General features: G+C 42.5%; 2 protein-coding genes across 6 annotated transcripts; both read left to right on the top strand.

The window, feature by feature from the left end:
• The first annotated feature begins 35355 nt into the window (after nucleotides 1–35355).
• slc35f3b (solute carrier family 35 member F3b) lies at nucleotides 35356–106036 on the top strand. Of its 3 annotated transcripts, XM_042333405.1 has the most exons (9): nucleotides 35709–36068; nucleotides 51088–51123; nucleotides 57086–57117; nucleotides 91071–91316; nucleotides 97961–98180; nucleotides 99097–99222; nucleotides 100800–100992; nucleotides 101509–101598; nucleotides 105236–106036. In XM_042333405.1, exons 1-9 carry the CDS (start codon nucleotides 35790–35792, stop codon nucleotides 105490–105492), a joined length of 1479 nt encoding a protein of 492 aa, XP_042189339.1. In that variant the 5' UTR covers nucleotides 35709–35789; the 3' UTR covers nucleotides 105493–106036. The 3 variants fall into 3 exon arrangements, with proteins under 3 accessions (XP_042189338.1, XP_042189339.1, XP_042189340.1); XM_042333404.1 differs by lacking the exons at nucleotides 51088–51123; nucleotides 57086–57117 and adding an exon at nucleotides 35356–35402 and having other exon boundaries at nucleotides 35786–36015; nucleotides 90983–91316; XM_042333406.1 differs by lacking the exons at nucleotides 35709–36068; nucleotides 51088–51123; nucleotides 57086–57117 and adding an exon at nucleotides 77246–77548 and having other exon boundaries at nucleotides 90983–91316.
• A 12209-nt stretch (nucleotides 106037–118245) lies between these two features.
• LOC103181724 (cytochrome c oxidase assembly factor 6 homolog) lies at nucleotides 118246–124109 on the top strand. Of its 3 annotated transcripts, none has more exons than XM_042333409.1 (4): nucleotides 118248–118300; nucleotides 119759–119896; nucleotides 121213–121397; nucleotides 123876–124109. In XM_042333409.1, the coding sequence occupies exons 3-4, from the start codon at nucleotides 121254–121256 to the stop codon at nucleotides 123969–123971; spliced, it is 240 nt and encodes a 79-aa protein (XP_042189343.1). In that variant the 5' UTR covers nucleotides 118248–118300; nucleotides 119759–119896; nucleotides 121213–121253; the 3' UTR covers nucleotides 123972–124109. The 3 variants fall into 3 exon arrangements, with proteins under 3 accessions (XP_042189342.1, XP_042189343.1, XP_042189341.1); XM_042333407.1 differs by having other exon boundaries at nucleotides 121270–121397; XM_042333408.1 differs by lacking the exon at nucleotides 119759–119896 and having other exon boundaries at nucleotides 118246–118300.
• Nucleotides 124110–144179: the final 20070 nt, after the last annotated feature.

Below are 144179 nucleotides of genomic sequence, written 5' to 3' on the forward strand. Positions count from 1 at the left end.
ATTTGATAGATTTTTCCTTTGATGTACTGTATTTCATTTATTTTATATTTCGTGTTCATATTTCAGTGCAGCATACTGAGCTTTACTCTTCTGGTTCAAAACTAACTCCCTCTCCCTGCAGACCAGTTAGAGTGACATGGCTTAGTCAACCTTCAGCGCCTGCCACTGTGCCATTGTTAGTCTGTGAAGTAGGACCCAGTGACATCTGTCTCTCCACTCGTGCTGAAGTAGGCTGGGCAATAGAAAAAAGATCTTGTGTGCATTTTCAATTTCTCATTATAGCGGTGGTTGAATCATTTAATATTAGCAATTCTGCTCCCAACACTGAATAATGCACATCGCTCTTTCAATTCTCTTTCAGTTTCCCCAAACGCTTGCATCAAATCAACATCACACCACAGGCTGTTTAAAATATATCCAAAACGGCATGAATGAGAAAGGCCAAGTGATTGATCACGTGTTCTCCTTCCGGAGCTCCATCAAAGTAATCATCCGAACCTTTCTAGGGAAAGTTCTACATCGAGAATCTCTGATCTCCAAAGGTGATCAAGCCAAAACTCCAGAATATTTATCCGTTCCCACAGCTCTGCTTCTCACTACCGGCCTCCTTTCCAAAGATTACATGCCTTTCTCCCTGGCCCCCGCAGTGCAATACTCATCATATCCTATGAAGTTCTTATTATCTCAGTTTGCACCCATCCTGTAACTAGCATTCTTGTCCCCAAACAGATGTTTTTACAAATCCTTTGAAACAGTCAGAATCTGCTGGGTTTTGCTGAGAGCTATGTTTTGCTTGTTAAACCATGCATGTGTTTTCAGGGTTGATGTTTAAGTGATTGAGCTTTCCTTTATTTGATCAGATGTTAACCCACTTCGTAGGCATCTGGGTCTAGGCTTATTCTCTTTATGTAGCATTGCAGAACATGCAGAATATGACAAATTCAGTCTTGACTTTGAAGTCTGTTTTTTTTTTGAGGTCTTAAAAAGAAAATGAGCAAAAGTCAGCTTCAAAATTAAAATTATTTAGGAATTTGCTAATTTCTGGATGCTTCAAAATGCTATATAATTAATAACAATCCTTGCACTTTACAGAAGTGCTTTCACATCAAGAGGACATCCCAGGAGCACTTCACAAAAAATACTGTAGTGAAATAGCTGTGTGTGTATTTTGTGGGCCAAATCGTACGCAGCAATTTCCCCACAAACAACCACAAAATGAATGACCAATTTTACTGGTGTGTTGTTGGCCAGGACACTGACTCTTCTCCTTTCACATAGTGTCATGGAATCTTTCACATCCACCTGAACAGACCAAGTTTGTTCTGACAGACAGACCTCAGTTTAACTTCTCATCCGAAGGATGGCACCTCCACTAATGTAACACATCCCCAGTACTACATTGGAGTGTCAGCCAACAGAGTGGTACCAAATGAGCGAGGCTGACACCCCAAGAGTAAATCTAGACCTAAGGTGGAAAATATTCCCTTTGTATTCTGCCAGGCAATTGCTACTATTTAAATGTTAGTTTTGTAGTTTTCTTTATTATTAGAATAATGATGATTGCTAATTATCTGTGAACTTGCAGTGATAACGTCATAGATCATATCTATGTAAAATGGAATCAGTAATGCATTTTATTTAGAACTCAAAGAAAGGTTTCTTTTTTTTAAAATTACTTGAGATTTTGTGCGAATTGGCTGCCCTGTTTCGTCCACAAAATATAGCCAATTCACTTCACAGTATATTCTGTGAAGTGCTTTGAGATGTCTCAATAATGTGATAAGGTGCTGTATCAAATGCAAGTTTTATTATTATTGAGATGACAATGGAAATGCTATAATATCACAACTTTCCCAATGTCCCAGTTGATGTGAAGAGCCATCTAGAACATATTTGTGCCATGATTGTGGATGGCACCATTCATTTCCTGCAGGCTCACTGTCCACTTCACACAGCAACACTGACTTACTTGCTCCTGTGTGCTCTGACTATATCTGATGACAGGATTCTTCTAATCACTTCCAGCAATCTTTTTTTATATATGTCATTGTTACTCGGATGACCATCTAGCAATGTCAAGCATTTGAGACGCCTCCCTCCCAAAGTGAAAGGCACTATGTAAGTATAAAATGTATTGTTTGTGTCTGGGAGTGGGTGAGAGCTGCAAATCAATGTAAACGTTTTACACATTTTTTTATTTCACAAGTCCAACTTTTTGTTATCTATTGTAACCGCAGCTGAAATTTAAGACGAAGAAAAGTCTACTTGAGTATGGTAAATTTATTTCAACGTGTATGGGTTCACAATGCTCATGGGCTATGCAATGCTGGGGGAGCACTGTAATTTTGGAGGTGCTGTCCTTCGATGGTAAAATTAGTCATGAACTTCATGGCTTCTGTGACATTGTAGGCTTCACCTACAAATACACAATCACTACAATTTATAGTAACATCATGTGAAGCGGTTTGAGGCATTTCAACAATATGATATGACTCTATGTCAAATGCAAGGATTATTTATTAATTGCTCTCTGCAATTTGTTGATGTGGGCTAAGTGCTTTGTGTTGTGCTTTGCTCTGTTTATTAAGTTTAGTGAGATATGCACTGGGTGCTTAATAACTATGTGATAAACTATAATATGCATTTGGAATGAAAATTGATACCATATGTAGCAGTGCACTAAACTTAACGATAGCAGTCAGCTCACATCGATGAATATTCTACATTAAGGGAACAGAATGGATTAATGCCCAGGGCAGATTAACACTCATGTGTGAGATAACAGGCATAAGGAAGATCCTACAAAGATTAACACAAATGTCGCCTAAGTTTTGACACAGAACATTTGGACTGCAAAAACGTTGGAAGCGGGATTTATTTTTACTAAATATGAGCTCTGTAAATCCAGCAAGTAATGATTACACAAGGAAATTACTATCAGCAAACTAGATTTGGTAGATGCCACTAATGTAGAATTCATTCCCATTTACAATTATTTTACACAACTGTGTTACAGATATTTCCTCTATCTATTGTACAATATTCTGGGTTAGTTCTGGATCAGTTGGGGATAAATCACAGAAATTTCACGAGAAGGGAAATTCTTATTGGGTTTGCATGCTGATAAGAAAAGACTGTGATTTAAAGTTTGATACCCTTGACAAGGCTCGATGGAATCTTTAATATCCACCCCACCTGAACAGGCAGACAAGACCTCAGTTAATATCCCACCCAAAGGGCAAGTGTAATTCACATTGTTGTTTTCGTATTGCACAGTAATGACCTGGAATAAGAGATTTGCCAGAAAATAATTAAACTTGTAGGTAACTTCAAGCTAGGGGAAATTAGATGGATAGACAGCTAAATTGTTATAAAAAGAACTCGACCTGGCAACTAAAGTTCAATGCAGATAATACAAATCATTCTATATAGGAAATAAAATTAGGATAAGATAGAACTTTCCAGGGAATTTTAGTTGACTCATCGCTCACCATGTCCAAAGAGCGAGAAGCAATGATAAACAGCAAACACCACCTAGGATATAGGCTCATCAGTTGCATTCAATTTTCTCACGTTGAAGTTGTGCAGGGATCATTTGGAATACTGCATACAATTCTAGCCACTGCAGCACAAGGGGCTCCTCAGGCTTTCGAGGCATTGGAGAAGAGAGCAAAGAGGAAGATCCTATAGTAAAAGGATTGAAGGACATTGCAAGACGAATGAGCTACAAGGAACAACTATATAGAATATATGATAGGGTTCTTCAGCCTCAAAAAGAAACATCTAGGAGGTGTATATATATATATACGTTGCTGAACGGAATATAGAACATAAACCCAAAACAATATCAAACAGGAGCAGCACAAAAGGGTACAGGTTCAGGTTTGTGAAGGACAGTTGTACGACACATGCAAGGAAGCATTTGTACAGAGGTAATTAATGAAAGAGGTTACCAGCGAGGATGGCTGAAGCCAGGCCACTGGACTTATTTAACAAAAGTTTGATGTTCTAATGGAAGGACATGGGATTGAGATTCTGAAAAGATGAGCTCAAACAAGCTGAAAAGCCTTCTTCATTATGTACTATTTGTGATCCTGTGACCATGTCTGTGATCCAACTGTGTCAATCATTATATTCTGAGCTCAGCGGGGAATGACTAACAAGTTGGAATTGAAACGCACTCTCAAAATGGGTGAGAACAAGAAAATTGGAGGGTTTAAAGGTTTAGAGGTTGGTTTATTAAAATAAGGCACAGAAAACATGAGAATATTTTTTAAAATGCTGCTACAGGTTAGAAAGGGACAATCAGAATTGGTTGAAATGTTTATATTTTGAATTTTACTTCTATTTAGGTGGATTTGTTAGCTGTTTAAGGCTAATTTTAGATTTATATGGTGTCTTTTACATCAGGAAGACATCTCAAAGCACTTGACACTAATTGCTTGGAGCCTAAGATTGGAGGGTGGGGGTTGGGAGCTGAGGAAGGGAGTAGGGGAGGGTGACTAAAAGGTGGTCAAAAAGAAAGGTCTTAAGATGGGCTTTATAGGTGGGGACAGATTGGGTGAGATGGAGGGACTCCAGGATGGAGAATAGCTAAAAGCTCCCCCACTGATTGTAAGGCGGATCGAGCGGGGGATGTGAAGCAGGTCAGTGATTGCTGAGCAGAGGAAATGGTCAGGCCAGCAATATAGGGCTACAATAGGTTAGTTAAAATGTTCCAATAGATCAGTTTTTATTTAGCTTATTTAGCAAATTAATTAAAAGGAGGAGTTAAAATAAAAGTGAGTTTTACAATACATTTTGTCAAGTGCACAAACGGCTAAGAAAAGGTTATTCTTTATTTCAATACTTCACAGTGTCAGGGTTCATCTAGAATACTGATAATCTAAACACATAATATAATTCCCATCAGTAGGAATATTACAAAGGCAGCTTTTTATTAAATCTGTGTAAATGAGTTTCCTTGTTAAAAATATATTCAGGAAAATTAAGTAGCACAGTGAGGTCAGCACACTGCTATTTAGCCACTGGGATTTGGGTTTGAATCTACTTGGGACTAAGCTGAAAGTCTCCTCATTCTGTAAAAGTAATGAGTTTGGGGAATCTCAACCCAGCTGTTAATGAGTGCGAGCATAGACTGCCCATACCTTAACACAAATTGGGACTAAATCATCGTTTTCTCACATTTCAAAAATTCACCCATAACACATATTTTTGAAAAAATTCATGTCATTTATAACTTGTCAAAAGGAAGGTTAAAAACCTGAGCTCATATGTCTTGTGCTTGCTGACACATCTGTCATATCCATACATTAGAATGGATAAGTATGCACAAGCTCTCTGTGGGTAAATTATATTCCATGTACCAGTATTTGCTATGTTGCTGGCTAAACCTGACTAGATTTCAGAGATCATTGAAGGCAGGGGATAGTTATGCGAAGAAGCAGCTGGGTTTGATTGGGTAAAGATACAGGAACATTAAGGAAGTAGATGCTGATATTTGTGTAGGTAGATTAGGTTATTCAGTCTCCCATTGAAGGAAAATGGACTGAATACTGTTCTGAATGCAACAGGTAAATCAGTCAACAGTCAAGGCTAGAGTTTCAAAAGCAAGCAAACTGTATTGTCAATACTGCCAATAAGTTACTCAATTCCTCTGAAGATGTAGATAATAATTTTCTGCTCAAAATAATCAACACGGAGTCCTGTAGCATATTGGTTAGAGTACTAGTCTCGCAAGCAAGAAGGAACCCAATTGTTAGTTGATTGGCGGATCGCTTTCCTGAGGTAATAATCCCCCCAAAATAATAATAATAATTTAGTCGCTCAATTCATGACAGTTTGTGAGTCACTACTGTGTGTAATTGGCTGCTGTGCTTTGCCCACAAAATATACAGTCAATTCACTTTCTGTGAATTCTGTATATTCTGTGAAGCGCTTTGAGACATCTCAATGACATGATAAGATACTATATCACTATAACAAATGCAAGGATTATTTATTTTTATTTATCTGATAATGAGTCATCATCTCACCATCACGCTTGTTTCTGACCAGCAAGGAAACAATTATAGGGGATTGGCTGGCATCCCATTTAAAGGCTATTTTCAGGATGTTTTTGTGAATGAGTCAGAGTTCAAAAGCAGCTGCTGTAGTTGTTGTCTACATTAAGAGTTCCTTAAGAACATGTTGTCCCAGGACCAAATAGAATGAAATATATAATTCTTACATTTGATGTAATACTTTATTATGTCAAAACAATTCAAAGTGCTTCATAGAGTTTTCTGTAAAGTGTAACACATCTTCTAATCTGCATACATCAATGCCCCACAAATTGTCAGGAGGTGAATGACCAATATATCTATAGGATTGTTAGCCAGAATACTATGAGAAACTCCCTTCACTTATTCAATAGTATCATGGGATCTTTACCGTTATCTGATGGGACCTTGGTTTAACATCTGATCCAAAGAATAGTACCTCCAACAATGCAACGATTCTCCTGTGCTGCATTGGAGTGTCAATCTAGACGAGATGCACAAAGTCCCAGGCATGGAATTTGAACCCACAGCTTTCTAATTTAGAGGCAATATATTGTTTCCCAACATTTTGGGAATTTTAGTGATTAATTTGTAACAGTAAATAATAATCCTTGCATTAGGTTATAACACCTTATTAAGTCATTGAGATGCCCTAAAAGCTTCACAGGATATAATGTAAAGTGGTGTGACTGTGTGTGTTTTGAGGGCAAAATTATTCCATTGCATGCAGAACTGAAGCCTGGTGCTTTGTTTTTGCCCCTCCAATTTTCTCCTCTCCAGTTTTTGAAGGCACTGATAAAGATTAGATGAAATTACTCATGAAATTGTCATTTAATTGCTCCAGTGAAGGTGGAATTCTTCCCACAATATAAATTGAGCCAAATTCCACAATGCCTATAGTTCTAAAGTATTGCAGATTCATTTACGGCTGCAGTATAAACTGTACCTCTTGGAGTTACATTGTTAACATATATATGTTGTATCGGCTATCCACTTGGCCCATGAGGAAACATTCACAAATGAGATTTTGAAAGTGAATTGTTAAAAAAAATTCAAAAGATCAAACAGAGCATATTTACAGGTCTAATATCAAAAACTGTATAACCAAACAATTTATATTCAGAGTTATTCTGGTTGAAAGAACTACAGAATATAAAAATAAGAAGGAAACATTCATCTCAGGCCAAAACTTCCCTGCCTCCTTACAGTTCCTGTTGTTTGGCAAGTTTACTGAGGCTTTCTAGTAGGACTTTCTTGAAAAGCTTCAACTTTAACTGCACAGACTTCAGATTCAAGAGAAACGTTGCATCAGTCTGAAATATCAATCCAAAACTTTGCCCACAAGCTGAATGCACCGAGCAACACCATAGCAACTCTTAATTGCCTTACAGAAATTTACTACAATAACAACAATTTGTATTTATATAGTGCCCTTCACACGGGGTAGCATCCCGGAGGTTTAATAGTAGTTGCTCACTCCGTGGGTTAAATCAATTTTTTGCAACAATTACACAAATAAGCATTGCAAAGAAAGCTTTAGCAGAATTAAAATAGTTGTGCATGTCAGAACATACCCCATGAGAGAGTACAGAAAATGAGCTTCCAGTGGTGCAATTCAGTGATCGGAGTGTTATTGTCTACCCTGTAGCAGTGTATCTAGCTCATTAGATGACTTTGAAATAGAATAGATGGAAAGAGGTGCTTTGATGTGAGCAGAGAATATTGAAAGAAAAATAGCAGCAATCGATTATCATTTAGCATTCAAAGTTTCGTATTGACTTTTCCTCTAGGAACATGGGGTCATTGTAATCCATCAGCACATTTTCTATGGTTGCTTATTATGAAATTTACTGTAATAAACACATTTTGATAGAAATGATAATGGTACCAATTTTTGCCTCACAGACTGAGGACAATTCTGCATCTCTTAAGAGTCATTGCAAAGCTCCACTGGCTGGTCTGTTCCAGATAGCCCCAATCGTCTCGCCTCTATTATCTTGTCAGTTTGATTATTCACAACTCTGAGCAAATTTTCTTTCCTGAAATTTGTTTGGAATTTAATTTTGACTAATCTCATTTTATCTTTCCTTGTCCAACTGTCTTGTCTAACTTTGAAATATTGGGGTGAAACATGTAACATTTTAAGTGCTCAATTATAAAATGTAGCCCCTCAAGTGACTTCTGTTTAGTTTAATATTTATTTATTTTGTAGAGTTTATCTGCCAAGTTTAAACATAGTATTTTGCCGCTTCAACCCTGAGATTTTGAACCTAAACCAGGAAGCTGAGTTTACAAAACACGTACCAGACCTCAAATCCAAAGAAAAATAAATTCTGGATCTGATAAAGGGAGATACCACTTACTCTGGGAGATATGTACCGCCATCTAGAGGTTATAATAATAAATGTTAATAAATAATAAATAATAAATGTTCGATTTTAAGATCCTCACCCTCGTATTCAAGTCCCTGCACTCCTCTGCACCCACTACCTCTCTGACCTCCTCTCTCCTCAGCACAGTACCCGTTGCCTTCGTTCCTCCGGGTCTGGCCTCCTCCTTGTCCCCCGAGTCATTCGCTCCACCCTCAGCGGCTGTGCCTTCAGCCACTATGCCCCGAGGCTCTGGAACTGCCTTCCTCACTCCCTTCGTCTCACTCCCTCCCTTCCCATTTTCAGGTCTCTGCTGAAGAACTTACTTTTCGACCGCGCCTTTGGTCACCTTCCTCCTCCGCCCCCTGGCTCGGGCCCGGGATTCGTTACTGTGAAGTGCTCTGAGACGCCGTCCAGCTTGGAGGGCGCTATATAAATCCAAGTTGTTGTTGTAATAAATGTTGATGAGATGTCTCAAACTGCTTCACTGAATAATAATAATAATAATAATCCTTGCATTTGATATAGCGTCTTATCACGTCTTCAAGACGTCTCAAAGCCCTTCACAAATATACTGTAATGTGAATTGACTTTATATTTTGTGCGTGAAACGTGGCAGCTTATTGCAAAAAGGCAGTGTCCTGCAAACAGTCGTGGATTGAAGTGACCAATTTATTATTATTATTTTTGAAGGAATTATTACCCCTGGAAAAGCGTATATGCTATAAAGTGTGGTAACTGTGTATTTTGTGAGCGAACCTTGTGATGAGGTGGTGAGAATGCCTTGATACTTGGTGCCAAATTCAGTCTTCATTTTGACGGTTTCTTTTCGGGAATACAGAAAACCAAGTTAAGACTGAATTGAACAATTTGTCAAATTTCTGCACACATAAATTTTGCACGCAGAAAGTTTCTCCGCATTCATTGCTTAAAATGACACCTTCAAAGACAGGCAAGTAAGGACAGAGAGGAAAGCACATTCAGCTCAATGTTCATGTTGGTTGGTAAGAAATTAAGGGGCATGTTTGAATCCTCCAGCTTGGTTGCCTCTTAAATCAAAACCCACAATTTTGTCTTTTGAACCTAAGCATTTCCCCATTGACAGCTAATTTAAAAATCTTGCCCACGTTTGAATTCATATTTGCATTTAACAAAGCTGGGGGTCACTTTGAAGTTATCGTCTTGTCTTTAAGCAGGAACAAGTGGTGTAATTGGAATGCATTCGACCCTTTTACCCAAGAATTTCAAACTTGATATTATTTTCAGTGGCCATTCTCCAGTTTGTGCAGAAAATATTAAAAGGCGACAAAAAAATTAATAACTGGTGAGGGGGGCGGGGGTGGGGGGAGAAGATCCTGTTACTGTAATGTTCACCCTTCTTCATAACCAAGATCAAGGTGGTCCAACTGGCAGATGATTGCATCCACCCCCCTTCCCCCCTTCCTCCATTTCATCTGGCCCACCTGCTCCCTGTTAATAACCGTGTGCTGGTGCATTAGAGCATGATCTTCTGAGGCTGTGGCTGAGGCTTCACTCGGCCTCTAACATGGTTTGCTTGATTTGACACCAGGTGACAAGGTTCTGCAATAAATAATATTTCTACTCTTCACACCCTTTTAATAACTGGCTCTACAAGATAAGGCAGAACACTCACTACGCAGTGTACCAGGTAAATGGAGCAGAATAAGTGTGTACAACTGAGGTGATGAAGATACATGTGAATCTTTATAGCTCCCATCGCAACCTCAGCTATCAGCGGACCTGCTAAATGTCACTTAATAGAAGTTGCTTTGCAAAATACGTGACGTGACCTATTTGGATATATGTCACTCATAAAAATAAACAGAACTCCATATATTTCAATGGATTTACAATATCTGTTATTGCTGATCATAAATCTCACTCCTGACATTTCTCTGACATGGATGTAGGTCTGTGTTGGCTGCAGGGTCACCGACACCACTGAGGAAGATTAGTGTGCAGAGAGTGAGAGAGAGACAGAGAAAAATACAGCCACAGCCTTTGAGTTTAGCTCCAGGGCTCCTTGCAAGATTACAGTTCCCAAACAATGTAGTTTAATTAACTTTCTAATGTGGATGAAATTAAATATAAATCGGATTTAAATGTAAATCAGGCATGGCATGCTATCAGCTAGGAAAAATTCTATTTGCGCTCTGGGTTTAATATCTTACTGATTTTTGTACATAAAGAGAGAGAAAAACGAATCAGTGAAATGAATGAGAAGCTGTATTCTTTTATTAGGTATGTTTATCCAGTGCAGCTCTTGGGACTTTATTAAAAGCTCCCTTGTTTTAACACAATGTACACCAACTGTGATTGAAGTACTGATCGGCTATTAAGATAAGCTCACTCACAAGCTACCACATGAAAAGGAGGAACATAAACTAATTTTGAATTCAGTTTCTATCATTAGGGCTCCTGTGGAGGTTATGGGCTTTGTGCTGACGTAAGTAAACTTTTCATTCTACAATCATAATGGGAATCTACTCAGAACAAGAGATGTCCTAGAGATATTAAACAAATATCTCTATTTGTTAGACCCCACTAAATATCCTGGTTTCTATCACCCTTCCTGGTAACCCACTAAGCTGTTTATTGCCCTCTGTGCAAGGAACAACACATATGTCTGTCTTAAAATTATTCTTCACAAAACCTATGCCCTCTTGTCCTGCTGCTTTGATATATATTATTATTATTTGGAGTTTGATTTCTCTATCCCATTATTAAATAGAATTTCACATGTCCTCCCAAAGGTGGTGACCCATGCTAAAGTATCTGAGAGGGTATTTTTCTTCTCCTGAGTGCAACTAGAAGAACTCAGGAAGACCTTCTTATGAGAGTCTTTCTTGATAAACTGCTCTGCTAGCTGAAAAGGAGAGAAAATGGGCAGAAAAACTGGGAAAGCAAGGAAAAAATTCCTTCAAACATGATCTTTGCTCACTTTTTATGAAACATCTTTTCACTCTGGTCTGTTCCTCGATGCTGGAGACTGACTGTCATCTTCCTCTCTGATAGTTTAATGTTACCAGTCTTCTAATCTCTTGCTTTGTAAAGATCTACAAAGCTAATTCCACTCTCACTCCGTGTTTTCGACTGCTCCACTGCAGCTCACCACCCTACTTTCTGTGGATCTACAAACATCCTAAATAAAATATCTGAAAAAAAGAGAAAGTGTGGATTAATTATCTTTGGGGTTATCCTCTCCAGGTCACACTGATTAAAAGACAAATTCAACAAACAGTGTTTACCTAGCGTTAAACACTGTGAAATCTGTTACCAGCAGTACTATGAATTAAAGTGAAATCCATAATTACATTGCCATGTGTTTTAATTTACATAACTTTACCTATATCTGACTAGTGAAGTCAAAACAATGGTTGATACTTAACATGTACAGACTTCCTTGTTATTCCAGTTACGTAGCCAATTTTTTGGAAATCTGGAATTAAGCTTAAAAATTAAGCTTCTCACGTTGCTGAATAAACAGGACCTCTGTGTACTTCGAAGAATGGATGTTGTGACTGGGGCTGTAGGGATTAAATGGGTAAACATTGACAGCACAGTGGAACAGTGCATCAGAAAGAAGAGCCAACAACCTTCTGACCCAATGATACCCACTGAGCCAAGCTGACATTAAGTACCAATATGCTGGCAGGAAGTGGTAGTAAAAGTGTTTTATAACCATGACTCATGCAAATTAATTGCTAATGTAAGGCATATAATGGGAGGAAAGTAGAGTTCAAGTGCTTCCCTAGAGACCAAGTGATAGAAACCTAAATCATCCAGAGCAGAACCAGAGGATTTGTGTTTTGTCCCACTAACTCTTCCTCCTTTCTGCAGTCTCACTATGCTGGTATCGAAATGCATCACACCAGATGTCAGTCTGGCTCAGTTGATCACACTCTTGCCTTTGGTTCAGAAGATTGTGGTTTCAAGCCATGTCAGGACATTGAAATCACAGTCTTGGCTGACATTCCAATACAGTGCTGGGGGAGCACTGCATTGTCAGAGGTGATTTCCTTCAGATGAGACGTTAAACTGAATCCTGTCTGCACCTTTAGGTGGATGTTAAAGATCCCATGGCACTATTGAAAAGAGAAAAGACTTTCTCTTGGTGTTCTAGACAACAATTCTCCTGATAAAATTGGTTATTCACTTCAGGGCTACTTGTGAAACATTGTTATGTACAAATTAGCTGTCGCTTTCACTGACAAAATACACAGTCAGTATACATTATGAGAAACTCTATCAAGCATTTTATGATGCTATTACCACACCATCACTTGAAAACAGTATTGGAAGACATAGGGATAGATACAGATTGAAATGAACAAATATTGAAACGAGTTACCATTTTCTCTGTGGACCTAGGATTTGGGGAGGGAAGGAGTGCAGGATTGAAAAATAGTGATGTGGAAAGGCTCAATAATTTGAAGCTTTTATTATGCCTACAAAAATAGGAACTCCACTTGCCAGTAATTGCCTTAGGGATGTCCCAGTGTGATAAACATGCCCCATGCCTAACAGACATAAGGAATTAACTTTTTCTCTGCACATTTTTCATTGTGTGGGTGTGTGGCAAGAAAGGTCAATTGTTCCTTTATTTTCTATTTGGTTTAGTTTCTAAAAAGTTTCAAAGCTTCTATGGGTGAAATGCACCAAATTCACACAGTGATGAATGTATCACCAAACTAATTTAGACAATCTAAATTGTGAAATATAGGTTTAACTGTGATTGGTCAAGTGCAACAGGTTGAAATCAATTGCAAAAGTGGTGAAATAATGCTGATAAATGCAAAGTTCCTGCAAAAGTGGTTGGCTCAGTTGGTTGCATTCTCACCTGAGTCAGAAGACTGGGAACTCAGTCTAGGTTGAAGACAAAGGCTTTGTTATTCGTCTCTGGTAGAGAAGAGAAACTCGCCATGAATTCTCCTCCAATCTGTCTGCCCCTTCTTCTCAGTATCCCCCAACCCCCACACACACACTAGACTGTTCATGTGTGTGAGCATCATGCAATGAATGATGCCTCATTCTGCTTAATAGTCTTTAATAGTCTTTAAACAAATGCTTGGGCTCAAACACCAAGAGTGTTTATATTTAATGTGCTCACCACATTAAAGCCTTCGGTGTTCGGCAGGGTAAGGGTTAATCTTCTATTTTTCTTTCAATAGAGGTCTTTCTGAAAATGCACAAGCATAGGTAACTTAGTGAAGGATTTAATAGTGGGCATTTGTGGCAGGAAGATCAAGCCATTGCCATACCTAAGATGAAATGTGCTGCTCTCAGCCAATCTCACCTCCCAGACCCGCTAGCAACTAATTAAACACATTACTCACTAATACTGACGCTGCCAGACTCAGCTCTAGGATTGTAAACTGCGGTCTTTAACTGTGTGATTTAGTTAGTTGGGAAATTAAATCATTTTTCATCTTTACAGAAATTAAGAAAAGGAATTTTCTTGAAAGGCTCCTGTATTTTGTCATCAATTCTAAAGGATCGTAGAAGAAACAAAATACAGTTAAGCAGATATGTAAGACATTTTCTATGAACTGTTAGCAAATGAACTGTTGTCTGTGCGCAATTGGCTGCTGAATTTCTCCCACAAAACACATAGTTACCACACTTTACAGTATATTCTGTGAAGTGCTTTGGGACATCTCAACAATGTAATAAGGCGCTATATCATGTGTGACTATGTGTGGAGACCTGTAGCTTAGTGGTTAGAGCACTCGCTTTGCAAGAGAGAGACCTGGGTTCGATTCCCAGCAGGTTGAAACCTTGGGCAAGTTTCCTTACTCCACACGCCTGATAATCCCTCAAGAAAAAAAACAATAATAAATTGGTCGCTTCAATCCACCACTGTTTGTGGGACACTAGTGTGTGCAATTGGCTGCCACATTTCGCCCAAAAATATACAGTCAATTCACCTTGCAGTCTATTCTGTGAAGCGCTTTGAGACGTCTAGAAGATGTGAAAAGCGCTATATCAAATGCAAAGATTATTATTATTATCAAATGCAAGGATTATTATTATTATGAATCCCATTATTTCCACATTGTTCTGATTTAAAAGTGATGCTGCTTTGTTTCACAGTTTGTAGATAAACACATAGTTTCCTTTTCTCCTTTCAATTTTAAGTGTATTAGTCTGTCTCAGTTGGTAGCACTCTCACTTCTGAGTCAGAAGGTTGTGGGTTCAAGCTCCATGTTGGGATTGGAATCCATAGTCTAAGATGACACTCCAGTGCAGTGCGGGTGTGTTGCATTGTCGGAGATGCAGTCCTTTGGGTGAGATATTAAATTGAGATCCTATCTACCCATTCGGGTGGGCGTTAAAGTACTATTATTCGAGAAGCTCCTGGTGTCCTGACCAACAATCCACAAAATAAAATTGGTCATTCACTTCATGGCTTTTGCGGCACATTGCTGGGTGCAACTTGGCTTCTGCATTCACCCACAAATCACACAGTGATTTGTTATTGGTCTCTGGTAGAGATGAGAAACTTGCCATGGATTATCTTTGAATCTCCATAGATCAATGCCCACCTATTGCTCAGTTGACATCAGATAAACACATACAACCTCCAAGGGCAATTTTGTTCCAACTACATGTGCCAAAATTTCACCTAGTCTTTGTGAGAAACTATTTGATCTTAACATTTACGATTGTGCAGTGCTGTGGAAAATCTTTTAAATCAATCTGAATGTACGAATTTTCAACAATCTTAAATTTTATAGCAAAATGGTCTTACAAAGTAAGACTAGGTAGAATTTCAGATCTATTTTAATGGAGTCAATGGATCAAAATTTGGTTTTGATATCTGATTTCACCGCAATATTTATGTGCGTAATCCTGGTAAATAAATATTCTCCATTCTTCACTTACTTGCTAATACGGTATATCAAATGTATTCCATCCATTGCTAAGTATCACCTTGACATATAATTTCTATTTAGATATTTGTTTATGCTAAATACAATTTTTTTCCCAAATTACTTTTGTTTCAAGTGTCAAATTTATGATTGAATGGCTGAAGTATAATTATTTCCAGGCAGCTACATTGGATTTTAATAAAATAACATTTATTTCTGATGCAAGCACAATGCAAATTAAATCCCCAAATCTAGCTTTATGCTTCACATTATTTGACTAAAATTCTAAATATGACAGTGATTGGCTAATCCAATTTATTGCATAGTTTGTAAAGGTGCAGAAGTACATGTCAGTGAATGCCTGGATATTGGAAGATAGCTTATTTTTAACTCTGCACACTCAAACCAATTCAGGTAATAGTGCTAGAGCTGTATCACCTCAGTCTGAATAATATCTGAGTTAAACTAAGTCTTTCCTTTGTGATTGTGTATGCGTTTATTGCAGTGAAAGATGCTAACACTAGGGAATGGGAACCATCTCTACTTTAATGGATCACTAGCAAACACTTCTAGGTCAGGCATGAGCATTGTTGGACACTGATTTTCCCCAACAATATGCCTTAGTCCCTATTTCTCAACCCTGTTACACTATTATTAGGGTTAATATCAACCCTACTATAGAGAGTGAGCCTTTCTATATAAGCTGTTCTGACTTCTTTCAGTTAGATTTCTACTGAGGTCTAATATTCCGTGATTTCTACCAAGATTCCTTGTTAAGGAAACCCAATGTAATTCATCAGACTTGTGGGCGCTGCATTCTGGCACTTCCTACTTTCAGGGCAATGTTCACATGAGTTGATGGATCTATTTAATATTAATAATAATAATCCTTGCATTTGATATAGCACTTTTCACGTCTTCTATGTCCATCAGAATGAGTCCTTATCAAGAAATCCTGTGAGAGTTCACCACATATTGGGGATATCAAATGCAAGGAATATTAGATACTATTGTCAAAGCTGAGTTTGTCTAAAAGGGAATTAGATAGTGCTTGAAAAAATGAATATTAAAGGGTGTGGGGAGCATCCAGGAGGGTAAACTTAAACTTAGACAAGGGAAGGTACAACCAGAACTTTACGGTGGACTCAGTCTATTCGATCTGTACTAGCGCCTACTACAAATTCTAGATCTCTATCTATAATAATAATAATCCTTGCATTTGATATAGCACCTTAGCACTTCTTGAAGATCTCTCAAAGCACTTCACAGAATATACTGTAAAGTGAATTGACTGTATATTTTTGTGGGTGAAACTCGGCAGCTAATAGCATGCAGCAGTGTCCCACAAACAGTCATGGATTGATTGACCAAATTATCATTATTTTATTTATTATTTATTTGTTTTTTTAAGGGATTATAACCCCCAGAATAGCAATCTAGATCTCTCTTGAAAGTTAATATGGAACCTGCTCAACTATTGCACCCAGCAGAGAATTCCATATCCTAATAGCTCTCTATTTAAACAAATTCCTATTAACCTCTGCCTCTCTTTCTTTGCTAATTATCTCAAATTGATACCCTCTGTTGACTTACTCACTAACCAGTGGAAATTATTTCTCTTTATCAAATCCCCCATTATTTTAAAGACCTCAATAGATCTCTCCTCTGCCTTCTCTGTTTCAATAAAAAATAGATCCAGTTAAATAGAATTTAAGGCAACCAATCAATGAGTTAATTATCGACTAGTCTGAGTGTTCACTGGAAATAGTCAACTACCCCTCTCCCAGACAATTTTTGCTTTGTTAAGAAGGTATCTTTCAGCCATCAGGCTCCAAAACTCAGGAACTCTCAACCTCAATCCCTCTGCCTTGCCTGACTTCAGATTGCACTTGAAGAGCTTCCACTTCGACTGGGCCTATAGTCACCTCCCCCCCTCCATGACTCAGTGTCAAGCTCCACCACCATTAAATGCTCCAAGAAGCTACCCAGCATGAAGGGCGCTATATCAATGTAAATTGTGTTGTTGCATCCTGCTAAACGGTAGCCCAACCCTGCATTCTGTGAGCTGTAAATCCAAATCACATCACACCACAGCTACCTAATGAAAGTAACCATTATGAATGGTGTTGAGGAGGGAGAGAGGAGTGTGTCCATCTCCAACACACCTGCAGACTAGTCGATAATTAATTCCCCCACTGGTCATTTTTTTCAATGATTAGATTAAATTAGATGCTAAATAGTAAATTAGATGCTGAGTTGTTAACACGTCACATAATTTCCACCAATATATAAAGGAAAAGAAAAATATGGAAAAGTGGATTACTGGATTTATTCCTGTATGCTCATAGAAAGGGTTAATGCAAAACTGGTGAGGTCTGAGCTTGGAATCTTTGAAAAGATGGAATTGATTTCTGTCACAGTAGTACTGTGAGCGAGGTTTCTTTTGAAGTCTGAAGGAGACATGACTTTCCACAAATGTACCTTGTTTCTGCAGGAGTGACCACTGATACATCTTCCTGAGACAGAAGCTCATTTAACACCTGACCTTTTCAGTTGGTCAGATTACTGTACACTTGAGTAGATTTATGCATTCAAATGCCCAGGAAACACCCATCTTACCTGCCAAAGATTTTTCCTGTTGTGTTGCTGTATATAGGAGGAGAAAGAAGAGAGACTTTCATGGGAGAGGAAGGAAAACATTTAGGTAAAGAAATGTCGAGGAAGATGGAAATGTGGTATTCGGCATCAGAGCTCTACTGTAACTTCTAAATTGCTACTTCGGGTAAAGCTACAATGAAGACCTGCATAGCTGGAAGCTATAGAATGACTCTGTAGTTCACAATAGTGCTTCAAACCATATTAATTTGAACGTATTGCAAAGCAGTGCCTTCAAGTAACTGAAAACATACTGAAGCATTTAGTTACCAATTTAGATAATTGTTCATCCTCTACAATGTTTAAAGCCAGCTGGGATATGTTGATCCTAAATAGAGAATGACAAACATGCTGAAGTGATTACAGTACAGTTAATTAATTTAAAATAAAATAAGCAGGAAATAGCAGAAATCCACAGCAGGTCAACATACTTCTGAAGGAACTTGATATTTTGGGAGTGTCTTTCACCAGAACTCTGTATTTTCTTTTCAATGAGATTAACCTAGGTTCACTCCGAGCCTAATAGCATTAACCCCATCAATAGCATCCTCATTCATTTCTTTATGGTATTTATATGAAGTTATAATTCATGTCAATAGAGCTTGTATGGTTTATAACATGTCTCATTTCAGAGTTGCTGTTTCAGATTTGAAAAATTTCTAATTCATTTTTAATTAACCAGGTGTCTGGTACATGCAGAAACCCATTGCCATGCAGCTTAAGAGTATCAAACAGACAGGATTGAGTTCTACATATCTGTGTCACCTAAATGTCTATGTCTAGAATGGAATTCACACACTCTCAAAACAGCATTCCACAGCACTGCATTGGTAAGTCAGTCTAGAGTACAGTGGTTTCGATGTGGGGCTTGAACCCACAACCTTCTAAGTTAGAGGTGAAAGTGCTACCAACTGATACAGGTTGATACACACTGTGCCACGCTGACACCCAAAAATATCATTATAGTTATCATTGTACATTGGAATTTGATTGTGAGGGATCCTGTTTATCTGAGAAACATCTTTGCTTGGATAAGTGGCTGATTTGGATATCTAATAAGGTATTAAATTCAATGCTGTACTGCAGTAAATGATAATTCAGGCCAGAAACTCTAAAACAAATGATTATACAAAAAGAATGACTGGCAGATCCTGCTGGGTTTAGTTAACCAGCCAATTTGGGTAAGTGGTGTTAGATGAATGTCGTGCATCTGTATGTACTGCCCGTGTGGTTTCCTAGTAACCAATTCATCAGGCAAACCTCCAATTATTGTATCACCATTATTATTGCTTCTGGATCCAATCACTTACTCATCAGCACCATGGAGAGTGCTAACTACCAGCATCCATTCTCAGTGCTACTGTTGCCAAAAAAAAGGGAAATGTTATTTGCACAGCTCTATAAAGTTCATAATGAGGTTAAATATGAAACCATCCCAAACTAGGTCTCAGTGCATTAATAGTAGCTTCTGGTTTGTGAATAAAATTGTTGGATTACCTATAAAAAAAATGGTGTCAGCCTTGCTCTTGTCTCTGGACCATAAAGATGTGGCTTCAAGTCCCATATTTTGACTCTGAGCTTATAGACTAGACTGACATTCAAATGAAGGTTTTTTTAATTAAATAAATTGGGAACAAAATCCACTGATTTTTCATTTTGCTTTATTATGTTTCTTCCTTCTCCACTGCTTTCTAGTTCACTGTAATTGCACTCTTTAACCATTAATGGTGTATAAATAACTTGAATAGTATTTTAAAAGTATCATTTAATGTTAAGTATTTAATGACATATGCAATGAATGATTTAAAATTAAAACATATTTATCTACAAGCACAACGTTGTGAAGCTCCACTTCCTATGTAGAGCTGAGCACCCAATGTGCTACATGGAGCATACAAAGCAGAGCAGCCCATTATGGTTTGAAATGAAAGCAATCTTGTGAGATATAAACATTAAGATAATAAAGTGATTTAACTGACCGAGTTTCTGTGGGTTCCACTCATGAGTTCTCAGAGTTATTCCAGTTAATAATAATTTGATATAATACCTTTCACATCAAGTGGATGTCTCAAAGCGCTTCACCGGATTTATTGTAAAGTGCAGTGACTGTGTATTTTGTAGGCAAAAGCAGTAGCTAATTCCCACATAGAAATGACCCACAAACAACTATGAACCGAATAATCAATGTTATCTTGGGAATTGTTGGCCAGGACACTAGGAGAAACTCGTTTCCAGTAGTGCAGTGGGATCTTGAACTGACAAAATGCCACCTTGTGGTTACAGTAATAATGATTAGTTTCTTTCCAATTGTGCAATTTCCTTCCCGACTCTCTCCCTTCATACACACACCCTACCCCATAAATCTCACCACTGTACTATTTTGGTCTGATGACAACCCAGTGTTGTCTCCCAGTCTGCAGCCAATGTCACTTTATCAGACATTATAGAAGGTTATTGATAATGGTGAGGAAAGGGATGTGATTTATGTGAAGGTTTAGATGACATTCATAAACCATTGGGGCTTTGCTGTTGTGGTTTACAACATCATCTGGACAGTTCGATTAAATTATAGCTTTATTATTCATCCCCAGTTATCCATAACTCTGTATATACTTCAGAACAGGTATAAAAATTAATAGCTTCTCACTGGATGTGATGCAGAATTAACATTGGCTGGGATGTTGCCAAAGATGAGATCATTTCTCTTAATCTGGACCAAATAGTTTTATATTGTGGAACCAGCAGATGAGATTATAAGGACCAAATAATGGATATGAATAGCTGCCCACAGCTCAAGCGAATAAATCTTGGCACATGGGAGTACATCTGTTTGAAGTTGAGTCCTGATCATTATTACTCTCACATGAAGTTCCTTTTGCAAATGTGGAAAATCCTTTTCCCAGATGTGGCAAGATTCAAGAAACATTCTACAGCAACAATAACAACAACAATGAGCATTCATATTGCACTCTTTACTTAAGTTAATGTCTCTGAGCTCTTCACAAAGATGGGTTCAGACACCAGGCAAGAGAGAAGGGAAAGGGGGAAGAAGAGGGGGGGGTATGGGAGGTTATCGTAAGTTTGATTGAAGAGGTAGGATATAAGTGGGATTTAATGAGAGGTAGAGAGGGGGCAAGGTAGAGAAATAGAGGGAGGGGGTAAATCATTCACTATTTTTTTTAAAAGGCATTCTAAATAATTTAACAGATCTTTTTATCGGCTGAGCAATAAGGGGAAAGTAACTGGAAGGCAACAGAAAATAACATAGCTGCGAGTTTAGTGGCTGATAATTGGATTTATGAATGCAATTGTCATGGTAACCCTCAGACAGCTAAACAAAAATCATAGGTTTTCAGCACTGAGTAACCAGGGAATGATGTGAAAATAGCCAATTCAGAGATAGATCCTGTGGTTGACATTATTATGATCAGTGGCTAGAGAGCTCTCTCCTTCACTGCACTGTTACTGCAAATAATTGCCCACTAAATATCTGCTCCCAGACCATCTCTAACCAACACCTAAAAGACCATAACGATTGTGATAATGTGAGAAAATCCAGTGAGATATGCACAAAGAACACTTTGTTGTATTTATGGGTGAAACTCACACAGCTGTGTCTCACAAACAATCATGAACAGAGTGATGAAAGATTGTTGAATTTTTTTGGATGGATTATTACTCCCAGAAAGCGGTCTGCCAATTGACTGAAAATCAGGGTCCTACTTACAACTGGGTAAATAGAGGCATGTGGAGTAAGGAAACTTACCTAAGGGTTTGCCCTGCCGGGAATTGTGCTATCCACTACAGTATCTCACAGTGAGACTAAGTTTGTAACTTTAACAACCTGAGATCATCCTCTATGTTTATTAACCTCAGGGATTCATATTTATTACAACCTCATTCTATGGTAGAACTACTGCAGGGATATTCTTGCTCGAGCTTGTTACTGATAATGAGACTGAGCTGCAGGTCACTACCAGCTAAGACATGGAGGTTGCTGTGATGGAAGAGCAGCAGAAGCAGCAGAATATTTGCATTTAAAGGACGATTCACCTTGAAAATTGTCTCATTGAATAAATTTAGCTCTGGATTTTTCTGAAGACCAGTCTTTTCTGCTCTCTGTCAAATATATTCAAATGAGGCGGTAGCACAGAGGAAGGGAGATTATTCAGAAAGAGTTGATCAGTATCAAATAATGAAGAGCGTATGAAAGGAATGGGATAAGAAAAGGCATCAACCTCTCTCCTTCCATATTCAAGCAAGAACTACCATGCCATGCACTCTACCACATCTCACCCCATCACTCTATGGGGTAAAAAATGTGATGTATCATAACAGATTTGATATAATAAATATCCAAACTATAATAATAATAATAATCCTTGCATTTGATATAGCACTTTTCACGTCGGGAGGACGTCCCAAAGCGCTTCACAGAACACACTGTAGAGTGAATTGACTGTATATTTGTGGGCGAACGCGGCAGCCAATTGCGCACAGCAATGTCCCACAAACAGTCGTAGATTGAAAATGACCAATTTATTATTGTTTTTGGTTTTGGAGGGATTATTATTTGGTGTGTGGAGTAAGGAAACTTGCCCAAGGTTTCGCCCTCTGCCTGGAATTGAACTCAGGTCTCTCGCTTGCAAAGCGAGTGCTCTAACCACTGAGCTACAGGACTCCACAACTGTTGTGGAATGTCACATTTTCTGCCCCATCCTGACAGAAAGCACTGTATACATACTCCCTGAACCCCAACGGTAAAACATCTAAAAGTCAAGAATATTCATCTCCATTATTTTAACTCTGGTTTGCTTCCCTCCACAGATAAGATTCAACTCTTCTTTCCTCCCAATCTCCAAGGCCCCCACACCACAGAAACTATGTGTCCCAGGCAGCAGTTTTTTGGAATAGTTGAGTGTGAGTCATGGACATAGCCGGGGTGGGCACCCAGGCATGAGGCATGTGGTATGAGGCAGTGTGGAGTGCGACAGAAGGAGAGCTGGAGCAAGAGTTATGACACCTCCTGCTCCGTCTCTCTACCAATGTAGTGGCTAGGAATGGAAACCCTTGGTCATTGCCCATCCACCATAAGTTGGTGCCCACCCAAATTTCCATTCTTAGCCATGCCACTGGCATGAGCTAAGTACTATTTTCATTTACACATATACAATCACTGAATCCTTAACAGAAAAATTCTGAAGCACTTTGAGTAATTTCAATGTGATAGGCTCTCTATCGTTTAACTCAACAGGCACCAGCCTGTTTCATGTCTCCCACCCTATCTGCCCCACCATCTCTGGTCGGGTTTTCAGCCTTTCTGCCCCGATTCCCTGAAACTCCATCCAGGATTTCCGCTGACATACCCCCTCCCTCACGTATCATTGTATCAAGTCAGTGTTTATAATCACCATTTCTTCTCCTTATTCTTTTAATGTTATTTAGTTATCTTGTGATCAATGTTTTTGTACCTTTAGCACAATGGTACATCTTGCGTCACTGGGCTACTCTGCTTCTGTCACTTGTGTTTTATAGCAGGCAGCACTGCACAATTGTACAAAGTTAATGTACCAATATCAAAGCTGTAATCCTTTTAGTGCTCGAAGGGATACGCTGTACAAACTCGTTTCTACTGCTTCAGAAACTGCAGCAATGCCGTGTTCAGGAAATGAAGAGAATGATAGTGTGCTGAGAGAGGCTCTGTCTGGCTTTCTTCATTCATCTGAGCTGTTGTGAACAAAGGCAGCAACAGCGGGATTGACAGACTCAGTAAACTAGCAATTCTGCACAAAATCTTACCTCTCTGTACACAAGTTTCATTGAACTGATTATTCACACTAGATCCCTGAGCCCTAACCTAGTACTCAAACAATTTTACCATATATGGCAAGTGGGATTTAAGCAACATCACTTATATTTAAAACCATATATTCAATCTGTAATGGCCATTAGATGCAATAGTTTAGCCTGAACCTTTACACAGAGGGGCATGAGAGCACCATTACCATTTCCCCGCAGTCCACAACATGAAACTGATTTATAGTTCAGTTCAAATCAGTCCTAAATTGGCAGAGTCGCTACGAGGCATCATAATAGAGGCTGTGAAAAACAGAAATTCCCAATGGGCAGTGAGAAATGCCATTTTGAAGTTCTAATAATCATAATAATAATCATCCTTGCATTTAATGCAGCCATGATTTCAAGAGGATGTCTCATAGTACTTCACAAGATTTATTGTGAATTGTAGTGCCTGTGAAGCGACTGCAGACAAACACAGCAGCTAATTTGCACACAGCAATGTTGAGATTGAGTTGAAATTAAGGTACATTGAACCGAACATGAAAGATTTAATCCTTACATTTGATACAGTGCTTTGCATGTCAGAACAATGTCTCAAAGCGCTTCACAGGATTTTGTGTATTATGTAAGTGAATGCAAAGCATGGGGTGGGGAGGTGGTGGTGGAGAAATTCTATGTTTGTCTAGATTTATGCTAGTTTCTTCAGTGTGCAGAATCTGGCAAATAAGCTCTTAAAATCAATCTTAAATTTTGCAGTTATTTTCTGTTGATTATTTAAAAACTTCAAAAATGCTTCGAAATTAAGGTTGAATTTAAAAATTTGCCAACTTCTTTGTACAAGGAGATCGCACTTACCCCTCAAGGAGGTTTACTGAGGAGGTTCACAAACCCACATTAGCTTCTATTGCCTTCCAATTGTTAGATTGGTGTCAGCCTGACTCAGGGGTAGGACTCTCGCCAGAAGGTTGTGGGTTCAAGGTTCATGGTGGGACTTGGAATCACATAGTCTAACTTGATACTCCAATGCCGTGCTGGGGATGTGGTGCATTGTTGGAGGTGCCATCCTTCAGATGAGACGTTAAACCAAGGTCATGTCTGCCTGTTCAGGAAGATATTAAAGATCTCATGGTACGATTCGAGAAGAGAAGCAAGTCTCTCTCTCCTGATGTCTTGGCCAACCATCCCCCCAAATAAAATTGGTGATTCACTTTATGGCTGTTTGCTGTGTGCAAATTAGCTGCCGCATTCGCCCACAAAAAGATGTTTGTCCACTTTACAATAAATCCTATGAAGCACTTTGGGATATCCTCCTGACATGAAAGGCAACAAATACATATCAAAAATGCAAGGATTATTGTTGTTATTATCAAAGGAGGAAGTCTCTCAACATATTAAAAATAACTTTTTTCGTGTCTCTTCTCAATCTTCGTTTCCATTAAAAATAAGTTCAATTCTGGGTGAGTCTTTCCTTAATATGAAGAACATAAAGCCCAAATCATCACTGCTGCTCTCTCCAATGTTTCTTTTGTCAAGAAAAGCAATTTCACTTAAAATAAATCAGAAAGTAATGACCCTAGCACACTCTAATCGGAAATTCATGAATAAGTCTACACTTAGTACTTAATAGAATTTCATCTCCACTTAGTCTCCCCTTCTCAAATAGAAGAGTGCAATGAATGAAACAACTGCTGACATTCAAAAGTAATTGGTCAGTTTAACTGGGTGAGGTGTTGTCCCATCCTCTGGGAGCTGTTGCTGCTGCTGTTTACAGCATTTGTGACTAGTCTCATTTTGTATGTTGGTGCACACTACAGAAATGGACTAAGTCACTCAAACAATTCTTCAAACACTGACTATGTGAACATTATTGATCTTATGTCAAGCTGAAGCAAATCTAGCTTGAGATGTTTTTGGTAATGCATTTATTGGAAATTAATCAAACTTTGTCAGGAACAGAATTGGAAAAATAGCAGTTACTATCAATAAAGGAAAAAGAAATTAGGATAAGATGCAAACATATTTTATACATTTTGATGGTAGAATTATCTTAAATAATTGGGAAGCGCAATTGAATTATTTTTGTACAAATTATGATTTTTCAATATATATCAATGTTTACTACGGCAATTATTTTTCTAATTGTCTCCCATTGGCATCGTCCTCTGTCCCAGCCTCCTCATGTTGGAGTGCTGTTGCTCACCATTTTTCCATCCAAGCCATTGTGCAAATCCTTGCTTGTCTCCCGTAAACCACATCATCAGAGAAATTGGAGGGTCAGATGGAGAAACAAAAGAGTCAAAGGGGAAAATGCCTCACTAAATTGAATCCACCTCCTTCCAATTGGGAGTTACATTTTTAAATATATTAATATTATATTTCTATGCACTATTTATGTTTCTAAATATTTACTGAGTTTTGCTTCTTCTTTAACATATTACAGTGCTTGCAGTTTTCTTCCTTCCTCTCCCAAAGCACTGACTCTGGGGACCAGACTGCTCCAGCATCTCAGGATGTCCAATCCAATGCCTTGAAATATCCTTCTCATGTGAAAGGTGCCATATAAATGTAAATTTTGTACTGTATTCTTTTTTTGTGACTGTGAACAACAGCAGGCTATTTCAACTGTGGGAGGCATCAAACTGTTCTCACCCACATCAATGTTCAGAGGGCACTGCACAGCTGTCAGGAGCAAGCTGGTTGCCTTTCCCCAAAAAATTTAACATTAAAAAATAACAAAAACAATGATCCTTGCATTTAATATTGTGCCTGTTAAGTCAAAATGCTTTACAGTACTTAATGACTGTATTTATAGGTGAACATAGCAGGCAATGTTCACCTATAAACACAGCCCATCCCCAAACATTGCACTAGAGTGTTAATTGTTAGATTATAGACAGTTCATGAAAAAGTATATGACCAGGTATTTATATCAGCGGGTCTGAGCTTTGACGGTCACATTAGAGACTCAGGATTGCAGCAGTGGCTATGCTAGCTTTAATCCGCTGGCATTAAAGCAATGCTGGTAGAGTCTATCCCCATTGCATAAAAAGTTCAATTTCAACTAGAATTAATGAACTCATACTGGGCTTAAACAATCAATGTACCCTCCAAGCATTACCTGCACACCAGCGATTCAATTATATTAAAATCAATTATTTTTGTTCTGGGAATCACAGGTTTCTACCTCAAGATGGAGAACGAAACTTGCAAAATCGATCAGGAAAGGGAAAATACATTGTATAACCATTGTGGTGGGAAAGAAGGCAACACTTGCCAATACTTGGTAGGTAACAAAACCTTAAGTACCTTATTCATTGATCGAGAAGTAGCTCTGTAAAGATTTGTTACACGCAGGCAATTTAATGGGAAATTTCCCATGGGACCAGCAACATTTTATACTCTTTTTCATAGTTAGTTCTGGTCTGAATGGGGTAAGTTAAACACTCCTGCCTCAATCTTGCTGTTTGTGATAAGATAGACCCTAGCTCTTTACATCAAAATTTAAATTACGGCTGTGAATGTGAAAATCTACACACAGAGACACTCTTGCAAGCTCCTGATCACACACAGTTCCAAACAGATCAGTAGAAACTAGTAGAAAAACAGTAGGGTGAATAGAAATATGAATCAGATAGATTATATCTGGATAATACAATAGTCAGAGTTGGTTAGTATGGGATGTCCTCTTGAAGTGAGAGGTGCCATATAAATGGAATTTGTTGTTGTTGTTACAGATAATTCCAGGTGTTTAATTAATAATGAGTTAATAAGAGAGCAGAATATCTCTGATGCCTTTTTAGATTGAAGTAAGGGAGAGTGGCATAAAACCTACTTATATGGGGATGCAGCAGAGAAGCTTCCTCCGGCCTATTTGCAAAATCCAGGATCAAACAATGAAGTGGATTTGTGACAAACACGGGAAGCATCTGCTGGGAGGGAGGAAGGGCTGGCTCTAGCCTATGTTGACCTGTCGCTAAGCACCCTGGAGACGGAGTCGGCTTCAAAGCGGCCACGTCTATTTGCTAAGGCCCTTCACATGATGACCTCGATTAAGCATCTGGTGCTGAGTAGGCCGAGCACAACACAAGGCTTTGGACTTGAAACGCGAGAACATCAAGGTGGTTGACACATCATAAGCTGTCCTGTAAAGGTCATCCCATCACACTGAAGGCAGATGTCCATCAGAAAGCTGATGAGGAAACTCGGAAGCTTGGACGACAGCTACTGGAAGGCATTATCTGGAGTTCGAGTTCGTGAACATACATACATCCAGTGCCGGGAAACCACCTTGATTCACCTGCTGCTTAAGCTCCACACCTCCAACTGGTGGAACCATCACTCAATGGGAAGGGATGTGTGTCCGAGCTGTGGGCAGGAAGATGGTGGAAATATTCTCTGTGCTTTAGTTCTGTGTTGTCCATTCTGAACATCTGTGATCAGAGCTCCCTCTGCCTCCTTGTCCTCCTCGACCTCTCTGCCACCTTCGACACTGTCGACCACTCCATTCTTATATATTGCCTCTCCGTTTTACTCAATTTTCATGGGTCTGCCCTTGCCTGATTTGATTCCTATCTCTTTCACCATCTCCACTTCGTTGCCTCTAACGGTTTCTCCTCCAGCCCCCGCACTGTCACGACTGGCGTCCCCCAGGGCTCCCTCCTCTTTAATATCTACATGTTCCCCCTTGGTGACATCATCCCCAGACATGGGGTCAACTTCCATATGTATGCGGATGACACCCAACTCTATCTTTCTGCCTCCACCCTCAACTCCAGGACCACTGCTGTCCTGACAGACTGCCTGTCGGACATCAACTCTTGGATGAGGGCAAATTTCGTACAGTTAAATGTGAACAAGAATGAGGCCCCCCTGATTGGCTCGTGCCAGCGCCTCTGCACCTCAGGTTCTGGCTACATCAACCTCCATGGTTCCACACTACAACTCACCAAGCCAGTCAGGAACCCACATTCTCCCCCACATTCAAGCCATGACCCGCTCTGCCTTCCCTCACCTCCATAAATCGCCGACTCTGCCACTACCTCACCCCTCAGGCGGCTGAAACTGTTGTTCATGCCTTCATCGCCTCCAGGCTCGACTATGCAAATGCCCTGCTTGTCGGCCTTCCCAACTCCTCCCTCCACAAGCTGCAGATAATCCAGAACTCTGAAGCCCATGTCCTCTCCCGCACCAAACTCCATGACCCCATCTCCCCCACTCTCGCCCGACTCCATTGTTTCCCTATCCTTCAGAGGATCCAGTTCAAGATCCTGGTCCTCACCTACAAAGCCCTCCATGGCCTCACCCCACCCTACTTCTGCGACCTCCTAATCTCCTACCAACCCGCCCGTTTCCTCCGCTCAGCCGGCTCCGGCCTAATCCACGTTCTCCGACCCACCCGCCCCACCACTGGTGGGAGAGCCTTCAGCCACTCTGCCCCCAACCTCTGGAATTCCATCCCCCAATTATTCCACCTCTACCCCTCCTTAGCCTCCTTCAAGTCCCGCCTCAAGACCTTCCTCTTCAACCATGCCATCGGCCATCCCCTTCTCCTCCCCTCCCTTCCCCCCCAATCCCAGCTCGGGTTTGAAATGCTGTACTCTGTCCAGCGCCTTGGGACGTCCTTGTCTTATTGTTGTTGTAGGAAGGACAGATATATATTTTTTTCGTTAACTATTTATTTCATATGTTCCTTGTGTCATATCTAGAGGATCTAGGATTAGGGATACTTGTGTTAATATAGATTCTCATCACTTGGAAATGCGACAGAAGGCTCCACACAACAGATTACTTTATGGTTTATTCACATTTATTGTTTGCTGGACCCTTCTCTACTCCTCAACTACCGCCCCATCTCCAACCTCACTTTCCTCTCCTTGGTCCTGGAACGAGTTATTGCTTCTCAGCTTCGCTCCTTCCTCTCCTACCACTCCCTTCTCGAACCCCTCCAATTGGGCTTCCATGCCACCCACAGCACAGAAACAGCCCTGGTCAAAGTGACAAATGACATTCTGTCCATCTGCGATCAGGGATCCCTCTGCCTCCTCGTCCTCATTGACCTCTCTGCAACTTTCAACACCGTCAACCACTCTATCCTCATCCAACATCTCTCCTCTGATCTTAACCTTCACAGTTCTGTCCTTGACTGGTTCAGATCGTGCCTCTCACACCGCCGCCACTTCATCTTCACAAACGGCTTCTCCTCTAGCTCCTGCACAGTCTCGTGTGGGGTTCCTCGGGGCTCTGTCCTTGGTCTCCTCCTCTTCAATATCTATATGGTCCCTCTTGGTGACATCAACCGCAGACATGGGGTTAACTTCCACATTTTTGCGGATGACAGCCAACTTTCTTCAGTTGAACATCAACAAGACCGAGGCTCTCTTGATTGGCTTCTGTCAGCGCCTCTACACCTCAGGCGCTGACAGCATCACCATCCATGGTTGCACACTCCACCTTGCTAAACCAGTCCAGAACCTTGGGGTCTTGTTTGACCCTCAACTATCCTTTGTACCCCATATCTGCACCATGACCCCCACCTCCGCAACGTCACCCAGCTCCACCACTGTCTCACACCGCAGGCCACCAAAATCCTCATACATGCTTTCATTACATCACGACTTGACTATGCAAACTCTTTGTTTGTCGGCCTCCCCAACTCTTCTCTCCACATGCTGCAGATCATTCAGAACTCTGCAGTCCGTGTCCTCTCATGCACTTGGCTCTGCCACCCTATCACTCCCATCCTTGCCCAGCTGCACTGGCTTCCCATCACACAGAAGATACCATGCTTCTTGCTCCCTCCACTCAGCAGGCTCTAGCATGCTTCACATCCCCCGCCTCGCTCGCCCCACTATTGTCGGGCGGGCGCTCTGGCACTTTGTCCCCACCCTCTGGAACTCCATTCTACAGCCCCTCCACCTCGCCCCCTCCCTCGCCACCTTCAAGTCCCATCTGAAGACCCTCCTCTTTGACCGTGCTTTCGATCTCCTTGCTTCCCCTCCTGCCCTCCACCCTCCCTGACCCCAACCCCCAACTCGGGTCTGTAATTCTGTCTGTCCAGCACCTTGGGATGTCCTCCTGATGTGAAAGAAGCTTTACAAATGTAATTTCCTTGTTGTTGTTGATTTTCAATCAATAACATAAATGCCCATAGAAATAGGTCAGCAATTGGTTTAAATCTTCCCTATTCCCCCTTCTCATTTCCTTCTCTTACTCTTTCTCTCATGAAGCTGCTGACTTGTGCTGGGCTGCAAAACCACAAGTGTTAACAGCCCTACATTATCCACTCCCAACCATCTATTATTCAACTGGGAGGGTGTGTCAGCAGTATTCGATCAAAGCGGAGCATTGAAGCTGAGACAGGTGCTATCCTTGACCAAAACTCACATTATGTATAGTCACTCTCTCGTGGGTGTTTGTGTATTTGTAGTGGTGAAGGGAGGGAGGAAATCCAAGAAAGCTTGGATAAACAAAGACTTTTGAGGCAGAAGAAAGAAAGAAGGAGGCCAGTCACCCACCTGTGCCGGCTCTGTACAGAGCTACCCAATCAGTCCCACTTCCCCGCTCTTTCCCCATATCCTTGCAAGTTTTTCCTTTTCAAGTACCTATCCAATTCCCTTTTAAAGATTGTTATTGAATCTGTTTCCACCACCCTTTCAGGCAATGCATTCCAGACTGTAACAACTCGCTGTGTAAAAAAATTCTCCTCATCTCCCCTCTGGTTCTTTTGCCAATTATCTTGAATCAATATCCCCTGGTTACTGACCCACCTCCCAGTGGAAACAGTTTCTTCCTATCTACTCTGTCAAAACCCCTCATAATTTTGAATACCTCTATTAAATCTCCCCTTCACCTTCTCTGCTCTAAGGAGAACTATTCCAGATTCTCTGTCTCTCCACATAACTAAAGTCTCTCATCCCTGGTACCATTGTGGTAGATCTCCTGTGCACCCTCTCCAAGGCCTTGATATCCTTCCTAAAGTGTGGTGCCCAGAATTGGACCCAATACTTCAGCTAAAGCCTAACCAGTGAGTTGTAAAGGTTTACCAGACCTTCCTTGCTTTTGTACTCTATTTATAAAGCCAAGGATCCAATATGCTTTTTAACAGTTCTATCAACCTGTCCTGCCACCTCCAAATACCTGTATATGTGAACCCCCAGGTCTCTCTGCTCCTGAACCCTTTTAAAACTGTACAATTTAGTGTATATTGCCTCTCTTCATTCTTCCTCCCAAAATGCATCCCCACACACTTCTCAGTGTTAAACTTTATCTGCCATGTGGCTGCCTATTTCACCAGTCTTTCTATGTCCCCAGTCTGCTACCATCCTCCTCACTGTTTACTACGTTCCCAAGGTTTGTGTCACCTGCAAACTTTAACATTTTGCTCTCTATATCCAAGTCATTTATGTATATATGGACCTAATACCTATCTCTGGGGGAACACCACTGCATACTTCCTCCAGTCTGAAAAACAACCATTCACCACTACCCTCTGCTTTCTGTATGCTTCCTGGTCAACACCCCCCCCACAATCATAGTACCAAACTGTTTCTTACATGAGACCAGTGTCCTAGATTTGGCCTTAATTATCCTTTGTGGTCATCTATTCCAGATGTCAATCACTCCTGTGAAAAAAATATTTCCTCATGTCTATTCTAAAATGCTTCTTCATAATTCTGCACTCTCTTGGTCTGCTGCCTTGGCAAATCTGAAGATTGTTCTGAGTTTACTCTCTATCCCATTTAGCATCTTATATAGATCTATAAGATGCCCTCTTAGCATTTCTTTTCAAGGCTGAGGTCCTAGATTATATAATTGTTCCTCATAGTTCATTCTTTCAACACTGGGGATGAACACTGTTGCTCTCCTCTGCACTGTTTCTGGGGCCCTCATTTCCTAGTGAGTGACCACAATCTGTACTACTATTCAAGGTATGGTCTGACCAGAGAATTGTATCATTGAGTATGAAATCCAGGGATCCGATCTCAACTGATTTGGCATCACACAGTCCAGCATCCTGCTACCTTTATTTATCGCTGCCTTACACTGTTTGGAGATGATCAACAAATGAATTACCTAATACTCTCGATTACTTTCAACTTTCAAATTCTACTTCAAACATATTTTTGGGGCCTTCCTGTATGCATGCATGATTTTATATTTATGGATAACAAACTTAATTTACCAAAGATCGGCACAAGCATATCAAGCTGTCGAGCTTCCTCCACAAACCTTTGCCGCTTCCCTGACTCCACATTAACTCTGTGTCATCTCCACTCTGAGATGCTGCCCCACATGAAGTGTGCTGTATAAATGCAAGTTGCTGTTGTTCCAAATTTATCTGCTGTTGCTTGCACTGAGTCTGAATCCAGATCATTAATGTACCAGAAATATGAATCATAAACAATGTCAAAATGTCAGTACAGTATTTCACTTACAAAGACATTTGGTTCACGGTCAGAGAATGACAACCAGGTAAATTAACCCCATCAGGAGTTGGAGTCGATCTCAGAAAACCACTACACTAGAAACATAACAATCTTATTAAAACGCAATTCATCAACATACCAAGAAACATACAAAATAAAATGAGCACCCTGATGTCTTTATTCATTTAAAATTTAATGTTTGAGATATTCTGTGCAGTGAGGCGTTTTCCTTTGCTCTCAGTTTTTCGTTGCGTCAAATCTGTCATGTCTTGAACACAGTGACCTGGAAGACTGAGACTGAGACTGAGAATCGCTGTTTTTGTTTCTTTGCACAATGTACCTCTACTGCTGGACCTCACCTGAAACCAGTCCATGCTGACATGTTTCTTAACTTGTTTCTCAAATGTTTTTTCCTCCCATCCCCACCCTGTCACCCCAAGGCTACATCCTTGGCCCCCTTCATTTCCTTATCTACATGCTCCCTCCCAGCGATGTGATCAATAAACATGGGGTCAACTTCCACATTTATGCAGATGACACCCAATCTACTTCTCCTCCTCCAGCTGCACTCCCAGTCATGCTGATGTCCAGTCAGCTTGTTTGATGGATATCAAGCCCTGGAGGAGGGCAAATTTCCTGCAGCTGAATGTCGGCAAGATGGAAGCCCTACTCTTTGGCTTCCATCATTATCTTCTCTCCTGAGGATCTGAACTCCTCAACTTCCCTGGGCTCTCCCTCAGACTCACCAAATGCGTGCGCAATTTAGGTATCAGGTTCAATCCCCAGCTTTCCTTTCTAACCCCACATACGTTCTCTGACCAGGACCGCTTTTTTCCACCTCCGTCACATTGACGGCCTCCGTCCGTACTTCACAACCAACGTGGCCGAAACCCTCGTCCACGTCACTTCCTGGCTAGACTATTCCAAGGCCCTCCTCGATGGTCTCCCCAGCTTCACCATACGCAAAATTCAATTAATCTAAAACTCCACTGCCCGGATACTTACCACACAAAACTCTATACACCCATCACACCAGTCCTTGCCAGGCTGCACTGGCTCCCAATTACCAAACAGATTGACTTCAAGATCTTCACACTAATTTTCAAATCCCTTCATGCCCTCACACCTCCCTATCCAACCCACTTACCGCCCATTTCCCCACCTGTTGCCTCCGCTTGGCTGGCTCTGGCCTCCTGTTTGCCCCTCGTCCCCTCCACTCCACCACCAGCAGCCGTGCCTTCAGCCACTACACTCCGAAACTCTGGAATTCTCCCTCAATCCCTCGTTCTTGCACCCTCCTTCCCCATTTTCAAGTCCTGTCTGAACACTTTCTTTTTTGATCGTGCTTACGGTGACCTTCCCCCTCCCTCTCTCCCTGGCTCGGTGTCAGACTCCATCAATGTCAAGAGGGATGCTACTCAGTGCGATGGGTGCTATGTAAATGCAAGTTGTTGTCATTAACTTAAATGCCACATTTCACCCACAAAATACACAGTTAACCCACTTTACAATATATTCTGTGAAGCGCTTTGAGACATCTCAATGACGTGATAAGACGCTATATCAAATGCAAGGACTATTATTATTATTATTAAGAAGAATAGCAGCTAGAGAGCAGGGCAGGATGGATACCGATTGTCCCTCTGTCTAACCTACTTTGCCCCTGGCAGTCTGTGGGTGGGATTATTCCCTCTTGAAATTGTTGTGAAAATTGTTCCACTGAGTGCTTGGGAATGCATTTCACAATATTCCGACCAAGCAAGTGACGATTGGGGGAAGAAGTGGGTCAGGAAGCATTGCAGGATGGAGAGCTCTGTGTGCACGTGTAAGATTCCTGTTAAAACCTGTGTTTGTGCTGTGAGTGTGGAGTGGAGGCGAGCACTGCCCCTCAGTGACTTTGGTCTGAGACCTCCCCAGCCCTGATTCAAGCTCATTGCCTTCTTCTACAGGAGGAGAGTGGGGGGGGGGGGGGGGGGGGGGGCATCAGCTGACAGGTGGAGAGGAGGAGGGAGGGAGAGAGTGAGAAAAACACGAGGAGCTAATGCTTGCCTTGGCATTGCTCTGAAGGCAGCGTTGACATCAGGTTGGCTCAGCGCTGCTGCCTGTGCCACTTTGCAAGAGCGACTCATCCCTGTTCGAGCACTCGCTCCAACGCTCCCCTCCTGCCTTTCATATGGGGATCAGAGAGTTTCCAGACAGCAGGAAAAACACCTCTCTCACGTAAGTAAAAGCTTTACAGCGAACGAGGAGACTGACCCTCCCCGGGAAGCTCACTGAGGGCATTGACACAGACAGACGTGCAAGACTTGAGCAATGATACATCCAGTTGTTCGATTGACGAAGTTGTAAACGCACATATAAATCTAAATCCTATGTAAAGTGCACACATATACGTGGTCAACTCACACGGATCAGTGGCTTAAAATGATGCATAGATCCCCCTCCCCACCACCACCACCACACACACACACACACACACACACACACACAAAGAGAAAGGTATTTACAATGTACTCACACGGTCACGGTGCACTGGAATCGACAGCTCTTTCAATGCAGACCAGTGGGGTTTATTGACGCTGCATTCGTTTTATTTCGTGCAGAATAATGCGAAGGTCTCCAGATGTGAGTCCCAGAAGATTGTCGGATATCAGCCCTCAGCTCCGGCAGCTCAAATACCTGGGGGTGGACGAGTCCATTAAAGAAGATCTCAAATCGTCCAGATCGTTTGAGGACCTGAACAGCGCTTCCATCGGTCTCACCTCCATAGAGGAGAGGATTTTACGAATCACTGGGTATTACGGCTATCAGCCCTGGACTGTCAGCTACACCAGTGAGTCCGACCTTACCATCTGCTCTGTCCTCTCTCCAAAGGAGGGAGTCGATGTGGGTTACATTAGATTTGATTGTGGTTTGTTTATTTCACAACCCGGTGGGTTTCTCTCCCCCCCTCTCTCTCTCTCTCTATATATATATATATATATGTATATATATATCTTGGAAAAAGGAGCAAATTTTGCAATTGATAAGTAAATGGTATTTCCTTCCAATGTAAGTGGCTTTGAAGTCGACCTCTGTCCTTCACCTGTGTGAAGTGCAGCACAGCTGTAGGTCGAGACTCTTGTCTTCTGTGTGTCACAGTCTGGGGAAACTTAAAAGTTTGTGTGCAAAGAGAGAAAGGATAGAAAGTGCTTGGACCCCAGACTCCTCTCCCACTTCTGGGGGTGGGGGGTGGGGGGGGGTCTAAAACGCCGCCTTGTGGCCATTGCTGGAATAGCCGCTTGGTTGGAGGATGATTGGATTGCTATTTTTTTTGCTGGAGTGCTAAATCCTGTCATTTTAAGGATGTTTCACCACGTAAATTTTTCATGACATGAATGTTATGCATTCTAAATGAAGTTGATAGGATGTGTGAAACACTCCATTAGTGGAAATATCTGATGTTTGCCAACAGTAATCCTTGATAAGGATTTCAACAATTTACTGTTACATTCGCCTACAAAATACACAGTCACTGAACTTTACAGTAAATCATGTGAAGGGCTTTGAGGTCATCCTAACATGAAAGGCATTATATCAAATGCAAGTTACTTTATTAAACCTGGACCTCCAACTCTATCTCTCTGCCTCCACCCTTCTCTCCAGCACCACTGCTGTCCTGACAGAATGTCTGTCAGACATTAAGTCCTGAATGAGAGCTAACTTTCTTCAGTCAAACGTCAAGAAGTCCGAGGCTCTCCTGATTGGCTCCCGTCAGTGCCTCCACACTTCAGGTGCTGACAGTATCACCATCAATAATAATAATAATAATAATAATAATCCTTGCATTTGATATAGCGCTTTTCACGTCGGGAGGACGTCCCAAAGCTCTTCACAGAACACACTGTAAAGTGAATTGACTGTATATTTGTGGGCGAACGCGGCAGCCAATTGCGCACAGCAATGTCCCACAAACAGTCGTAGATTGAAAATGACCAATTTATTATTGGTTTTGGTTTTGGAGGGATTATTATTAGGCTCTGTGTGGAGTAAGGAAACTTGCCCAAGGTTTCGCCCTCTGCCTGGAATTGAACTCAGGTCTCTCGCTTGCAAAGTGAGTGCTCTAACCACTGAGCTACAGGACTCCATGGTTGCACACTCCACCTTGCTAAGCCAGTCCGGAACCTTGGAGTCTTGTTTGTCCCTCAACTATCCTTTCTACCCCACATCCGCGCCATGATCCACTCTGCTTTCCTCCACCTCAGCAACATCGCCCAGCTCCGCCATTGTCTTACACTGCAGCACACCGAGACCCTCATACATACATTCATAACATCCAGGCTTGACTATGCAAACTTCCTGCTTGTCGACCTCACCAACTCTTCCCTCCATAGGCTGCAGATTATCCAGAACTCTACAGCCCATGTCATTTCCTCCACCAGGATCTGTGATCCTATCACCCCCATCCTCACCTGACTCCATTGGCTTCCCATCATACAGAGGATACAGTTCAAGATCCTGTTCCTCACCTTCAAAAGTTTCCATGGCCTTGTTCCTTCCTACCTCTGCGACCTTCTAAACCCCTACCATCCTGCTCACTCCCTCTGCTCAGCGGGCTCTGGTCTGCTTCACATCCCCCGCCTCACCCACCCAACCATTGGCAGGCAGGCCTTCTGCCATTCTGCCCCAACCCTCTGGAACTCCATCCCACAGTCCCTCTGCTGCACCCCCTCCATTGCCTTCTTCAAGACCAATATCCAGACCGTCCTCTTTGACCGTGCTTTCGATTACCCTGCTTCCCACCCACCTCCCAACCCCCTGGCCTCCACCCTCCCCAATCCCAACTCCTAGCTCGGGTCTGAAACGCTGACTGTCCAGCTCCTTGGGATGTCCTCCCGACGTGAAAGGCGCAATACAAATGTAATTTTGTTGTTGTCGTTGGAATGTCAGCTGCACCAGTGAGTTCCACATCCCTTCTCTCATGATTAATGGAGAGCTACTATGGTTTGAATTGTATCGTGTTTATTTCATGCTACATTTCATTTTGCTTCATGGCTGTTCGTGAGACATTGCTATGTGCAAATTGGCCGGCAAGTTCACCCACACAAATGCATAACTCCACTTCACATTAAATCCTGTCAAATTCTTCAGTTGCACCACAGCCTACCCTCCAGACCAGCAATCATTATCCTGAAGTTACACCACAGATGTGGTAACACAAAGTTTTTAGCAAAACAATGCATCATTCCCTAACAAGCGAATAATATGTTTTGAACAATTCATACAGGAATGAGTTATAATCTTGCAACAGATTTTCATGGTCAATTTAAAACCAGCTTAACAGGCTTTATTGCCCAACTAGAATTAGTAACACATTCTGTACTGAGGTGTCCACATTAAGCACAGGAGTATCATGGGTTAGACTCAGATTAAAATTTCATCCACTTTGCTCCAACAGCATACTTATTCACAGCCACAAGAGAGAACTCCTCACTGAAACAATACAATACACATTTATATAATAATAATCCTTGCATTTGATATAGCGCCTTATCATGTCTTTGAGACGTCTCAAAGCGTTTCACAGAATATACCGTAAAGCGAATTGACTATATATTTTGTGGACGTATGCAGCAGCGCACAGCAGTATCCCACAAACAGTCATGGATTGAAGGGACCAATTTTTTTTTGAAGGAATTATTATCCCCAGAAAAGCAATTCACCAATCAACTAACAACTGGGTTCCTATTTACTGTTCCACCATTCTATTACATCATGGCTGATGTACCTCAACCCAATTTTCAGGTCTTCTAGACATCTCAAAGCGTTTCACAGAATATACTGTAAAGTGAATTGACTGTACATTTTGTGGGTGAAATGCGGCAGACAATTGCATACAGCAGTGTCCCACAAACAGTCGTGGAATGAGTGACCAAATTTTTTTTTTTTTGAGGGATTATTATCCCGGAAAAGTGACCTGTCAATCGACTAACAACCGGGTCCCTACTTACTGCTAGGTAAACAGAGGCGTGTGGAGTAAGGAAACTTGCCCAACATTTCACCCTGACGGGAATCAAACCCAGGTCTCTCACTTGTGAGGTGAGTGCTCTAAACCACTGAGTTACAGGATTCCACAAAGTCCTGGATGGAGAGCCAATGAAGCCGAGCATGATCACGGAGCCTTGTGCAGGAGGGGACACAGAGTTCTGAGTAGTCTGCAGGTTGGGGAGGGCTCAGCTGTGCAGTCTGGTGAGCAGGATGTTGGAATAGTTAAGCCTGAAAGTGATAAAAGTGTGAACCAGTGTGATATTTCTATTTCCCACATCAGTTTTATGTTCTTATAACTTCTAAGTGAAATTGTCAATTGCATTTGATATAAAAGTCTTTCATCCCACAGTCTGGGGTGATTTGTCACACATACGACCATGCACTCTCCCAGGTTATTTTTCAGCCAAACTGTCTTAACATGTAAGACAAGAGTTGTATTAACTTCCACTTTTCATCACACAATACAAAACTGGACAGCAAATTCTTCTCTTTGTAATGTTTGGCACAGTGGGAAGTGGGAACCTTTTGGTGACAATATTACAATGTGTGAAAAAATAAATGAAGAAAACTGAGCTGATGGTAGAGCTGTGTCGAGGAGTCACGGGTTGTGATTCATCCTGTTTAAAGCTAACTCCTGATTTGTGCTTTGTGTCCTATCATGTTAAAACATCTCAAAGCACTTCACAGGATTTACTCTAAAGTGCAATGAATATTTTTTTAGGCAAACACGGCAACCAATTTGCGCACAGCAGTGTCCCATAAACAGCCATGAGACCAATTTTATTTGTGGACATTAAGGATCCTATAGCAGTTCGAAAAAGGGAAGAGCGTTTCTCTCAGTGTCCTCGCCAACAATACTCCAAATAGATTATTCACCTCCTGACTGTTTGTGGTATGTTCTGTGTGCAAACTGGCTGTCTCGTTTGCCTGGCTCAGTTGGTAGCTCTCTTGCCTCTGAGTCACAAGGTTATGGACTCAGGGAAAAAAAAGGACATTGAGTGCTAGGGGTGTGCTGCATTCTTTATATGAGACTTAAACCAAGGTCCCATCTGTTTGTTAAAGATCCCATGGCACTGCTCGCAAAGAGAAGGGAGTTTCTCATGCTGCCTGGAGCAACAATCCCCCAATAAAATAGTTCATTCATTTCATGGCTGTTGTGGGACATTGCAGTATGCAACTAGATTATGTGATGACACGCTATATTCCCAGGCCAGACAAAATCTTAGGCAACCTTACTCCACACACCCCTCTTACCTAGCAGTAAGTAGGAACCTGGTTGTTAGTTGATTGGCAGATCACTTTCTGGAGAGTAATAAACCGTTCAAAAAGAAAATAATAATTTGGTCACTCAATCCATGAGTGTTTGTGGGACACTGCTGTGCGCAATTGGCTGCTGCGTTTCGTCCACAAAATATACAGTCAATTCACTTTATAGTATATTCTGTGAAGCGCTTTGAAATGTTTCAATGACATGATAATAATAATAATCCTTGCATTTGATATAGCACCTTATCACATCTTCAAGACTATATCAAAGGTGCTAAATCAAATGCGAGGATTATTATTACATATCAAAATGCAAGGATTATTTACAAAATACACAACTACTCTTAACAGTAATTAGTGTGAAGCATTCAAGACATTTTGACATTATAGGCGCTACCTCAAAATCAAATGCAATTATAGCATTATATTGATTATATTGAAAGTCGGAAATGGGTGACTTTCCACCTTTTCTTTATGATGAGTGGATATAAATTGGGAAAATGTGCTGAACAACTTTTGTTTTTTTTTCCACTCTGTTTTAAAAACAATTCTTACAATTTGAGGCCTCATTCAGGTGCATTATTCACTGATGAAGAGGGCAGCTATCTACCATCACTGCTCCATCACCAGCATTGAGATGGTTCATGAGAAGGAACAGGTTGACTCACATTCTGATTTCCTTCCTCCTTCTCCCTTAAGGTGAGGAAGCACTTACCTTCCGCTCTACCTCTGGCCATTCTACATTTGAGAAGACAGTGTCTAGGGAATGAATGAATGTATTGTATTTTCTGAATAGACAGATACTAGTGGAGTCCTGTAGCTCAGTGGTTAGAGCACTTGCCTTGCAAGCGAGACACCTGAGTTCAATTCCAGGTAAGGCGAAACCTTGGGCAAGTTTCCTTACTCCACAAGTCTAATAATAATCCCTCCAAAACAATAATAAATTGGTCATTTTCAATCCATAGCTGTTTGTGGAACACTGCTGTGTGCAATTGGCTGCCGCGTTTCGCCCACAAATATACAGTCAATTTACTTTACAGCATATTCTGTGAAGTGCTTTGAGACGTCTAGAGAACGTGAAAAGCGCTATATCAAATGCAAGGGTTATTATTACTAGATTGTTGTAGATTGTTGTGTGGATGAGTGAGTGAGGATTGATCCATGGACATGGTTTAAACTTTAAGATCATCCAAAATTTTGCGAAGCTCAATCTTAATTTTGACACCAGTTTCCTCCAGTTCTTAGAAAAGAGTGCAGGAAAACAGCTTTATAATTAGCATTGCATTAGTACATTTACAAAATCCAAACTATAAGACACTGATCTTAAGAGTAGGAATAGGAGAAATATCTGTACTAACGTCTTACACGACAACCCGGGAGTGATGTACATATGTGTGGAGGATTCTCCCTGGAGATGACTAGATGGGGGAATTAATTTTTAAAATTCCTTCCTACCTAACACTGTGTAACAATTTGCAACACTTAAAATTTTGCTTTTCCTGACAACACTTAGCAGTGAATTAGCATGTCTTCGACATGACAGGCTTAGTCTGTCAGGCTTTCACAATAGGAGGTAGCTTCATCTGAGGAGCCCATTTATTATTTGTTTAAAATTGGTTGCTGTGTTTGCCCACAAAATACACAGAGTTACACCATGTTACCATATATCTTGTGAAGTGCTTTGAGGAGTCTTGATGACATGATAAGGTGCTATATGCAAGGCTTGTTATTATTGTTATATAAATGTTCACATGAATGATTGCAGAAATGATCATTAAGAAATCCTTTGAATGGCTGATTGATGGAGATTGTGTATATCTAAATGGATTGCTAACCTGGTGATGCTTGTAATGCTTCTTATTGTCTTTGCTTTGCAGTTTGTTCCCTTGTGGGATTATGAGCGACACACTAAAACTATAGGGAGGAGAAATGTGTGCCTGGCGTATTTGGGAGCCATATGAGAGAAAAGTTCAGATAACGCAGTGACCACAGTAACATTAATAAAATAGAGATACAAGAAACATAGTTCCTGAGTGAGAGAGGATGAAGGCAGAAGGAATATTCACCTATCAGTCGAGCTTTTTCTTGTGTTAATTTCAGGAATATGAGAAAGGTGCCAGAGGAGTCTGCCTAGATACAAGAGCAGCTTTCTTTTAGACTTTGGATTGATATAAGCTTCTATTTTGGTATTCAAGAAGTGCTGCAACTATTTGAATAAATGCTTACGTAAGATTTTTTTAAAACAATTGCCAAAAGTGCAAGCTGTTACCTTTAGAATATTCCTAAAGAAGAAGCCTGGTTATCTTTTTTTAAATAAGACTTGTGGAGTAATTTCTAGAGACAAAGAAAAAGATGACAGGAAATATAGCTAAATATGGCAGTAATATTGCTCAAATGTCATATGTTTTCTGTACCACATTAGCAGTGGGAGCTGAAGAATGTGAGAAACCATATGTATGTTTGTTGGTTAAGCTCCAGTTCAGCCACTGTGGACACATAATTCTAAATGCATTTATTTATAAGAAGTAAGTAATAAATCACTGTGAATTCCAGATCTGCTGAGAACACTATAAAGTCTGAAAATTTATAATTTGGATCAATTCTATCTGACATACCTATTGAAATAGCTTTTCTATAAATGTAATTTTGTTGTTGTTCATTAAAAAATGGAAAGCAGTAAATCTACTTGTCCCTATTTAAAAAGCTGGGACACTAATTTGTACACTAAACTAAACAGTGTAGTAGACCAACAAGACTTTCTACTCAGACCTAAAGCTAATCCATGAGTATTCATGGCGAAAAATTCCTGGTGAACATTCATCTTGTTGACCATAATCGTGATTCATGGACAGAATGTTTTTCCATAGACGTCCCTATCCAACAAGAAAATAGCTGGCCATTCAGGAGAATTCAAGCATGCAACAATTTTCAGTGGATGGAATGATTTGATTTAAACAGAGAATACCCCTCAGCTAAGCAAACACTGTGCCAGACGCAGATACAGAGCTAAAGTGAACAGTGCTAAAGTGAACATGCTTCTCATCACATGTAGGGTTAAAGCAAAGAGCACTGTACTGAAATGTTTATCATTTTTTTTCATAGCTCTTGATTAATAGAATTTTTTGCTTTGAAAATTATTTCTATTTTCTACCCTTCACCTAATTTGCATCTTTCAGCTGAGTTCGCTGAGTAGCAATCAAAATCGGCCACATTGGCTGATTTTTATTTTTCTCTTCCTAGCCTGGGGAATTAGGGACAATTATACCACTCTACTGCTGTCCCAGATCAGCAGTCTCAGCATTGACTGGGAATCAAACCTGCAACCTTCTGGTTTGTATAGCATAGTGCTGCATTGGCAGTGGTTTCACCCACTGGGCCACAGAGATTGTAGTGCACTGTTCTTTGCATGAAATAGTTCACATTGTGAAGATAATCCAATGTATGCTGTGTTACTGTAAGATTTTATTTAAGGGTATTCATAGAATCATAGAATTATACAGCACAGAAGGAGGCCATTCGGGCCATTGTGTCTGTGCCAGGTCTTTGAAAAGAACTGTCCAATTCAATCCTACTCCCCCGCAATCTCCCCATAGCCCTGCAAACTTGTCCTCCCCAAATAATTATCTATTCTTCAAGAGAATCCTGGGTTTAATAAGCCGATGATGATTACAATAATAGTGATAATAATAATTATAATAATCCTCACATTTGGTACAGTGCCTTTTATGTCAGGAGAATGTCCCAAAGCGCTTCACAGGATTTACTGTGAAGTGGAATAAATGTTTATTTTGTAGGCGAATGTTATAGCTAATTTGTACACAGCAATATCCCATAAATAGCCATGAATTGGATTCACCCATTTTATAGGGAATTTGGTGGCCAGGACACCAGGAGACAGAAACTCCCTTCTATTTACGAATAGTGCCATGAGATCTTTAACGTCCACCTGAACAAGCAGACGAGACCTCAGTTTAACGTCTCATTCAAAGACTGGCTCAACAATAACAACAACTTGGATTTATATAGCGCCCTCACAGTAATGGATCCCGGGGCCGAGCCAGGGGGAGGGGGAAGAAGGTGACCAAAGGCACAGTCGAAAAGAAAGGTCTTTAGCTGAGACCTGAAAATAGGAAGAGAGGGGGCGAGACGAAGGGAGTGAGGAAGGGAGTTCCAGAGCCTCGGGGCTCCTCCGACAATACAATACCCCCCAGAACTGCATTGGAATATCATCTTAGACTAGGTAATTCCAAGTCCCGCTGTGGGGCTTGAACCCACAATTTTCTGACTCAGAGCTGAGAGTGCTACTAATGTGCCAGGTTAACACACCTGATGAAAGGAGATGACAGATTAGGTTCTTCAATTAGAGTATTTTTATTGGGAAACTTTTTATGGGTGAGGGGTTCACTCCATAAAGCAGAGCACCAAGATAGCAGGAGAGAAGATGCTGTGGATCTGGAAGAAGGAGTTAGGTGTCATGAAGGTTGCATTATGAAAGACTCCCAGAGGAAGAGAAGATTGGGAGAATATGCAAATTAGCTGCCATATTTGCCTACACAATACACCGTCACTATGCTTTGAGATATCCTCCTGATATGAAACCCAAGCCATCAAATACAAAGATTTATTTATTAGAATTCTTATTGACTTGTGAAGGAACTCCCAAACCATAACTTAGATTCCATTTGCATCTTTTGTAAAAAGTGTTTTCTATTATGAACTGAGCATAAGTACTGGAAATCGCATGATGCTTGTGGTGTAAATGAAAGAGCATTGAAAGTAGTTAGAAACTTTGATTTGAAGAGGTCTGGCATCTAATGGCAGATACTGCACCGTTCTTCATACTGAATTAGCAATAAGTATATGCTTCAAGAAATTCTGACTTTCAAGACTGTTTGTATAATAATAATAATAATCCTTGCATTTGATATACCGCTTTTCACGTCTTCTAGACGTCTCAGAGCACTTCACAGAATAGACTGTAAAGTGAATTGACTGTATATTTGTGGGCGAAATTTACCAACTCTTAATCCCTTTCAGTGTACAAATCAAATAGATGAATTGCTCTTATACAGAAAGCTGAGTAATGTCATATTACGTGCACTGTTGAGGTGTTTGTGAATAATTGAATGGGTGAAATTGAACATGACTCCATTTTAGCTTTAACTCCAGTAAGTGTAGAGTAGCCACCTATCTCTGATTGAATGAATGCAGCACCTCCACCACAGCCATCATTGGTTAGTGTTGCACAAAGCAATACAAATTTCAATGACTATTAACGCATAAGAAATCTCAAAGTCAAGTGGCTTGAACATTTTAACTGCAAAGACATTTGTTTAGATTGAATCTGAATCAGACCTGTGAGGACCGGATTCTCTTTGTGACTTTCAGATTTTACTGTAATTGCTTTCAAGGCTCCAATAGTTGCTGTTGTGCTGATCCCACTCGGTATTATTATAGGTCCTGGGAGAGATGATTTCTTCAGGCTTCTTTTCTATGCTATATTGTGATCTGTTGATGTTGCATGAGCCAAGGGCTGCTATTATGATCAACTGGGATTCAAATACTCTGAAAAATAACACTACAGGCATCAGCAGAGTTGTAACAGGAATGGAATAGAACTGTAAAATTAGACCAATATACCAAGACAGCAGGACATCAGGTCACAAACTGAAGTTTGCGAATGGTAATTTAGAAGAAACACTAAGAAGTATATTTTTACAATATTAATCAACAGCTGGAACAGGTTATCAGGAAGGGTGGTTGAAGCCAGGATGCTGGACCAATTTAAGAACTTAATGCTGTGATGGGAAGACAGTAGGTTTTCTGAAAGGATACAATCACACTCAATTCACGTACCACATTTAAAATCACAGTCTAGGTTGACACCAGACAGCAGTGCTGGGGGAGGGCTGCATTGTCGGAGGTGTAGTACTTCAGATGACACATTAAACCCAGGTTCTCTCTTGCCTGTTCAGGTGGACATTAGAGATGCCTGACACGGTTTGAAAAGAGAAAGATGTTTCTCCAGTTTCCTGGCCAACAGATAATAATTGATCATTCACATAAGAACATAAGAATTTGCTTGGCGAAAGAAGACCAAGGTCTATCTACTTCGCCACCCACTACCCACTCCCTCCGGTTGACTGGCTCCAGCCTTCTGCATGACCCTCGTGCCCTCCATATCACCATCAGTAGCCACACTTTCAGCCAATACGCCCCGAAAATCTGGAACACTCTTCCTCTATCCCTCCATCTTGCCTCTTCCTTTCCCATCTTCAGGTTGTGCCTGAAGACCTTCCTCTTCGACCGTGCTTACAGTCACCTCCACCTCCCTCCTGGCTCAACATCGTGCTCCGCCACTGTCAAGTACTCTGGGGCGCTACCCTGCATGAGGGGCGCTATATAAGTGCATGTAAACTAAAACTTTTAACAAAACAACACTGGGGGATTCTTGGCCATCAATCCAATACTGCGTGCTGATAACAGGAAATCCAATGTGTGGCATAGTCAGTTATTTGGTATGGTCACTAAGAAGAGCATTGAGGAGTGAGTCCTCTTCAGATCTAGGCGATATGTTAATTATTTTAAGGTCACGAAATTCACTGCACGTATTAATTATCACATAAGCATTAATTACTGCATCACAATTCACACCAGTTTATCTCTGACACTTTCAGAATTAGTGTTTTGGAGCCAAGGCAAGAGAGACACCTACATTCAGATTTATCGGATTCTCAATTCACAGCATCAAAGTTACCACAGCTCTGCATCAAGGCAGTGACATGAAAACACTAGCATGAATATTTTAAAATCTTTGTGGGAGTTCTGTCCAACTGAGAGTGGCATTTACCAGCACAAGGTTATAAATCTCTATAGCAAACCAACAATAGGAGGAGAATACAGTGTCTATGGCAATGCTTGTGTGTTGGTTGCATCATTTAAAAGCAATGATGAGCTCGGGTGTAGCTGCTCTATTTTTCTGTTTTTTCAGATCTTGTAAAGACTTTGGATGAGATTTCTATTCGGCTCTGTGAGAAAATTTAATCAATTGGGATATTTCCACGTAGAATAATTTATAAAATTCCACTATTATTTTCAGTGCATTCTCTCGGGTAGTTTAGTCCCTAGCCATCTTGTTAAAGGATTAGAATTGCTCAATTAATTCTCAGTTTCGTATGCGTGAAGGAATCTTGAAACTACTCTTCCAAATTTTAGGAAAGTCACAAGCCGTGGATAAACGTTTATAGGTTCTAACTCGCAGGCAACCTGTTATAAGGCGATTGTCTGGACCACTGTCTCGGGCAAAACGCGAAAAATGGCCAACTTCTAGGTCATCAGGTCATGACTGATGTAACTTGCTGGGTGCTACGCTTGTGTGAGAAGCACAGTTGATGTCACTTCCTTCAGTAGGTGACATCAGCAGTGCTTCCTGCATGTAGTGCACGTGTGCAGCAAAGCAGGAAGTGACATTAGCACATCACCACAACAACAACAACAAATTACATTTGTAAAGCACCTTTCACATCGGAAGCATATCCAAGGTGCTGGACAATAAGGGATTTGGACTTGTGCATCCATGAATGGTGGAGTGTGCATCCATGGATGGTGATGCTGTCAGTACCTGAGGTGTGGAGGCGTTGACGGGAGCCAATCAGGAGGGCCTCGGTCTTGTTGATGTTCAGCTGGATGTATGGAACTCGCTACCCCAAAGGGCTGTTGACTCTCAGTCCTTGAACATATTCAAGACTGAGATAGATAGATTTCTTATTGCGAAAGGGATTAAGGGATATGGGGATAAGGCAGGGTCAGGTTATTAGCTGGAGTTAGATTAGAAGATCATCCATGATTGAATGGTGGGGCAGGCTCGAAGGGCCGAATGGCTTACTCCTGCTCCTACATGTTATGTTATGGAAAAAGTTCGCTCTCATCCAGGACTTGATGTCTGACAGACATTCTGCCAGGACAGCAGTGGTCCTGGAGTCAAGGGTGGAGGCAGAGAGGTACAGTTGGGGGTCATCCATGTACATGTGACCCCATGTCTGTGGATGATGTCACCAAGAGGGAGCATATAGATATTGAAGAGGAGAGGATCAATGACCGAGCTCTAAAGAATGCCGCGCAAGATTGTGCGAGGGCTCGAGCAGAAGCAATTTGTGGAGACGGTGTGAAAGGTAGGATCTGAACCGGTCAAGGATAAACCATGAAGGGTGTGGTGAAAGGAGAGGTGGTGGAGGAGGACAGAGTGGTCAACAGTGTGACATCAACAAGACCACTGTTTTTCTGAATGCATTTTGGTTGATGTAATAATTATCACCAGTGATTGCTGCATTCCTCCCCCTCACCATATTGGATTTACTTTCACCCAGTGATGCAAGGGGATTGAAGATAACTGGATGTATGCTATCTCTGCTCTATTCAATGTATTAAGAATTTTTTCTTACACACTTGGGAAAGATCCTCTGAAATCTACTTGCAATGTTTTAGAAAATACTACTCAAAATCATCTCCATGCATTCACAGAGATCTTGAACATTTCCAATAGACTTGGATTTCAAAGAAATACAATTTATAGTCTCTGCATCCCTTGGTTTGGATTATTTGATTGTCAGAACAAAGGTATGCAGAAGCCAGAGGCAAGAAGGAGCACACAGAGGTTATGATAGCTCAATGACTGGTCTCAATAAAGTGAATGAAAGCTTGGTTTTGATCAGCCAATGTACAATTGCTCCAGGCTTTAACCTTGTTTGGTTACAGATCAGTTGCTAATGCAAAATTTTCCAGCCGACTGCATTTTAACTTTAGGCCGGGGATGGGGAGTGAAGCCATCCGATGAAATGTTAGTTGAGATCATTCTCATGATAGTGTCCTGATTGATGGAAATGAGCACTTGACCTGTGCAAATGAAGCCTGCTTTATCAGGCTCTCAGGCTAACGGGTGGATATGTTGATTCCATGTGAGTTACAACACGGACCTTAGAGAGATAAAAAAACAACGCGGGATGTGATAATTACAATATATAGTAATAATCATTACATTTGATGACATCCATGGGCTTACCCAACCCTATTTATTGAAACCTTACAAACTCACCCATTACCTCTGCTCTGCAGCCACCAGCCTGTTTCATCCCCTCTTTCCCCTCCCCACCCCGCCACCTTACTCACCCCACCATTGATGGTCAGGCTTTCAGCTTATCTGTCCCAACTCTCAGGAACTCCATTCAAGAGTCTCTTCCCTCAATTTCTTCAAGGTCAACCTCAAGTTCTTCTTCTTTGACCACGTCTTCAGTCATCTTTTTCCACCCCCAACCCCCTCAACCCCTAACCTCCCCAGTTACCACCCCCCAGCTTGGGTGCAAAGCCTGAACTGCCTGGAGCCTTGGGATGCCTTCCTGATATGAAAAGTGCTCGGTAAATGCAAACATTTATTGTTGTTGCTGTTTTTTCATATAGTGCATTTCACATCAGGAGAATTTACCTCTAAAGTGGTGCGACTCGACAATTGTGCTGAAGTCAGGAATGGCGAATTCCTACAAGCCAATAATTATTAGTGATAAATAAATAATTATTCTTACAATTGATATAGATCCTTTCACTCCGGGAAGACATCTTAAAGCTCTTTATAGGATATACTGCAAAATGCACTTACAGTACTTTGTAAGTGAAAGCAGCCCCCAATTTGCATGCAGCAATGTCCCGCAAACAGCCACACAACTAATTTTATTAGGGAGATTGTTGGCCAGGACACCGGGAGAAACTCCCTTCTCTTTTAGAATAATGCCATGGGATCTTTAATATCTACTGGAACTACATTAGAGTGTCGGTTTGTGTGAGTTCAAAGTCCCAACTTGGGGTTTAAACCCACAACCTTGTGACTTGGAGCCGAGAGCCCTAACTGGTTTAACTGCATGATCTGCTATGTGATAATTACCACCGGTATAGTGTAGGTGCCAAGTCAACACTGCTGACAACAGAGGGACAGGAAACAACTTCAATGAAACATTAAAATCTTCATGTGTTTTTTTCTAAACTTACGAATAAATGACTGTAACAATTTTCACAATTTCTTCTATAATGTTTTCATTGTAATACAGTATATTATGTAAACAAATATCGAAGTCGCTGGGAACACTCAGCAAGTCAGGCAGCATCTATGGTGAGTTAATGTTTCAGGTCCACAACCCTTCCTCTGAACTGGGGCATACATGTTGGGAAGGAGAGGCTTTTAAGGGCTAACAGAGTGAGGGGAGGCAGGGCAAGGAAGACAAAGGAGAAAATGGGGTAGAGGACAGGGGATGATGAGTTAAAGAGGTGTTAATGATGCCAAACAAAGTGGGGATTGCAACAAAGCAGGAGAACAGAGGTGTTAATACTGCAGAACAAAGGGGGGAGGTGAAGAATTTGCAGCAAAACAGGCAGATCAGGGAGAGAAAAGTGTGTCTGGGACCCAGATGATGTAGTAATGGTCACAGAAGAGGAGGAGGGAGAAGGTGAGCTGTTATGGTCTGAAATTATTGAAATCAACATTCAGACCAGAGGGCTGTAAGGTCCCTAGCAGATAAATGAGGGGTTGTTCCTCGAGCTTGCGTTGTGGCTCATTGGAACAGTGAAGGACACCATGGATGGAGAGGTCAGAGTGGGAGGCAGAGTTGAAATGGCAAGAAACTGGAAGCTCAGGGTTGTGCCTGCGGACAGAATGGAAGCGTTCGGCAAATCGGTCACCCAATCTGGGTTTGGTCTCCCCAATGTAGAGGAGACCACATCGTGAGCAGTGAATGCAGTAAACTACATTGGTGATAGTACATGTAAATCACTGTCTCATTTGAAATCTGTGTTTGGGGCCATGGACAGTGGTATAATGATAATATGGGAGGGAGGTGGTAAAAGGGTAGAGATTGCATCTCCTGCGCTGGCATGGGAAGGTGCCGGGGGGGGAGCAGAGGAACTGTTGGTGGTGATGGAGGATTGAACCAGGGAATCACGGAGGGAAAGGTCCCTTCGTAATGCTGAGAGGGGAGGGAAAGATATGTTTAGTAGTTGGGTCACACTGGAGAATAATTTGTTGGATGTTGAGGCTGGTGGGGTGGAGAATGAGGACCAGGGGTACCCTATCACGGTGCTGAGAAGAGGGGAAGGGGTGAGGGCAGAGTTGCGGGAAATAGGGTAAACACGGTCAAGGGCCCTGCCTACTACAGTGGATGGGAATCCTTGGTTGAGGAAAAATTAAGACTTTTCAGTTGCTCTGGCGTGAAAGGTGACATCATTTGCAGGATTTTGTGTTTTGTTTACAGTATATTATGTGTTTGGTGAGTTATTGTACACATCAAGGAGAGAGTTGGCACAGCTGGCAAATGGATTACTTGATCTGCTGTTGCCATCCACTGTCCTACCAAGATCCATCTAGCATTTGATAATGATCTCCTCTTTTACTTATATAATCTTGATTGAGGGTATAGAGATGCACAATGGGATAAAGAAAGGACAACTGGGAATATATTTTTAGTTATGCCACAAGGGGTCAGGACAAGAAGGCACATGTTTAGAGTTGTGATGGGCAAATTTAAGGCAGACACAAGGAAGTTCTCAGAGGTAATTGGCAGTTGCACCAGGCTACCAGAACATTGAATTAATTGAAGAAACAGTTTGATGTCGTAAATCGTTTAAGCCAGCGATACTGGGGCTCAATGCTGTCAGAAAGTGTTCAATTGCCTTCCACCAGCACAACAGCACCACCAATAGGCACTTGACAACTCTGCAAGTGCTTGTAAAGATGCTTAGAATGGTAGAGCATGGAAACAGGCCATTCGACCCAACTAGTCTGTGTCAGTAATAATAATCTTTTCATTTAATGCTGCTCTTTTCCCGTTAGGAAATTGTCTCAAAGCACCTCATAGGATTTACTATAAAGTGTAGTCGCTGTGTATTTTTGTAGGCAAACGTGACAGCCAATTTCTACACAGTAATGTACCCCAAACAATCATGAAATAAAATACCAATTTTTATCTGGTGATTACTAGCTAGGACACCACACTTTTGAATAGTGGGATTTAACGTCCACCTGAACAGGCAAACGAGACTTTTTTTTAAAAAAACATCTAATCTGAAGGATGGCACTTCTAACAAATGCAGCACTCCTTAGACTGTGACCACAATGTCCTGACATGGGGCTTGAACCCACAACCTTCTGACTCAGAGATGAGTGTCACCAACTGAGCCAGTCTGACATTACAAATACAGTACTGAAAATAATGGCTGAAAGGGCCTTGAGTGCCTGCTTTTCCTCAGAGAGCAGAATTCTGAATCTTATACATAAAGGTTGTTAGCAGAGAGTACATTTGCCCCTTAGAGAGTCAGGAATGGAATCAGGCTTTGAGACCTGTAATGCATTATTTGAAGTCTAGGACTCCATGAACATGTGTATGTATAGGTTACTGTTTAAAGTGAAAAATCTAAATGTTTTCTTTAAAAGAAGAAAAAATACCCGCCATGAGCAAAATGCCTAATGCGGCCTCCTGACATGGTTCATTACAAAATACACAGTCACTACACTTGACAATAAATTCCGTGAAGGATTTTGAGAATGTGAGAGGTGCTATACTAAATGCAGGGATTGTGTATTTATGTATTGTTTATCCTTGCTCCTAATTCAAGAACCAAATTGGTGAGTACAAATCAGACTATTGTATTCTCTAACCAAGATAAGTTGTCTATCACGTATTTCAGCAGCCATCCAGCAGAGAGCAACACAAGTCTATTTATTATGCTGAATGACTCCTGTACTAGTTGTAATTCTTGGTTATACAGTGGTCTTATAGTTAACTGTATTTAAACATTAAATATTAATAATCTTTCCATTTGACATAGCATCTATAATGTCAAAAAGTCTTAAAGCACTATACGTAATTGCTGTTTAGTGCAATTACTCTATTTGTGGATGCATTTCCCCTACAAATGAGTGTACTAATAATCCTTATATGTGGTATGGTGCCTTTCACATCAAAAGGACAGTCGAGCATTTCCACCTTAGTTGGGGGTGGGAGCTGACAGGGGTAGGGGTTGAGGTGAGTGGGAGGGGGAATTGGGTGGGGAGTGTCAAAGTGTTTCACAGGATTAGCGCCTTGGGACGTCCTCCCGACGTGAAAGGCGCTATACAAATGTAATCTTGTTGTTGTTGATATACTGTGGAGTGACTGTGTTTTACGAGCGAACCTTCCTTGTATATTCCTTCAATTCCAGCCTGCTTTGACTTACATCACCAGTAATTGTTTTGTACAGATCATATTAAAGTTTTAGTGCAGCATTCAGGAGACTTTAGTGACTCCTTCACTGCTTCAATCATTGAGAATGACTGTAATTCTTCAATAATCCAGTGCCTAAAATAACTGGGGCAATACAGTACAATTGCATTTATATGGAGTCTTTCACTTCGGGAAGACATCTCAAAATACTTAACACTGCACTCCAAGATGCTGCCTGTTTGAAGGGTGCTATATAAATGCAAGTTGTTATTGTTCATTGCTAGCTGGGGACCCAAGTTGGGGGTGGGAATCGAAGATGATCAAAAGCTGTTTGTGAGACATTGTTGTGTGCAATTTTGCTGCTATGTTTGCCTTCCAGTACACAGCCGGTCAATTTCACAGTAATTCCGTTGACGTGCTTTGAGACATCCTTCTGAGTTGATAGAGTTCTATAGCAAATGCAAGGATTATTATACTGGGCCTTCTTATGTTCAGATGTCACAAATAGCTGGACAGGTAACTGCAGACTGCAGTGACTGTATTTGTACCCAAACACTGGACCCAGAAACAGCAAGGAGGTGAATGACCAATTTATCTTGATGATTGATGGCCAGAACAAAAGAGAAACTTCTTGCTCTTTTTGAGAAACGTGACAGCATCCTTAACATCCACCTCAACAGGAAAATGAGCTATTCGCCTCCGCTCCGAAGGCTGGCACCTCCAATAATACAACGCTCATGGGGACAAAAAAGTAGATGAGATAATAATAGTAATAATAATCTTTGCCTTTATCCTCTACTCGCTGACGTCGTAAACCTCTCCCTGTCTTCTGGTACTGTTCCCATCCTTTTAAAAACTGCTGTCATCACTCCTATCCTTAAAAAACCCTCCTGGTCCCTTCTCTACTCCCTAACTGCCTCCTGGAATGAGTTGTTGCTTCTCAGCTTCGCTCCTTCCTCTCCCGCCACTCCCTTCTCAAACCCCTCCAATCGGGCTTCTGTGCCGCCCACAGCACAGAAACAGCCCTGGTCAAAATGATAAATGACATTCTGTCCATCTGTGATCAGGGCTCCTCTGCCTCCTCGTCCTCATTGACCTCTCTGCAACTTTCGACACAGTCAACCACTCTATTCTCATCCACCGTCTCTCCTCTGACCTCAACCTTCACGGTTCTGTCCTTGACTGGTTCAGATCGTGCCTCTCACACCGCCCCCACTTAATCTTCACAAATGGCTTCTCCTCTAGCCCCTGCATAGTCTCGTGTGAGGTTCCTCAGGGCTCTGTCCTTGGTCCCCTCCTCTTCAATATCTATATGGTCCCTCTTGGTGACATCATCCGCAGACATGGGGTCAACTTCCACATGTATGCGGATGACAGCCAACTTTCTTCAGTTGAACATCAACAAGACCGAGGCTCTCTTGATTTGCTTCTCAGCTTCGCTCCTTCCTCTCCCGCCACTCCCTTCTCAAACCCCTCCAATCGGGCTTCTGTGCCGCCCAGGACACAGAAACAGCCCTGGTCAAAATGACAAATGACATTCTGTCCATCTGCGACCAGGGCTCCCTCTGCCTCCTCATTCTCCTTGACCTCTCTGCTACTCTTGCCTCAACCTCACGGTGCTGTCCTCGATTGGTTCAGATCGTACCTCTCACACCGCCTGCACTTCATCTACTCAAACGGTTTCTCCTCTAGCCTCCGCACTTCTCGTGTGGGGTTCCTCAGGGCTCTGTCCTTGGTCCCCTCCTCTTCAATATCTATATGCTGCCTCTTGGTGACATCATCCACAGACATGGGGTCAACTTCCACATGTATGCGGATGACACTCAACTGTACCTCTCTGCCCCCACCCTTGACTCCAGGACTACTGCTGTCCTGACTGAATGTCTGTCAGACATCAATTCCTGGATGAGAGCTAACTTTCTTCAGTTAAACGTCAACAAAACTGAGACCTCCTGATTGGCTTCCGTCAGCACCTCCACACCTCAGGCGCTGACAGCATCACCATCCATGGTTGCACACTCTACCTGACTAAGCCAGTCAGGAACCTTAGCATCTTGTTTGAGCCTCAGCTATCGTGTCTACTCCACATCTGCGCCATGACCCGCTCTGCCTTCCCCCAGCTCCACAATTTCGCCCGGCTCCAACACTGTCTCACTCCGCAGGCCACCGAAATCCTCATACACGCCTTCATTACATCAAGGCTTGACTATGCGAACTCACTGCTTGTTGGCCTCCCCAACTCCTCCAAGATGCAGATCATTCAGAATGTTGCAGTCCGTGTCCTCTCCCACACTAGGCTCTGCGACCCTATCACCCTCATCCTTGCCCAACTCCACTGGCTTCCCATCACACAAAGAATACAGTTCAAGATCCTGGTCCTCACCTTCAAAGCCCTCCACGGTCTTGTTTCCCCTTACCTTTCCGACCTCCTAACCCCCTACCACCCTGTTCGCTCCCTCTGCTCAGCGGGCCCTGGCCTGTTTCACGTCCCCCGTCTTGCTCACCCCACTATGGCGGGCGGGCATTCCGCCACTCTGCACCCACCCTCTGGAACTCCATCATGCAATCCCTCCATCTCGTCCCCTCCCTCACTACCTTCAAGACCCACCTCAAGACTCTCCTCTTCAACTGTGCTTTCAATTTCCCTGCTTCCGACTGCCCCATTCCCCATCACCGCCACAAGCCACCTCGGACCCAGACCCCGGGGGCTAACCTCCTTCCTCATCCGCATCCCCACCCTCCCTGCCAACCAATCCACTATCTCCTCCCATCCCACACATCCCCCTGCCAACTGTCCACTCCGCATTGGCCTTCAATGCTCCATCTGCTCCATCTGCAACAAGATCCTGGCCATCAATTAACTCATCCTCGATGAGAACACTGACATTATGGCCCTCACAGAAGCCTGGAAACCCCCCAGGTGACACCTTCCCCCTCACTGAGGCCACACTACCCTGCTACACCTACTACCATGCCCAACACCCCAACTGCCGTGGCGGCGGGGTAGCCCTCATCTCCAGGGCGTCACTTGCCCTATTCTCCCACTCCAGCGGCTCCCTTCCCGCTGCCTCTGCTCCGACCGCCTCATCATCCTGGGCGACTTCAACCTCCACTTCACCCCCTCCTGCTCTACCTCCTCAGACTTCTACTCTCCTCTCTCAACCTCTTCCTTCACATCCACTCTGTGTTCACGGCCACCCGCTTGACCTGATGATCACCCAGGGCTTCAGCATCTCAGATGTCACCATCACGACAACAACAACAAAACCATTTCATTTCTATATCGTCTTTCACGTCGGGAGGACATCCCAAGGCGATGGACAGTGTACAGCATTTCAGACCCAAGCTGGGGTCAGGGGGGGGAGAAGGGAGGGAAGGGAAAGAGGGCATGGTCGAAGAGGAGGGTCTTGAGGCGGGACTTGAAGGAGGCTAAGGAGGGGGCGAGGCGGAGTGATTGGGGGATGGAATTCCAGAGGTTGGGGGCAGAGTGGCTGAAGGCTCTCCCACCAGTGGTGGGTCGGGGGACGTGGAGCAGGCCGGAGCCGGCTGAGCGGAGGGAGCGGGCGGGTTGGTAGGGGGTTAGGAGGTCGTAGAGGTAGGGTGGGCGAGGCCAGTGAGAGCTTTGTAGGTGAGGACCAGGATCTTGAACTGGATACTCTGAAGGACAGGGAGCCAATGGAGTCGGGTGAGAATGGAGGAGATGGGGTCAAGGAGTTCGGTGCGGAAAAGGACATGGGCTGCAGAGTTCTGGATTATCTGCAGCCTGTGGAGGGAGGAGTTGCGAAGGCCGACAAGCAGGGAGTTTGCATACTCGAGCCTGGAGGTGATGAAGGCATGAACAAAAATTTCAGTGACTTGAGGGGTGAGGTAGTGGCAGAGTCGGGCGATTTTACGGAGGTGAGGGAAGGCAGAGCGGGTCATGGCTTGGATGTGGGGAAGAAAAGACAACTCAACGTCGGCAAGACCGAGGCACTCCTGATTGGCTCACGCCAGCCCCTCCACACCTCGGGCGCTGGCAGCATCAGCATCCATGGCTGCACACTCAACCTCACAAAGCCAGTCAGGAACCTGGGTATCTTGTTTGACCCTGAACTGTCTTTTCTCCCCCATATCCACGCCCTGAGCGGCACTGCCTACCACCAACTCCGCAACATTGCCAGACTCTGCCACTGCCTCACCCCTCAGGCTGCCGAAACCCTCACCCACGCATTTGTCACATCAAGGCTCGATTACGGAAACTCCCTCCTCATCGGCCTTCCCAACTCTTCCCTTCACAAGCTGCAGATCATCCAAAATTCTGCAGCTCGTGTACTCTCGTGCACCTCCATGACCCTATCACTCCCACCCTCGCCTGACTCCACTGGCTCCCCTCAGAGGTTCAAATTCAAGATCCTCGTCCTCACTTTCAAGGCATACATGGCCTTGCCCCCTCCTACCTCTCCGACCTGCTGACTCCCTACCAACCTGCCCGCTTCCTCCGTTCGGTAGACTCCGGTCTGCTTCATATCTCCCGCCCGACCTGCCTTACTATCGGTGGCCGGTCTTTCAGCCTCTCTGCCCCCACACTCTGGAACTCCATCCCACAGTCCCTTCACCTCGCTTCCTCCCTTGCCTCCTTCAAGGCCGGTCTCAAGACTCTTCTTCGATTGTGCCTCCGGTCGCCCTCCCACCTCTCTGCCTTCCCTCACCCCTACCCCACCCCTCCCCTATTCTTGGGTTCTGACCCCTGACTGTCCAGTGCTTTTGGACGTTCTCCTGACATGAAAGATGCTTTATACATGTAATTTTGTAGTTGTTGTTCCTCCCCCTGCCCTCCACCCTCTCACACCCCAACCCCCAGCTCGGGTCCATAACTCTGTCTGTCCAGCACCTTGGGATATCCTCCCGACGTGAAAGGCGCTTTACAAATGTAATTTTGTTGTTGTTGTTGCATTTGATGTAGTGCTCATCAAATTATAGAGACATCTCAAAGCTTTTTGCAGAATTTTACAATAAATTATAATGACTGTGTATTTGTAGGTAAATGCAGCAGCCAATTTGTGCACATCAATGTCCCATAAACAGCCATGAAGTGAATAGCTAACCTTTGTTTTTTGGCCTAATGTTGGCCAGGACACCAGGTGAAACGCCTTTCTCTTTTCGAATAGTCCAGTAAGCTCTTTAAAATCCACATGAACAGATGGAGAGAAAGGGAATGCCACTGCTAACATTGCTCACCTCTGTTGCAAAAGGCAAAGCAACCTGTGGCAACAACTTCATCCTTACAACATCAAGCGATGCAAAACAAACTCTCCTTTATGGAAGGAAAGCTTGTAAAAGGTTAAAAGAAATACTGAAGTACTCAATATGAAAAAAAAGTAGTGTTTTCAGGGTCGGAGCACATTCTTGGGTTAAGGTGACACAAACTATTTGAGTTTGACTTTGATTTATAGCACCACCCTGATTCTGTAGTGTACTAACAGTCCAATAATGGACTCTGTGTTCCCTAAGTTCAGGCTGCTTTCCCATTAACATGTGCAGTGTATGGACAAAAACGCTTCACCCATCACACACTTTCCACTGGCTTCTGTTATAACTGAACAATAAATTGCTGATGCGATTAGTAATTATCCGGGAAAAGAGTTTAGTTTATTGCCTCTTAGGAAGTTACGTCCTGACCTTGGTTAAGTACTAATCAACTCTGGTTGTCCCCAAGGACACAGGGTATTTTATCACACAGCCTCATTTTAGTAGTAGCTGAAATCAGGCAATGCTTCTTAACAGATTTCACTTTGCACCTGTCAATAAATGTCATATTGCAATAAATTATAAAAATAAAATATGGACCCACACTACCCAGCAATGTGGTATACCAGGATTCAATGAGACAATTTGAAAAGAGAAGGGAGTTTCTCCCTGTGTCCTGGTCAACATTTCCCAAGATGAAAAATAATTCAATTCATGACTCTTTGTGGGATATTGGTGTGTGCAAATCCGCTGCCACATTTGCTTACAAATACACAATCACTACATTTTATGGTCCCATTTTAAACTTTATGAAGAGCCTTGAGATATTTTCTTATGGTAAGGAGTTGCATCAGCTGCATCAACTGTAATTATCTAATTTTCCACCATTTCATTCCCTCGTTTTCATTCCCCTTTATTTCGTTCTCACCACTTCATTCCTGCTGTTGCATTCCACCGATTCCATTTCCACCTCATCAATCCCCTGTGTACCATTATTCCTCTCCCTTTCCCCACCAACGCCATTTGGCTCAGCAGAGACACGATAACATTTAGTGCCCAAGCGGCAGGCAGATTGGAGGTTTGGCATCCTTTGATGCGCAGATGTCTGGTAAAACAACTATTCTGCTGCTGTACCACTGAGTTGAAGGAAACAGCTACAGCTTGACTAAACAACAGGGAGTTTCTTTCTAAGAAAAGCTTCCAAAGGATTTCTGTGTGAGGGACAATATATAATAATAAAATAGAATGAGTAGGAAGCAAGGAATCAAGATGAGATTGGATTGCTCCAGTGAAGGACTGCAAAATTGGATTTCTGGCTCATAGATCACTTTATTGGACTACTGGTTGCTGAATTTACTGTTATTATTTAAGTTATTTGCTATCTATCTATCTCTTTCTCGCGCTCGCTCACTCTAAAATGCAGTACTGTGTATTTGTAAGCAAATGTGGCTTCTAAATTTGGCAATGTGGCATCTAAATGGAAGAGATAGAAGAAGCTGGGAGCTGACCAGGGTCCTGTGTGTTTCAGTCAGTCTGTCTTATGACATTTGAGTCAGGCATTATTAGATTACTTATACATGTAGAAGGGAGTGGGTAGATTCAGACTAGAGGTTAAAATGCTCTCCTTCACTCAGGCACGCAGTAATCACATCAATGCTTAAGGTTGGTTACTCATTGCCATCCTGTGCACTCTATAGCAACCCTTTCCTACACTGTAACAATCCCGAAGTGATTGTTAAAAGCTATAAGCCTATTACTTTTGATGATGGCAAGAATCCCACTGCAACTGACTATAAACTTCCAGTTGATACCCTTTGTGCATAGAGCAGGGATGGGCAATTATTTTGGCTGTTGGGCCACTTGATGAGTTTTGGTAAGCTTCGCAGGCCACACACTTAATATAGATGCAAATGCTTAATAATAGCTCAAAATCAAGTCTTACATCTGTACATGCATAAAATAAAGTCTATATAATTGACATTCATTAAAATTAGGTTAAATAAAAACTATGCCATAGAGCTTCCCGTTTGCTTATGGAAGGTTCTTTAGACTGCCATCCAAACCTACTACGGTACTGTAAATAGCTAGAAATAAGTGCTGGTTCACTGTATTTGAACACACTCCCATTTTAAACACTGCTTATGGGGAGACCCAGAGAGCAGAGCATAGACATTACCGAACAAAGATAGCATGGATTCTCCAGCCCACCCTCTGTATATTTCCGGGGCTTAAGACTGGAATTCTGCTCGGAGTTCCATATAGCAGCATTGACAATGTTGGCCTGGAGTACAATTTTCCCTGGTATAAACATGGATTGCAAAATCGCTTCACAAACTTTACACAGAATGTCAGTCCTAGGGGGGTGCAGGTGGGGGAGAAAGCAGATACTATCAGATAACTCAGTAAATTTTCCGACAGTTCAAGAAACATTCCCATAATGGAGTCCTGAATCTTTGTGGTTAGAGCACTCGCCTCGCCAGCGAGAGTACCTGGGTTTGATTCTCGGGCAGGGCGAAACGTTGGGCAAGTTTCCTTACTCCACACACACCCCTCTGTTTATACCTAACAGTAAGTCGGAACCTGTTGTTTGTCAATTGGCGGATCACTCTCCGGGGGTAATAATCCCTTTAAAAAAATGAAAAATAATAATAATAATTTGGTCATTCAATCCACGTTTGTGGGACACTGCTGTGTGCGATTGGCTGGGGGATTATTTTTACGAATTGTGAAAAACGGCAATTTAAAAGCAATTAAAGATTGAATTTAATTTTTTTCTTTGGTCTTAACCTTTAAGTGCACAGACCGAGGGAATCCAGCCTCAGCAAAGGGAGCACTAGAATTCCAGTCTACCACTGCTACAGGCCATCACTAGAGGTGTTGGTATCACCCCCTCCCACATCTCATCCTCACCCGACTCAAATGCATTTGCATTTTCCATCAAAGTTCTCTGGGTAAAACAGGAGCCCTGGTTGATTTTCCTCTTTCCTACCTCAGGAGCACTGAGTCCAATTGCAGAACCACTATCCTGGCTGAGATCAGCGAGTGCAATCTAGACATTGAAATTCCCATTTTAGTGATGCGCTGAGTCAGGTCTTTACCCACTGGGTCATTAGGAAAACTCCAGCGGAATAATCTAAAACCACAAGGACTCTAGCTGTTTGCAGGTGGACACAAATGAGGGCATGATCTGCGGCTGGCTGCCTCTGCTTCGGCATTTTTCTACACTGCAGTTGCTTTCACGCTGTTACTGCAGCCACTTAAGCTGATCAGTTATGTGCCAATTCACATCAACGCTCCAGCCGACAGCCTTTCATAGCTGAAGCAGAAATGTAGCTTTATGTGCCCCCTCCCCCATTCCCACCCCTACCCCACGCTCCCCTCCTGCCCTCAAATCTCCATTTGTATCAAACTTTTGTCTCGGGGCCTTGAGCACCTGGATATTAAACATGTCGCATGGTTTTGATTTGTTTAGCTGAAGGGCAACGAAATTAAATCAATGACTGCCATTGAATGATAAATGTTGCTGTCCAGTTTTGCCACTGAAATGAAACTTGAGTTAAGTGAAGCTTATATGAAAAGCATTCACTGAACAATTAGATTCATAGCTCTCGCCACTACCCTCCCTACAATTGTAAATCATGGCTGCATTAGCCAAACAAATTCTCTCTTTACAGCCTTTACGCGTGACCTTTATTACAATACATCTCACCTCACAAGCAGGAGAACCTGGGTTCGATTCCTTGGGGAAACCTTAGGGAAGTCTCCTTCCTCCATAAGCCTCTGTTTACCTAGCAGTAAGTAGGAACCCAGTTGTTAGGCAATTGGCAAGTTACTTTCTGGGGGTAATAATCTCTTCAAAAATAATAATAATAATTTGGTTCATGCAATCCTCGACTGTTTGTGGGACAGTGCTGGCTGCCGCGTTTCACCCAGAAAATACAGTGAATCCACGGTACAATATATTCTGTGAAGAGCTTTGAGACATCTCAACGATGTGATAATGCCAGGATTATTATTAGGAATATTATGATGCACAAATGTTGTGTCTCTAAGCTGAGTATTTGGTTTGCACAAGCAAGGCACTTTGGCATGAGAGTATTTTGTCACCGTTCTTTCAGCAGTCACAGTGAGTGGTGGAAAGCTGCAGCTGGTTGAAGCTGTCACGAGCATTGCTTTAACAGCATGATTTCAACCAATTGTTGTAGAAATAACCTACACAGAACCTAATGGTTAAAGTAATAGAGTCAGTAGAAAAGGACGATACATTGCAGTCCGGCTAGGCTCACAGTAAAAAATAGAGAGAGAAATTATTTCAAATTCTAAAACTATTGATTTAATCAGATCCAATTATCACTGAGTAAAGTCTCATCTGTACTTCTGTCTTTTTTTCCTTTGTTGATGTATTCTCTATTCATAGTTGCTTTTCCTCATCATTTTCAGTTCTCCTTTTAAATGGTGACGGTCTGTGTTCATACTCAGCAATATCCTATATAATATTTGCTAGTGAGACACTGGGCAGAAGTACCTATTGATCAGGGCTAGGTGGCTCAATGAGTTAGAACATTCTCCTTGCAACACTGGATTCACCTGAGTTCAGATCCATTCTCATAGATCGATAAAGTGAAGGCATCTGTTGTTAGCATACCACTTGAAATAAGTGTGTGAAGCTTATATAAATCTTCCTGTTGTCATGGATCCACACAGGCGTTTTAAGACCTTGCTTTTAAGTCATCTTTCTCCTCCGCATCCTCTCGGCTACCCACCCCCCAGCTTGGGTGTCTACTTGGCTTTATCAATAGTTTTATGGTGCCCCCCCCTTGTGAAACACATTGAATAAATGCAAATTTGTATTGTATTATAAGAGAATTACCCATATTGCAATCTCACACATGGTTCAGATGGATATGGGAAATAGAATTAGAGCAGATTGAGAATAAACCACGTTGTTGGTTGGTGTGGAGAGTTCCAACCTGCCCAGGGAATGGTCTTTAGGTGTAAAGCATGAAAACGTGGAGGGTGTAAAATTGTTGGTATATCTTCAGGTGATGTTGCTTGGTAAAATGTGGCTGTGGCTTGGTAAAATGATTGTTCCCCAAATCATTTACAGCAGCCATCGAGCTAGCTCGCAGCACTTATTGAAAGTGTTGCCTCATTGATCATGACATTTCAGTGGTATTTCATCAGGCACTGGCTTAATCTTACATGTAGACTGGACAATGACAGGAACAGAGAGTCACTGTTTATTTTTCAATAAACAGCCAATTTTTCATACAACAATTTCCCGCAAACAACCAGGAGAATGATCAATTTATTTGGAGGAGAGTTTTAGTAATAATAATAATGAGACTTGTATTTAATATTGTGGCTTACATTATCACGATATCTCAAAGTGCTTCATAGGATCCACTATAAAGTGAAGTGGTTGTGTTTTTGTGGGCAAACCTAGCAGCCAATTTGCACACTGCAGTGTCCCACAAACAGTCAATGAAATGAATGACCAATTTTATTTGGGGGATCATTGGCCCAGACATCGCAAAACACTCCCTTCCCTTTTCGAATAGTGCCATAGGATCTTTAACATTTATAAACTAAAGTTCCATCTTATAATCCCTGCAGTCAGATATAACTAGTGACTTATTTTAATAATTGTTATCAGTGATAACTATCACACCACCTGTGGCATTCCCTGTCATGTTGCAAGCAAACCGATTCACTTTGCGATAGGATTCAGCACATTTACCGTTAACACTAAGCTGCGCTTTTTCTACTTCAGCCCCTAGTGCGATTAATCCATATTGTAACATAGAAAACAGATCTGAGGGATGGCTTCAAACACCAGATGCCATCCCACCATCATGGTGTTTGATAGAACTACTCCAACTAGCACTAGAATGGAGGGATGATATCTGAGCAGCATGTGTACCTTCCACTGTAAAACATTGAGTGAAGTGCTTGTTCTCTGGAGAATCCCTTGACAGGCTTGCCTCGCCTCATAAATAATAACATAAAGAACACTTCACTACCAGATAATTCTCCAAGCATTATTCAAGTGTACAGAGATGGCTGTTTATTTTTTTCCCATGGTTGAGGACCTCTCTTTCTCTATTTCTTTTGTGCCCTACTTTAGAAACTAAATAAAATCCTGTCCAAGTCGAGTTACAGGGACGGAAGGGATATATCCCCTGGTTTGGATTTCGTGCACTAAAAATCTGACTTGTTAAATCCTGGAAAACCTCTCGGAGAAACTCTTGGGAACTTGAGATTCCAATATAATCCCATACATTTTAAACACTTGATAATTGGAAGTTTTTTTCTTCTTACAGTCAAATATTGGAGCCAGAAGATTTATCTGTGCTCCCCTGTTACAGTATTTATCGACCATTTTAAGGCTGTTCTGCCAGCATTTTTGTCCTATTAGTAAACATGCCTCTAATGTCCAATAAGCTCTGTTCTCCCAGTCACTCTGACTTCTCTGTCCTTGACCTTCGACAATGCATCAGTCACTCCAAAACACATTTGGTGCATGCCATTGCGGAGCAACTTTGCAACATTAAAAAATAGATTCAATCTGAAAGAATTGCTCCGTTTCCAATCCTACCTTTCCCACCATCTACACTTCGTGGCCACTAACGACTTCTCCTCAAGACCCTGCACGGTCACGTGTGGTGTCCCTCAGGGCTCTGTCCTCGGTCCCGTCTTCTTCAATCTACACATGCTCCCACTCTGTGATATCATCCGCAGGCATAGTGTCAATTTCCACATGTATGTGGATGACACACAACTCTACCTCATCAACTCCACCCTTGACTCCAGGACTATTGATGTCTGACTAATTGTCTGGGACTGTCTGGAGGAAGTTGGAGAGCCAACTTCCTCCAGCTCAATGTTGGTGATACGGAGCTCCCGGCAGCGCCTCCTCACCTCAGCCACTGACACTAATACCATTCATGGCTACTCTCTTCACTTCACAGAGCCAATCCAAAACCTCGGTGTCCTTTTCAATCCTCAGTTATTCTTCAAACTTCATATTTGTGCGATGACCTATTCCTCCTTGTCACACCTCCGCAACATTGCCCACTTTCACCACTATCTCTCACCGCAGGCCACCGAGACCCTGATCCACACTTTCTCAACTCTTCCCTCCACAAGCTGCAGATTATTCAGAACTCTGCAGCTTGTGTCCTCTCCCGCACCAGGCTCCAGGAACCTATCACTCTCATTCTTGCCTGGCTTCTCTGGCTTCCCATTGCTCAGAGAATTAAGTACAAAACTCTCGTTCTTACCTTCAAGGCCCTCCACAGTCTTGTTCCCCCCTACCTCTCTGACCTCATAACCCCATATCAGCCTGTCCACTCCCTCCGCTTGGCAGACACCAGCCTGATTCAGGTCCCCCACACTTCCCGCCCCATCATTGGCGGTTGAGCATTCAGCATCTCTGCCTCCACACTCTGCAATTCTATTCTGCAATCCCTCCGCCTCACTCCCTCTCTTGCCTCCTTCAAGTCCCATCTTTAAACCTTCCTCTTCGATCGTGCCTTCGGCCACAATCCCACTTCCACTCCGACTGCCCTTCTGACCCCAACTCCCAGCTCAGGTCCAAAACCCCTGATTGTCCATCACCCTGGGTTATCTTTCCAACATGAAGGGTGCTATACAAGTGTAATTTGTTGTTGTTGTTTAAAAGAGCCAGTCCAGACACAATGGACTGAATGGCCTTCTTCTGTGCTATAAATTTCTATAGTTTTATGGATCTATGACTTCAGTGTCTGTTTTCCAACCATATATTAACTTTATCCCTTAAATAAGGAATGAAGAGGGAGAAATTCCAAGAGTCAAACTGTTACAGAGCAAAAGGAAATTTGCGTTATTTTTTGCGCTGTTTCAGTAGCATGGAGAGATTGCTGCTTTCATGCAAGGGGCCCTCTGACAAGGTTTTTCTTTAAAAAAATTGGCATTCAGAAAACAATCTTTGAAAATAATTCCCTGTTGTCTGGTTGCAAAGTCTGGTTACCTTGTGCAACTGGTTCACTCCCTAACAAGGTACAACAGCCTTGTATTCTGGGCTGTGTTTGGTTGTGAATATTCCTGCTTCCTGCATGATGCTATCAGCAGTGAACGCAGCACATAGAATGACTCTACAGTACTGAACCAGTACAAAAAAATTACAATTCCCTCTTCAGCAGTTTGCCTTCCTGGAATTTTTCCCCCTTGGTTTCTATGATTACCGAAGAAACAGTGCCCAGGATGCGAGAAATGGAAATTCCACTCTTGTGAATTATCTGGCACAGAATAAAATGCCACAGGATAACTATATGCTGTAAGCAGATCAGGACCCAGAGGATAAAAGCGTTAGACACATGGTAGGATAAAACAAAAGTGTAGGATTCAGAGGCGACTTGGCAGAAACCAAATCAATCAGAGCCATAAAGCGTGTGTGGGGAATTGCTGGAATTAATGAGGCTAAACCTGCACAGCTTGCCACCACGAGGCACTGGTAAACTTCCCGTGGCTTGTTCATCTAGAATCATCCTTGCTGCAAGAAGTTTGTCTTCCAGGGCTTTCATGAGCAGACTGGGAAGAACCCCTTTGCCCACTGATATCTCTACTTCTCCAAGTCCACCTGATGAGCCAGGCAGGTTGGTCAATCATCCATCCTGTCACTGAACATTGCAGCTCTGACTGGCTGAGGACCACCACAGAGAATAGAGTAAGCTCTGCTCCTCCAAAGCCAGGCATGTAACCATGGTACCAGCTTGATCTTATTTGGGGCCCGGCTTACCTCCCCCCCACCCCCACGCACATACACGCACCCCCCGAGGAGGGTCACCAATCACCAATCAGATTGTTTACAAGTTGAGGTTTGAGCACTTTCTTACAATTGTGGGCGCAATTTGGACCTGAAGTAGATCGATACAAATGTGCAATTTCGAAATAAAGTCCTTTCTGACCACAGTTATAAAAAGCAGTGCTTTGGGTCCAGAAATTAACATTATAACAGATCAGTGAAAATACTTCTGATTGTACAGAGTGACTCCATTATAAAGTGCCTGGCTAGAGCATGAGGTTCACTTCTAATGCAGGTCTCCTATGGACCCGCAATTATAGCAACAAATTAGTCTCTTGATTCTCAGATAACTGGTGACCATTGCTCTCAGCTTCTGAGATAAATTAGCCTTACTTACAGTAATTAGGTCCGCCACTGTTAAGCACTTTGAGAAGTTACCCCGCTTGAAGGTCGCCATATAAATGCAATTTGTTGTTATAATTGTGGATCACGGGGGACATACCATTATAAACAAACCTCATACTCTCGCCAGGCACTTTCTAATGGAGTCACCCTGTACAATGCAATACAAATCAACATTTATATAGCACTTTGATGTTGGGTGATATCCCAAGGCGCCTAACAGTAATGTCTTTGAACCAAGTGGGATGAGGAGGGGAAAGATGAATGAAAAAGAGGTCAAAGAAGTAGGTCTTGAGACAGACCTTGAACGAGGTGAGGGTTAGAGTGAGGTGAGAGAGGGAGTGTATAATGTCTTGAGAAAATCCGAGCCCCGCTCCCCACCTTTCATATTTTCTTTTCTGTACATTGTCTTCGGAATTAAGAAAGTTATTCAGCACATACACACTGAGCGTTACTGCTGCAGCGGTCAGCAAAGGGGCAGACAAGCTGCTTCTCTCACTCCGAGAGTAAGGAGTTCATTGTTGAACAGCGCCTGCAGCCTCCGGTGACTTTGCAGTTTGTTACCAGCATTAAAGTTCAACAAAAGAAAATGTTGATGGTCATTTCTTCAGATACCAGTTGCTAGGTATCCGATCAGTGCATTTGTTTTGTAACAAAGACTTGGCAGAGCAAAGGAGCTGAGCCCTGGGAGTGAGGCGTGCAGTACGATGCAGGTGCAGCAGGTGGTAAAAGGTTATTGTTTACTGATACAGAGGACAAGTATCACCAATGGTACATATTAGGAATGCACTGGGTTCAGGAGATGCTCTGCAGAATACAGACTTAAGGTGTCTGGTCAGGCCTTATCAGCTTTATTGGGTTTCTAGAACCCCCTTTAAGTGTCGGCTGAATGCTGTATGACCCTGAACAGCATGCCTACCTACCTGCCCGTACCCTCCGTTCCTCCGGCTCCGGTCTGCTCCACGTCCCCCGCCCCAATCGCCCTACCATCGGTGGTCGGGCCTTCAGCCTCTCAGCCCCGAGGCTCTGGAACTCTATCCCCCAGTGCCTTCGCCGCCTCCTCCCTTTCCTCCTTCAAGGCCGGTCTCAAGACCTTTCTCTTTGACCGTGCCTTCAGCTCCCCTCTCGACTCTCTTCCCCCTTCTCGCTCCTTCCCTTCCCTCCCCTCACCCTGACCATTTCCCCCCTGCTCGGGTCATGACCCAACTGTGCAGCGCCTTGGGACGTCCTCCTGACGTGAAAGGCGCTTTATAAATGGAATCTTGTTGTTGTTGTTGTTGTTGAGATCAGAGGGGAGTTGGACACAAAATGTGATAGTCTGCTCTACCCACTCCCAGTAGTCTGTCTCTGAGTTTCAGGCCGAGATCCCACATGAATCCCATTTCTTTGAAACCATCATGTGGTGTCAGGGTATCAACCTGATTCAGTTGGTAGCACTCACAAATCCTGAATGTATTTCTTTCCTTAATTTACAATATTCCCCAAATAAGGAACATCCTATCCACTTGGCAGAAATGCTGTTTAAACCTCTTCCTAAAAAACAGGTTTGGGGCAGAATACAATGGTTTCTCACATTCCAAATTTGTTCCATGTATTTCCCTCCAGACAGAGTCCAATCCCAACTCTTCAGTTTATTTTTGAAACTTCATTTTAAACTGGTATCTCATGGTTCGGGGTTGGGGGTGGGCTGGAGGAGCAGTATTAAAGCACTGCTTCTCACGGCCCCTAATCAATGTCTTCACAACAATATCATTTATTTCAGGCAAACGGAGAGGGGATTTGATGCTTCTTCACTGGATGGACATCTTCTTTAAACTGGGATTCAAAATTAAAATTATAAATTGAAAGGCTGCTGTGTGGCCTGAGCCAAATGTTTTGCTCTCCTGACTTGCTGAAACAATAAAATTGTAGCATTTTGAACCTGAAAAGTCCAGAAATCAGAGGGCATTTTCATTCCCAAACTTGGCCTTGAAGACATGCTTTTAGGGATGTGGAGAAAAGACATAAAAATGGAGTTGAAGAATCTGCCACAGTTTAGTAAACTGCTGGAACAGATCAATGGTTGAATGGTTTCTGCCTGTTGTTATATTTAAAATAAAAATATGAGAGGGTTTATGAACACGGCAGATTTGCCTTGTTGTAGCATTCTGAGGCACGAATAGACCATAAGTGTGCAGGTTTACAAACTCACATCTATTGACGGACACACTGAGGCGGCTTAAAAGACTTCGGATATCAAGGAATCTAAGTTTACCTCACCTACTACTACAAAGTGCACTGTCACATTACCCGTGCTGGGCACTGGAACAGCTCTGATTTAACAACAACACCTTGCATTTATATAGCGCCCTTCACAAGGGTAGTGTCTTGGAGCATGTCTCGTGCACTCCCGGCCTTGTGTTTGTTTCTAATGGAAAGTCAATACTTGTCCGTTGCAATGATTTTGTAGAGAGAATTATTTGTGCTTTGGTGCACACCGTAATAAGTCACCTTGAATTGATCAGCTGGACAGCTGGGTTGACAGAAACCTCAATCTTGTTTTAACGTTAGACACTGCATACAGCAACCTCTGTAACCAAGCTTCTGTCAACTGTACTGTTAAATGCCTTGGGACATCCTCCCGATGTGAAAGATGCTATAGCAATGTAAGTTTGTATTTGTATTATTGCATAAGCTTCTGCCAGAAAATGGAAAATCATAAGAAAGTCTGGAACAAGAACTTTTTACCACATCAAGCTCACTACTTCCACAGAACTGGGTCTAATATGATTAGGGGAGAGGAGGGAAAGGGAGAGGAGAAAAAGAGATGAAGAAAAGAGGGAAGAGAACAGTAAATTAAAGGAGGAGAGCAGAGGGCAAAGAAGGGGAGAGGAGAAACTGGGGGGTAGTATAAATTATATCTTACCCCAACCCCCCAACTCCCACTCCCCCAGTCACTTTGGTTTTCTGGCAGGACATTTGAGGATATAGCATGGGGGGAGTGGAATCCAGCACTTGCCTCTTTCTGGCCTTTTGGGTATCAGATAGATTGAAGCCGTGTTAGATATGGAATCGGTTCAGTGCTCAGTGCTGTGGATTTCATCCTCTTTCCAGTGACTAAGCAGCAGCTGTAAGTTCCTGCAATTCCACATGCTGCAGTTTGCCAAATCCTAGGTCTGCAGTGCCTTGTGCATACCACCCACATACTAATCAGTGGTAGCACACCCCCACGCACAGGCTGTCGTGGCCTTTCCCTTTCTTGTGTGTAACTATCAGGTACAGATAAGTTTTATGGTTTTATATTTCAGTAGCTGCGTTATCTATTGCATGTCTTTTTAACCACATATAATCCATTTCAAAAAATATTTTTTCCTACTATGAACACATTCAGGTACCTATTAGGATAATAATAATAATAAACCTTCCAATTATTACAATGGCTTTCCCATCAGGAGGACGTCTTGAAGTTCTTCTAGGGATTTTTCTGTAAAGTGTAGTGACAGTGTATTCTGTAGGTAAATATGGCAATCAATTTGCACACATCAATGTCCCACAAATAGCCACAAAGTGAGTGACCAATTTTATTCAGGGGATTTTTAGCTAAGACATGGGAGAAACTCCCCTCTCTTTTCGTATAGCAGCATGGGATCTTTAAAGTCCACCTGAATAGGCAGACTTTCTTTTGTTCAACGTTTTATCCAAAGGACAGCAACTCCAACAATACAGCGCTCCCAGCACTGCATTGGAGTGTCAGCCTAGACTGTATGAGTTCAAAGTTCCAACTTGAACTTGAATTAGAAGGATATGGCTTGAATCCACATCTACTTAGCCCAAAGGCAAGAGTGCTATCAACTGAGCCAGGCTATTGAATGTGAATTGACTCTTGACAACTTCTGGTGTCTTAATAATAATCATTTCATTTGATACAGTTAATTATCACATCAAAATATGTGGAGTCCTATAGCTCAGTGGTTAGAGCACTCGCCTTGCAAGCGTGACACCTGGGTTCAATTCCAGGCAGAGGGCGAAACCTTCGGCAAGTTTCCTTACTCCTGGAACGCCTAATAATAATCCCTCCAAAACAAAAAACAATAATAAATTGGTCATTTTCAATCCATGACTGTTTGTGGGACACTGCTGTGTGCAATTGGCTGCTGAGTTTCACCCACAAACATACAGTCAATTCACTTTACAGCATATTCTGTGAAGGTCTTTGAGACGTCTAGAAGACGTGAAAAGCGCTATATCAAATGCAAGGATTATTATTATTATTATAAAGGACTTCCCAGAGTTTTGGGTGTGTCATGTCTGTGCTACATACATTAAAGCTAGGGTTATAAATCAGTGAATTATAAAGCTGGTGATTCTTCCCAGATGACTGAATCCCTGGGGTGAGCCACAAGCCTCTAAGATTAATAGAGTTCTTATTTTAGTTATTTTGAAAAAACAGGATGAAGCTGCAAGTTAATAGTTTTAACATGATTTCCCCGCTTCCTCCTAAATCACCCACCATTCTCCTGCCAGGAGACCAGTGTCAAAACTACCCTGGGGTCTCTGTCACTGTCTGTTGATTGTTGGTAGAAAAGTGGCAAGAGCTCAGGGTGAGAAGCCATTTGATCTTCCTGAAGTATGTCTCATCCAGTACCAGGAATATTGGTTCACCTCAAGTTTTCAACTAACATTCAGATCAGCAGGGTGGTCTCCAGGATATGGATTAAGATGAGAAAAGGACAGATAGGATCCGGATTAGGAATTGTGTGATGGAGGGAGCTGTGGTCCCCACTTTCTTATTCTTTATCTGAAGGGAGTCACCTCACCTTCATTGGGCAGCTACCTCTGAAATTGGGAAGTGGATGGCATAAAGCCAAGTCCAGCCACTGTACACAGAGCAGTGTATTGCTAAAGTATGTCTCTTGTCTCAATCTCTCACATTGGAGTCCTGTAGCTCAGTGGTTAGAGCACTCGCCTTGCAAGCGAGACACCTGGGTTTAATTCCAGGCAGGGCAAAACCTTGGGCAAGTTTCCTTACTCCACACGCCTAATAATAATCCCTCCAAAACAAAACAATAATAAATTGTTCATTTTCAATCCACGACTGTTTGTGGGATACTGCTGTGCACAATTGGCTGCCGCGTTTCGCCCACAAATATACGGTCAATTCACTTTACAGTCTATTCTGTGAAGCGCTTTGAGACATCGAGAAGACGTGAAAAGCACTATATCAAATACAAGGATTATTATTATTATTGCCTTTACATCACGCAATTCTCTGATGAATGCGAAGCAGTGAATCGTTCTTTTGAAGGATCAAGCCTGAAACATTAACCCACCTTTCTGTTTCAGCTGCTACCCAAATTGTTGAGTATTTATGGCATTTTAGTGTTGAATTTCAGATTTTCCCCATTCCATTATTGAAATGTTTCGAATGCACCATGACAGCAGAACAAAATAATACAGTTTTTGAGTTGCAAAGAGCAGTTTCAAGATCAGAAATTTACCAGAGGGTAAATAACGACTGAAACAAGTTGCTAGGGGGTCAAGTTGTTGGTTGAGGCCAAGACACTGGATTCATTTAAAAACAGTTTGATGGGTATCATGGGAGGATGGTAGGGTGAATGTTTTGGAAGGTTGAGATCAAATGGGCCAAAGGGTCTTCTTGATCCAAACAAATCTTGTGATTTTGTGTGTGCTAGAAGTCACTATTGACAGCACTAGGAGGATGAGTTTCACTGAATCCCAACAATCAAAGAGCCATGATATTTGAAAGGAATAATATAAGCAATAAGGAGTTTCAGCACAGGTTTTTACGATGTTTTCCTCCATCTCACGAGAGTATGGAGCATGTGTTAGTGAGTCTTCCAATACTTTACACAGTGACCATTCTACATGTTTAAGCATAGACCGTCCATCCTCATAGTTCAACTGTAGGAAGTGAGCAGCTAGTCTGATTTGATCCTGATTCAACAAACCGATCAGCTCTCTTTATGGAGGTGCCATCATTAGACCCGAGTTCCCATCCATTTGATCAGATGTTAAAGATTCGCTATTCACTATTAAAGATGGCACTATTCAAAAAGAGAAGAGAGTTTCTCACCGGGTCCTGGCTAACAATCCCTCAGATAAAAATTGGTCATTCACTTCACGTCTGGCACTGGGACATGCTATGCATAACATTGGCTGCCATATTTGCTTACAAATACAGTTATAATTAGACTTTGTGGAAAACTCTGTGAAGCACTTTGAGACGTTTCCATACAATAAGGCACGATATCATATGCAAATATTATTTTTTTCATTTATTATCCTGTGGAGAATGGTGGCCATTTGAGTTCAGCAGCAAGGAATTCTGCCTTGCCCCCTGCTACAGACACACAAGTAAACAGCATCACCATGGTACCTTGCCCGTAAGTCTTTATTAAAGTAAAGCTAATGCTGCACTGCTTGACCAATAGAAAAAGCGTATGTTATCTTTCTTCCTCTCGTTGCAGTATACATGAAAGAACTTGCATTTTTGTAGCATTCTTAACAGTTCAGAACATCTCAAAGCACTTCACAGGAAACTACTGTCAAATGTAGTCATTGTTTTTGTAGGCAGTCGCAGGAGGCACATTGCGAATGGTATGTTCCCACAAATTACCTGGAGAAATTTTAGCCCTGACACCAGGAGAGCATCCCTTCCCCTTGCAAGTAACATAATTTTTTTTTTTTAATTCCACCTGAGGGGTAGGATAAGAATGGGAGAGTAATATATTGAGCATCTAGTGTGGACAAAGGTGCTCATTAATTACTATAGATTCTCAGGACATGTTCGTTCAGTGCGGGCCTGATTCCAGTAAAAGTCTCATGCACACAAATGATGCCTCATGTATCATTGCCAATGAATAGAAAATGTGTTGCTAGACAGCAAGAAATAACAGTATTACATTATTACAACAACAACTTGCATTTATATGGCATCCTTCACATAGGATAGCATCTTGGAGCGCAACAATACTGCATTACTTCTACTCTACCTCACAAGAATGACCCACATACAGAACCACTGTATGTAACATGCCTCTCTATAACATGGGCTCACTTATAATGCATTTGCATTTTGTTCCCTGAAAGTCCAACATCCCTTATCGTGCTTCAAACCCTGATGAGACAGAAGTACAATGTTGTAGCAGTCGGCGACATTCTGCGCACTGGTGCAATTACATCACCTGTGATGTGATCGGTTGGTTAACAGCCCGGTGGCACTGACCCATGGCCACTCTTGATCGGGCCCTGTTATAAGTTGGGCTGGAATTTTATGGTCCCTCCCCCAAAAATTACTGCCTTATAAAGGGGGCATCCTGTACCATGTTAACAATTTTCTGTGTAAAAGTAAATCTTCTCCCTTTTTATTTTGGTGATAATCAATAATGCTCTCTCATATGTTAATAATATTTCCAATTGATGCAGTACTTACATTTGAAATGGGGTCTTTCATGTCGTGAGGACATATCAAAGCATATGCTGTAAAGTGTAGTGAATGTGTATTTTGCGGTGAATGCAGAAATCAATTTGCACACAGCAGGGTCGCACAAACAGGTGTAAAATGAATCGATTATATTGGGGGATTGTTGACCAGGACACAGGGAGAAACACCCTTCACTTTTCGTAGAGTGCATGAGATCTTCAATATCTACCAGAACAGGCAGACAACCTCCAACCATGCAATGCTGCCCACCACTGCTTTGAAGCCTGGACTATGAATTCAACAGCCCAAGGTGAGCTTGTATCCACAACCTTTTGACTCCGCGGTGAGAATAAAGCGCTCTGTTATGTTAAAACATCTCAAAGGAAATGTCATCAAAGAATAACATCACAGGTGATTTCTGTCAAGTGCAGACACTGTGTATTTATAATAATAAGAATTTTTGCATTTGATATAGTGGCTTATCACGTCATTGAGACATCTCAAAGCGCTTCACAGAATATATTGTAAAATGGATTCACTGCGTATTTTATGGGCGAAAAGTGGCAGCTAATTGCTCACAGCAGCGTCCCATAAACAGTTGTGGATATTTGTAGGTAGATCAACAGTCGGGGCTCTGCATGACCATTGCCTCCCAGTCCCTCAGAGGATCAAGTCCTGTTTTACAAATCTCGCCATGGTGTCCCCCACTTTATACATGCAATCCTCTTTAGCCCAACATTTCAGCTGCATTCTCCACTGTTCCAAATTTGCTGATTTATTCTCCCCACCCCACACACACATTCCCCCCCCACCCCCACTCCATCCAATTCCTTTCACTTCCCCATAGATTGCCCAGCCTTCACCTACTATGTCCTGACCCCATGGAAACGCTCTTCCCAAACCATTTATTCCTATGCTTTCAAAATCCTCCACAAACATCACTTCCACGTTAACATCCTTAAATCTTTCATTTCTGTACTCAGGATCCATCATTACATTGCAATGTAAATTTGCGTTTGTACCCGCATCTTTCACGTCGGGAGGACGTCTCAAAAGGCTGAATGGTCCAGAGTTTGCACATTAGTCAGGTTCTGGGAGTGGGATGGGGTGGGTGTTAGAACAGCAGCCCTCTTACCCTGCCAGCTTCAAATCAGCTTCAGGCTAGTGCTGAGGATGCCAGTGTTGAGGGAATCAGTTTAGCAGCAGGAAATGATCAGAGCAGAGAAGGGTGAAAAGCAGAGGGAAACTGCACTGGGAGACGAGTGATCATTCCACCTGGCTGGCTGGCTGGCTGCTGGCTGGCTAACTGGCTGCTGGCTGGCTGGCTAACTGGCTGCTGGCTGGCTGGCTGGCTGGCTGCTGGCTGGCTGGCTGGCTGCTGGCTGGCTGGCTGCTGGCTGGCTGGCTGGCTGGCTGCTGGCTGGCTGCTGGCTGGCTGGCTGGCTGCTGGCTGGCTGGCTGGCTGGCTGGCTGCTGGCTGGCTGGCTGGCTGCTGGCTGGCTGGCTGGCTGCTGGCTGGCTGGCTGGCTGGCTGGCTGGCTGGCTGGCTGGCTGGCTGCTGGCTGGCTGGCTGGCTGGCTGGTGGGAGATGGAAGTGGAAAGCGTTTCATTATGTAAAAAGAAGAAGCGAGCGATCAACATGTGACCCTCCTGATTACAGCAAATAGTGTGTGTGTGGGGTGGAGGGAGGGAGGGGGGGGGGTACAGATCTGCAACCCTGACTCAGGCTGTGCACACAACATCGAGTCTGACTGTGGGACGCGCATCTCAGGGAGATCAGGAGCTGGTGGTGGTTAGCAATAGGTGAGCAGGGGTTAGCGATACGGATGCCCTGCATCTTATCCATCCCTCTCCTCCTCCATCCTCCCCCGGCCTCTGGGATGCAGGGATCCCGCCTGGATGCTGATGTGAGCTGGGAACATGATGAAGAAGCACTCTGCCAGGGTGGCCCCGCTCACAGCCTGTAACAGCCCGGTCCTCACTCTCACCAAAGTGGAAGGTTTGTAGAGAGCAGAGCTTGAGGTGTGTGTGTGTGTGTGTGTGTTGTGGACACAGTGTGACCCCTCTGTTTGCTGGGGGTTGGGGTGGGGGGGGGATCAGCTGTATTTAAAGCAGATGTCAGCCGCCTCTGTGCATTGAAGTCCCACTCATCATCGAAGTGATGGAGCCTTGTATTTTTTAGGTTTATCTTTGGTCAGATAGGGCTTGGGGGGTGTGTGTGTGGGGGGATGGGGGGGTGTCCCTGTGCTGGTGTTGTGTCTTGCCTGGCGAGCGATTCGAGCTGTGTTTAATATTATGGATTTTCTTGCCTTTCAATCGGTATAACAGTAAAACAGCCCCAAATACTGCGATCGGGAACAGTAATAACTTTGGAGGAGGAACGTTTTTGTTTGAATTAAATAACCTGACGTCTGAGAATGTGTGTGTGTGGGGGGGGGAGGGAATGCCTTTGCAAGTAGATTTTTTTGTTTGCAGGGTGTGGGGATGGTGGGGGTGGGTGGGTGGGGATGGGGATGGGGGTGATGAATGGGAAGGAGTTTAAAATCTGCACCAGTGTGAGCGAGAGAGACCAACCCCCCCCCCCCCCCCCCCCCCCCCCCACACACACACACACAAAGTCCCTTATCTGTCTGCAGGGCGCTGGGCTGCGGCTGTCAGCTGGAGAGTGAAGTCTTGTTGCAATCCGCCAGCGCTGTAAAACTTATTGTATTATTCAGTCAGGATGTTGTTTTCGGGTCAGTGGAGCTCAGGCGAGCACTGCATCCCAGCACTGCATCACTTCATTTCAATCTAACGCCCCCCGCTTGCCTGCACCCAGCAATACTCTCAGTTGCTTTTCATAGCCCGAAACGACGTTTTTGCTGCACTTAATAATAACAATAATATATGTATATATATACATATCTATATATAACTTCTTGTGAATCGGAAGCCAAAGTGGGACAGACACATGCTGCGGGTTTGGTTCGATTGATCTGTTGTTTTGCTTGTCAATCATTCACTGGGATTTTCCTCTGGGATGGGTTTGGCTCTGAACACACTGCGGTGGGGGTGCCAGGCTGTCAAGGGTTGGCACAGCAAAGCTCAGAAGGTTTAGCACCTGATTTGCAAAGATGGGCGTTGTGACACCCATGACCATACCTACCCTGAGCATTTTGTCTGAGGTCCGAGAGTTGGTGTTTTAAAATAACAATCCCATCACTTGATACAGCGCCTTATCATGTCAACACATTCATTGCAAACAACTTCACAGGTAATTGCGGTCGAGTGTAGTGGTTGTATTTTCAGCGATCTGGTGCAGAATTTTTGTTCCCACGCAGGTGTGTTGTCCTGTGAAATTGCTAATGGGTGCGGATTAATTACTCTGCTGGTTTGTTAGTTGCTCTTTACTTTTCATGGCTGTTTGTGGAGAGTGTGCAAAATTGGCTGCCGCGTTCGCCCACCAAGTAAATACAGCGACACTTCACAGTGTATTCTGTGGAGATCTTTGAGACATCTCAATGACATGATAAGGCGCTATAAAAAATGTAAGGATTATTATTCACTCAAAGGGTGGTGAATGTATGGAACTCACTACCCCAAAGGACTGTTGACGCTCAGTCCTTGAACATATTCAAGACTGAGATAGATAGATTTTTTATTGCAAAAGGGATTAAGGGATATGGGGATAAGGCAGGGTCAGGTTATTAGCTGGAATTAGATTAGAAGATCAGCCATGATTGAATGGCAGGGCAGGCTCGAAGAAGCCGAATGGCCTACTCCTGCTCCTACATGTTATGTTATTATATTATTACTTTGTTAGTTTTAGTGCTCCAATGTGCTATCCTGAATGAAGAGCGCTATATAAATTGCGACTTGTTGATGTAATTACATGAAGCAATTGAGGGCAACATTAATAATAATAATAATAATAATAATCCTTGCATTTGATATAGCGCTTTTCACGTCGGGAGGACGTCCCAAAGCGCTTCACAGAACACACATTAACTCCTTCTTTGCACATGCATTTACCATTCTTCAATTCAATCCTGATTTGGAAGCTGGGCTTGTTTTACAACCTGGTAATGCAACCAAAAAGTTTGCACGTGGGCTTGTTTAACCCACCCCACAAATTGGGACCTTGTTGTTACAATCACGGTGGAGTCTGTAGAGTATTAAAAACAACAGTCATTTCAACAACAACTTATATTTATATAGTGCCCTCCACGCCCGGCGGCGTCCCAGAGCATTTAACAATGGTGGATCCCGATGCTGAGCCTGGGGGAGGGGAAAGGTGACCATAGACATGGTCGAACAGGAAAGTCTTCAGGCACAACCTGAAAATGGGGAAAGAGGGGACAAGAAGAAGAGATTGAGGGAGGGAGTTCCATAGCTTCGGGGCATAGTGGCTGAAGGCATGGCCGCCGATGGTGCAGCGGAGGATTTGAGAGCCAAGGAGGAGGCTGGAGCCAGTAGAGCAGTGATAGCAGGTAGTGCTGTGAGGAGAGAGGAGGTTGGAGAGATAGGGGGGAGTCAAGGTGTGAAGGGATTTAAACACTAGAGTGTGGATCTTGAAGTTGATCTGCTCTGTGACAGGGAGCCAGTGGAGTTTGGCAAGGACTGGAGTAATCAGGGTGTGGAGTTTAGTGCGGGTGAGAATGCGGGCAGCAGAGTTTTTGGATGAGTTGAATTTTGTGAATAGTGGAGGAGGGGAGACCGACGAGGAGGGCATTTGTGTAGTCCAGCCGAGAGATGACGAAGGCATGGACAAGGGTTTCGGCAGCTTGTGGAGTGAGGTATTGTTGGAGACGGGCAATGTGATGGAGAGTGAAGGAAAGCAGTCCTGGCCAGGGACCGGATGTGGGGGAGGAAGGATAGCTGGGGATTGAACCTGATGCCTAAATTGTGCATGGGTTCAGAGAGTTTTTAAAGACAGATCAGGTAAGTTGAGGAGGTCTGAACCCCAGGACAGAAGATGTTGATGGGAGCCAAAGAGTATGGCTTCCGGCTTGTTGACGTTTAACTGCAAGAAATTTGCACTCATCCAGGCCTTGAAGTCTGTCAGACAAGCTGACAGAACATCAGAGAACTGGGGGTCGCAGCTGGAGGAGGAGAAGTAGAGTTGAGTGTCATCCACATACATGTGGAAGTTAACCCCATGTCTGCAGATGATATCACTGAGAGGGAGCATATAGATGAGGAAGAGAAGGGGGCCAAGGATGGCGCCTTGGGGTACCCTGTAGGTAACTGGGTGGGGGGATGAGAAGAAAACCCATTTGCAGAAATGTAGTGTTGGTGGTCTGTAAGGTAGGACTTGAACCAAGCGAGTGCGATACCACTGAGTTGGAGGAGAGGTGTTGGAGGAGGATAGCGTGGTTGACCGTATCGAACGCGGCAGAGAGGTCCAGGAGGACGAGGAGGCAGAGGGAGCCCTGCTCACAGATAGTGTGGACATTGTTTGTGACTTTCACGAGTGCTGTCTCTGTAGATTTTTTAAGGAGCAGGTGACGGTGGTTTTGAGGGGGAGTGGGACTGATCCTGAGGAGAGGGACTGATTAATGGTGTCTGCCAGCAGTGGGCATAGGAAGGGGAGCTTAATGATCAGCAGCTGAGTGGGGAGGGGGGTCAAGGCAGCAGGTGGTTGGTTTCATCAGGGTGATGGAGGATGAGAGGAAGGAAGGGGAGATGGGGTCAAAGGAATGTAGGATGGGGGGGGCCATGGTAGGAGCTGAGAGGGAGCTGTGGGGTGGGTGAAGGAGATGGAATGAGGGGGGTTGGGTGGTAGAGGGGACACGGGGCAGGAGGACAAAGCTGCCAGGTGGATGTTTTCGATTTTAGAAGTAAGGAACTCCATGAGTTTTCACACTTGGTGTTGATGTAATGATTGAGGGGGCTTGAGGGGACGCATGGATGAAGTGGGGGTGGTGGAGAATAGGATTTTTTGAGTTCTTTTTGGCCTCCAGAAAGCTTCCATTTCATGATGGCTTTTCCATTATGAACCTGTAATGAAAATGTTTGTTAGTGACTGGTGTATGATAGACTCCAGTTTTATCATGGTCCCCTTTTCTCCTGGGATATAGTTAGGCTACCTTAGCTGGCCCATTTGTAAACCTGTCACGTACTGATGTTTTTCACATTTAAACAACATCATTTATATGGAGAAGCACGGCTAGGTTGTTCTCCTGAGTGAAGTTGCCCTGCTTAACAGAAAAGGACATCGGGATCTCCCAAGTCACTTATTGTGGAATCATCCATGCGTCAGCCTGTAAAATGGAAATCATAAAACACCCTGAAGTTGGGAATGACAATGTAATTTACAAAGTGCACTGCAGAGCTGAAAGGAAATATCCTCATTCCTTAAGTGACCGCAGCTAGGTAATTTAGTTTGCAACCATGGTACAATGTTTTTTAATTAAAATTTCCATCCATGTGTGGAGCTCTCAGTAAGCTGGCTTGGATAATATTAAGCATAGTGACAGTGATTATCTTAAGCATATTGATGGGTTTCTTTATGTGTCAGACGCCTGGCTGATGAAAACAAACAATTAGCTGTTTCATTGAATCAATACTTGTACAAACAATTGAATCCCATAGTTAGTTCTCTCATTAAATTTGCAAACCTTAGAACGACAATTCCAGTGTATCCCCACCACCACAGTCCATAAATTCACAGTCCAGCTTAGAAATCCAAGGTATTAGAAATAAGATGCAAGAATAGGAAACACAAGTATTCCATGGAAGGGATAGAACTTGCCAAGAGGGAACCTGAAAGAGATCTTGGAGAGTTTGTTGACTTGTAGCTCACTATATTTAAACAGTCTGAGGCAGCAATACACAAGGCAAACAGTTTGCTGGGATATATTGCCAAATCAGTTGTGATTAGATCAGACATATTCAGACTGCACCTTGAATACTGCAGACAGTTCTGGTCAGTGTAACATAAGGGGGCTGCCCAGCCTTAGAGGCAGTGTAGAGAAGAGGAACGGGATTGATTCCCAGTGTTAGAGGAATGAGTTAGACAAGCTGGGGCTCTTCAGTTTTGAGAGAAGATGACTCAGGGTTATAAAATTTGGATAGGATTGAAAAAGCAAATTTAGATGCAGCAAGTCAGAAGAACAAAAGGATATAATAATAATCTTTGCATTTGATATAGCACCTTATCACATCTTCAATGACGTCTCAAAGTGCTTCACCGAATATACTGTAAAGTGAATTGACTGTATATTTTGTGGGCGAAACGCAGCAGCCAATTGCGCACAGCAGTGTCCCACAGACAGTTGTGGATTGAAGTTTATTATTTTTTTAAGGAATTATTACCCCCGAAAAAGCGATCTGCCAATCGACTAACAACTGGGTTCCTACTTACTGCTAGGTAAACAGAGGCGTGTGGAGTAAGGAAACTTTCCCAGCATTTTGCCCTGCCAGGATTCAAACCCAGGTTTCCCGCTTGCGAGGCGAGTGCTTTAACAACTGAGCTATAGGACTCCACAAGGTTCCATATAGGTTCAGAGTTGTAAAGGACAAATTCAGGACAGACACCAGGACGTTTTTCTTTACTCAGAGGGTAATCAACAACTGGAACAGGTTGCCAGGAAAAGTGGTTGAGGCCAGGATATTAGACTGATTTCAAAAAAAACAGTTTGATGCAGTGATGGGGGCACAGAAGGGTGGGGGTTCTGTAGGGATGAGATCAGATGACCGAAGGGCCTTCTTCATCCAAACCAATCTTGTGATTTTGTGAGAAACAGCAATAGCTTACATTTACATAGCACCCTTCACACAGGATAACGTCTCAGAGTATTCAGCTGTCAAGATGCATAACCTGATCAATGAACAGAGCATCACTCCCTTGTGCAAGTGACAGAACCAACATTCAATAGTTTTCAACCTTGAACCTTTTTATTTAGAAGAGAGAGGGCACATAAATTATTTTTACACTATGCCTTGTTAGAATGTGTTGTTGAAGTTGAGCCTATGAAAACATTTAATAATAATCCTTGCATTTGATATAGCGGTTTATCACATCTTCAAGACATCTCAAAGCGCTTCACAAAATATACTGTAAAGTGAATTGACTGTATATTTTATGGGCAAAGCACAGCAGCAATTTGCATACAGCAGTGTCCCACAAACAGTCGTGGATTGAAGTGACCAAATTTTTTTTGAAGAAATTATTACCCCTGAAAAAGCGATCCGCCAATTGACTAACAAGCGGGTTCTTACATACTGTTAGGTAACCAGAGGCATGTGCAGTAAGGAAACTTGGCAAACATTTCACCCTGCCGGGAATCAAACCCAGGTTTCTTGCTTGCAAAGCGAGTGCTCTAACCACTGAGCTACAGGACTCCACTTTAATTTAATTAAACGTGTGTACAAAGTTAGCTGATGGTAGCCAGAGGGGCTGGTGCACAATCTAGCATTCATGCCCCAAGAGTGCGAAACCTGTTGAGAGCCATTGCCTCCAATATAAGAAGCAGCAGGTTAGTCAAACTGCAAGTTATATGTAAAGTACTCAATGGGTGCAGAGAATTAGAGGCAGTAACTCCATCTCATTGTTGAGATGGAAGAGCTTTATCGTTACATCTGTACCCTGCAAACCGATCACTGCCTTGAAGTGCATCTCCTCTGAGTTTCCAGCGTCCACTGTACATCGTAAAATGGTGAACTATTGCCTTGTGACAGGCTCTCCACATGCTTCCAGTTGTAGCTTTCATTAAGTGTAGTTGTGGATGCTGGCCTGTGATTATAGAAAGCAGATCACTTAGATGTAAGTGGGGGTGGGCTGTATGAAATGAAGACTGGTGATGAAATTGTACACCACCTGAGTTAATAATAATAATAATCCTTGCATTTGATATAGCACCTTATCACATCATTGAGACGTCTCAAAGCACTTCACAATACATACTGTAAATTGTAATGACTGTGTATTTGTGGGCGAAACACAGCAGCCAATTGCACACAGCAATGTCCCACACACGGTCGTGGATCGAGTGACCACATTATTATTATTTGAAGGGATTATCACCCCCAGAAACCAATCCGCCAATCGACTAACAACTGGATTACTACTTACTGCTTGGTAAACAGAGCCGTGTGTGTGGAGTAAGGTAACTTGCCTGACAAATGAGGTAACCCATCACCATGCTTAAAAGTACCCAAACCAAGCTGAGAATTCCATGCATCCCTCCTGCACAAAAAAATCCTAGAGATAAATTGTTGGAATGGAATACACACTCTCTCCCAGGAGGGATACATCCTGCTTACCTAATTCCAGAATGTATTAGGTGCAGGTTGGCAAGAGCCAAGGCTTGGGGACTCCAGAGTGTGTGTTGGGTAACTGCTGGAATCTAACCAGCTAAAACCACATAGCTTGCCATCGATAGCTCTGTTTGCAAGCTTTTGCACTGACTGTCCAGGTAGGACCACCCTACCTGTTAGGCTTTGGCTTGCAGGGTGAACAGGAGCCGAAGGAGAGAATTCCCTGACCCAGTGACTGTTCTGCCCTTCTAAGTTGGTGCCAATGAGCCAGACTGGCTATGCTGTCATCAGTAGTGCCTGGGGTACTGCAAACCCGCCTTTCCCATTAAGCAATGGTTCCACCAGTTGGAGGTGCAGAGTTTAAGCAGCAGCTGCTTACCTCTCAAACCAATCAAGGTGGATTCCAGGCGTTGGATGTACAAACATGTTCCCAAACGCAGACTCAGGTAATGCCTCCCAGCAGCTGTCTCCCCAAGCCTCAGAGTTACTTCATCAGCTATCTGACAGACATAGAGTTTTTAAACAGTAATAAATAGGAAATACCTATGATAAAAAAAATTAATGAGCTTTTAGTTCTTCCAATTAGTGATTGTTTTATGGGTAAATGGAACCACCAAATGTTGTACACAGCAATGTCCCAAAAAGCAGCCATCAAATGAATGACCAATTTTATTGGGAAATTGTTGGTCACGACATAGGAGAAATTCCCTTCTTTTTGAATCGTGCCATGGGATCTTTAACGGCCACCCGAACATGCAAATTGGACCTTGGTTAAACTTCTCATCCAAAGGACCGCACCTCCAACAATGCAGCACATCCCCACCAATGCATTGGTGTGAGTTCTTAGATATTCAAAATGCCAATGTGGGGCTGAGCCCATAACTTTCTGATCAAGGCAAGAGTGCTACCAACTGAGCCAGGCTGCCACATAATAATAAGAACCTGGCAAAGGAATCCCACATGCACAGTTTGGGTGACGGGTTTATTATTTGCAGAAGCTGATATAAACTCAACAAAGAATGTAATCTGCTAGTTATACAGTCAGTTATACAGTCTTGCTTTAGAAAGAAGAAATGTTTTTTGTTTACCAAAGGACAGAATGAATTTGGTTTAAAATAGACTGAGAGGCAAGGGTTAAAGTTGGTAAAGTGACTCAAACAGAGAAAGGCACGAATGTGAGACAGATGGACAAATCACACTGTGAGAACAGCACAGTGTGGCAGAGCGTGGGAAGGAAGGGAATTTGGTTGTAAGTCACCAACAAGAAAGATCAAAACAACCGAACAGAAGGGTGGGGGAGAGAGAAAGAAAAGAGTCCAATAAAAAGAGTGGGTGAGAAATAACAGGTTGAGACTGGCAGAAGCCAGAGATAGACAATAAAACCACCCTCACATCCTTGGTTGCAGAGACTTTGGTACTTTATGTACTTTGATGATGAGTAAATGTGAATACGTGTGGGTGGATGAACAGGGATATTGATATGATGCCATGCTTCTATACTGCAACACCAGGAGATTCAGCATGTTTATCTGAAAAACTCCCATTGATAATAAAAGGAATCTCACAGATATTCTAAGTGCACAGTACTCATGTGAGCATAAACTGTTATTTAAAACACTGATTATTTTCATGGTTGCCACAACAAGAGATAGCTGCCCAGGTCCTAAGATCAGTGCAGAGGAGAGCAATGAGGATGATGCCCACTGTTAGTAGAAAAAAGTTAGAGTGATGATTAGATAAGAAGGGCTCTTCAGTCCTGAAAAGAGACATCTCAGAAGGGACCTAGTGCAAGTATCTATAATTTTAAAGGAGTTCCATGGATGTCACCTACAAATGGCAATTTTCCTGCGTCTGGAATGGAATGCACATTCTCCCTGGAAGAACACACTCTGCTTACTAAAATATTAGTGCAGGTTCCTTGATGGGCTTGGAAGAATAGCTGCTGTTTAAAAAAACAGCTTGATGGTGTAATGGGGGGGGTGGGGGGTTGGGGGGTAGTGGTGTGAATATTCTGGAAGGAGGACATCAAATCAGATTAGTTGAATTACACTAATGTGTGGTTTAGTTACACAGCCCCTTGTATTGTGGTTTGGTTGCATAGTTTCAATACAATATGGTTTAATTGCATTGTTCCAATGCAGTATATCTTGATTGCATTGCTCCAATTTAATATGGTATGGTTTGATTGCATTGCTCCTAGTGTCCTACACTATGTAAATGCACAGCAGTGTTTACAGTGACTTCTTGCTCACTCAGTTTGTGACTGCTCTTGATAAAACTTCACTGGCCATAAGCCTAATTTTTCAATGCAGTGCACAACAAGAACAACAAAAACAATGTAACATTGATGTAACTCCTTTCATATCAAGACAACATCGCAAAGCACTATGTATAGCCAACCAAAAGCCCTAGCTGAGGATGGCTAAAACTGAAGAAGGAGGGGGGAAAGGTTACCAAAAATACAGTTGAAAGAAAGGTCTTAAAGTGGGCTTTAAAAGTGGGGAGGGAGAAGATGAAGTGGAGTTCCACAGAGCAGGAGCAGATTGGCTGAAAGCTCGGCCACCAATGGTGGGGCTGATTGGGAAGGGGACATGAAGCGGAGGGAGCTGGGGCAGGAGTTAGCAGTGGTAAAGTTGGGCGAGGCCAGGGAGGGAAAGGCCATGTCCCGTCACTGCACGAATGGCAGACTAAAAGTTCCTACCAGTTTGTTGTTATAACAAATATATATTTTCTGAGCTTTCTTTTGTTTTACTTTCATTCTCAGTTTATTCCATTGGTTGCTATTTTGTATATTTTAATGGTAGGGGAAAATAGTTTGATGGTTACTGAGCGGGTAGTACCATGTTTTTAGTGACAAAGGACAACGGCAGGGGGCGGATAGGATTTCACTAGAACATAATTTTCTCTTATTATTAAGAAGAATCCTTATATTCGGTATAGCGCCTTTCACGTCAGGAGGATTCCCAAAAGCGCTTCGCACGGTATACTGTAAGGTGCAGTAACTGTGTTTTGTGGACAAACCGAGGTAGTCAATTTGTGAACAGCAACTCTTATTTTGGAGGGGAAAGGAGAATTCTTACACAATGTTTTATGTGAAATCTAATTCTACCTCCCACCTTGTGAATCCTGGCTGAAATTTCAGTATTTTGAAACTCACTATTTTTTAAAATCTTTAAATTATGTCGTAATCCCTTTTTCAGTCTGCAATCTAATCTTCCAACTTTCTCTCTTCTACACTGCATTTTTTATAAGGTATTAAAGTCAGTAATTTATCTTTAGAATTCAGTAACCCAGAAAAACATAGCTGCTAAAATGTAGAGCTGAAGGATATCCATGGGCCGCATTGTCATTTGTGAGCACAGAAAATAATCTCTCTGAAATTTTTCACAGTATATTGGCCTAGTGGAGTTAGGCAGTAATCCCTGAATATGTATGCTAAGGTTATTTCATCCATTTCAAACTGATGCCCTCTAAGGGTGAATCGAAGATGGAGTACCCAGTCATATTCGGCCTTTACCATTGCTTATCCCTGGATATAGCAACAGAAGGGAATATTGTGTTTCTAAATCTGTCGATGGCATAAAGCTGGAAGGTGTTGCAGACAATTGCAAAGAGGCTGACTTAAAAATTAAGCAAGTGGGTGGAACTATGGGAGATGGGGTTTACCATTGACACAAGAATAGCAGTTGAGAATATGTTTTAAATGGAAAAGATAAGCACTATTAATAGATGAGAAAGGAGATTCAGGGTTCTAAATCAATAAATCTACTTTGCAGATGCAAAAGGCAATTAATACTGGACTTTGTAACAAGGAGTCTGGAATATAAAGGTAATAAGGTGCTTTTCCAGTTATATGGAGCTGGACTTCATTAGGAGAAATGATATACTAACCTTGGAGGGTGTCCAGCAATGGTTCACTGGATTAATACCTAGATTGAAGAGATATAGCTGTGATGCGAGCATGGGAAACTTATCTTATTTTGCTTAAGGGTAAAAGGAGGTTAATTAACAATCTGATTGTTTTCAAAATGACAAAGGATTTTAACAAGACTTACTGCAGGTCGAGGAATTCAAAACCTGGTTAAGTTGGCAGCACTCTTGCCCTGAGGCAGAAATTTGTGGGTTCAAAGCGTATGTCAGGACTTTGAGCTCAGTGTGATACTTGAGTTGAGTGCTGAGGAAGCACTGTATTTTTGGAGGTATTGTCTTCCAGATTAGATGTTAAACTGAGGTCCTGTCTACCTGTTCAGGTGGACATTAAAGATTCCTTGTCACTATTTGAAGGAGGTTTTTCATAGTGTCCTGACCAGCAATCCCTCAGATAAAATAAAATTGGTCACTCACTTTATGGCTGCTGTTTGTGAGTCATTGCTGTGCACAAATTTGCTGCCATGTTTACCTACAAGCACGGAGTTATTACACTTTACAGAAAAGTCTGTGAAGCACTTTCAGACATTTTTCCAGGGTAAGGAGCTACATCAAATGCAAGGATTGTTATTAGCAAGGAGACATAATATTAACATTTGAGTTAGGGTGGCTAGAAGTGGGATCATAAAACATTTCTTCACACAGAGCTTTGAAAATGTGGACAGAATCAATTGGGATGTTTATCCTGAATGTCTCTCAGGTACATAAAGCATTGCCTCCCCGCGGTGTCTATGTTTCTGCCTTTGCTTAAATACAGAATGTTCAGTTCATTGTAACTCAATCAAGCTCCTCAGTTCAAAAAGAGTGCCCAGGAGATGACATGTACATGTGTCTGTATAGATCGGAGGGGACAGTGCGATTAGCTGTCACAGCAATGCTGCAAGCCCTTGCTACACTCACTGAGCATATCACTACCAATGTGAATTTGGCAAATTATTGAATTCAATCTTAACTTTGAAGTAGGTTCGCTGTAATTCTTTGCATTTGATGGAGCACATTTCACGTTAGAAGCACCTCTCAAATAGCTTCACAGAATTAACTAAAGCGTCGTGACTGTGTATTTTGTAAGTGAATTTAAAATAACTAGTAGTAAGTAGGAAAACAGCTTTGCTTAAGAATGTAATAATAAAATAATAATCCTTGCATTTGATATAGCACTTTATCACGTCTACAAGATGTCTCAAAGCTTGCCAAATTCTGTATGCTCTGAAATGCTGCATGAATAGAGTAAATTTAGTCCCAGGTGGAATTTCTCCTCATCTGTATCTAAGTGTAGAGTTACTACTGCTGAGATCTGCCGGCTCAGCACGGATGGGGACTGAACCTGTGGTTATTCAGCACTGTGTGAATGTGTTCAGTTGCTGGGGGTTGGTTTTACTAACTGAGTCATCAGTGGAGCTGACATTTTTTATTTTGGTGTTTCAGATTTAGCGGTAAGGATATTGAGTATGATGTGACTTATTACATCACTTTACTCCAGTTTTCCTCCAGAGGGATTTTTGTTGACCATATTAGATTAGGTTATCATATTTTATTCATATGCTATTTGAAGGATTGTACCTGAATAGTGTATTGGGGTAATGGGCTGGTTGCTATACACTGACCACAGTACATTAGAATTTATACTTATATAGTGCCTTTCATGTTGGGAGCATGCCCAGAAGCGCTTGACAATTCTGGCTAGGTGTGGGGGAGTGGGAGGAGTGGAAAGATAATAATAATCCTTGCATTTGATGTAGCGCCTTATCACGTCTTCGAGACATCTCAAAGTGCTTCACAGAATATACTGTAAAGTGAATTGACTAAATTTTGTGGGAGAAACACAGCAGCCAATTGCGCACAGCAATGTCCCACAAATAGTCAGAGATTGAAGTGATCATTTTTATGTATTTTTTGAAAGAATTATTACGCCTGGTAAAGCAATCTGCCAATCAACTAACAACCGGTTTCCTACTTACTACTAGGTAAACAGAGGCGCGTGGAGTAAAGAAACCTATCCAATATGCCGGGAATAGAACCCATGTCTCTCGCTTCCGAATCAAGTGTTCTAACCTCTGAGCTACAAGATCAGTGAAAACACAGTCAACGAAGTACATTTTGAGGTGTACCTAATACCTAATATCAGATAGGTTTTGCGTATTCTGTAGACGGAATGGACTTGATGGTCTCTTCCTGTTCCGTGCTCTCTTCTGTTCTCACAGTAAACATTTCTGCGGAATCAGTGTTTGCTGATTTTCTGAGTCTCTCTCTCGTGTGGTTTGTTTAGGAGATGAGCGTCCTCGAGACATGGTCACGCCTGCGCAGATGGAAGCACAGACTCAAGTGGAGAATAGCAGCACTGTGCACCGAGTGAGTCCTTGCTGCCGGAGGTGCTCCCTCGCTCTGCTCAAGAGGGTCATCTGGGGGATAGTGGTGGTCTTGAGCGTCTGTTCTACTTGGGCAGCCTCGACGCAGCTTGCAAAGCTAACCTTCAGGAACTTTGATGCTCCGTTCACTGTCACATGGTTTGCAACAAACTGGAATGTGCTGTTTTTCCCCCTGTATTATATCGGCCACACGTGCACATCTGTAGAGAAACAGTCACTACTGCAGAGATTCAGGTAGGTGGCAACAGTTTAAAAAAAAATCCTTTTTTTAAAAAAATATATATACAAATACAAATATTCATTTTTTAGCACCTTTCACCTTGGCGCTTAAATTGTTAAAGTTGGGAGGGCATGTGGATGAAACATAAAAATGCTAATGAGTTCCAGATATTATGAACAGAGGCATAGAATATAAAACTCTGTTTTATTCAGGTTGAGCTAAAGTCATGATGTGGGGCTCAAGCCACAAACCTCCTGATCCAGAGAATGATCAACAACAATCTGTTGCCCGCACGTTGGCTGACTGTCACCCTCATATTGACTGCCATATAATGAACAACCAATTTTACTGGAAAATTGTTGGCCAGGAAACTGGGAGAAACTCCCCTCTCTTTTCAAATTGTCCCATGGGATCTTAAACGTACTCCTGGACAGGCAGACAGGACATTGGTTTAACATTTCAACTGAAGGGTGGCAACTCTGACAATGTAGTGCACCTTCAGCGCTGCATTGAAGTGTCAGTCTAGATTGAGTTCAAAGTCCCAACTTGGGACTTGAATGCACAACCTTAATAATATTAATCCTTGCATTTGATAAAGCGCCTTATCACATCTTTGAGACATCTCAAAACGCTTCACAGAATATATTGTAAAGTGAATTGACTGTGTATTTTGTGGGTGAAACAAGTGTAACCTTCTTACCCAGAGGAGAGAGTGCTAAATGTTAAAGGATATGGTGGAAAGCTGGGGCATTGGGATTAAAAGTTCTGCCAGGGCCACTAACCAGGTGAAACAGGATTATTGGGCTAAATGACCTGCTCCTTTTCCTGTTTTTCTATGTTTCTCCGTAAATATATGTCTCTCAGTCTTACTTCCACCTGTATTGTAAAGCCTTTCAAAACCCAAGTTGGATATCACCTAACCAACTGGGCTCCATTTACATTGTCTTCTCTCCCAACTTTATATGTCTTGCACTCTTGGTCCTCTCACAGTTTGTGTATGGGGAAAAAAATGACTCTTGTCACGCAAGTGAGATACTCTACTTGGAAAATAACTAGACCATTACAGTGCCGTTTGGGAACATTTACTTAATCCAGCAAGCTGCCGCCTGCACACCCAGCATTTCTTCATGGATCACAGAGCTTTATAGAGGATGTAATGAGCAATTTTATTAACCCTCCTTCCCCAGCATTTATTTTGACATTGACTGTACAAAGCAGTTTATTTTCTTGAATATTTGGTCTGTAATACGAATGGCATAAGAGTGAATATGCAAGAATGTTGTGAAAAAGATCAGTAACATGCTCTCATCTGTTTGCATCTGGCAGCCGACTGTGATTGAAACCATTCATTTTAATTCAATGTAATACATCTTTAACTCAGCATCTAAATAGTTGACTAAACTAAATCAACAACCTATTTGGTCAATCAGCACCAATTGAAAGTAAATGCTTTTATTCCTAGAAGTGATTGATGTGGTAATATATGTATTGATTTGTTTTCTGTTTCACCTGGGGTCCTCAAACCAATTAATGATCTTGATGATTTATCTCCACTTTTGTTTGCCTTTTGATCAAATAAACCTAAAATGAAATAAGCTCAATTTATACCTGCCCCATTTTCTCTCTAGTTTCTCCCTTTGTTGGTTCACACAGTACCTGTGGTGAAGACAGCTTGGAGTGACTTGCATTTGTATGGCACTGTTCACCCAGGGTAGCATCAACAGAAAACAAAGGAGAACAAAACAAAATCTAGATTGTTACCAACCAGGATACATTTTCTTCAAGCCTAGATATAGATTTGTGCCACCAAGGGATTTGACCCAGAAACCTTTAACCTATGAGGTGTTTTTAAATGCCACTCAATACCATTTTTGGTGTACTTTGCATTAAAGGCAGCCTCACCCTTTCTATATGAAACAGGCCTATACATCAGACAACCTTAGGTAAATTAAAAGAGAATATCAGAGTTGTGGTGAGTGTTTAAAGTGAATTAACCCCTCCCCCCCGAGAATGGATGGTATAGTTCCTCATTTGGAGGTATTCTGGCCTAAAATGTGAGACTGAGGGGCAAAAATTCTGCCTAGTTCTACATTTGCTCTATTTGTGCTGTCACATTGTATGTCAGCCTGGTGCAGTTGTAGCACTCTCACCTCTGAATCAGAAGGTTGTGGGTTAAAATTGCATTTCAGGACTTGGAATCACATAGTCTAAGCTTTGCAAATATAATCTTGTTGTTGTTGTAAGAAGACACTCCAATGCAGTGCCGGGGAGTGTTGCATTGTTCGAGATGCCATCCTTGGGTGAGACATTCAGCCGAGGTCCTATCTCCTGTTCCGGTGGAGGTTAAAGGTTCCATGACACTATTCGAAAAGAGAAGGGACTTTCTCCCAGTGTCCTAACCTACAATCCCCCAAATAAAATTGGTCACTCCCTTCATGGCTGTTTGTGGGACATTACTATGCGCAAATTGGCTGCTGTTTTTCGCCCATTAAACACTCAGTGAATCTGCTACGTAGTATATCCTGTGAAGCGCTTTGAGTTGTCTCAACAACATGCTAAGGCTCTATATCAAATGCAAGGTTTATTATTTATGTAGCATTTGAAAACATCCAGAAATTTTGGGCAATTTCTAAAAATGCATATCCATTTTGAAGCCATTTGTATGTAACTTTATTTTCAGAACTACAGAAAAGCAGCTTCAAAGCTCAGACTGAATTCAACAATTTGCCAAATACTGGATATTCTGAAATATTACATGGAGTACTTCTAGACCCAGAGGAGCTTCTCTCCAAATGTTTGTTACCTTAATTAGATGTCAGCCCGGCTCAGCTGGTAGCACTTTCGCCTCTGAGTCATGAAGGTTGTGGGTTCAAGCCCCACATTTGGGACTTTGAACTCACAGTCCAGGCTGACACTCCATTGTATTGTTGGGGGTGTGGCATTGCTAGAGGTGCCGTCCTTCGGATGAAACTCCTCTGCCTGTTTCAAAGCACCCCCCCAATGAAGAAGCCCCCCAATGACTAACAACTCAATGGCACTGTTGAAAAGCCAACAGTTGGCTAACAATCCCCCAAAACAAAAGTTGCTTGCTTCAGAGCTGTTTATAGGACATTGTTGTGCACAAATAGGCTGCTGAGTTTGTTACAAATACAGTCATACAACAACAATAACTTGCACTTATATAGTGCCCTCCACATAAGGTAGCGTCTCAGAGCACTTAACAATTGCAGAGCCTGACTCCGAGCCGGGGAGGTGGCGGGTGGAGAGTTGGTCGTAAGCACGGTTGAAGAGGAAGATTTTCAGGCGGTACTTGAAAAAGGGGAGAGAGGGGCCCAGGCGGAGGGTTTGAGAGAGAGTCATTAGACTTTACAGTAAAATCCATTGCAGTATTCCTAAAAATATCTCATTCCTTATTTAGGAAACGCGGTTAAAATGTGTTTTGAAATCAATCCCCACCCACTCAACTTCTGAAATAATTCTAACTTTATTTTGTAAAGTACTCTGAGATATTTATTTTTATGTGAAAGACACAATATACATGCAAGTTATTTTTTACTGCCTCCTTGTAGCCTGACACTGAGGAGGAAAGGTCGGACAGGTGTCCCAACATTCCAAAGAGAAAAAGAGGTTAACATTTTGGAAATGCTGAAGAGATCATACTCAAAACTTTAACGCAGTTCTATAGGAAAGCTCCCGTCGATGTCTTCTGTCCTGCTGTTCAGACCTTCTCAACCTACCCAATCTGTCCTTAAAACTCTCTGAACCCACGTGCAACTTAGGCATCAGGTTTGATCCCCAGTTATCCTTTCTCCCCCATATCCAGTCCCTGGTCAGCATAGCTTTCTTCCACCTCTGCCACATTGCCCGTCTCCGACAATACCTCACTCCACACACTGCGCCTCGCCCCTTCTTTCCTCATTTTCAGGTTGCGCTTGAAGACCTTCCTCTGCGAACATGTCTTTGGTCACCTTCTCCTTCCCCTGGCTCGGCATCGGACTCTGCCATTGTTAAGCACTCTAGGATGTTGCCCGCCACGGAGAGAGCTATATAAATGCAAGTTGTTGTAGTTATATCAAATGCAAAGATTAGTATTTTATTCTGTTTTATTTCATAATTTCCATCGTTCACAGTTTTCATTTTTATTTTTGACGAGGTCAAGTAGAGTTCGCTTCTCCACCCCCTCCACCCAATCATCACACAATGTAAAGTATTGGTGGAGAGAATGCAATACGTGACAGTTATAATTAGTAATATTTATCACATCACACACTATGCACCCCCTGTTATTCCAGTACTGCTGGGTTTTCACTATTAGTTGTGGTAAAAGCACTCAGATCGTACTTTATTCTCAGAGGTTTATTTGTGTTGGCTTCTGCAACCCTTCTGTGGATCAAAATTACAGTTGGCATTTTGTGTAATGACATTGATGTCATCCTATTATGGGATTTCTCCATCTTATCCACATATCGTCAAATATCACTGTACAGTACACCAAGCAGGTTTTCAGTCCTCTGCTGTTCAGCACTGGTTCCATTTCTTGTTCTTCTGACTTTTAGTGAATTCTTCCTCTGAAGTACATTAGCAAAGCGCTCCGGGACACTACCCCGCATGATAGGCGCTATATAAATTGCAAGTTGTTGTTGTGTTAGTAATGATACATCTTTCAGCCTGTGAGCTCATCACGAACCCACAGTAATTTCTGTCCAGCTCGGAAACCTCATCAGTTTATTTCGATTATCTCATGATCTGAATCAGGGGCTTTGGTGCCGCTAGAAAAGTTCCATTATGCAAGAAAGTAATTTCACCAAATGATCCTAATACTGAGAGAGAGAGAGAGAGAGAGAGAGAGAGAGAGAGAGAGAAAATCAGAGAATTTACGGGTTTACAACACTGAAGTAGACTTAGCATTTGTTATTACTCATGTCTGTGCTGTTCATCTACAAAATGCACAGTCACTACACTTTATAATAAAATCCTGTGAAGTGTTTTGAAATTTCCTTTCAATGTGAAAGGTTCTATATCAAGTGCAAGGTTTATTATTACTATATATTTTGCTTTGTCATTTGTTCCGGTGTTTGTGCTGTCTCCCTCACTGAATCTATCTGTTCCTTTACTCTTTAATGTTATTTTCTCTCAAGTGCTACGTTTATCCAATTGCTTTGCTACTGCTGTTATAGACTCGGCTTTCACAACCATTTGTGTAAAATGCTTTCCATGTTCCTCACTCTAAAACACGTTCTTCGAAACTCCCCCTTGTTTCTTCCAGTGAAAAGTCTCAAAAAGAGACAGAGTTTTCTATATTTAATGACAAATGCAAAGCCTGAATTTAGTTTTTCCATTTCATTTGGTAACATTGGCTTTAAAGGGTTCTTTGCTTCTTAGTGTTAACCCTTCCTGGCCTAAAGGCGACATCCATAAGTGTGCAGTCCTAAATAGGTGGTGCTCAACATTAGAAACCCTGGCGAGTTTCCCCTCCTCATCCCAGCGACACCGAGGATAGATGTTATTGCCTGACTGAAACCAGCTCGCAGATTAAGGCACAAACCTAGGGCACTCCATATCCATTTGCCTAGGTACTACATCTGGTTAACTTTGAAGTCAGAAGATTCAGATATCATTAAAAACATCTAGAAAACTTTCTCTACCGTTATTTTTTGTGTCCATAAAAACCCATTTATTCATAAAGGACTACATTCTCTTTTGCAAAGTGGAACAGGTGACAGCAGTAAAATACTTTCCAGGCATCTTGCTTCTTTGCTAGTATTGTGCCTCTGATCTGCCCTGCTTGTGCCCTCAGCTTTCTAATCAAGGGAAATTGGAACTATAATGACTTACTGGCCAAATAGATAACTCTTGTTCTAATGTTATGACAGACATAAAATGAGATCCCTTGCATTTCCATGATGATAGCCCAGATATGTAATGCCCCTCAGTATTGCTCTTATCTGACATTACTAATCTCCTCCACCTTAAATATATCAACAACTTGCTCTTAAACATACATGCTCTCTAGATTGATCTTCACATTTGACAGGTTGTAGGAATATTCTTACACTCAAGTCTTAATTTGGAAGCTAGTTTCCTGCAGCTTTTTAACAATTAAGTGAAATCGGTTTACAAGCTAAGACTGAATTTATGAATTTTCCAAAATGTTAAGATTTCCAAAATCTTAAGGAAAAGACGAGGTGAAATTTGGGGCCTGGGTATTGTAATCCAAGGAGCTCTGTAAAACTTAACACCAAGTTTATTGGAAATGCTATGAATATGTCTACATAAGTTTAAACACATTCTGTGTGTTTAAACTGATCAGCAGTGTGATAAACTCACCCAGGAACAGTCAGAAAAGTTGCGCTGTTCATTGGGAATGTATACCGTGCAGCCTCTTCAGATGCTTCCTGAAGCCGGGAAATAAGTGACTGAATAAAAGGTTCTGTAGCAATCTAAACAGTCTGTGTGTAACAGAGCTCTCAGTGAGGCCTAAACTGTCCCCATGCAGAGAAAAATTTAATTTAGAAATGTTTTGTACTTCTATCTCAATTATCAATAGCCCCAAGATTTTTCACCAAGCTTTTACTCAAAAGTGAATGTGTGGTTTAGGATCTCTGTAGAACCAGGTACATGATGGATAACACTTCCTTTTCCTGTGTCTTTTCATTAGGGAATGCTCCAGTTTTTTCAGTCTCGATGGTTTGACTGGCAAAGTATTCTTCACAAGAACAGCCCCCTTCTGTGTCCTTTGGACTTTAACAAACTATCTGTATTTACTCGCTCTCAAGAAAATTAACACGACGGACGTTTCAGCGTTGTTCTGCTGTAATAAGGCCTTTGTGTTCCTGCTTTCCTGGATAGTTCTACGAGACAAATTCATGGGAGTTAGGGTAAGTGACCTGCACAAGTAACAGATCATTTGCTGTGGGCAGTCTCCTGCACTTCTGGGGTTCTGGATTTTGCCTAACTGTGTTTAGCTACTCATTCAGATGTCTGTTGCCTGCCAGAAGGTTTCATTTCATGGACTTGGATGAAAACCAAAATGTATATGGATCATTAGCAATAAGGCTTCAAATAGCTTAGTGGTTAGAGCACTCACCTCACAAGTGAGAGGACATGGATTTGATTTCCAGGCAGGCGAAACGTTGGGCAAGTTTCCTGACTTCACACGCCTCTGTTTACTTAACAGTAAGTAGGAACCCGGTTGTTATTGATTGGCAGATCGCTTTTCGGGGGTAATAATCCCTTCAATNAAAAATAAGTAATTTGGTCACTCAATCCACGACTGTTTGTGGGACGCAGCTGTGTGCAATTGGCTGTCGCATTTCGCCCATAAAATATACAGTCGATTCACTTTACTGTATACAAGAGGCAAAATACTGCAGATGCTACAAATCTGAAATAAAAATAGAAGTTGCTGGGAACTTGCAGCAGGTCAAGCAGCATCTATGGAAAACGTGATAAGGCGCTATCTCATAGTATTATTATGTTCTATCATTTTGGAGCAGTGTTTATATCTACCTCTAAGCTCCTCTGATGGCCAAGAGGGTTAAAGGCAGCACTGAGCCATCCTAAGTGAAGGTTCAGGTCAGTGCTAGTTTGGTTGATCTCAGTCAGACTTGAGAAATGAACATACCTTTGTGTCCTAGTTGAATAGCAAAGGTGACAAAGAGTCTAGTCTAGTTGAATAGCAAAGGTGACAAAGCTAACTGGTAGGGTGAAGTTTATTCAGGAAAAAAAAAGTCTAATTTGATAACCGACTGAGTAAAGGGTAACTAAACTCAACTGTTTCTCTTTTCTAACCAGATAGTTGCTGCTATTCTTGCCATCGCTGGGATAGTGATGATAACCTATGCTGATGGCTTTCACAGTCATTCGGTTATTGGAATTGCACTTGTTGTAGCATCAGCATCCATGTCTGCTCTTTATAAGGTAATTCCACGACTGGTGATAGAGGCAGAATCACAAAGAACTAAAAGATTATTTCCCTGTGGTCTGTGGGTAAGGGTCATCCCAAATGTGTACTTCCCCCACAACACAGTGTTTGAAGCCTTTGACTGGCCACTTTTGGTTAGTCAGACGCTATCAGTACAGTGTAAATGTATGGCTCTTGTGGAGCAATCTCTGGTGAAACACCTCATTCATTTACTGAGACGTGAGTTACACCCACTAATTTCACAAAATGCCCCGAATTCTGTTTCAATCATCAAAGCCAATAGTTTATATTAACTTGGCTGGTACTGATGTAAGTACTGATGTCTGAAGTAGAGACTGGATCAACTTAGTCTGATCTAAGCAAACAAACTTACATTTATGTACAAGAATTTAGTGAGGCAGTTCAGTCCATCACCTCCATTACCAGTCTCATGGCCTCTTCCTATTCCTATAAATCTCCTCAGAAAATCAGGTGACTAACCACAGATAAAATATCCACAATAAATCTCTGTATGAGTTCCCCTATCAGAGTTCCAAGCTATCAATATGACATTACAACCTGCATTTCCCGAATGTTGACCAGTGCCTTTCCACACAACATTCTCACGCTTCCTGTCATCTCACCCACAAAATACACATAGTAACTACACTTTACAGTGAATCTTGTAAAGCCCTTTGAGATGTCTTGATGACATGATGAGTTACTATATCTAATATAAGAATAATTATTATTATTGTCTTCCATAGAATATTTAATTGGGTTCTAGCTTGTAATATTCACAAATCACTTTTCATTGTCCAATTGTCATTAGTTTGCCTCAGCAGGTTCCTATGAGAAAAAGCCGTTTAAATTGTTCGATTCGTAAAATTATTAATTGTACATCTGAAAAGCCGAACAATGCGGGAAAAGATTCCCCCCACCTCCCTGATCCCGACCCCCAGCTCAGGTCCGAAACACTGATTGTCCAGCGCCTTGGACGTCCTCCCGACGTGGAAGGCACTATACAAATGTAATTTTGTTGTTGTTGTTGTTGTAAACACATGAGGAAGCATTGAATGAGGAAAAGTCATTATGCCCACTCTTGACGCTTTTCCTTTCTTGAACCCCGAGGTGGTTAGAGGTGGGGGGGACCATCCAGAGGATAGCTGTAATTTATCCTAGTGCTAGGACTAGGCCACTGAGAGTGCACCACTGACTCAAGGTGAGTCAGCAGACCATCACCCCTATTGGTCACAGTTTGCACCACAGCCACCAGTGATCAGCACAGGCAGCACTGGATGTCATGCCAATTCAGCCCCTTAGCTTTTATACTAAAGGAGCATTTTACCTGTAAAAACAATTTGGCAAATATAGATTAAAGAGGGAGAAGAGCGACGTGTGTATTTTGTCATAATGACATTGACATGCTGAAGTTTATTTCAGCATAATTTGTCCTTTTGTTATGTGTTCGTTTATTCATTTTAAATAAAAATCAGCCGAATGCTTTTTCATAAGATTACTGCCCCTTTTATTTGTATTAACTAAAGTGAAATCCTGCCTGACTCGTTCTGATTGAAAACCTGTTCTGTTTCAGGTGTTGTTTAAAATGCTCCTGGGCAGTGCAAAGTTTGGAGAAGCAGCCTTATTTTTATCAGTTTTGGGAATTTTCAACATTATTTTTATCACTTCTGTTCCTGTAGTACTTTACTTTACGAAAGTTGAACACTGGGCTTCATTCAGCAATATACCCTGGGGAAACCTGTGTGGAATGGCAATTCTACTGCTGTGTAAGTTTTGACGCTCTTTGAAACAGTCTGTCTAACTTTTTTTTAAAAAAGATTTTTTTTGTCATGTGAGATATATGTATTTTATTTACTTTCCTTTGAGCGCTGTTGGCTCTGCCAGTGTTGGATTGACCCAGGTAAATTCCCAATCTGAAGGACATTACAGGTGGCTTCAGGACCACTGTAACATTGTATTCAGAGATCTCCTGAATGCTTCAACTGTAGTCTCAAAGTGTAGGATCTGAAATGACTTCCTACCCTGAGATGGCTGTATCTTAATTTAATCCTGACATTTGGATTCAAGAATCACTGGTGGTAAACTGTATAGTTAAGGACACATTTGTCCGTTTGAACACAGTTGGACCATGAGCCATTTGTCCAAACTGCCCCGTTATGTGATGAGATCGGGTCCTAAATAATTTTGAAGAGAAATATAAAATAATTGAACACTTATAATAATTGAATATGTGTTGCAGTATTACTTTAACCCAACCTGCTATCTTGTGCTTCTTATTTCAGTTTTTAACATAGTCATAAATTTTGGGATTGCTGTTACTTATCCCACCCTGATATCAATTGGAGTAGTCCTAAGTGTTCCTGTGAATGCTGGTAAGAAAGGTCCATTTTCTTATTATTTGCACCGGGAGAGGGAGGGTGATGGGGGGGCCAGTGAAGAGAAATGGTGTGTGAACTATATTTCTGTGTGTTGTCGGATAAATGTGGTAAAAACAACTGGACAATGTTTTTCTTCAGTTCTTCTAAACCAGTGAGAATAAGTCAGATTTATTCGTAAGAAAATCCAGTTTTCAGGTTGTGAGTACAAGTGAATGAGGAAGCCGTGTACAGTGACTCACTCACTTAAGCATCAGCTGCCCTTTGTCAGCAAGCTTTCAGGGGAGAGATTGCTTTGTGAGAAGGAAAATCAAGGCTTATGTCATCTCAAGCTACTGTTCTTTTGAGGTCCCAGCTGCTGATTATAGAGTGACATTGGTACAGGCCAGGAAACAGCTGCCTTCCCCTTTCTGTGCGCTGGTAATACTCTTCCAACTTATGTCCAACAAATCAAGTCACATTTATATAGCTGTCTACATAAAAGAATATCTCAAAATGTTTGACAATAGGAGCAATAAACATTGAGCCAGAAGTGAGATGCTTTAGAGGTGTCTGAATGTACAGGTGAAGATAGCAGGGATGTAAAGCAAAGTGGTTTTAGAAGCAAGTTCCAGAGGATCAGGACTTACACGTGGGGTGATATAATAATGTAATATAATCATTGCATTTGACATAGTGCCTTATCAAGTCATTGAATGAATTGACCATGTATTTTCTTAGCAAAATATTTCTCAACTCCAGAAACAAGTGAGGAACAACACCACCAACTAAATTACATTTGTATAGCACCTTTCACATTGGGAGGATATCCCAAGGCGCTGACCCTTCAGTGTTTCTGACCTGAACTGGGGGTCAGAGTTGGGCAGGGAGGAAAGCAGGGTGATCGAAAGCACGGTCAAAGAGAAGAGTCTTGAGATGGGTCTTGAAGGAGGCAAGGGAGGGGGCGAGGCAGAAGAACTGCGGGATGGAGTTCCAGAGGGTGAGGGCAAAGTGGCTGAAGGCCCGCCCGCCAATGGTAGGGTGGGCGAGGCAGGGGACATGAAGCAGGCCGGAGCACACTGAGCGGAAGGAGTGAGCAGAATGGTAGGTGGATAGGAGGTCACAGAAGTAGGGGGGAGCAAGGCCATAGAGGCTTCGAAAGTGAGGACCAGGATCTTGAACTGTATCCTCAGTGTGTTGGGAGGTTGGGAAGGCAGAGTGGGTCATGGCACGGATGTGGGGTAGAAAGGATAGTTGACAATTAAACAGGATGCCAAGGTTCCAGACTGGCTTAGTCAGGTGGAGTGTGCATTCATGGATGATGACGCTATCAGTCTTGAGGTGCTGACGGAAGCCAATCAGGAGGCCTTGGTCTTGTTGATGTTCAACTGAAGAAAGTTCGCTCTCATCCAGGACTTGACGTCTGACAGACATTCTGTCAGGACAGCAGTGGTCCTGGAGTCAAGGGTGGAGGCAGTGAGGTACAGTTGGGTGTCATCTGCATACACGTGGAAGTTGACCCCATGTCTGCAGATGATATCACCAAGAGGGAGCATATAGCTATTGAAGAGGAGGGTACCAAGGAAAGAGTCCTGAGAAACCCCAAACAAGATGGTGCGGGGGCTAGAGGAGAAACCATTTGTGGAGATGAAGTGGAGGCGGTGTGAGTGGTATGATCTGAACCAATCAAGGACAGAACCATAAAGGTTGAGGTGAGAGGAGAGGCGGTGGATGAGGATAGAGTGGTCAATGGTGTCGAAGGCAGCTGAGAGGTCAAGGAGGATGAGGAGGCAGAAGGAGCCCTGTTTGCAGATGGACAGAATGTCATTTGTCACTTTGACCAGGGATTAAAGGTTTGGCAGCATTAGTAATCATGCAGCTTATACCCATTTTCACTGGTCAATTATATGGTCTTACAGGATTGTGGACAACTAGTGACCCAAACTCCAGAGAGTGTGGTATGGAAGTAGAAACCAGAATGCTAACTGATAGAATGGATTTGAAGAAATCCATTAAATCCTCTCATTGCAGTATGGAAAATTAGTGAAGCTTGGCGGTGATTGAGCTGATAGCAGTTTGAAAAGTTGTACAGGACATCACTTGGGTCACAGAGCACAGGACAATTTGAAATCTCTAAAAGAGAGAAGAGCATTGGGGAAATCTATCCTACAAATAACAAAGGGATAGGCTGTGCTATCAGGCAGCCTTGCTGGAGAACGCTCATGAGTGGACATTAGGTGAGAACAGGATCAGGCATCACAGTCACTGTTTAAGCTCACAGAGGAAGAATGATGACTTGGGTGAAATACAGAAAATGGTTGATATCTGTGAACTATTCCCCAGCATGAGTCAGTAGCTAGTCCAGAAAATTAGATTAAAATCCTTGTCACTACTTCTTAATGTGCAGTGGCTACACATCAAGAGCCACCCAGCAACAAGACCAGGCATGAACATTAATGATGTCTGCTCAGTAGTCTTATACCCATCTTTATAATATATTGCACCAAGCTGGAATAAATATGATGAGTCAAAGCAAACCTAAACTAGTAAAGATTTGAAATAGTCATGCTTAAACAAAACACCTAAACTGGAGCACATATGTAATTCAGACCACATGTCATATAGATTGACATGGATCACAGAATGGAATTAACATATTTTTATTCCACCCGGGATGGACTGTGTAACTCTGCTGGTGACATTGGCTTGAACCCAAGTTAACCCCTGGTGAATGTTGTGTTCCACCCCTACAATGGGAGATCCATTAACAAGTAAGAAATAAAAGATTTGGCAACATACATGATCAGTGCAGGTTATAACCTATTGTCCCCCTTGTGAATCATGTGGGCTCACAGGAGTAGGGCTCAACCTGATGAGTTGCTGTATCCACATTTTTAGGAAAAACTATTTACTAAGTTTTCCTCTCGATTTCAAGAAGAATACATCTGCACTGTGATCAGGCCCACTATGGGATAACACATTGCCTTAATTTGGCACTAAGTAGTGGCCTGTCTCAGAAAGAGCAGAGTGGCTGAGGTGGGAGATGTCATAGGTAATACTCACACTAAGATTCTGGCTTACAAATCCTGCAGTCCCTACCCAGCCACTTAGACAGTCTTCAACAGACCAGCATTATAGCCTGTACCCTCTTCTGACTGGTATATTTTGCCTTTCCCACTCCCTTCAACGCATTGTTGGCTGATCCTGGAGCACAACGCCCTGTCCTATGGAATTCTCTTCCAATAGCACTTTGCCTTGCTCCCACTCTCCTTGCATTCAAAAATTATCTCTTTGATTGTCCATTTGGTCAACATTTTTAAATATCTCATTTCCTTGCTCAGTGTTTTGAGGCATTCTTCTAGTGAAAGGGGATGTATATACAATATGAAATTACATTTGTAAAGCACCTTTCACGTTGGGAGGTCTTCCCAAGGCGCTGGTGCTTTGATTTGCTGCTGGAGCTAAGTGGAGGAATCTTTATTCAGCCTCTAACCTTTATTGACACTCAGTGCTCTAAATGTCGCATTTCCTAGTAACAACATCCCTCACTGTGACAAAGACAGAATTTGTGAAGTGAAGCAATTTGTGGATTAATTAATGCCAGAAGGTCTGCTCCATAGCAAACCCTGATGGTGCTCTTTGTTCTTCGCTGCAGTTGTGGACGTTTACACCAGTGATATCGTCTTCAACGGTGTTCGAGTGATCGCTGTCCTGATAATCTGCCTGGGGTTCCTGCTGCTGCTCCTCCCGGAGGAGTGGGACAAAGTGGCCATGAAACTTCTCACACGCCTAAAAGTGAGGAAAAAGGAGGAGGTCACGGAGGAGCGCGGGGAGCCGGGATTCGCAGGTCAGAGCTGGCACAGAGCGTCCAGGACATCAGCGGCAGCAAGGACATTCGGACATTCTTTCTAGCACCAATTTTACCTGGAGCCGGTTGCACCAAACACTTGTGTGTATTACACGGGATTCAAGCTTTTCTGGTAAAAGGTTAAAAAAACCTAAATATAAGCACATATTACATATGGTGTATATTTCTTAATTCTTTTTATAAAGCATTGGGCATGTTGTCTAATAGCTTGCATTCTTCCATGTCAGGCCTGTCATCAGGTGATTTTAATAAGAAAGGGGTTTAGTCTGACTTCTCCTCTCTCCACCCCCTCCCAACCCCCCACACACACACAAACACATACACGCACTTCTCACCCATCTCGTCCAACCTATTGCTTGCTCTGCTGTTGCTAGCTGTGGAGGAAATGAAGGGATACGATGGCTGCTATCAGTTTGTACCAGAACTTCAGATTACAGATTCCCAGGCTGTGGTAACTCACGCTTGGGGAACAGATATTCCTTAGATTGAGAATCACGTTTAAAGATTGTAGAGTTTATTTACAACTCATGATTTCTATGTTATACTAAGTGTTCATTGAGGGCTAGAGTCCTCAATGGAGTCCTGTAACTCAGTGGTTAGAGCACTTGTCTCACAAGCGAGAGACCTGGGTTTGATTGCGCGCAGGGCAAAACCTTGAGCAAGTTTCCTTACTCCACACAACTGATAATAGCCCTCAAGAAAAAAAGACAATAATAAATTGGTCATTTCAATCCACGACTGTCTGTGGGACACTGCTGTGAGCAATTAGCTGCCGCGTTTCGCCCACAAATATACAGTCAATTCACTTTACAGTATATTCTGTGAAGCGCTTTGAGACATTTCGAAGATGTGAAAAAAGCTATATCAAAAGAATTATTATTATATCAAGGGAGATCTGTGTTGGCGGCCCACTCCATAGTGGGCAACTCCTGTTTAACCAATTTCTACTAATCCCAGTGGGAATGCCATTATGTCTGCAGGAACATTGAGACAGGAGGAGGCTATTTGGCCCAGGAAGCCTGTTATGTTATTTTATTAGATCGTGGCAGATCTTTTAATTTCATTTCCCTGCCTTTTCTCCATATCTCTTAGTATTTTTGCTTCCCAAGGATCTATTTGTCTGTCTCCTTTTACATATTGCAATTGATTTGCCCCTTTGGTCCCACATTCTCACCACCCTCTATGAAGTTTTCCATTTATTATGAAGTTATTAAATTAATAAGTTAAAAATACATTCCAAACGAGGCAGAGGCGCAGACCCAAAATGTAATGGTCCAGATATGCTCGATCTGGTATCTGTAGAGCTCAGGTGAAACATACATCAACTTATAACAAGTTTGCATGCTTAACTCAACATATCTATTTGAATAAATCTGAACGTATTGTTTTTTAAACCTAAAAATAATTCTTACACTCTTTAGCATAATTGGAATTAGAGAAGAGCAGGAACGGTAGGATGTAATTTAGACACTGCGGACAGTATCTGGTACCTGCATATTCTTCACTGCCAGAAGCCCTCAGACCATTACTGTGGCATAATGCTGATCTCCCTGTGAATCAGATGACTGATGACAGGCCTGCCTCGGGAGCCGTTTCAATTGAAACTTTTTTTTTAGGGAATGGGTTTTGTTCCAGGTTTTTTTTAATGCTGCTGATCTTGAAGCAGTAAATGGGTTCTTTAAACCACGTGGCATCACCAGTTTGTAATAAAACAAGAACGTCTCACTTTATTTATTAGAAATTTGATCATTTGAACTGTGGTACAACGCACAACAGATGGTCACATGCCAATTCATTTTTTATACCTAAAAGAAGTTAAACTTTGATTGCTGTCAATTTACTTGGTCCTTTCTAAAGTTAAATGTACTTTTGGGTTTTGTTAATAAAGTGATTCACCTATTTGAGTGACAGTTCTAAGCCCTGCCCTGTTGCCCTGTGGCTAGACCCACAGCTGGTGTCTTGTGAGCACCAATTAAATGAAGGGTGGTGCAAAAGAAATTTCAAACTGTAACTTTTAAAAATGAAGCTTGTTTGGCATCAGTACTTTCCTCCAAACATTCAAGAGTTGTAATTAATTATTTGCCTTGACCATTTCTCTGTACAAGGGGAGTTTTGATGATATTATCAGGATGCAGCATGTAACAGACTGGGTGACGTTACTGAGCTCCACATTGTAGGGGAACAGAATTAAAATAGTCAAGGTTATTGAAGGACCCAGGGTCGATTACTGTATCCCTGTGGATGTTAATTCAGCTTGATGTTTTGATGTGATGAGGTTCTGTATCAAATGCAAGTACTGTTAGTATATTGTGACATTTTTGCCTTAAGGAACCAGCTTTGTTCCTGGCTTAGGTCTGAATCTGAATTCATCGGTCCTTACAATGTCAGTAGGGTGCGCCATTACAGAGCATAGGATCCAGGTGATGTGTGGGACAAACTCTTGATTTCTATCCGCTCTGAAACTATTTGATGCTGTTTGGTAAAATGTTCCACTTCCTCAGAACTATCAGTGGTCACCTTGACATGAACATGCATGCAAGATTTGCACTATAACTGCACTTTCAAACTGAATTCTGTACAGTGTAAGATATTTGTGAAATATTTTAGACAAACAATAAACACAACATTTCACAAACAACATGGAACTGGTTAACCTTTGAGAACAGCTCCAATATTCTCCCGGTTTCAACTTTGGCATTCTACAATAGAAATAACCTTGTTTTCTGTTCTACAGAATCTCCAAACTGCAGAAATTCACTGCGCAAAAGAAGTCTGTACTAGCTCATTGAAAGATAAATCTGTTCAATCCCATTTACCTTCCTTTTCCCTGTACCCATTCAAATCTCTTACCTGTTTTCCCACAGTTGCCCCTCCTGCCCAAGATGCCCCCTTCAAGGGATGGGGCTAAGCCACATGGAGTAATAAAACTGCTCCATATTTGGTAACCACAAAATATGAACAGATACGTTGGTCCACTCTCTCTCTCCCCCTCCCACCACCATACTTGGAACAAGAAACAGTTATTTTGCTAGAAAGCATCACTCCATGTTGCAGTATAACAAACGTTGGCCATTCAGAGAACAGGGTGATTGCCGTAGGGAAAAGGAACCAGACAGACTCCTGGCTGTTAAAAGGATTCAGTGTTGTTGGATTGTGAGATACACATGTCTAACAAATCTTTTTGGAAGTTAAATATGTAGCTGATGGGCCAATGATTCTACTCCTGCTGGAAATTGTTGCTAAGTTCCTATAGCTGGTTGTTTGTGGTGGACAAACTCAACATTTGGATTCTATGAATGGGAACAAGCCTAAATAGGAGGGTGTGAGGTAAGAGGAAAGGCTATCGCAAGAATGCTTCTGGGTCTTTGAGAAAGCATCACACCTCGAACTAGAGAGGCAGCCTCCAGTGTTCTTTACTCTTGGTTTCCCAATTTCATAGCAATTGGCCGCATCTGAGCAATTGAACAGATGACCTCTTCCCAATCAGTTGGCCTGGGCACCCTGAAGCCATGTACAGTACTAAAGAAGGCTTAAGACTGGCTTGACTTGTTCTCTTCTGATAATCCCTCACTTTCCACCCATCTCCTCACTGTTTGGAAAGTAGAATTCTCCATCCCACCGCTCTGCTCATGTGTTCGATTACTGTAGCACTGAACCACAGAGTTTTCTGGAAATCATATTTATTGATTGTGTAAAATCATAAATTGTTTGAACCTTCCCCAGACAAAGGCTGCTCGACAGCACAAGCCTAATGCACAAATGTTGCAGATCACCCACTCACAATAGGCAGAAATTCTCCTTCATATTTTGGCTTTTATGTTCAATCAAAGCCAATAGACTTTTGGTGTATCTTTGATTTAAAGATGAAAGAGGTAAACAGGAATTTCATTAATATTCAGTTGATCGCATGTCCGAGACAACGTGTGGTATTTTTAAACCAGCTTTTAACAAGAAAGAGTATTGTATAACTAATAATGTAAACAATGATGAAAGATAATTGTATAAAATATATCATTTTACAAGGAATTGCAAAAAAAATTAATAAAATACATTGGTAATACATTTTATCTTTGTGTGTTTTTTTTAAAACGACATTGTCTCTTTCAAGATGTTTAGATTTTCCCCTTTTTCCTGTTTACCCTGGTTCTGGTAAACAACGCTTGAGAGCCTGTGGCAGCCTCATTTGGGCAGTATTACTAGGATCGTGGTAACTGCGTGAAGTGCAAGTGGTTGTTTGACATTCTGTTCTAAAATTGGAGGCGATTTTTAAATTAACGTTTACAGATCGGGGTCAATCTTATACTGATGCCAAAAAATAATGGTTTACAACCATTGACCAGGCAGCTATATTTTAACTATCAGCTTAAGACAAGCCCACTGTGTGTTGATGTGATTACAATAACTCAGCGATTTAGGATGACGTAGGCAAAGAGCTGCTCTGCCCTCTGGTGGTAGATAATTATTATGACATGACTGAAAATTCTGAGAGACAGCTTGAAATGTTTTCTGATCAGCCGGGTATCTGGCACATGCAGAAACCCATCACCATGCTTAGGAGTATCCAAGCAAAACTGCGAATTCCATGCATCCCACCTACACGTGGAAATCCTAGAGGTGTTTATTGGAATGGAATGGAGGGATGCATCCGGCTTTCCTAATTCTGGAGAGTATTAGGCCCAGATTGGCAAGAACCAAGGCTTGGGGACCCAAAGTGTGCATTTGGGTACTGCTGGAGTCTAACCAGCTAAAACCACATAGCTTTCCACTGCTTGTCCAGCACCTTCTCAACAACAAGTCATTTTCTCACCTCAGGCGCTGACTGCATCAATCAATGCATACTCAACCTGATTGAGTCAGTGTGGAGCCTTGGTATCTTGTTGGATTCCCAACTGTCCTTTAATCCTCACATTTGTTCTCTGGCCCGCTCAGCTTTCCCCCACCTCTGTTATTCTGAATCTCTGTGGCAAATTCAAACTTATTTCACAATCCTTAAGCCCTAAAAGCACGCTCCCAGCTGACCTTTGGGTGATGTACAGAGGACATGGTATAATCGGATCAGCAGTGGTCAAGAAGCATTGGCACCTAGGAATGAGCAGGTTTACCAACTCCTAGCTGAGCTACCAGCAAGAGTTATTTATTTATTTAGCATTTTTTCTCAACAGTGCATCACATTTAGCATTTTGTCTTCATCGTATCGCTTCTTTGGAGTTTTGTACTCATTACAACAATTCACACACAATCCATTTTCACCAGTGATTCATTCAGCACTGTTCAAGGCATATTCATCCAAGGACCATTTATCCTTTCTTCTTATTTTCTCTTTCCACGTCATTTACATTCATTTAACTTATTAATTATTCCCACACTTGATTAATATGAATAAGTCAGACCATGTGGCATCAGAGGAATAGTTGCAGAATGGATAGCAAGACAGAAAACAGAGAGGGGTAAAGGGTAGCTACTCAGACTGGCAGCGGGTGGGCAGTGGTGTACCACAAGGATTGGTATTGGGACCACTGTTGTTCACAATTTACATTAACGATTTGGACTCAGAGATCGAAAGTACAATTTCAAGATTTTGAGGACAACACCAAGTTGGAGGGTATAGTTAACACTGAGGAGAACTGCAACAAATTACAACAAGACTTTAAGAAATTTGCTGGTTAATAAGGCCATTAAAAAAAAGTAAACTAAGTGTTGGGGTTCATTTCCAGAGGGATAGAAATGAAAAATAGGGAAGTTATGCTAAACTTTATCGAACCTTGGTTAGACCACACTTGGAATACTGTGTAGAGTTCTGGTCCCAATATTATAGAAAAGATATAGAGGCACTGGAGAGGGTGCCAAGGGGGTTCACAAGGATGATCGTGGAACTGAGAGGTTATACCTATCAGGAAAGGCTGAACATGCTTGGACTCTTTTCTCTTGAAAAGAGAAGGCTGAGGGGTGACCTGATAAAGTTCCTTCAAATTATGAAAGGTTTTGATAGGATAGACATAGAGAAGCTGTTTCCACTTGTGGGGGAGACTAAAACCAGGGGCCATCAACATAAAATAGTCACAAATAGATCAAATAGGGAAGTTAGAAGACATTTCTTTACCCAGAGAATGGTGGGAATGTGGAACTTGCTACCACATGGAGTAGTTGAGGCAAATAGCATAGATGTATTTAAGGGGAAGCTAGATAGGTACATGAGGGAGAAAGAAATAGAAGGTTATGCTGATAGGCATAGTTGAGGAAGGGCAAGAGGAGGCTCATGTGGAGCATAAACACAGGCATAGACCATTTGGGCCGAATGGCCTGTTTCTGTGCTGTATATTCTATGTAATTCTATGTAATATATTTGCTAGCCATTTGATCTTTTATTTCTTTTTACATCTTAGCTTGACTCAGTTGCTGGCACACTCACTTTTGGCTCAGAAAGTGGTGGGTTCAGCTCTTGAGCTCACAGCCCAGAAAGAAAATTCAGTGCAGTGCTGAGGGAGCACGTATTGTTGGAGGGGACTTCATGGTGGATTAAACACTAAACCGAGATCCCATCTGCCTTTTCAGGGAGAACATTAAAGACACTTATTTGAAATAGAAGGGAGATTTCCTGTTGTATTGGTCAACAAGCCTACTAATTAATTGGCCGTTCACTTTATAGCTGTTTCTTGGACTCGCTGATGCAAATGGCTGTTGTGTTCACCAAAAACATCACAACTTGACAGTAATTTCTTGCTTTGATAAGAAACTCTAAAACACAAACTCCATTAAGTGGAGTGGGCACGAGAATATGAACAAGACTTCAACAAAAGATAGTGATCAGGTTCTTTATTCTTTATTGTGCACAACTTTATTTAATGTTACATTCACATGTCACAATAAGTATCATATAGTGCACATATATCATCCACATGAAGAAAATCAATGCTTTCCATTACCAGAAAATTCATATGAACTTTTGCCTCTCAACCATTTGGTATTGCCCTTTCACATTGGGAGAACGTCTCAAACAGCTTCACAGGATGTACCGAAAGGTGGAGTGATTGTGCGTTTTGTGGGCAAATGTGCCCCACAAACAGCCGTGAAGTAAAGGATCAATTTTATTGGGAGATTGTTGACTAGGACACTGGAAGAAAGTCCCTTTTCTTTTCAAACAGTGCCATGGGATCTTTAACAATCACCTGAACAGGCAGATGGGACCTCAGTTTAACATCTCATTGGAAGGATGGCACCTGCAACAATGTAGTACACCCCCAGCACTGTATTGGAGTGTCAGCCTAGCCTGGACTATATGAGTTCCAAGTCCCAAAATAAGGTCTAAATGATACTAAATAACACAATATCTAAAGACCAAGCCACATTGTTTTGTGGTACCTTAACATTTTTTATGAGGGTAGGAAGAGGAAATCACCATTAAATTTACAATGGCACCTTTTGAATTCTATACCCGCAACCTCTAGACTCCGTCTTTCAAACCTCTGCCTCACCTGTTCAGGTCCTGCTTTAAAACCTACCATTGTATCCGTGCCATGCCTCCAACCCCCCCGTTGAGTGTCTGACCACCACTGTTAATCTAAGATGTTACTCGACATTACATAAATGCAAGTTAATGTTGTTTCATCTTTTGCAAGCTACCATTATGACAACCCCCTATTATTTCTGAAACTTCCATTTAATTTACTGGCAATAGTGAACTTATTTTGAACAGCCTATGTTTGATGGTGTTGTGGGTTTAGAATTGGCCATCTCAGACCAAGAAGTTAACGGTGCAGCTTCTCTTCTGTTCTCTGCAACTCTTTTTACTTTAATTATTGGGTTCAAGTGAGTTCTCTCGGTTTGGTTTGGATACTCTTAAGCATGGTCATGGGTTTCCGCTTGTGTGAGACACCCGGCCAACCAAAAATAAGCGAGTTTGAGCCCTGCTACTTTCCTGCGTTAAAACAAAAAGTTATAAATGGATGTGTGGCCACCATACAAGATGTGTGACTAAAGATGTGTTGATAAACATGTCCTTACTGCTGACATAAGCAGCACATCAAAGGCAGCTCTGACCCCGCCTACCCCCAAAGATGAAGGATGCATCCACCAAGAAAGAAGTAGCATTAAAGCACAGCTGCACAGTAATTTATTTTAATTTATAGGTACGATTACCATGTTTTTGTAATCTTGTATTTCAAACCCATTTGTTGTGCTGCTAATAAGATCATACATTCTCTCTGCATGAATTAGGTACTGGAGCGGAGGATCGGGGAAAGAGGACACGCCACAACCAATTTATGAGAAGATAAATGATCTACCTCTAAATTGGTGAGAGATCACTCAATAGTTTGCACCTCGAATAATTTCATATTAAATGTATTCAATAATTCAATAATCTCCTCCACCCGCCAGCCCATTGAGCAGTCTTATTTTTTATAGGCTGCAAGATTTCCTCTTTGTTCCCTGAAAATGAAAGTCTGAGCAGTTGCTACCAAGCCAGACTTGTTTCATGGCTATCCTCCTCGTGGGAGGTTAGGTGGTCTCTCTGAAGCTGAACTGGCTCCAAAGTTACATGTTTGGCAACAGAATGTTGGAATCGAGTCAACCCTCTCTGGCGGTCTTGCTTGTCCGGTTCCTGAGCCAGGCAAGTCTGCAGTACTCCAGGACACTGCTGATGACAGACCAAGCAGCATGGAATCTTCCCATTCAGCTCCTGTTACCACTGCAACACAAACCCCCAATGGGTAGGGTCCTAGCTGGACAAGCAACGAGAAGCTTGCCAGGCAGTAGTCTCAGTGGCAAGCTATGCAATTTTAGCTAAACTCCAGCAGTACCCACGTCGCTTGTGTCCTCACGTCTTGGCTCCTTCCCCCTGCACTTAATACTCCCCAGAACCAGATAAGCAAGGTGCATACCTCCAGGTAGAGAGTAAGCATAACATATCAGACACAAGAAAATTTTGATATGTAGATGGCATACATGTGTGGAACTCTCAAGTCTAGTTTGGATACTGATGAGCGGTGAGTCACACACATAGCTGACCAAAAGTAAATAATTAAATGGCAACAACAACTTGCATTATATAGCGCCCTTCACACAGGGTAGCATCCTAGAGCAACACTACACCTAGTGTGTGATAACTAGGTGTAGAAGGTTTTGATGATTCTGGTTGAGACTAGGATTGGACTTGGTAATAATTTCTAAATATCATGACAATATTGTCTGTTCGCATATGCCTCTATAAAAAAATGCACCGTCACTATACTTTACAATGGGAAATGTTTTGAGACATCTCCCGACTAAAATGCAAGGCTTATTGATATTACATTATTATTATTCAGCTATTCAGGTTCACAGATGAATAATGGTCACTTGGGCTAGGAGAGGAGGAGGGGAGGATATTTTCTGATGCTTGTGGAACATCGCAGAAGGGGAAAAAATGAGACATTAAAATACCTTCAGGATAGGAGGGAAAGAGAGAAAATTAGTAGAGCATTCATTTTTAAAAGGAAAATCAATCAGTAATTCCACATTTAACGAGTTTCTGCCTGGATATTAATGATGCTAAGTTCTATTCAAAAAGAGAGTTTCTCCTGGTGTCCTGGCCAACAATCCTCCAAATAAAACAAACTATAATAATAATAAACTAATAAAATTGGTCATTCTCTACATGCCTGTTTGTAGGACATTGTTATTTGCAAATTGACTGCTGCATTCACCCAACAAACACAGTCACTGCACTTTACAGTATGTCCTGTGAAGCATTTTGAGGCAGTTTGATGACTTGATAAAGTGCTATATCAGACTCCGCCACTGTCAAGCACTCCGGGACGCTACCCCACATGAAGGGTGCTATATAAATGCAAGTTGTTATTGTATATCAAATGCAAGACTTATTATTACAACAAAATTACATTTGTATAACTCCGTTCATGTTGGGAAGACGTCCCAAGGCACTGGACAATCAATGTTTTGGACCCGAGCTGGGGATTGGGGAGGGTGGGGGACAGGGGGTAATGAGGGTAATCGAACCCAGGTCGAAGAGGAGGATCTTGAGACAGGTCTTAATAATAATAATCCTTGCATCTGATATAGCGCTTTTCACGTCTTCTAGACACCACAAAGCGCTTCACAGAATATACTGTATAGTGAATTGACTGTATATTTGTGGGCGAACGCGGCAGCCAATTGCGCACAGCAATGTGCCACAAACAGTCATGGATTGAAAATGACCAATTTATTATTGTTTTTTTTTGAAGGGAAGGGCAGCTTGAAGGGCAGCCTACGGAGGGATGAGTTGGGGAGGCTGACAAACAGGCAGTCGAGCCTGGATTTTATGAATTCGCGTGTGAGGGCCTCAGCATCCTGCAGCATGAGACAGTGGCAGAGCCTAGCAATGTTGCGGAGGTAGGGAAAGGTGGAGGTGGCCATGGCACGGATGTGGGGTATGAAGGACAGTTGAGAGTCGAACAGGACTCCAAGGTTCGTGAAATATAGAGAGCATCCATGGAGGGAGATGCTGTCAGTGACCAAGGTATGGAATCGGAGACCGGAGCCAAGCAGGAGGGCCTCGGTCTTGTTGACATTCAACTGAAGGAAGTTAGCTCTCATCCAGGACCCACACATTCGTCACATCAAGGCTCGATTATGGAAACTCCCTCCACATCGGCCTGCCTAACTCTTCCCTTCACAAGCTGCAGATCATCCAAAACTCTGCAGTTCATGTACTCTCGTGCACCAGGCTCCATGATCCCATCACTCCCACCCTCGCCCGACTCCACTGGTGCCCCATCCCTCAGAAGATCGAATTCAAAATCCTCGTCCCCACTTTTAAGGCCATCTATAGTCTTGCCCCTCCTTCCTCTGACCTGCTGACTCCCTACCAACCTGCCTGCTTCCTCCGTTCAGCAGGCTCCGGCCTGCTCCAGGTCTCCCGCCTGACCCACCCTAACATTGGTGGCCGGGCTTTCAGCCTCTCTGCCCCCACACTCTGGAAATCCATCCCACAGTCCCTTCGCCTCGCTTCCTCCCTTGCCTCCTTCAAGGCCGGTCTCAAGACCCTTCTCTTCGATTGTGCCTTCAGTCGCCCTCCCATCTCTCTGCCTTCCCCCACCCCTCCCCCACCCCTCCCCCATGCTCGGGTCCTGACCCGACAGTCCAGGGGACATCCTCCTGATGTGAAAGTTACTCTATAAATGTAACTTTGTTGTTGTTGTTGATGTCCGACAGACAGTCTGCGAGGACAGCAGTGGTCCTGGAATCCAAGATTGAGGCAGAGAGATACAGTTGGGTGTCATCCGCATACATGTGGAAGTTGACCCCCTATCAGCAGATGATGTCACCAAGGGGGAGCATATAGATATTGAAAAGGAGGGCGAAGGACAGAGTCCTGAGGGACGCCACACATGATGGTGCGGGGGCTGGATGAGAAGCCGTTAGTGGAGACAAAGTGCAGACGGTGGGAGATGTAGGATTCGAACCACGCAAGGGCAGGTCCGCGAGGATTGAGCTAAGAGGAGAGGCAGTGTAGGAGGATAGAGTGATCGACAGTGTCAAAGGCAGCAGAGAGGTTGAGGAGGAGGCAGAGGGAGCCCTGGTCACAGTTGTCCAGAACGTTGTTAGTGACTTTGACCAGGGTGCTTCTGTGCAGTGGGCTATTATTACATATAGCTGAGGTTTGGTCGATACCATTGTAATATTTGTTACTGTGACCTTAAGCCATAGATTCCTGCCATCTGCAGCATTACTATGGTGGAGTCCTGTAGCTCAGTGGTTAGAGCACTCGCTTTGCAAGTGAGAGACCTGAGTTCAATTCCAGGCAGAGGGCGAAACCTTGGGCAAGTTTCCTTACTCCACACAGAGCCTAATAATAATCCCTCCAAAAAACCAAAAACAATAATAAATTGGTCATTTTCAATTCATGACTGTTTGTGGGACATTGCTGTGCGCAATTGGCTGCCGCGTTCGCCCACAAATATACAGTCAATTCACTTTACAGTGTGTGTTCTGTGAAGCGCTTTGGGACGTCCTCCCGACGTGAAAAGCGCTATATCAAATGCAAGGATTATTATTATTATTATTATTATTATTACTATGTGCCTGTGTACACTGTGTGCACTTGATACCCTCAGGGGCACCTCGTGGTAGTTGTCGTTTTGTTTGTCGGCCTCCCCCCAACTCCTCCCGCCACAGGCGGCTGCAGACCGTCCAGAGCTCTGCAGCCCGTGTCCTCTCCCGCACCAGGATCCTCTCACCCCCGTCCTCGCCCGACTGCACTGGGGCTTCCCATCACACAGAGGATACAGTTCAAGGTCCTGGTCATCACCTTCAGAGCCCTCCCTGGCCTTGCTCCCCCCCAACCTCTCCGCCCTCCTCAACCCCGTTACCACCCTCAGCGGGCTCCGGCTCCGGCTCCGGCTCCGGCCTGCTCCATGTCCCCCCATCGCTCGTCCTACCAGCGGCGGGTGGGCCTTCCACCTCTCCGCCCCCACCCCCTGGAACACCATCCGGCAGTCCCTCCGCCTCACCCCCTCCCTCACCACCTCCAACACCCATCTCAAGACCCTTCTCTTCGACCGTGTTTTCGACCCCCCCCCCCCCCTGATCCCCCCCCCACGCTTCCCCCCCCCCGACCCCGGACCCGGGTCCTGAACTCTGTCAGTGCGGCGCCTCCTCCCGACGAGAGAAGGGCGGTTCACAGTGTCGTTGTTGTTGCTGCCGCACAGGCGAGGCAGTCGATCAAGGTGCGCACGCACCTTTTTCCCCCCGTCACGTGACACCAGCTCAGCCGGTCCCGCCGGTGAAGCCGTCCCCGGAGCCGCGCGGACCGCGTCGTCAGTTCCGGGTCCGCTCTGCCACAGGTCCGTGTGTCCTGGGGGTGAAACACAGGTAATTACAGACAGGAGTTGTTGTCAGTGTCGCGGTCGCGGGTTTTGCGCCTCTCACTGCCCTGACCCCGAGCACTCACACCAACACTCACACTCACACACGTTGATGGAGCATTTGGGCATTTTAGCAGCAAAGTTCGGCAAGTTCTCAAAACAACCCGCCCGAGTCATGAAGGTTTGTGGGGGCCCGAGGCCCGAGGCCCGGCCTGATGGCAGTGCGGGGGCTGCTGCACTGCCAGGGTCCGGTCCGCCTGTCCAGTTCAATTCCAGGCAGAGGGCGAAACCTTGGGCAAGTTTCCTTACTCCACACAGAGCCTAATAATAATCCCTCCAAAACCAAAACAATAATAAATTGGTCATTTTCAATCTACGACTGTTTGTGGGACATTGCTGTGCGCAATTGGCTGCCGCGTTCGCCCACAAATATACAGTCAATTAACTTTACAGTGTGTTCTGTGAAGCGCTTTGGGACGTCCTCCCGACGTGAAAAGCGCTATATCAAATGCAAGGATTATTATTATTATATTATTATAAGTTGCTGCGCGCACACCGGCTGCAGCGTTCGCCTCCACAATACACAGTCACTGCACTCTGCAATAATTCCTGTGCTTTGAAATGCTTTGACAACGTGATACGGTGCCGTATCAAACGTAAGAATTATTATCATTATTAGCCAGCGTCCTGTGCATTTCTTTTTAAGAACTATATAAAAATGGCCTTAATGTTAAGACTTGAATTCAAACATCTGTTAACACTGGACACTCCTAAAATGCTATGGAAATACAGTAAATCAGGATCCAGGTGGAATTTCTCCCCCAATGTCTGGGTCTCAGTGCAAGAAATGCTCATTGAATTGGGCTTGAAATAAAATCTGTGGCCCTTGTTATTCTGCAAAAATTAAAATTTGCTGCTTGCATTGGTGTGACCTTGACTGGCAATGACCAGCACAGTGCTAGATAACTATGGACAATGAACTAAAACCACTTGTAGCCTTTAAATACACTGATATATCTGTGTGGCCATGTGTGCAAAATATTTACTCTGCTGTACTTTGTTTAAACAAAATTCATCTTCATTCCCAGTTGGGATTCATGATATTTTCATGTTTCACAGGTAGGGAGAGCAGGCTGAACTTGTAAGTGTGTGATATGCTTATTAGATTTGGGGGTTGATAGTACCTCTGCATTTTTGTTACAACATGGTTGTCTGTGGAACATTGTCGTGAGCAAACTGGCAAAAGCGATTGACCGCGAATAAAAAACATACAGTTAAACTCACATAAGTCTAATCTTTATAACTCATATAATCGCCTAAGTCATATATTCACCCAAGTCCCATTCTGTTTCCTATCAGCACCATTTAGATTTCTTTGCACAGCTCATATTAACCACCTCCTGACTTGTAACACTGCTCCCCTATCCTCCATTAGCGTGTACTTACCGGCTGCATTGAATTGCAGGAAATTACATCCTGACCCGTCGGCTCATGCGCACTTACTGTCTGGCTGCATTGAATCGTGGGAAACATAATCTTGATCCATTCAAATGCACAGAAGAAGTTCATTTCTCGCAATTCAATATGATTCCAATGCTTGCCGGTAAGTACTCATGCGGCACCAGGTCAGGATGGCATACTTACCAGTTGCATTGAATTATGCATGCAGAGTGAAGACTTATTGATTAATTTGGATTTAATATAATTTATATAGTTTGCGTGCAACTCGGTCTTCACGTAAGTCACATTAAATGCTATGGTCCTGACTGATACGACTTATGTGAGTTGTCATATATAGTTACTACATTTTTCAGTATATTCTATGAAGCACACCTATTGTGAAAGGCGCTTTACCAAATGTAGTATTATTATTATTATTATCATCGTCATCAGCCTGCAGGTTCCCTCCCACTACTCTCAGTGGTTCCTGTGCTAAATAACAAACCAGCTGACCTCTGGGTCATCAAGGCACTGCCAATGTTGCTTCCTATTCGCTATAAAGGATGTAAAAATGTCTGATCCTGGGTCATTAGATCACCACCAACACCACTTCTGCTTTGCACATGCACAGCAAAGCAAGATCTAACATTGTACCTATTGGTCATTTTAGCCATTTTACTGTGAAAGTTGGCCGGCACGCACAAAGCAATCAGACCAGCTGGATCCAGGCACAATGATTTCGGTCCACAGGGCATCCATGTTATCAACCCATACAACAACACAAGATTATATTTGTATAGCGCCTTTCACATCGGGAGGACGTCCCAAGGCGCTGAAAAACCATAGCGGCTGCACTGCACCTGGCGATAATAATGCTGTTAGTGATGAATTATGAACATCTTACAAGAGGTGATTTGGAAAATCCAGTACGTTTAAGTACAGTTCAGGTGTCAGCCTGGCTCAGTTGGAAGCACTCTCACCTATCAGTCAGAGGTGGGTTAAAGCCCCACACAGGACTTTGAACTTACAATCCGAGTTTACACTGTATACAGTGCCTGGAGTGAGCTGCATTGTTAGAGGTGAGTTTGGATAAATTGCTAAGCCACGGTTACATCTGCCTATCCAGGTAGAATTAAAAAAAAATACCATGATACTATTCAAAAAGAGAAGGGAGTTTCTTTCATTTTCCTGGCCAGTAATCCTCCAGATAAAAATGATCATTCACTTCATGACTGTCAATAGGACATTGCTTTGTTCAAATTGGCTGTCAAGTTCACCTAAAAATACACAGTCATTACACTTTATTCACTTTGCAGTAAATCCTGTGAAGCTCTTTGAGACGTTTTTCAGATGTGAAAGGTACGGATATCAAATGAAATAATGATTATTATTACGTGTACAACACCAAAAATAACACTAGTCAGTCTGGCTGGTAACAATGTTAATGTGTATTGACAACTGATTTTTTTTCCTTTATAGCAATTGTGCTAATGTTTTAAAAACACAAGTTCACAGTAAGAATGTCTGCTCCAACAGCAGAGGAGAGGAAGGCCTGCTGGGGAGCAAGGGATCAGTACTGGCAGTGTCTGGACAAACAGGACAAAGATTCTTCAGAGTGTCAGAAGTTTAGAAAAGAATTTGAAGGCAGCTGCCCTCAGCAATGGGTAAGTTTAAGAGTATGATAGCCGTAACCACTTAGCATGCTACTTGTTAGTGTTGGGAGCTTCAGCTATCAGAATCAATGACATGACAGCATCTCTTGAGTTTCATTAAGGAGCCAGACTAATCTGCCAACCATAAGTATGCAATGGATTACCTCAGGCCTGTGGAACATTGCCAGACAAATTGCCTCAGCAGTCAGATCCACCCCCCCCCCCCCCCCCCCCGTCTATCCCAGAAACGCACCTTCTTGCCTCCTTTCAATAGAGATATTAACTGAGCATATGTTTACATTTCAAAGTAATTATGGATGACAAAAAGATGCACTATATAATTCTGAGGCTTCTAAGAGACTCATTTTCTTTCATGAAGCATTTGACATAATAAATCCTGTGAAGCTCTTTGATACACCTTTCAGATGTGAAAGGCACAATATCAGTTCAATAGGGTGTGTGGAATTATTTTTGAGTGTATAGAACCAAGCACCATAGTTCTTTGATATGCAGCCCAAATCGTTTTAAGCGAATGATCTGAATGTCGTAATACGCTTGTTAAATTAACACTAGAATAGCGCGCTTTGTGTTCGCATTGGCAGGAGTCTGTCCAAGCAGTACTGAAAGGGTATCGGTGAGATGCTCTGTGGATGTTGCTGATAATGATATTTGCACAGGTGGATTCAGCAACACAACCCACAAGGATAAAATTGCGGGCTTGTTGATTAATGTTGCTTCATATGCGGTGTAAATGTGGTCTCATAGCGAGAATTGGTGAGGTGTAATGCTACACACTATGGGGCTGAAAATCAGCATTTTCACTGTATAAAAATGTCTTTCTCTGCATATTTTAATTAGAAATTGATTGTGTGTTAGTTTCCATGTAGATGTAGTTATACCACCAATATGTTCCAACATGTCTAATCCCTATAACCTACTGAAATTCCTTGCAATGTATAATCAGGGACAACATCTTGCTACTTGGGGTAGCGTCCAGGAGCTCTTGATGGTAGCGGAGTCTGACCCTGAGCCAGTGAGAGAAGGAGTGGGCAGGTGACCATGAGCACAATACAATACAAAGTTGCATCAAAAAGGAAGGTCTTTAGGCGGGATTTGAAAGTGGGGAGTGAGAGGGGGGAGCAGGGCGGAGGGATTGACGGAGAGTGTTCCAGAGTTTTGGGCGTAGTGGCTGAAGGCACAGCCACCGATGGTGGAGCGGATGGTACGACGGACAAACAGGAGGCCAAAGCCAGCCGAGCGGAGGCAGTGGGTGGTGGAGTGGGGGATAAGGAAATCAGATAGGAGGGAGGTGCAAGAGCATGAAGGGATTTGAAAAGGAGTGAGAAGATAATCAGGGACATTTTAAAGGGAAACAGAACTTTGAAGGAATAACTTTGTCAAATGTACTTTCTTTTTCCTCTCACAAAACTCATTTTGATATCGCCATCTTCATTTTCTGAAGTTAGCCAGCTCGTATTGGGTTTGCTTTCAGAGACAGTAAAAGTGCTCATACGTTGTGAGCTTACATTGTGTGTTAGCTCTCTACCCCTTTTGGTGATATTGATTTACCCACTCCATTGTTTTCTGTCACTTTCCTCCATGGTGACCTCCAAAGCATTGCCCTTTCATAGTAACAACTGCATAGGTTGCCGTTGTAAACAGAGTCTGGCAAGTTTCCTGTTGCTTGTCCATTTAGACAAACCCTAGCCATTAAGACTTTGGCTTGCAAGGTCAACAGGTCTATCCTCTCCCAAGTCCTGCCAACAAGCCAGCCTGGATAATTTGTCAACAGTTGTCCTTGGAGTACTGCAAGTGTGCATGGCTCAAGAGCTGGACTATTGATACTGCCTCAGAGAGTTGAACTCAATGCTGATATTTCATTGCCAAGCATGTCACATTGAAGCCAGCTCAGCCCCAAAGAGACCCTGCTTAACTTACTCTCCACCCCTGAGGAGGATAGTCACTAGTTGGTCATTTGACCTCAAGGATAGATTTTTCTCACACTCTTCTCAACAGCCTCCACAGCTCCACTCCCAAGTATTGAACCAGAATTCTGCAGCTCAAGTTCTCTCCAGCATAAAATTCTGCACATCCTCACCAAGCTTTAGTCAAACCCTGCATGTCAGAGGATCGGTCTTCTAATGACTTCATGATCGTATCCACCCTTCCCATTCAATTTATTCCAGCCTGTGCCCTCCTCTCTTCTGACTCTTGTCTATTCCTCATTGCCCACTCCTGATGCTCCGCCAACAATGAATGAGCCATCATGTTCCTGTGCTCTGAACTCCAATTTCAAAATCTCTCTTTGAAAAACCTTTTAAATGTATCTCTTCAGCCGTGCCTTTTGTCAACATCTATAAATCTCTCAGTTCCCTGCTCTATTGTCCACCACTAGATTGATTAAGTGCTTCAGTCATTCTTTTATGTGAAAGTTATTGTGCAAGTTATTGTTCAAATTTGATCCTATAACCAACCCTGCTTTCTCACCAGATAAAGTATTTTGACAAAAGAAGAGACTTTTTGAAGTATAAAGAAAAACTGCAAACAGAAGGATTCCAGCCACAGGAGAGCACCACAAAGCTATAACTCTCTGCTGAAAACAATGTCGAAATGACGTGAAGAAAAGAATTGAAACTTTCTGCTTGTTGTGTGTTCGATCATGACTATACACAGAAACTGAAATACAAGTCCTCTTTATTTAGATAATAAATTAAGTCGCTGTAATGGTGGCTGTTTAATTCAGATGGCATTGTATCCAGTTTTGGAAGGGGAGCTTCCTTAGTTCACTTTCAACCAATCTTCTGTCAAATGCACTGAACCAAGTGTTCCTGTGAGTGTGAAATAAAATGCAGGACAAAGTGCCAGTGACGTCTTTGGCCGTGATTAAGTGTATTTAGTCACCCCCAGGCACGTCATCTCACTTTATTCTGAGCATTCTGGGTAATGTTAATATGGTCACCAAATTATTCAACAGTTATGCTTTAATTCATAAATTAAATTGGTCACTCTATAGCTGTTTGTGGCTATTGCTGGGCACAAACTGTCTGCCATGTTTCGTCCACAAAATGCACAGTCAATCCACTTGACTGTGAAGTATATACATTGAAGCTTTTTGAGATGCCTCAACAACATGATGAGGCGCTATATGAGCCTGAAAATATATTCTGTGAAGCGCTTTGAGACATCTCGAAGATACAATAAGGCACTATATCAAATGCAAGGATTATTATTATGTAAAATACATCATTGTTATAAAAGTTTTGATTTTTATAACAAAACTTTAAAAAAAACACACAACACAGTACAAACTAACCAGAATTATGTTCCCATCCAAATTTCAAGAGCACTTTTCAACTGGGCTGTTCAAGAGCCAGAGCTCTTAACAAGAGAAGTGATTGTGTTCATGAGTGAACTATTAAAATGGATGCCTCCCCTTCAAATGCTTGAATCTACAAAAATATTGGGGTCCAATCCCCTAGAATTTTTAATTNAAAAAATGCTGAAAACATTGAAAGTGCTGTTGAATATATTTTAAAATGCTTCAGAAACTTCAGAAATTAAACAACTCGCATTAAAAAATCTTTTAGGAAGAACCATATTATTAAACCCATGAGTTTAAAATGCAATGAAAAATCTTGATTTTATAACTCATACCCCTAATTTAACGTTATTTATGTAGTTCTGAAAACTTGTGCAAGTTTGTAGAAAATATATCAGTAATACTTGCATTTGATATTATGCCTTATTACCTCATCAAAAGCACTTCACAAAATTTACTGTAGAGTGACTGTGAATTTTGTTAGGTGAACACAGCAGCCATTTATGCCCATAACAATGTCTCAAACAGCCATGAAGTGAATGACCAATTTTATCCGGAGGACACTGAAGTTTTCCCAGGACACCAGGAAATATATTTAACAAGCCATGCTTAATTTGAAAGCCAATTTTCAACATTTCTTACCACAGTTCAGCATCATCTTTCGTTTTGAAACAGAATTGGCTTACAAGCTAAAAATAGATGGAATTTCAAGCTCAGGTTTACTCAAGCTGCTTTGCAATCATCCTACAAGCTCCCTTTTAGTTACACATCTTTAATCAGAGTCTCAAAGTCCTTCAAAATCAAAGAATTGTGGAGCACACAACTAAAATCAAATAGTTGGACCTCATTATTTGTAGTGTTACCATTAAGAACCATCAATTGATCAACTATGGGGTGAAACATAAGAAATGAAGACCCTGTGTAACAATCATCGAATCTGTTTAAAACATCGTAATTTTCACCCTTATGTTACACAAAATAAACAGTGAAACCTCAGTCTGTATTGTTGCTGTTAATATGGAAAATGGTATTTTGCAGTAAAATTTATGGTGTAATGCTCAACACCAACTGTGATGTTGTAAGATTCTCTGCCATACAATTCTATTACCCTAGATATGCTATGTCAATTACTCTTGTATTCCCCCCACCCCACCCCTGTGGATTATCTCGGAGGAACGTCTCGCTGGCAGCCCTTCATTATCTCTCCCTAAAGGCCATTGTTCACGGTGAGTCTCATTAGTAAGTTTCATTCAACCATGCATGTTAAATGTTCAATGACATTAGAGATATTTTTGTAATTTTATGCTTACTTTTAGTCGTGGAATGCACAGACCTTTCAAATTGCTTGGTTGTTGGTTGTAATAAGCAGTGGAAATCATAATAATATAGTATTCCTTGCATTTGGTATAGCACCTTATTACATCGTTGAGATGTCTCAAAGCGCTTCACAGAATATACTGCAAAGTGAATTGACTATATTTTGTGAGCGATAGTCATTTGCGCACAAAAGTGTCCGACAAACAGTCATGGACTGTCCTTTGCAGCCTAGACAGTAGTTTCCAGACACTGCACTGCTGCTAAGATTATTTGAATGAAAGCAGGTAGCAAGTGGGATTGGGGAGGGAGAATACAGTGATTATATGATACTGGACTGGATTAGTGTTACATTGGATCCAAAGCAATTTGGTTTTCCACCTTTGTTCATCAATGATATACAAAATAGCTCATAGTTTCTGCTATTTCAGCTTCTTGGGATGTCCTGCCGACGTGAAAGTAATTTGTTCTTATTTGGGGCTCTAGAAGAAACGTTCAGTTAGTATTTTGCCTGGTGCTGACAGGGCTGAGATATAGAAGCTATTTCTGTCTTTTCTGCCGAACATTTGAAATGTCTTCCTGCTATCATTGGTTTCCTTACATAATGTTCTGCTGCGGAAACTTCCAGCAGCATGGCAGCCAGTCCCTAAATAAATAATAACAATAATCCTTGCATTTGATATAGCGCTTTTCACGTCTTCTAGACATCTCAAAGCTCTTCACAGAATATACTGCAGAGTGAATTTTACTGTATATTTGTGGGCGAAATGCGGCAGCCAATTGTGCACAGCAGTGTCCCACAAACAGTTGTGGATTGAAGTGACCAATTTTATTGTTTTTGTTTTGTTTTTTCTTGAGGGATTATTATTAGGCGTGTGGAGTAAGGAAACTTGTCAAAAGTTTCACCCTGCCATGAATCGAACCCAGGTTTCACGCTTGCAAGGCGAGTGCTCTAACCACTGAGCTACAGGACTTCACGAATAGGTGGAAACAGACCTATATTCCTGTGATAGCTGAGAATCATGACAATTCAGGGATTTTTACTTAAAACAGAGAAAACAGGAACTTTATATTAACAGGGTCAGTTCTTTATTAAAGAGGAATCACAGCATCAGCTCCTATATTAAAAAGAAAATATTTACAACAAATTGTGATTATCTTTAATACATCTTTGCCTTTGTCCATTTAAGATGATCATTATTTGGAGATCCAAGCCTAAAATTCCTCCTGTTCGCAGCCTGTAAGACAACTTTTTGTCTTAAAATTTTAAGATTGCACAGAATTGAATTTTTTTTTACATTCAGTCTTAATTTGGGGAAAAAATAATTTTAAGAACTGCAGAAAACCGGTGAGCAAAATACCTGGGCTCTTCCTAATTCAGATCTCAGATATAATCAGACCAAAATTCCTTCAAGACAGTTCCCTTCAAGTCATCAGTACTTGCCAGCAAAAAGCAATAGAACAACATATTTAGCTATTAAATAAAAAGCCCTGAAGGGGAGTCAGAAAATGCTGGAAATTAATCGATGGGCATCTTAGGGATGAACCTAGATCAATGTTTTCATGTAATCATGAGAAATGGGATGAAGTTTCTGTTAATGTTTCATTTCTATACTGTAAACTAGTTTTTTCTCAGTAATAATAGTAATCCTTGCATTTGATATAATGCCTTCTCACGTCTTCGAGACGTCTCAAAGGCTTCACAGACTATACTTTAAAGTGAATTGACTGTATAGTTTGTGGGTGAAACGCGGCAGCCAATTGCGCACAACAGTGTCCCACAAACAGTCGTGGATTGAAGTAACCAATTTTTTAAAAAAAATTTAAGTAATTATTATCCCCAGAAAAACGATCTGCCAATTGACCAACAACCGGGTTTCTGCTTACTGCTAGGTTAACAGAGGCGGGTGGGGTAAGGAAACTTTCCCAACATTTTGCCATGTCCGAGAATTGAACCCAGGTCTCTCATTTACAAGGCGAGTGCTCTCACCACTGAGCTAGAGGACTCCAATAACCTTCATAGCTGTTTGATTTTTAGTGAGATTCCAACAAAGGAATAAACCCAGCTGTCCAAAAAAGATTCACCTTTAAAGGTTGATTATAGCGTGAAGCTGAAGTAGCTGCAGTGTATTTGACTCAGTTTCTCACAGATATGATCATGTCAGGCCAGGATCCCAATGAACAGAACAAGTCCCATGCATACCTAAAGATGACCAGTTAATTTGCTTTTTACAGTCTACAGTATTTCCTAGATGCTATCAATACTCTCCTTAAATAGCAACAATGAATATTGCACATTCTTGATTTGTTGTTTGAGGATAATGTGGATTTTATTCATACTTGCCAGTATTGCTTACCTATTATCAAACATGAGCATGTTTTAATTATGTGAATGATACAAAAATACACAGATTTGAAGTACTGCATATACAACCCGAAAATATTCACCCAGGGATCATTAATGGTAAAGGTACGTACAAATGTCATGCAGATTAATCTGCAAATATTACTGCAGTTTTAACATTGTCCGCATTTGGAATTGTTATAACGATCGCATTGAAGTCTTATTTCATTCCTGTGGTTCAGACAAGAAAGAGGATTTTTAATTATTATTATGAAATTGATATATACCCCCCTTTCAATTCACCCACCATACTGCAGTGTTCATAAAACACAACTTTTCTTTAAATAGCTTGTTTTGTTAATAAATTATTGCAGTCAAGGTCTCCAATTACAGGATTGTTATAAAAGTCACCCCTTTTTATACCATAACATAAAACCCCAAACACAGTCAGGTGAAGCCTGTGTATTCTAAGCATCTAATAGTGCAGATGTTGCCATAGATATTGGTGTCTGCAGTATTTAATCTGATACACATTACATGCTATACTTTACTGTATTGCTCTGCAAATATCAGCTTGGATTATTATAGTAGAGGAGGAGTGCAACGACCAGCTGTTCTGTGCAGAATCTCAAGCCTCACTTCCTGGGAGTTCACTTCCATCTCATAGTGGTCACCATTTAAAAAAAAATTAAAAAGTGCTGCTGTGTGCAATTGGCTATCACGTTTCACCCACAAAATATACAGTTAATTAACTTTACAGTATATGTTGTGAAGCGCTTTGAGACATCTGGAAGACTTGATAAGGCGCTATATCAAATGCAAGGATTATGATTATTATTATTATTATATCATGCAAACTCAACATCTAGGAGAAACATTCAGTTCTCTGGCGGAATCTATAGCTACTGAAAACACAAACCTCTCAATTTCCATGTAACTCTGTACATCACTGAAATTTGCATATGGTCGGCATGTTTGCATCGCACAACTGCAGGTCCTTGCTTATCTTTATCCCATCATTGCCAAGCCATCAGTTAGTATACGTAAAAAGTTTGTTATAGACACTGAAAAAGTTGCGCACTGAAACAGGAACAATTTTATATTTAAAAAAAAGTGAAATGCATCATTAAAGAGACAGACACATTCTAGCTCCACGGATAAGCTTCCTTCCCACAGAATCTAAAAAGAACTAAATTTCTCTTTTCAATGTGTTTTATTCAGATTTCTGGATTGAAGTGGTCTCGTTCAGTGTTAGAAATAAGGGTTCTCTCCAGTGCTAGAGATGTGCTAATGCATCAGTCTGATAATTGGTCGCTAAAACATGTGATCATAGCGTGGTTGCAAAACTTGTCTCCTAGTTACATTCATCCTCACCTTATGAGGGGAAAATTATCACAACCAGCTAAATATACACTTGATATAACGATTCTTAACTCGTTCAGTCATAGTCAATTCCTCTTCCTGATCAGTCACATGTCATTGTTATTGTACCGATGCTACATAATGACACAAGTGGGTAATCTTGCATTCTTAAGATGTGAAGATCAGTGAAGTCAAACTATAACCGGGGATGAGCTAAAATGTCATCACAGATTTTGCTTGTGCCTCATCACAGAGCTCATGGTGCACGGAATTAAGCACTTGCACTGCCAGTTAATGAGTCTCCTGAGAGGTAGTAACTGATGTAACTGAAGACAGTGAGTTTGTTGATTGTACGAGGATTAACTATTAGAAAAAAATAAATTATACACAATGTATAATCCTTGCATTTGATATAGTCCTGTATCTTAGTGGTTAGAACACTTGCCCCGCAAGCGAGAGACCTGGATTACATTCCGCAGGGTGAAACATTGGGTGAAACATCACCTCCCCCCCAAACCCCACCTGGCTCAGAGTCAAGCTCTGCCACTCTTCAGCGCTCTGAGACGCTACCCTGCGTGGAGAGCGCTTTTTTAGTGCGAGTTATTGTTGGCCTTCAGCTTTTCTCTGAAAGGACAGATGAAATCAGAGAACTTTCCGTATGGTGAATTGGAAGCCTTAGTTCATGCTTGACCATTACATTTCTTCTATTTTCAGAAAGCATTCATTAATTTGTGAGACTTTTGAATGAAGACTCAGTCCCTTATGGAATTAATGTCAAACTGGACAGATTGAAGCCTGGGTTGGTCAATAGAAAGCAGAGGTGCTGATGAATAATTGGGGACCAGGGACCAGAGAATTTTACAGGGTTCTAGGTCATCTAAGGTTTATACTATTCACAGATTATGATCCAGAGAGTCATTATTGTAACGTTACAACATTTAATGAAGATACCAAGTTATATATAGCCGGGTAATGGTGAATGAATATGGGATCAGGGAATGATAAACCAATAGAAATTGGAACAGACAACAGGGAACTTGTGTATATGATAAGCAGGGGGAAGGGGATTGTTTACCAAAAGTGAATGAAAAAAGTGACTTGAGAATGATATCAAATTCTTAACTGAAACTATCTAGCATTTCAAGCGATTTCATTATAAATTGCAAGAGATTATTTTAACATTTTTACCGTATTGGTGAGGCTTCACGTGGAATATAGTATTCAGTTTTAGGCTTCTTGCCTTAAATTAGCACTAATGCATTGGAGAGAGTTCAGAGATGAGTGACAAGGAGAATGGGGCTAAGTTATGGTGAGACATAACTGAATTTGTTTTTAGAACCAAACTTGAAAAGAAACATGAGGCGATGACTTTTAGAATGCTGAAAGGTCTGAACAGTGCAATTGTATGCAAATTATTTGACTTAGACTAAGAATAGAACCAGAAGATACAGGCATAAAATTAAATATTAAACACTCAGAAAGTTTATTTACTGAGCAATATAAGCCTTGCAGACTAAAGCCATAAACTAAATCCACAGTTTGTATTAAGCTCTCTGATTTCAGGTCAGAGGGCAGTAGGAATAGTGCAAATTTGCTTTTTAAGTCAGCGGGTTGTCTGTCACATGGGGAAACCATTGCCTTGCTCAAGAGTATCCAACCAGACCGAGAGCTCCAGGTATACATGGAAATTTCCCTTCGTCTGGAATGCAGCATATACCTTCTCCCTGGAGGGACGCAATCTTCTAACCTGATTGTGGAAAGTATTCAGTGTAGGTTGGCAAGAGCTAAAGTTTGGGGACTGCAGAATGTGTGCTGAGGGTACTGGTATAATTTACCACCTAAAATCAAGTAGCTTGCCTTTGCAAACACTTGAAAAGAGACATGAGGGGATGGCTTTTGGAACAGTTGCTTGTCCAGCTAGGAGTTTCATATCTCTCCACCAACTCTTATTGGAGGTGCGTATGGACAGTCACTGAGGACATGGTTATACTCAGCTGTGACTGCCCCTGTGATCTAACCAACGTTCGGGTCAAGGCTCAAGAATGACCCCATAAATACTACTACCAATAACAGTAATGGATTTGATATAATGTACTTCATGTCACGAGGACCACTCAAAGTGCTTTACAGGATTTACTGAAAAATGTAGTCACTATCCATTTTGTAGGTAAAAGAAATAGTAAGTGAACGATTTTGAACAAAACTGGTTAATGCTAATAAACCCCTTCAAACACACAAACGGTGGAAAAGTAACTGTTTTAAGAATAACATAAGGTTACAAGCATAGGGATAGTTGATCAAATAAATACTCAGTTTAGCTCAATGATCCTTGTTTTGCTGAAAAAAGTGGATGTTTTAGCTACACAATTCAATTGATGTCAATTTGGGTTGCAGATTGGGATCTGTTTTGGATGTAATGCTTTTCTTGGTCAAACCTGGAGAGGGAGGGGGAGAGAACAAAACTAAAATAAATTTCTTAGCATAGTGGTTAGCGTGCTCACCTCACAAGCGAGAGGACCCTAGTTTAATTCCCGGGCAGGGCGAAACCTTAGGCAAGTTTCCTTACTCCACTCGCCTCTGTTTACGTAGGAACCCTGTTGTTAGTCGATTGACAGATTGCTTTCCGGAGGTAATAATCCTTTCAAAAATAATAATAATTTGGTCACTCAATCCAGTGGAACACTGCTGTGTGCAATTGGGCGCCATGATTCAACCCTAAAATATAATCAATTTATTTTATAGTATATTCTGTGCTTTGAGACGTCTCAGTAACGTGATGAGGTGCTTTATCAAATGCAAAGATTATTATTATTTAATAACCTGAAGAAAACATTTGATGCACATTTTTAATTTAACATGAGGAATTCTTGCAAGAGAAACTTCCTGACAAGAGGAAGGAGACTGAGCATCGGAAACCTGCATGAGCTGTACCTGCTCACAAATGATGAATCTCCAGAATTGTGAGTAACCTTTCTGCTTATCCACCATTACAGCTGAGGCTTGGTTGCCCTTTAGGCTGCTTGACACATAATAAATCAGATACAGACCAACAGCATCAGTAAGGACTCTTTGAAACCAATCGAACAGTTTCTAAGCATTTTATTATCAATTTAACCACAATCAACTAAACTTAGAGTCTCTAACAGGAAAGGCACAAATGGGGGGTGATTCTCTGATCGTCTCTGAATCTGCTGACCCTGGTGGTACAAAGCTTATAACGGAAAAATACCATCACATTGACCGGCCAGCGGAGAATCAAACATGCCTGTCCACCAAGGTCGGTAAATTTACCAACAGACAGAGGATCACTTCCAATAAGTTTGTATAAACGGGACGCTTGTGCTGCCAAGATTTCTTATTAACAAGGGTTGACTGCACCCATATCATCTCGCCAGCCAATCATTTAGTGATGCAGTCTTTTTAAAACATTGATTTATTTTGTGCAAAAGAACGATACAGAGACGTTGATTTTTTCCCCAATTGTCGGAAGCTTCGGGATTCAAGGAAGCAAGTCCTTTGCCTCTCTCTTCCTCCCGCTGATTTGGATTGGAAGGAGCAGGTTTTATGTGAGTTTGCTTCGATCACTGTGTAGGGTTATTTATGAGACACTACAGCATTGTGCACTAGAAGCTGAGCTGTCTGCTTCTCTTGCATGTGTCAAGATACACGATTAACACACTCGAAATGGTTAACTGATGAAATATCGTTGCAAAGGGAACATTATTTTTCATTTCAGATGAAATTATATAATTTTGAAAATATTAAATTAGTCATCTTATTCCACAGTAAATTACCAAATAAAGAAATTGTATGTACAGTAACACTCAGTGATTTAGGTCTCTCTTTCTCTCATACACCAACGCGCACGCACGCACACACACACACACCACACACACACTTCCTTTCAAAATTGCAGTGTTCAAAATTCTGAGAGGTTTTTATAAGATAAATCGAGAGAAATTATTTCAGTTGGTCAGTGAATCAGTCACTGGATGAATTTAATATCATTATCAAAATATAAGGAAAGAGATTAGGAGATTTGTTTTAACAGGAGAAGGTTGTTAGGACTTGGAATGTCCATACAAAAGACATTAGTTGAAGCAGAATCTGATAACAGCTTTTAAAAGAGAATTGGACAAATATTTGAAAAATAGTTGAAAAATGTCACTCAATTCCCTTCTTTCCCCCTCCCAAAACGAATGTCTCCCTGGTCCCGCTTAGCTAATGTGTGCAATGTTAAGCATATATGGTAATAAGGTCCACTACTTTTGTGCATCTACCTAAGGGTTACAAGTATTTGCTTCTACAGTGGCAAGAACCAATTTATGGGCCTTTAGGGGATTTTGAAGTGTTTTCCCACACTCCAGAAGAATGCACTTGATCAAAGAAGCCTGTAAGTGACATTCACTGAATGGAACATGTGTAATGCACCGTCAGCTCAGTGTGTGTGTGTGGGGATAATAATAATCCTTGCATTTGATACAGCGCTTTTCACGTCAGGACGTTCCAAAGCGCTTCACGGAACACACTGCAAAGTGAATTGACCGCATATTCGTGGGCGAACGCGGCAGCCAATTGCGCACAGCTGCGTCCCACAAACAGTGGTGGATTGAAAATGACCAATTTATTATTGTTTTGGGTTTTTGTTTTGGAAGGATTATTATTAGGCTCTGTGTGGAGTAAGGAAACTTGCCCAAGGTTTCACCCTCTGCCTGGAATTGAACTCAGGTCTCTCACTTGCAAAGCGAGTGCTCTAACCACTGAGCTACAGGGATGGGTGTGTGTGAGGGTGTGTGTGTGTGGGTGTGTGAGGGTGTGTGTGAGGGTGTGGGTGTGTGTGAGGGTGTGGGTGTGTGTGAGGGTGTGGGTGTGTGTGAGGGTGGGTGTGTGAGGGTGTGTGTGAGGGTGTGTGTGTGGGTGTGTGTGTGGGTGTGTGTGAGGGTGTGTGTGTGAGGGTGTGTGTGAGGATGTGGGTGTGTGTGAGGGGGTGTGTGGGTGTGGGTGTGGGTGAGGGGGTGTGTGTGTGGGTGTGTGTGAGGGTGTGTGTGAGGGTGTGTGTGAGGGGAGGGGGTGTGTGTGCTCACAGGAGCTGCGTTCCCAGACAGCTGTAACACTGAAGGCTGCGCTGGAATAGGGACCGTCCCACCAGTGCCTCACAACCTCCGGCTTCGCCTTCAGCCATTGGGGGGCACTTCCCTGGTCCCCGACAGGAGAAGCCGATCGCCCCAACCGGTGTGGCCCAACCGACCGGGACTCTTGAGCAGTGGGGGTATTAAAAACGCAAAACCGCCCCTCTCTCCCTCTCTCTCTCCTTTTTTTATCGTTTCACAAGTCGAGCGCATCGTTTTCGACCTTAACCACAATACTTCCGAAGACGTACGTGGACTGTCTTTCGCCAACGGTCTGGGAGGGCAGCACCGGGCAGTCCGGCTCCGGGGGGAGTTGGGGGACTCTCAGGTACCGCTGCGACTGCAGCAGCTCTGCGCCGCTGTCGCAGGCGGTGGTGGCGGTTACGGCGGTTGAGGCGGCGGTTGCGTCGCGCGGGTCCGGGGCGGCGGGGCGAGCGGACCGGAAGTCGTCGAGCAGCTGCTCGGGGGCGGGAGGAGGAGGCGGAGGAGGAGGAGGAGGAGGAGCGGCCGCCCCCCCGCCCTGAGGGAAGGAGCTGACGACCGAGAAGACCGAACCCGACCGCCCGTCCCGCTGCTCCCGCCCGGGGCCGAGGTGCGAGATGGCCGTCACGTTGGAGCTGGTCCGCCTCTGCTCGGCGGGCGGGCGGGCGCGCAGGGCCGAGACGCCGGCCTCCCCCTCCCCCCCCCCCCCGCCCCAGCCCCGGGCCCGCAGGCGGCAGCGGGCCCGCACCTTCCGCCGCAGGTGGCCGAGCGCCTTGCGGAAGCGCTTGCTGAGCAGCGCGTACAGCAGCGGGTTGATGTCGGAGTTGAGCAGCGCCAGCCAGTGCGCCGCCGTCACCGCCGCCGGCGGGACGCGGGAGGCCGGGCCGTCGCCCAGCGCCGTCTCGACGGCCCGGACCAGGCTGACCACCTCGGAGGGCATCCAGCAGCAGAAGAAGGCGAAGATGACCAGGAAGAGGCGGAGAGCGCCGTGGTACTCCCGGCCCGGGGCGCCGTGCCTGCAGAACATGTCCTGCCGTTTGCCCGTCCGGCCCGCCGTCCGGCCCGCCGTCCGGCCCGCCGCGCCGCCGCCGCCGGGCTCCTCCGAGACGATCCTGGCGTTGACGCTGGACACGAGCTGGGAGAAGGTGGGCTTGTCCCCCCGGGCGGCCCGGGCGCTGACCACGTTTCTCTGCAGCTGGTTCTCGATGTCGTGGATCCGCTTGGCGTGGCCCCGGGCCACCCCGACGATCCTGACGTAGCAGAAGACCATGACCGAGGTGGGCAGCAGGAAGGACAGGGCCCCCACGAAGCCCGTGTAGCTCAGGCTGTCGGTCCACTCCACCGAGCAGCTGTACAGGGCCGGCGAGTAGGAGAAGCGGCCCCAGCCCAGCAGCGGGGGGCAGCTGCTGACCGCCGCCTGCAGCCAGATCCACACCACCGTGGCCACCGTCCGCCTCACCGTCGACTGGGAGTTGTACTGCAGGCAGTCGATGATGGCGTGGTAGCGGTCCAGGGCGATGGCCGCCAGGGTCAGGATGGAGGCCGTGCAGTACACCGACGAGGTGTAGCCCACGTAGAGGCACAGGTCCTGCAAACCAGAGGCGGAGAAGTTCGGCCGTCGTTCCTGAAACGGATCCCCTTCCCACACACGCACATCACACACCACACACACACCCACCACACACACCCACACACACTCATACACACCCTCCACACACACACACCACACACCCTCCACACACACACATACACCCACACACATACACATACACCCACACACATACACACCCACCCTCCACACACACACCACACACCCTCCAACACACACCCACACACACTCATACACACCCACACACCCTCCACACACACACCACACACACACACACCACACACCCTCCACACACACACATACACCCACATACACACACACCCACACACACTCATACACACCCACACACACACACCACACACCCTCCACACACACACACACACACACACCACACACACACACATACACACACATACACACCCACCCTCCACACACACACCCACCCTCCACACACACATACACACACATCCACACACATACACACCCACCTACACACATACACACCCACCCTCCACACACACACCCACACACACTCATACACACCCACACACACACACCACACACCCTCCACACACACACACATCCTCCAACACACACCCACACACATACACACCCACACACACTCCACACACAAACACACACACACACCCTCCACACACCACACACACCCTCCACACACACACAGCCACCCTCCACACAAACATCCACCCACACACACACATATACACACACCCACACTCACACACACCCACCCACCACACACACCCTCCACACACACATACACCCACACACATCCACACACCCACCCTCCACACACACACACGCACGCACGCATCCACCCACCCTCCACATACACCCTCCACACAGACATACACACACAATCTCCACCCACCCTCCACACACACACACACACCCTCCACCCACCCTCCACACACACACCCTCCACCCACCCTCCACACTCACACCCTCCACCCACCCTCCACACACACACACACACCCTCCACACACACACACCTTCCACACACACACACACACATCCACCCACCACACACACACACACCTTCCACACACACACACAGCATCATAAAATCTTACAGCGCAGAAGGAGGCCATTCGGCCCATCGTGCCCGTGTCGGCTTTTTGAAGGAGCTTATCCAACTAGTCCCACTCCCTCCCTCTTACCCCATAGCCCTGCAAAAAAAAATTTCCATTTCAAGTTCATATCCCATTCCCTTTTGAATCGAATCTGCTGCCAGCGGCCTTTCAGGCAATGGGTTCCAGATCATAACAACTGGCTGGGGAAAAAAAATGTCTCCACAAGTTTGTTTTTGTACCCAATTAGTACAATAAATAAATGTTGATGTGAACCATAGCGCTTGATCACTAAATCCCCCACTTTGGCTCAGCACTGAGCTAACCAGACCAAGATGGGCCCAGGTTCAACCACTGCCTTGAGGGGGTTGCCACAATTTGTTTCACTGGCCCTGGGCTGGGGAAGGAAAATAATAATCAAAATAATAATAATAATCCTTGCATTTGATATAGCAGCTGATCACATCACTGAGACATGTCAAAGCGCTTCACAGAATATATTGTAAAGTGAATTGACTGCATTTTGTGGGAGAAACGTGGCAGCCAATTGTGTATAGCCAATGACCGATAGCTATCCAGTGACCCCTGATGCAAGATCCACATGTGGATGTTGGGTGAGGAAAGAATTAACCTTAACACTAATAACTCCAATCGTCCATTGGTATTCTCTGCTCAGGGCCACACGTGAATAATCACTCGGGTGATGTACCAATGGGTTTGTTCAGAAAGGAGTCAGCACCTTCAAGCGCAAAAAGGAGAACACTTTGGATCAAATCTCAGTTTCCAAGATTTATTATCAATCTGAATGATTTGATCTTTTTATCTTACCAAGTTATGTTTTTTGCTTAAAAGCTCCCTGGGACAATCTTAAAGGGAGAGATCGGGACTGGCTGGGTAAGGGAAATAGCTGAATAAACATCTGCAAAGACACGGGTTTTCACCCCAGGGATGCTGCAGTTGCAATTACATACAGTTTATGCTCAGATCTCCACAACATTTTGGCGCAGAAAATCCGCACAGCCAGTTCCTCGGATAAAGTCACTATTTCAATTATTTGTTTCTGAACAAATAAAGAAAAACTAAACGTTAATAAATAATTCTTGTCAGCTAAGGTTTGTAGAAAGGGAGCCCAAAGAAGATACCACTTAATAGACTCCTGGAACCCACCAGACTATTTCCCTCTCGCTTCAATTGCAATACTAATTTGTGTAAATTGAGTGCAAGACAAACAGAGCCACAAAGTAGCTTCACAGATTTTCTCACACCAACAACACAATCTAGATGGATCTGCAACCAGTTGAGACATGCAATCAAAAGGATAAGAATTTTGTAACACATTCATGCTCTCATTTTAAAAAAGGGGCGTTAATAGTTTAAGTGCTTTGGGATGACTTCCTGACGTGAAAGGCACTAGATAAATGTAAATTTGTATTGTATTATAAAGAAATTTATTGTCCAGAATAACTAGACTTTCAATGCACATTAATGGTAATTTTCAAAGAACCGTCATAAATCATTTTCAATGCTTACTCATCACTAGTAGTTCTCAATTCACACTCACCAGTAATTTTCAATGCACACTCACCAGTAGTTTTATAGAATCAGTTAATTTCCATGGCTGCAGACGGTACGTCTAATGCTCCAATACTTCTACTGGACAATAGTGTGTTTCTTTTGCATGGATTGATTACATTTTACGCATCAACCTTCTTCACTGTGCTCCTGTGTTCAGTACTGAGCATACAATTTTCTATTAATTGTTAAATTAGCCATTCCTTTGATAGCTGTTTGTGGGACATTGCTGTCTGCAAATTGGATGCAAAACATTGGGCAAGTTTCCTTACTCCACCCTCCTGATAATAATCCCTCAAGAAAGAAAAAACAATAAATTGGTCACTTCAATCCACGACTTCGTGGGACACTGCTGTGCGCAAATGGTTGCCGCGTTTTGCCCACAAATACATAGTCAAATCACTTTTCAGTATATTCTGTGAAGCACTTTGAGAGGTCTCGAAGATGTGAAAAGTGCTATATCAAATCCAAAGATTATTATTTATTATTATGCAGCCGGTGGGCAATTTGTTTCAATAAACACATTAGTAATTGTCAAACAGCAGAGGGCACTATGGCTTATTCTACAACAGTCATTGACCTCAAATAGAGTCTCAGCCACCCATCAGGACCTCTTCAAAACTGTTACAACGCCCATGATTAACTTGAGTGACTATAGAATATATGCTACATTTGTTTTCAATTTATGCCAGGGATTTCTGAGTCCGACAGTGTGACGGACCTGAACTAATAATAATCGTCATTACAACTGTTATTGTGCCTTTCACATAAAGAGGACGTTCCAAATGGTCTCACAATGCATAGCACTCACGGTTCTGATAACATGGCAATTAACAAAATGGCTATATATCTGCTGATGTGAAGTCAGATCCTTCAATGAGTCTTTGCAAAACTACTCTGCTTAAAAGGTAGCGAATGATGATTCTTTCATATACTGTACTTGCAAAAATATATGTAATAATGGGCCTATATTTGCCACGATTTAGAATGGTTCCTTTAAAACAAAGAATGCCTCTGACAACTCATTCATTTAGGTCCAATGACACTTATTGTCCTGAGTATCATTTATTCAATATTTCTTTAGAAAGTTTTCATTGGAGCAGAAAAGGTTGAGAGGGGACTTGACAGAAGTGTGCAAAATGAAACAGGTTTTCACATGGTAAATAGGGAAAGCAATTTTCATAGGTAGGGGAGTCAGTGACGAGTGTCCATAATTATAAAATGTCACAAGAGCGAAAAGAGAGCTTAGGAGAAATGTTGTTCATACAGAGAGTGGTTGGGATGTGAAAAACCCGCAAGTAAGGTGGTAGAAGCAGATTCCATTACTTGAAGAGGGAAGTAGATGGGTATATTAAAGGTAAAGGCTTAAAGGGGTATGGATATGGGCTAGGGCAGTGGAATTGAATGGGCATCTTGCTCTGCGAGCCAGTGCAGACTTGATGGCTGTAAAAGCCTGATTTCCGAGCTGCAAATTTCTATGATTCTAAATGTTTTAAAATAATTTATGGGAATTTGGAATGTAAAGAAAGGCAGAATAAAAACTGATAGAAACCAGTACTGGGAATTATGAAGAGCAACTAATTACACATATGACAAGACTCGGCTGGTGTGGCACTGCAGCTGCAGGTAAAGGGAGGATATGTTTGGCAATGAAGCGGGTGAGTACAGCTGGCAGGAAGGTCCCAGTAGCGTTACTGTGCAGCCGATTACGTCTCCAATCCTGCAACATGTGCATTATCCAGGTCATTTCCTAAAGAAACAAACATCCCCATTAAATGCTGGTCCCCCGTCTCCAAAGGGGCATAGACTCGTGATTATTAGTAGAAGAGTAAGGTAGGAGGTTCGAAGAAATGTATTAAATTATTAATTTGCACAAGGGTTACTGAAATGCTTAACATTTTACAAGTGGGTATTGAAGCTGAGATCAATTGGGTAACTGAAAAGGGAATTAGACAGACACCTGAAAAGTGAAGATGTAAAAAAGGTTAAGAAAGGAGCAATGAAGTGGGATTATATAGCTCCGCTAGGAAAATTAGCACAGCAAAGCCACGAAGGCATCCATCTCTTTTCCTAAAATTTCTATGATGAGGTAAAGGTATCCATGGCCAAGAAGGATAGTGTTAGGTTGAGTGGAAAGAAACTTATGCAGTTTAAATCAACACATTTGTCCAGATTGGGGATATATCACAGCATTCTCTCACACAGCAACAGGCTCGTTGCAATGCCGAGAAAGCCCTAACCATACCACAGCCAAAAATAGACTTGTTGCAGCACTAATCAACACTTAAAATAACCAGGAGAGGCTGAGGAAATAAACCATGAAAACAAAATATGAGCACTATTTATCGCGTTATTTCAATCCACAACTTTGTGGGACACTGTTATCCGCAATTGGCTGCCGCGTTTCGACCACAAAGTACACAGTCAATTCACTTTACAGTATATTCTGTGAAGCGCTTTGAGACATCTCAAAGATGTGATAAGGCACTACATCAAATGCAAGGATTATTATTATTCCCATAGAAATACTTTTAATACATTTATGTTACTGAAATTGCATCTGTGTTTTTGTGTAATTCTAAAAAATACTGAGTGGCTTATTTCACCATAATCTGGTGCTATAAAAAAGCACACCTTAAGGGTCTATCATATTATTTTTATTATATTTCAGTTAACTCACCCTTTCTCAGCCAAGCTCTGGGTGCCAGCTGCTTAATAGTAAAAACAGTCAAAAGCAATTTTTCTTTGAAAACTCTTCTCAACATATTTTCCTCTTGGCAGCGAGTTTAATGCTTTTCTAAAGATAAAATTTATGCCCAGCAAACAGGTTTGTTAATACTGGCAAATGGCTCCCTCCACTCTGCTATTCTACTCTGTTCAACCACTATCTCCTCTACTCTATTCCAAGCACAAGCTTCTGTACTCTACCTCAAGCACTGTCTCCTCTATTCTACCCAACCATGTGATTATTTACTTCGGTGACAATCCCTTGGATGCTGTTTTAAGTTGTTTACGGTTCCCAACATATAGTATGTCACTTTTGTTAATTTTGAAAAATGATTTAAAAAATGCATACATTCACTCCAGCCTAAGCAGCAGTCAGGTAAATACTGTAGTACAATGTAGTGCTTGGCTCAACAACAACAACAAGTTACATTTGTATAGCTCCTTTCACATCAGGAGGACGTCCCAAGGCGCTGGAACTGTCCTGGTCTGTATGTGTCAGTGCAACATCAAACTTTGCAATTATTATATGAGCTACTGGGGAACGTTCATCCGTCCCCCAGCATTCCAAAACGATCTTACTTTGTCAGCCTATCTCTCTCTATCTAATTGCTTCATCCATCATGGAAAAGGGGCATAAGTTCAAGTCACTTCACCAACTGTATTATATCGACAGGTCTGATTTTTATATGACTCAGCCCCCAAAGCATCTCTTTAGCTTCTCCTGTTTCCATGGATGGAGACAATATTAGTCCAATTGCTCTAAAGATTTATAAGTTTTAGCCCACGGAAAATACTTTGCACTTTCAATGTAGATTGTTAAATTATCCTCCCCTAACTGGGTAAAATACCTTGAACAGTGATCCTCTTTGTAGTTCAGAACAGATATTATTAGGTGTAGATTGTGGCTAGTGAAACACTGTCCTAACCAGGAAACCATCTAACACATGGTATCCTTTTGTAAGTCACTAGTCACTATTAACCAGCAAGGGCCTTATAGAGGAATATAAGGTGTTAAATGGGAAACAGGAAGTAAACCCAGAACAATGCTTTCAGATTTACCAATGGACCAGAACAAGAGGGCACAGGCTCAGGGTTGCAAAAGGCAACTTCAAGAGAACACTAGGACGTAATTCTTTACACAGCACATAATCAACAGCTGGAATGGGTTACTAGATAGCATAGCCCAGGATCCTGGTTCATTTTAAAACAGCTATTCTGGAAGGTCAGTAAGGTGGGTATTCTGAAAATATGAGATCAAGTGGGCCACAGAGCCCTCTTCATCTGAACCTCTTATGAGTTTTTTTCTTGGTCGACCAGGTGGCTGACACATGCATCACCATGCTTAAAAGTACCCAAACCAAGCTGAGATTCCCATGCATCCCACTTGCACATGGAAATCCCAGAGATAGACCTCCCGATGTGAAAGGCACTCTACAACGTAATTTGGTTGCTGTTGTTTGTTGGAATGCAATGCACACACTCTCCCTGGAGGGAGAATCCTAGTTACCTAATTCCGAAAGGTATTAGGCGCAGGTTGGCAAGAACCAAGGCCTGGGGACCCAGAGTGTGTATTGGGGTAACTGCTGAAGTCTAACAGCTAAAGCCTCATAGCTTGCCATTGATATTGCTGTCTGGCAAGCTTTCCTGCTGCTTTTCCAGCTAGGACCAACCTACCCTTTAGGACATTGGCTTACAGGGTTAACAGGAGCTGAGTGGAAAGATTCCTGCCGATGAGCCAGGCTGGCTGTCATTAGCAGTGCCCTACTAAGGAATACTAAGGACCCAGAAACCGGACTACCAAGACCCCGCAGAGGGCTGGCTCAATTCTGACATTTCATTGCCAAGCATGTCTCATGAGTTTTGTGAACACCTTTTCAAGGAAGGAGGAATGAAGGTAAACTATTACATGGCTCCCCTATTAACTACTCTATGCAGAATTATATCAGGCTGTTTTAATATGACAAGACACATGGAGACACTGTAAGAAAAATTCTAAATCAAACAATGTAAATTCATAGAAATATTAATATATAGCGTTAATAATAATAATAACAATAATAATTTGATCACTCAATCCACGACCATTTGTTACTGTGGGCGTAATTGGCTGCCACAATTCGCCCACAAATATACAGTCAATTCACTTTACAGTATATGGTGAGAAGCACTTTAAGATGTCTCGAAGGTGTGCAAAGTGCTATATCCAATGCAAGGATTATTATTATTATAATACTTAATCCTTACTTATTCATGCCCACTGCTTAATGCAGCAAACCATTCCATTTAAAAATTCTTACTATATCATAGCTATGCTCACAAACAGAGTGAACGAGGAACTGGCATC

This window comes from Callorhinchus milii, unplaced genomic scaffold, assembly GCF_018977255.1.
Source record: "Callorhinchus milii isolate IMCB2004 unplaced genomic scaffold, IMCB_Cmil_1.0 Scaffold3, whole genome shotgun sequence".
NCBI lineage: Eukaryota > Metazoa > Chordata > Chondrichthyes > Chimaeriformes > Callorhinchidae > Callorhinchus > Callorhinchus milii.

Excerpts from the sequence above, each read along its gene's own strand:
- slc35f3b (XM_042333404.1), top strand. The coding sequence starts at position 35,356 with ATGGGGATCAGAGAGTTTCCAGACAGCAGGAAAAACACCTCTCTCAC. Across the intron at positions 99,223-100,799 it reads CCATGTCTGCTCTTTATAAG|GTGTTGTTTAAAATGCTCCT; the intron begins GTAATTCCACGA and ends GTTCTGTTTCAG. Across the intron at positions 101,599-105,235 it reads AAGTGTTCCTGTGAATGCTG|TTGTGGACGTTTACACCAGT; the intron begins GTAAGAAAGGTC and ends TCTTCGCTGCAG.
- LOC103181724 (XM_042333407.1), top strand. The coding sequence starts at position 119,785 with ATGCGCACTTACTGTCTGGCTGCATTGAATCGTGGGAAACATAATCTT. Across the intron at positions 119,897-121,269 it reads TATGATTCCAATGCTTGCCG|CAGAGGAGAGGAAGGCCTGC; the intron begins GTAAGTACTCAT and ends CTGCTCCAACAG. Across the intron at positions 121,398-123,875 it reads GCAGCTGCCCTCAGCAATGG|ATAAAGTATTTTGACAAAAG; the intron begins GTAAGTTTAAGA and ends CTTTCTCACCAG.